Source organism: Nicotiana sylvestris, chromosome 6 (genome assembly GCF_000393655.2).
Source record: "Nicotiana sylvestris chromosome 6, ASM39365v2, whole genome shotgun sequence".
Classification (NCBI taxonomy): domain Eukaryota; kingdom Viridiplantae; phylum Streptophyta; class Magnoliopsida; order Solanales; family Solanaceae; genus Nicotiana; species Nicotiana sylvestris.
The window spans coordinates 66,123,434-66,267,612 of NC_091062.1; the positions used below are offsets into that span (position 1 = coordinate 66,123,434).

At 39.1% G+C, this 144,179-nt stretch overlaps 2 protein-coding genes across 6 annotated transcripts; both read right to left on the reverse strand.

Annotated features, from left to right (window-relative positions):
- Positions 1-19,260: 19,260 nt before the first annotated feature.
- LOC104221985 (uncharacterized) lies at positions 19,261-57,393 on the reverse strand. 5 transcript variants are annotated; one of them, XM_070150202.1, is made up of 8 exons: positions 56,975-57,393; positions 40,534-40,619; positions 39,498-39,583; positions 38,714-38,764; positions 27,214-27,272; positions 21,924-21,968; positions 21,773-21,847; positions 19,261-19,688 (listed from the first exon to the last, which is right to left on the reverse strand). In XM_070150202.1, the coding sequence occupies exons 1-8, from the start codon at positions 57,356-57,358 to the stop codon at positions 19,521-19,523; spliced, it is 954 nt and encodes a 317-aa protein (XP_070006303.1). In that variant the 5' UTR covers positions 57,359-57,393; the 3' UTR covers positions 19,261-19,520. The 5 variants fall into 5 exon arrangements, with proteins under 5 accessions (XP_070006303.1, XP_070006302.1, XP_070006304.1 ...); XM_070150201.1 differs by having other exon boundaries at positions 39,474-39,583; XM_070150203.1 differs by lacking the exon at positions 56,975-57,393 and adding an exon at positions 55,868-56,173 and having other exon boundaries at positions 39,474-39,583.
- Positions 57,394-58,477: 1,084 nt separating this feature from the next.
- Positions 58,478-75,714, reverse strand: LOC104248402 (uncharacterized). The gene is made up of 8 exons (XM_070148556.1): positions 75,600-75,714; positions 75,098-75,300; positions 74,812-74,992; positions 72,289-72,368; positions 71,901-71,939; positions 62,213-62,231; positions 59,554-59,607; positions 58,478-58,641 (listed from the first exon to the last, which is right to left on the reverse strand). Exons 2-8 carry the CDS (start codon positions 75,251-75,253, stop codon positions 58,478-58,480), a joined length of 693 nt encoding a protein of 230 aa, XP_070004657.1. The 5' UTR covers positions 75,254-75,300; positions 75,600-75,714.
- Positions 75,715-144,179: the final 68,465 nt, after the last annotated feature.

Sequence of the window (144,179 nt, forward strand, 5' to 3'; positions counted from 1 at the left end):
TTGAATTTTGATAGCTCCGTTAACTCCGTTAGGTGATTTTACTTAGGAGCGCGTCCAGAATATGATTTGGAGGTCCGTGGTAGAATAAGGCATGAATTGGCAAAAGTTGGAATTTTGGTGTTTTTTGGTCGGCACTGGAAATTTGGATATCGGGGTCGAAATGGAATTCCAGAAGTTGGAGTAGGTTTGGGTTGTCATTTCTGACTTGTGTGCAAAATTTGAGATCATTCGGACGCGATTTGATAAGTTTTGGCGTTGTTTGTGAATTTTGAAAGTTTAGAAGTTCTTAGGCTTGAATCCGGGGGTAATTTGGCGTTTTGATGTTGTTTTGGGTGATTCGAAGACTCAACTAAGTTCGTACGATGTTATGGGATGTTTGGTATGTTTGGTTGAGGTCCCGAGGGCCTCGGGTTGATTTCGGGTGGTTAACGAAACAAAATTATAGTTTGATGGATTGCTGAAGTGGTCTGGTTCTGGTGTTCTCGCACCTGCGATGGGGAGCCCGCAGGTGCGTACCGCAAAAGCGAAGAGAGGCTTATAGATGTAGGCAGGACTAGTTTGGACTAGAAGCACATGTGCGAGATTTGGACCGCACCTGCGAGACCGCAGATGCAGTATTGGACCGCAGATGCAGATTTTGAGGGAGTAAGTGGGTTCCACACCTACGATGAGAAATCCATAGGTGCGGCATCACAGAAGCGGGATGTGGACCATAGGTGTGGTTCCACTGGGCATAAAGTATATAAGGAAGACTTTGCGAATTTTTGCATTTCCACCATTTTGAAGACGGGTTTTGGAGCTTTTGGAGAGATTTTGAAAGGAGATTTAAGGGGTTTTCAGTGAGGTAAGTGCTTGAGCTCTAGTACTCCTATCTATGCTGTTTTCCCATTATTTTATCAATTAATTAGTGGGCCCGGGGGCTGTGTTTGAGTGAATTTTGGTATTTGGGTCTAATTAAGTAATTTTTCGTGTGGAATTGGTTCTGCGGTCTATATTGATTGCATTTTATTGCTTTTGGCTAGATTCGGGACGTTTGGAGGCTGGTTTGAGAGGAAACTGCATCGAAAAATAAGATTTTGGCTTTATTGAGGTAAGTAACGCTTCCAAACTTGGTTCTGAGGGTTCGAAACCCCGAACTATGTGTTATGTGATTAGTATTGAGGTGTCGCACATGACAAGTGACGGGCATGCGGGCGTGCACTGTGAGAATCGAGACCTGGTTCATTCTATGGCACCTCTTAGTGACTCGTTCTGGCTAATATCTGTGTTTCCATTATGTGATCAAGTATATGAGGTGTAAATCATGCTAGATATCATGTTAGGGCTTTACGTCGATACTGTTAGGACCCGAGTGGTCGTTTCTTGTTGTCATCTCACTAATCTCATTGATATTTTGTACTCGGTCTTATTCATGCATTTCATATCATGTCTCAGTCTTAGTTTTTATTTATTGGCACATCATATCATTGTTCCGGGCTAGTTTTCATAGCATTGTGAGCCCGTGTGTGAGACTGGAGAGTGATGACTGAGTGAGGCCGAGAGCCTAATTATGAGTGACACTTATGTGATCGGGCAGCACGCCGCAGCGGTTATGTTGATGATTATGATATCGCTTGAGTTGTAGGAGCCCCTCCGGAGTCTGTAACACACCCCTAGTGAGCGCATATGCTATTATTGAGGGATGAATTTCCCTGGACATGAATTTGTTCGAAGTATTGATATCTGGAGATGTATTTCTCCACAGGGTTGGATTACCCTTTTCCTGGGTACCGAGTGACTTATAGACAGCGATGCGTATGTTCCAGGATGGATTTCCCTAGGCTGGATGTCCATATGTGATACCGAGTGGTTGAGTATGTATATATATACCTGGAGATGGATTTCTCCTTAGGGTTGAATTACCCTTCTTCCTTGGTATTGGTTGACTTGCAGTTAGTGTTGTATATGTTCCGGGATGGATTTCCTTGGGCCGGATAGCCATATGCAGTATCGAGTGGTTGAGCACTTGAGAGTGGGAGCACATGGTTCATTTCATACATTCTGTGCATTGGCATGTAGAGTTAGCTGAGCTTTATATCTCATATTGTTTAGATCTGTATTTATTTTACTGCTTGAGCTGCATACTTGAACTGATACCATGCCTACTTTTCCTGCACAGTTTATTTCTATTACCTGTTGAGGTTAAGTTCGTCACTACCTTTCAGTCCATAGTTTGGACTTGTTACTTACTGAGTTGGTGTACTCACGTTACCCCATGCACCTTGTGTGCAGATTCAGGTATCTTTAGCCATGGTAGCTATTGTTTATTTACTCAGTAGCGAATTATCGGAGATAGCGAGGTAGCTGTCTGGGGATCACAGTCTTGCTTTTCTCCCTCCTTATTTATCTTCCCTTTAGTGTATTTTGGTTATTCTTAGACTATGTTAGTCTGCTATTTTCAGAACAGTTTGTAGTAGTTGCTCATGACTTAGTGACACCCCGATGTCGGGCTACCTTTTCCACATTTTTGTATTTTGAGTTTAACTCTTTTATGGAATTTCTATTATGAAAAGCTTGAATTAATTTTTATGAAATGTCGAAGTGTTTTTGAAAAGTTTCGACTTGCCTAGTACCATGATAGGCGCCATCACGACAGGGTTAGTATTTGGGTCGTCACAATAACTATGAAACGTAGTCATCAACTTCTCCGAGAGAGTAGAAAAATTGGACCTATTATGGGATATACAATGTAGTACAGACGTATGATCATTACACTTTAACCGAATTATTTTATTCCACCTCTTAGGAAAGAAAAGGAACTTAAATAAAAATATTTAATAGCATGGCAGTACATTTATACAAAACGTCTACCCAAGCACACGCGAGAGAACTATAGTCAGTCAAGTAAAATCCACAAAATAGTTTGACCTATAGACAATATCATTGTAATAAAGTTCAAAACGCCAAAGGAATCATTATCACAAGGCATAAAAGGGGAGGTCATAATTATCTATACAGTAAAATAGACTTTTGACAGAATGAAAAATACATACAAGGTAGAATCGTAACTACATAATACGATCCTAATCGAAATGCATCCATTTGTCCCATACACTAAGGGGATGGTGAGAAGGACAGATATTTGAATGTTCGCTAGGGTTAGCAGGGAGTCTGCTAGATAGACATTATCGAATAGTTATATCCCATAGAGGCTATAGTTAGAAATACCATTATTTTTGGTATAGAAATTCCTATAAAAATGAGAAATGCCCTTCCTTTCAGTGTACTTTGAATAATTTTTTTACGTAATTAAAAATAACTAGGTTTATGATAAAACCTAAAATCGATCACTGATCCAATTTAAGTACCTCTCCAGGATAGACCTTAATAGAAAACTAAAGAGTACCTACAGTAAATGATTGAGCTTAGTAGTTTTTCATATAAAATTATTGACCCTATAGATATATTTATATGGAGAAGGCAAAATTGTTTCAAGCACCGACAAACTAAAAGTGCCCTTTCTTCCAAATAGATGAGGACGAGTTATTCATATTTCATTTTGATGGTCAAAGGTAAATTAAAAGCTAAGCTGTGAGAATTGATCTATCTTTTTCTTCCTTTGCAGCTTGCTCTATAAATTCACTAGCAATATAACAATAAAATACTAGCTATAAAAGTAACTAGTATAATGAGTCAGGGTAGGGTAAATTCAATAATAGACGCATATTGACATTCCAACCTTATTTCTCCTTTCAGGGAGAGTTAATGGGGGTATTTTGGTTGTAGGCAATAAAACCTACTATGCCGCTATGAGCAAGAAGAGTGAAAAGCTAGGTGAAGTAAAAGAGGAAAGGCTCTTCAGCGCGGAAAATTGTATACATTATAATCTATCATATCCTATATAAATTTAAAAGCAAGTATACATTTCGAATGTATAGAAGAAAGAACTATTAGAATGTGTTCTACTAAGAGAACAATAAGTAAGTGTTCCACCTAGCAAGAGTAAAGCAAGAAGCACATATCGATCCATTTTTCCTCTTCTTTTATTATAGCTAATAGAGCTAATCTAAAGTGTAGACCTTAGCTCAATATAGAGAATAGATTACCATATAGCTAAAATGCCTGAGCGAGTATGATCCCAAGAAATCTTCGATCTGTATAAATGCAACATAGAAATATTCCTAACCATAAACGAAAGATTTAGATATGCTAGCTTTATGAGAACAACAAGAATACTAGGATGCAAGGACGGGGCCGAGCTAGAGGACTCTTTATCATCCTCATCGTTCTAACAATCGATTACATCACACAATTAGAGCTACGAATTATTACATTATTCTTGGAAACTAAATTTGCAGCATAATTGGGGGTGTCGAGCTTGGCTCAATATTGGGATAGAAGGAGGCTCTAAATTCCTAGGCTATTCTCTAGGCTAAGTTAACAAAGCTATACCGAGATTCACAACTGATTTTCTCTAAAAAGTGTAAGAATTAGATGCGAGAAAGTCATGCATTCATAACAAGGTTTTGATTCTGGGATCTAGAAATAAAGTTCCAAACATTATTGGTTTTCTACCATTAACACGGAATATACACCCGTCTTTGGTGATATGTACCTCAAAAGATGGCTTAAAGAAGAACATTAAAGTTGTATTGAGTGAATGAAAATAATAATCTGAATATGAGTTAATACTAGACAACTAGAGAGAGAGAGAAGAAGAAGAAGGCCAAATCAGGTTGGAATTATTACGGAACTTACCGATAGTTAAACCATAAACAGAGAAACTAAAATAGAAATGCAAAAGGAACAGTAAGATAAAATATGATGAAATTGATTTCATCTCATTCATAGCTCACATACTTGCTAAATATTATAATTTATAGAGTAGATAAAGATATCTCGATTTTGACCAACATAATGAAGTGGATGTATGTGGTAAAATTGATTAGTGACAGTTGGACAAATGATGAGTTGACACGTAGAAATTAAGACAGGTAATATGTGAATCAGCAAATAGTTGGCGTCGGATGCAAGCATGTGAATGACGAGCGCAAAACACACACTTAAATATACTCACTAGTCGAATATAGTAAAATATAATATCGTATCTATAGAGATTAAAATTAAACAGTATTATCATAGTTTGTAGCTAGATTGCTATCAAGATGATCAACAATTTAGATTTGTGTGATTAAAACTAAAATTAACAAAGAGTCTAAACTATTGGTTAATGACAATCGACGCAAGTAATGAGAAAAGAAGGTTATCAATGAGAGAAGAATAGGGTTTTGATAGGATAGGTGCAAGATAATTATTATGGATCTAACTCTAGATAATTCACTTCTAATGTTCCAGCAAGTCTCTCGAATTCACTTGATTATTAGTTCAAACATTTAGTAGAAACTCCTCTCTTGATTAAGTCTCAACCTCACAAGATGAACTAAGTTAAGCTCGGTGAAGATATGCAAGAATTCGTAGTGGATTGGTCGTTAGGAGAACTTCTCTCGATTATCCTCCTAACTAGGTTTAATAAACAATTAAACTAACCTCTTTCGATTACTAAGAAGAATTAATGAATTCAACTAACAAAATAGAATGCAAGAATATCACAAGTTATGCCTCTCTCGATTACATTAAGAATTGGATATATATGCAATGATTAAAACATCTAAAACGATTGAATACATAAAACTAGAGTATAATCCACAAACAAATATATATATATATATATATATATACATATATATATATATATACCAAATCCATCAAACCCTAAAGATAACTACTCCATAGACATAGAGTAATTCATCACAAATATGTATAAGTTAACGGAAAGCATAAAACGATCAAAACCCTAGTTTTGAGTGAGGATTGAATGATTGAATCTTTGTGATTTTGCTTCTCCACCTCCTCCTTAGCCTCCTTAGGTCTTAGATGTGTCAAAATTCAAGAAAATACCATTTTTCCATGTATATATGCCAAGTAGGGTCGAGCCCAAATGAAAATACCTTCTCCTACGCGAAATGGGACACTTTTCGGAGTTGGACGTGCGCGGTCGTGCACCTGGGAGTGTGCTCGCGCACTTTGGAAAGTTTTTGCCCTACTTGCACGCCCAGTGCGTGCTCGCGCACCTAGATGGCAACCTGCTCAATTCTTTGTTTCTCTCGTTAAGTGCACCATTGTCTGTTGATCCCCGAACACGATCCCAACTTAATCCTTGGGCTTTTACTCGGACATCAAAGCTCCAGAATAGCTTGAATTCATTCCATAACATCTACATGGCTCAGAATCACTACTACAAGGAATAAAATACACAATTAGTGCAAAACACTACCGATTAAAGCTCAAACTCAATTAAAGTGCAGTAAATTAGAGTGCAAAAATGAACTTAAACACAAGATTATAGCCTATCATCAACACCTCACACTTAAACCATTGTTCGTCCTCGAGCAATCAAACTACACTTCATAAAGACACGACCTTATTAAACAACTCTCCTAACTCATCACACCAAGAACATTTAAAATAGACTAAGCACAATAGTGTAACATCTTCGCATCAAGAATTGCCTCAAAAGCACCATGCATTATTTATAATCTGCTCACTTACTCTAACATAAAGGTCAACGACATTACCTTTCCTTCATGAATCAAGCGCCCTCACACAACAAAAAAGAGTAGTTCCTCACACAATAAAATTTAAGAATAATTAAGAAATCAAGATAGAAAGAATTTGCTCACTATCAAAAACAACATTCATATGCCACAAAAGATGACCCATAGGCTTGCCTGTAGTGTACTACTCTACTAATTGAGCTCATTCAGTCAAGGATCAAGTAGGACTTTAGTAGGTTGTAATGCAGGCTGCGGGATGGGTAGGATACATTTAGCTATAAAAGTGACTACATCTCCCTAAGCACTTTAATATATACATACATACATACATACATACATACATACATACATACATACATACATACATACTTACACACACATGGCACATAACTCACTCAGGATTGGACTCATCAAGACACTCTAGTCAAAGAAGTTAAGCAAAGTTAATATCATACAATTTAAGGTGCTTATACAAGAGTCAAAAACTGAGAATAAGCGTCACAACCAAAGCACTCACTACTCTCAAGGCATAACAATGTCAAGAGATATTGCTTCCATTCAAATCATAACACAAGGTTTCCTACTTTTAACAAAAATATAAACTAACTACACCTGATTCAAACAAAACCCTTGGAAAAAAAAACCGCAGCCCAAAGAAAAACCAAAGATGAATTAATACACTAGCTAACAAAAGAAAATCTTTTTGTCTTTTTCTTTCGACTTTAATCCCTCAAAAAACCTGTCAATATGATATCCATCATCGGGAAAAGTTGAAAATTTTAAAAAATTTATGTTTTTTCAATTCTTTTTTAATCTCTAGCTATTAAAAAGCAAAACTAAAACTAATATACATACATACAACATATCCCCCACCCCACACTTTAAGTTATGGCATATGCCCACGACACACAATTAAAAAGTATAAGATAGAGAAAACTTCCCTGAATCTCTAGTCACGGTCTGAATCAACGTCGGGCTCCATTCTTTGCGCTCGAACTAGTGCACGCATCCATGCAGACAACTTCAATTCTTTGTTTCTCTAGTTAAGTGCACCACTGTCCATTGATCCCCAAACATAATCTCAACTTAATCCTTGGGCTTTTACTCAGACTTCAAAGCTCCAGAATAGCTTGAATTCATTCCATAACATCAACATATCTCGGAATCACTCATATAAGGTATAAAATACACAATTGGTGCATAATACTAATGATTAAAGCTCAAACTCAATTAAAGTGCAATAAGTGACTAAAACATAAGATTATAGGCTACCATCAATGACTGATACTCTACGAATCCCAAAGGCATAAGAACCGATAACAAAGATTTGAAGGGATGGCATTAGACAAGAGCAACTGTTATAAAGAATCTTTGTATTAATAGCCAACCATTATGCAGCCATCAATGGTGATTTTATTCTCATTCAAAATGATCTTGATTTGGGTATCTTGTCTCCCTCAATAGAGCTATAAAGAGGAGAATTAATATCCATTTTAGGACACAAAAACTCATCGGTATACAAAGACTATAATTTACTCTCATATTATAAAATTATTCTCTTTTTTTGTTCTTAATTTTGTCCATATCACTGCTTCTGGTAAGGCTTATCATACAACCATGCTTGTATTTATTTAAGTTATTTTTACATTCTTGATTTTATTCTTATTTATTTTATATTTTTGGATCATGTTAATTCACGTGTCTATAAACCACATTACAAATTCAACTCTATCATTTTATGGGTAAAGAGTTTTGCACCCGCATAGACAATTATGTAATTTGATCCACTCATCTATTAATAACAAATTTTGATTCCTTTCTTAGCAAAAGAAAAATCAGATATGGCAGCTAACGATGTCAATAATTCCTATAATGTTGGAACACACAACTAACGTGAAGATGCGTTCCAACGTGATGATTCAACTAGAAAAACCCACAATGAAGGAGATGAAACAACTCCAGTTCGTGAAAGTCAAAATCCTTGGTATGTAAAGAGTCCAACTCTTGATGATGCAGATAACGAACATGTTGTTGAAACGGTCAAAATTTTGAGAGAGCAACAAAGAGAAATTATGGATCACCTCTCAAGGTAAGACCAGGTGATGACAGAATTGAAGCATGCGCTATTGGTTTCTTCTAATAACTCTAATAGAGGAGCTCGTATTCCTCCCAGCGTCCCTACAAATCAAACAGTTCAAAGAACCAAAAATGACGCTCCACGGGAAGAGTTCAATTTTAACAAGGCAGGAGGTACCGATAGTGGATTCGGGAACGACAACTATGCAAATGACCCTTTCAAAACTGAGATCAAGAGATTCATGAGGGAAATGAATGAATTAATAAATGAATGAATGGACCAAAATGCTAAAGAATTCCGCGCTCGGATGGATAGATCCCAAGAGCACCACCAGCGCTAAGGGACTAGATTACAAAAAAATATATGCAATTGTTGTTCAAACCAAGTGTGGCCCCAGAGTTTGATTCCGAAAGGGTTTAATATGACGGATATTCAAAAGTATGATGGGACTTCGGATCCACATGATCCTATCACGACCTACACTACAGACGTGAAAGGAAATGACTTGGCTCAACACGAGATCGAACTTGTTAGAGAAATTTGGAAAAAACCCTGATAAAGGGTGCATTAACTTGGTATTCTCTTTTACCTGAGAATTCCATTGATTCTTTAGAAATGCTTACAGATTCTTTTATTAAAGCTCATGTAGGAGAAAGAAAGGACCAAGCAAGGAAGGCGGATATATTCAGAATAGTCGAAGGAGAATCTGAACTATTGTAAGAGTTCGTGATCCGATTTTAGAAGGAAAGGATGTTGTTACCAACAGTACTGATTGAGTAGGCAGCGAAAGCATTTAAAAAGGGTATCAGCACATTAAGATCTGATGCCTCCAGGAAACTAAACAAAAGCTTGCTAAAATTTTAGGAAAACACATGGGCAGATATTCACAATCACTACGAGTTAAAGATTAGAATAGAAGATTATCAACTAGGTTCTTCGGTATCTTCCAATGGACGGAATTGTGATCGGAATCAAGATAAATTCAAAAGTGATTTTGATGCAGATCGGAGGTCCTCCAGGAGTCATTTTCAATTTTACGAAAGGGTCGATAGGTGAGGTAATAAAGGTTTTCAGTCATCGGATAGGTTTTCTTTCGATAGAAGGGTGGATCGTGATCGAAGTAGCAGAGCTTTGTAGGAGAAAGAAGCATCGGGTCCCGAGATTCAACATATCCCTGCTTATCTGACTATAACTTTAACATCAGCTTGGTAGATCTAGTGTCAGTTATGAGTAACATAAAAGAGGCTAGGTTTCCTAAACCAATTCGATCAGATCCTACCCAAAGGGATCCTAATCTATGGTGTGAGTCCCAAAGGATGCGTGGTCATAGGATTGTGGACTGTCAGCACCTTCGAGAAGATATGGCAACATTGGTTAATATTGGTCACCTTGGAGAGTTTTTAAGTGATCGGACCAAGAATAACTATGGAAAAAATCTAGATGTTGCAGAACCATCAAAACCTATTGCGGGTTCACCTTGCATGACGATAAACATGATCTTTGGTGGAGATGAAGTAAACGGGAGTGGCATTTTTGGAAACAAAGAAGTTGACAATATCTGTAACTTATGTAAAAAGGATTAGAGAAGTTTTAGAATATGATATCACATTTACAGAAGAGGATGCTGATGGACTTCTTTTACTGCACAACGATGCTTTGGTAATTTCTCTTAATGTGTTAGATTTCAAAATTAAACGTGTGTTGGTTGATCCAGGAAGTTTTTTCAACATCATACTATTGAGAGTCTTGTACCAAGAAAAGCTAACCGGAAACATAGTTCCGGTAACAAAGCTTTTATCTAGGTTCAACTTAACAAGTGTTACGGCCTGAGGAGAGATATTGCTGCCCATGCATGTTGAAGTCATAACAAAAACCACTCTGTTTGAAGTGGTAGACGGTGACATGGGATACAATGTGATCCTTGGAAGGCCATGGATATATGAAATGAAGGTTTTGCCTTCAACATACCATCAGCTATTGAAATTTCCCACACCAGAAGGCATCAAGCACATCATAGGAGATCAACCAACTGCAAGGGAGATGAACGTAGTAACCTTGTCCAGTAGCAAGGTCAAAGAAATGAGCAAATAGCAATTATAGGAACCGGTGACTTCTTCCACCTCGATTGAAGAAGATGAGTCATCGAAATTTTATCAGGTATCTAGGTCTTTTCAGGTACCGAAGGAAATGGATGCAACCAAAGAAACCGCAGAAGAGCTCGAACAAGTGGCCTTGTTCACGGAGTTTTTAGAAAGAAAGTTTCACTTAGGAACGGGGTTGAGTCATGAACTCAGGTTAAAGTTATTGATTTTACAAAAGCTAGCATTGATTGTTTTCATGGTCGTATTCAGATATGACAGGTATTTCATTGGAAGTGGTTATCCACAAGTTGAGTTTGGATCTCAACTTCCCTCCGGTAAGACAGAAGAAACGACTAATAGCATAGGTCAAAATAGGTTTGTTAAAGAAGAGGTAACCTAGTTACTTAATATAGGTTCAATTCGAGAGGTAAATTACTCCAATTGGCTAGCTAACATAGTAGTAGTACCTAAAAAGAATAATAAATTTAGAATGTATGTGAATTATAAAGATTTAAATAAGCCATGCACTAAGGACTCTTTTCCGTTGCCAAACATTGATCAAATGAGTGATGTTACGGTCGGGCATGAGTTACTGTGTTTTCTTGATGCATATTCCAGGTATAATCAAATTAGGATGCACCCGAAAGATCAAGAAAAGACATCATTTATCACAAATTTTGGCACATACTCCTATAATGTGATGCCTTTCGGTCTTAAGAATTCTGGATCCACTTACCAGAGGCTTGTTAATTAGATGTTTGAACAGGAAATTGGTAAGGCAATGGAGGTTTATAATGACGACATGTTGTTTAAGTCTCTTAATACAGGAGATCATTTGAATCATATCCAAGAAAAATACATGAAGTTCAACCCGGAGAAATGCGACTTCAGAGTTGGTTGTTGTAAGGTCCTGAGGGTTTTTGGTCTCTCAAAGGGGAATCAAAGTAAACCCCAATAAGATCAAAGCCATCAAGGACATCCCAAACCAATTGACAAGTCTGAAGGAAGTGCAGAGGTTGATCGGCAAGTTGGCGGCCTTAAGCAGGTTTATCTCGAGATCTTCTGAGAAGTGTCATCATTTCTTCTCGCTTTTAAAAAAGAAAAATGATTTAGTGTGGACTCCGGAACGCCAATAAGCATTGAAAGACCTAAAAAGGTACTTATCTAGTCCTCCTTTGTTGTTGAAACCGAAGGAAGGTAAGCAATTGTTAATCTATCTAGCAGTTTCAAAAGTAGCGATAAGTACCATTCTGGTCCGAGAAGAAGAAGGTACGCAATGTACTTTGTATTATTTTAGTAAAATTTTATCAGGAGCGAAGACACGTAATCCACACCTTGAAAAATTGGCCCTAGCTCTTGTAGTCACCTCTAGAAAGCTTTGGCCTTATTTTCAATGTCATCTTATAACCGTTGTGACTACATTTCCCTTGAAAAATGTCCTTCATAAGACTGAATATCGGGTCGTTAGGCTAAATGGGCAGTCGAAGTTAGTGAATTCGACAGTGAATACAAGCCTAGAATTGCGATCAAGTCACAAGTTTTGGCCGACTTTGTGGCTGATTTTAGTTTGGGATTAATGTCTTTAGCTGTTAACCACTCGAAATGGACCATAGAACAATGGCTCATAACTGGAAAACATAACAACAACGTCTCCTAGCTACGAAAGAACGGCTCCTAACTGAAAATTTCTCTCGATCACTCTCTAACAGAAAGCTATTTCCCTTTCGCAAAAAGTAAACTTGGACTTCTTTCCTAAGCGGAGATTTAGACTACATGGACCTAAGCAACCCGCCAACAGGGGCAGCCTTTCACTTTTGGACACTTTGATTTATATTGGTAGGATTCTATCTAATCTTTCCTAATTTAGAAATCGCACTCAATCGACATAGTTTCCACTCATTCCTTCTCGACCGCCTCTTTTCTATTTACTTTTGATCAAATCTTTCTTGTAATTTTCTATTCTCTTATGAGAAATGGTTTGCTTAGTTTGAGCCATCTCTCTTAATGCATGTAGGGGCTGGGGATTTTCCCCCACGACCCCTTTTAAAGGTGAACTAGAAGAAAAACAATGAACTCAAAGCTAATGAAGGAGATCCGCAACTTGAACAAGGTACATGGAATCTTTCCTATCCCTTTCTATTTCAACTTCTCTAAAAGAAAAACCCTCATCGGATAAGAAAAGATATACCAGATAAAGCGCAACCAAGTCTAATTTTGAATGAGAAGGCTAAATGATCACCTTATTTGAGGAAGTGGCCATGGAAGATTGGATCTGTATGGCTTCCTGGGGTTGAAAGATCTTCTTTCAGCCTTGAAAATATGTTGTTGCTTTAGCGCGAATGAAACCATTTCTCAAAATAAAAAGGAATCCTTCTTTTGAGGTTAGTAACCTAGCCCAAAACCATGCTCATGGGGAAAAAGTATGGGAAAATTAAAATAGACCTTCATGTTTTCGCCCTAAGCGCATACAAGATGGTATCGGGTGTTCTGACCTTGTTTACGGATGGATCTTCCAACGTAAAATGGTTCAGTCTCAAGATAATTTTAATAACTCCTTCAGGAGAAACCCTGAGATGGGTGATTAGAACTATGCACATAACTAACAATGAAGTTGAGTACGAGCCTTTGGTTGCGGAACTTGAATTAGCTCGGGGACTAGGCTCTGAGGTGATCGAGATAAAGTGTGACTCCCATCTTGTAGTGAACCAGGTGTATGGAATTATTTTTGACGCCAAGGAGGAGCACATGAAACAATACTTGAGTAAGGTTCATGTATTGCTTTCCCGGTTCAAGGAATTGTCGATTATACACACTCTGAGGGAAGAAAACGTGGAGGCAGACGCATTGGCCAATATGGGGTCATCCACAGAAGTAAAAGGGACTGATTTCTTTGCGATCGTTCAATTATTGCATTCGATTTTGGATGTGGACAAATATTGTGAAGTTAACTCAACCAACATAATTTAGGATTGGAGAAATGAGTTTATAGCGTATTTAAGGCATGAAAAATTTCCTGAATATCTAAAAGAATCCCGGGAATTACGAACTAAAGCAGCTCGTTATTTTCTTGTTGATGGTCAACTGAATAGGAGATCATTTTAATGACCATTGGCTTAGTTTTTAGGGACATCAGAGTATGATTAAGTTATGATGGAATTTCATGAAGGAGTATGCGGGAACCACTCTGGTGCAGACTCGTTGGTTCTCAAATTAATAAGGATTGGCTATTATTAGCCCTGGATGGAACAAGACGCAAATACACTTGTACAAAAATATGATAAATATCAACGTCGTGCATAGTTAGTGCATCAACCGAAAGAACGTTTGCATTCGGTGGTATCACCATGGATATTTATAACGTGGGGAATTGACATGGTTGGTCCCTTAACACAAGGACCCGGGCAAGTAAGATTTCTTTTGCTTGAAGAACATCTGAATCTGGCGTATGTGAGGGTGGTAGAACAAAAGCAAAGAATGGAAAGATACTACAACTGCAGAGCAAATCTTCGATATTTCAAAGTCAGAGATTTAGTTTTGAGGAAGGTAACTCAAAGTAATCGTGAGGTTTACGCTCGGAAGATGGGACCAACGTGGGAATAACCTTACGGAACTTTTGCTATAACCGGTAAAGGTTCATATCAATTGAAAAATCAAGATGAAGTTAAAAATTGTCAAGCAATTGGAACGTGACTCACCTAAAATGGTATTGTTATTGAAGATCCTTACTGATTCTAAAAGTAAGTGCTGCACTCTTTTTCCCTTCGTCCAGTTTTTGTCCCAATTGGGTTTTCTTGCAAGGTTTTTACTGAGCCAGCAATGTAAAGCATACTACAAAAGGGTCATTGATGATAGAAGGATCCTCAATGTTAGAATTATCATGCTTAGAATCTGAATACTCGGGGGAACTATTACATACTAAGGCACTAAAAGTATTATGAAGACCGTGGACTGTTAGAACTGAAATCAATGTCTTATCAGGACTGGGGACTTTATGATTAGCCGCGTAAAAATAAGTTGTACAAGTTAGAAACATGCATTGGCATCTTTATTTACTTAAGCAAATGAACATTTATGTAAATTTATTGTTAAAGATGGAAGGAATAAATCAAAGTCATTTTGTCTTTATCTTATTTCTTGTCGGAATGATAAGTTAATTTATCTGTTTGAAAGTTCGTTAAAACTTCACATTCTTGTACCAGGATGAACATGAGATGTCTTCTTTAAGAGCACCATAAACATAAGGGCCTTTATTATGAAACTTTCATAGTTAAAGGGTATATTCGGGAAGTATGAATGCCTTGGATCAAAAGTTGTCAGATGAGCTTTATCAATTAAATAAGAAGAAAAGAAAATATTTCTTGCACAATATTTAAAAAAAATATCTTTCATTACTTAAAATATCAACCACAATAAAGATGTTTTGGCATAGTTACAGTAGTTATAAAAAAAATACATCAGTTATTCTTTCTACTAGAGCCCAAAGGAAGAGAAGAGTCTTTGTTTTCATTTTCTGGAGAAGGTTGTTTCTCTTCCAGTTCGAGACCTTCATCCGTATCTTCTTCCTCTTCAGCTTCCTCTTTGGTTCCCAAATACTCGGAGACAGTGTTCGAGGAGCCAGAGGCAACGGGTCGAGCTGAGAGGTTCTTGAGAGCAGTTGTCTCCAATTCACAAGCTTTGGCAATGTAGTCATCGATGTTTGAAATACCTTCTTTGGACTCCTCCAAGGTTTTCCTCTTCATGTAATAAATGGCATACGTTTTCTCGAGGAGGATAGAATCTTCCTGGTCTTGGAGTTTAGCTTGGAGTTTTTCAATTTTTGGTTGGAGCTTATCATTTTAACCTTTCACAAGGTTGATCCTGGAATCAAGCTCTGCATTGGTTGTCGTATGAAGTTGGTTCTTCTCTATGAGCCTTTTGATCCTTTCTTCCATTTTATCTCTCTTCTCCTCGGTAGTATTGGCCTCTTCGGTTTTAGAGCGTAAGCTAGCCTCCAAGTTATTAACATGCCCCATAAAATCATACTCGCACTCGGCTGTAGTTTTCATGGCCACGCAATTCAGCCCACTTAGCCTTCGACTCCTTAAGATCTTCATGTAATTGAGCAGCTTCTTAGTTGTGGGACATCTATTCTTGCTCGTATTACAGCAATCGAGCCTCGAGTTCGCCCACTTGGGAAATTCCTCCAACACTAGGAGGCGCTCGAAAAATTGATTCCGCTCGGCCAAAAGTTGATTTCGTTCCTTGGAAAGTTCCTCTTTATCCAAAATCAACCTTTGCAGCCTTAGAAGCAAGAAGGTTAGCCTAAAAAATTTAAATCAAAGGTTATTAAGGCAAAATCTAATAAACAAAAAGAGTAGAGCAGATGGTTAGATTGGTACCTGAGCCGAATAATGCATGTTGTTGTTTATCAGACACTCAGCACAGAGAGAGTCCATCTTTCTCCAATCTTTTTCCATGGCCGGTGGCTTCAGGTAATTGGCAACTTCCACCAACTTTGAGAGTAGGTGGAACTCATTCAAAACTATTAGGATGACGCTTTGTATTCCATTGGAATTTTGAGTAGGTGTCGGGTAAGTCTTCCCCAAATTTCCATGGTCGGGTGAATGTGGAGAAGGAATATATTCTATTTGTTCAGATGGGGTCAGTGGAGAGGTCACAACTGGTGAAGAAGGAGATGCGATTACAGCTGGCTCAAAAGTTGATGGTGGAGGATTATCAAAAGTAGAAGTCCTTTGACCAGAAGAAATAATGGGGATCCGAAACGAGATGCAACATTTTTGACCAATCCCATTTCCATGAAGAGTCCTTGAACTTCTTCCGGTTCAGGAGTTTGAAGCTCACCTGGATGAGCATCTGGTTGAGCTAATGAAGATCTTTTTCTTCTCTAAAAAGGAGCCGATTCATCATTGGTTCCTTCATCATCAAGGACCACTGTGGCCGGTTCGATTAGTGTTTCTTTCACATTCTCCTCCCAAGTCCTAGCTGAAGAGGTGCGTTTTCTCTTTGGCTTCTTGTTTTTGGTTGAGGACTCCGGAGGAGAAGCCTTCACCAAAGCAAAAGAAGATTCACGAGCTCTTATCCGGCTAAGGATATTTTGCAATGTCCGTTGAGCTTCCTCCAAGTTATCGAGAACCTCGATGTCGGGGCAAACAACGGATCCCTTCAGAAGTCGTGTGTAGTACAAAAACATAGTTAATAATTGATTCTAAGTCATGCTAAAGGATGAAGGGAGAAAGAAAGAACCTTTACATACCATGGTATTTTGCATTCCAATTAAATCTGGGAGCCATTTCATTCCAACTTCGAGATTCTAGTGTGAAAATATCCAAAAAATTGTACCCATTGGGCCAGGTTTTGAACCCGTGGTAATTTCCAATGAGTAGTTGGAATAATGAAAATACAAAGTTAACAAAAAAGAAAAATCTTTCTAAACATAAAAAGGAAAAGATATCTGAAGACTTACGAAAAAGGTTCCATAATTTAGGAAAAGCATGTGATGTGGTCGTGAGAATATCCCTGGTAGCGATGACAACGAATTGTTCCATCCAGCCACAACCGTCGCCATCATCAAAACTGGTAAGGAGAGCAGGGTGACCATGTTTGCTAATTTTTAATCCCCCCCCCCCTCGCGAAAGATTTTTGGAGAGTAGAGGTTCATCATGTGTGCAAAAGTAATTTTCGGAGACAGTCCATCGTACGCCATATTGATGGACCAGCTTGAGCAACACAGATTTGATACCGGTGGAAGAATTCTAAAATTATTGGATTAATTCCATGGCCCAATCCAAAAGTGAAAGGGTATGTGTAAAAATACATGAATCCTTGTTTGGAAAAGGTGACCCTTTCCACTTCACTAAGTGTGAAGATTTCAATGTTGTTCCATTCGCAATCTTCCTTCACGATAGGGATGCTAGACGAATGGAATAAGGGTAACTGTGAACATGCCAGTGTCTGCCACTTTCGGGGTTATGGGTTCTTTCTGGACTTGAAGGTCAGACTGGGTATTAAGTTGAAGAGGTATGATGGAGTTCACGGTAGGAGATTCAGCCTCGACATCAACCTCTTTTGTTTTGTTCTTCTTAGGGCCACCTTCGAAGACAAGGCCGGTGTTTCCAAGGACAACGGTGTTAAAAGACATGTTTTAATGAGGAAGATGAACTTCGCAGTAGGATTCTAAGAAGAAAAAGAGTTTGTGAAAGTGAAAAGTAAAATTGAAGCGTAGGAAAGGAGTTTATAAGCGGGATAATTCGTGGCCATGATTATCTTGGAAACTGGTAAAAATATTTGCCAAATCACGGGATAACACGTGTTCGGTCATTAAATGCGAAGAGACATGCATCCTTTCAAGTGTCCGAAACCGTTCAGAAACTCACCCGCTAAGAAATAATGTTTTATCTACTTCCCGGTAACACTAAAGTATTGTCATCAGAAAATAGGGAGACTATCTATATGGGGTAAAATTGGTTAGCGACAGTTGGACAAATGACGAGATGACATGTAGAACTGAAGACATGTAATATGTGAGTCAGCAAATAGTTAGCACCGGATGCAAGCATGCGATCGGTTCTCTGTGAATTCCAAAGGCATGAGAACTGATAACAAAGATTTGAAGGGATGACATCGGATATGAGCTTACAAAGAATTTCTTTAATAATAGCCAACTGCTATGCCGCTATCAATAGTGGTTTTATTCTCATTTAAGAGAAGTTTGATTTGGGGATCTTGTCTCCCTCAATAGAGCTATAAATAGGAGAATTAATATCCATTGTATGACATGAAAAATCTCTGTACACAAAGGATATAATTTGCTCTCATGTTATAAAATTATTCGCTCTATTTGTTCTTAATTTTATTCATATCACTGCTTTTGGGAAGGCTTATCATACGATCACTTGTATTTCTTTAAGTTATTTTTATATTCTTGATTTTAATTCTATTATTTTCGTATTTTTAGATCATGTTAATTCACGTGTCTATAAATCACGTTACAAATTCAACTATACGGGTAAACAATAGAGAAATCTCGAAACAATGTTGCGAAGGCTCACATCCCGACCTAACAAACTCTAGAAACCTGACTTAGACGATCAATAGCAGAACCTAACCATCCTTTTCATTTCTTTACATTGCATTGAAACATAAATTTCTTCTTGGATGACGAGATTATAAACAAAAAAAGTAATTACGTGATAATCAAACAAAATTACGTTCATACCCTACATTAATTTGACATCAAATTAAAATTAAAAGGGGTGCGTAAAGAGAAGCGAAATCACATAAAGAAATACATCCCGCTATAAGAGTTTAAACATACCGAAGACCAAGAATTTTACTGGTTAATCTCGTGTTCGTGATAAATTCAAGGGATTTTTTCTTTTAATGCGACAAGCAGTGCACTAAAAGCTGTAGTAATTTAGAATTGTGTCTTCTCATCGTTCTCTGATGCAAAACCCAGTGCAGACAGATATAATAATCTCCATTTTCCCTTGAATTTCTTTATCCATCCAAATGGCACAAAGGAAATCCAATTTTTGGATGTCTCTTATTAATTCCCAATTCCAGTAATGCTACTGCATATCATGTTTCAGCAATATGAAAGCACGTTACAGTAAAAGACCAATTACTAATGCAGAATGCTCACTGGTATATTTTACAAGGAGGTGCTCTGACCAGTATACCCTACATAGTTCATTTTTGTTTTCAATGATAATCTATAATCTAAAAAAAAGCTATGAACAGAAGAACTAGGAATTGTATCACCATCGGTTTTCAGGACATCAGTCTCCGATATAGAAGTTTCCGGTGCACGGTATATGTATTTTGCTTCTCAAGCTTCTTCCACAAATACAAAGCTCTTCTAATTATGGTATCCGCGGAAAATCCTTCAGCATAAGCACTAATAGCCGTTAAGAGGCTAGTAAATTTCTCCCCGCCATCCTGCATCCAAAATCTCAACTTTCAGATGCCAGCAATCATACATGCATCAGCATTTGCTTTAGTTTTTCATAAGTTCTTGACCTGATTTTCTAATGCTTGTTGCAAACTATAAAACTTCAAGCTTCAATATAATATACACACGCATAGCAAAAACCTATCTCGGACATAGACCTAATCTCGAAAACAGATAAGTAGCTTACACCAAGTTCAGGCATCAGGCTAATCAAAACTCACACAACAAACATTTGCAGGGAAAGACAAGGTTCTTTTAAATGTATGGACTACTCTAGCTGCTGTCTGTGTGGACCTTGAAATTCGTTATGTGGAACATTTATCTGTGAGCAATGTATAGACATACTGCATGTCAAAATTTATTCTTCCGAGGAAAGAGCAATATTCCATAGGCTGAAAACAAATATACGAGAAATTTGGGCTAGAAGAACAACATACTTCACAATTAATAACCACGTGTACGGTACATGTATAATGCGAGAGATTTAGAAGTTCAACTCCCTGAAGTGCCCTGTCCTCACTCTAGGAAAACTATTTTACTATTTGGCACCAGACAAATTTGGATGGTTGGATGTTGGCGAATAGCTTATAGACATCAACAAACATGGACACTGCAGGTCTAAGGAGGACAACAACAACAACAACAACAACAACCCAGTAAAGTCCCACTAAGTGGGGTCTGAGGAGGGTAGTGTGTACGCAGACCTTACCCCTACCCCGATAGGGCAGAGAGGCTGTTTCCGATAGACCCTCGGCTCAGGAAGATGGAAATAAAACAAGAAAACAAGAAAAGACAATTCATCAGTAACGTCAACAAAACCATAGAAATAATGACAGCATCCTAAAAACCATAAAATAGATGACATGCAATAACAATAACCCGCAACTAAGGTCCAGAGCTATGGAAAACAGTAAGGTTAGTGTGAACTCTACATTAACCACAAGCCGTCTAGGACCAACCTACTCAAACTCGCTTCACCCCCGGAATGGAGAAGGAGAAGCTCGACTACCACTCTATCCTACAACCCTAATGCTCGACCTCCAGACCTTCCTATCAAGGGCCATGTCCTCGGAAATCTGCAATCGTGTCATGTCTTGCTTGATCACCTCTCCCCAATACTTCTTAGGTCGTCATCTACCTCTTCTTGTACCCCTAGAGCCAGCAGCTCACACCTCCTCACCGGAGCATCCAAGCTTCTCCTCCGCATGTGCCCGAACCATCTGAGTCTCGCTTCCCGCATCTTGTCATCCACAGAGGCCACACCCACCTTCTTCCGAATATCTTCATTCCTAATCTTATCTATCCTAGTGTGCCCGCACATCCACCTCAACATCTTCATCTCAACTACCTTCATCTTTTGGATATGAGAGTTCTTAACTGGCCAACACTCTGTCCTATACAACATGGCCGGTCTAACCACCGCCCTATAAAACTTACCTTTGAGTATCGGTGGCACTTTCTTGTCACATAAGACTCCAGATGCTAGCCTCCATTTCGTCCACCCCACTCCTATGCGGTGAGTGACGTCCTCGTCAATCTCTCCATCCCCTTAAATAACCAACCCAAGGTACTTGAAACTACCTCTCTTGGGGATGACCTGTGATCCAAGCCTCACATCCATGCCTACTTCCCTCGACTCGGCGCTGAACTTGCACTCCATGTACTCTGTCTTAGTCCTAGTCAATTTGAAACCCTTAGACTCGAGAGCCTGTCTCCAAACCTCTAACCTCTCATTAACACCGTCCTGCGTCTCATCAATCAGGACTATGTCCTCAGCGAATAACATACACCATGGCACTTCCCCTTAAATATGGTGTGTTAGTGCATCCATTACTAAGGCAAATAAGAACGGGCTAAGCGTTGATCCTTGGTGTAACCCCATAACAACCGGGAAATGCTCCGAGTCGCCTCCTACAGTCCTTACCCTAATCTTAGCTCCATCATACATGTCCTTGATCGCTCTAACTGCAGGTCTAAGGACCTTGAATAAATGAATTGTTGAGTTGCACCCAAACGGAGGCAGCATGAAGATTTCTAGAGGAAAAGCTACTTCGTATTAATATTGACTCACCTCTGGTTTCTCAAATATCAAGTCATCGGGGGCAAAAGGAACCATGTAGGATGGCAGATCACATCGTAATATTGCCTGCATAATTTACAAAATTAATCAACAGGATGAATGATGAGTCACAGGTACATATCATAGGGAAAAAGCTACATACTAGATCCTTGCTTAGTCTAGCCAGCTCTGCATTGGATAGCAATACCTGAAAACAAATTAACCAGTCAACTTAAGTGTTCAACTTATGACACACCTACTCGTCAAAAGCAGAAGAATGTGGAAGGGATCACACACGGAAGGGCATAATTCCATGAAGAAATCATTAACACATTCAAGAATAATTAATGAAGGAATAGAAATATTAGCTTATCTAGAGATTAAAAGAAAAGGAAACAAGAAAAGCTGAACAGTCAGCTTTTCTTGATCTCATGATTAAAACCAGCTCCTTTTGAAGAAGATTCCAAGGAAATACACAAAACATATCGGCAAATTGACATAGTAAGAGGTACGAGCATAGTTCCCAACCCAAAAGGATAAGTAAAATATTATTTCCTGGAAATGTCAGTATATCATACTAAAAGGCTGATAAAATAATGTAAACTTAAATATAAGATTAATGACAGAAATTAATTTTGAGGAGTACTTTTGATGGTTTCCTGTCAAAGAAAGTCGTTCATATTTTCATCTGACATAGGATAAAGAACATAATGCTTGAAGCTAAACAAACTAGCTAACCTACAACGTAACTATCCCAATTTATAATATTTAAGTATATCTGTACAGAATAATATCAGCAAGAAAATCTCTGAAATCAGCAAGTGGTATACTGATTTGGTAATACAACAAAAAACTGTAATCCAAGTGGGATCTGGGGAAGGTAGTGTGTACGCAGACCTTACCCCTACCTTTAAGAAGGCAGAGAGCCAGTTTCCGCTAGACACTCGGCTCATGAAAAATGAAAAAGGAAGGGCCAACAATAACAACAAAAAAAAAAACAAATCAGAAAATTGAAGCGAAAGAAACAAGTAATAACAGAAATCTAAGAATAAGAAAATACAAGACTAACATTAAGTAATGCACTAAAACTACTGGTATGAGCCAGGACAATACTCGGCTACCTAGCCCTCTACTTTAATTCTCAACCTCCACATTGTCCTATCCAGGATCATGTTCTCGCTAAGCTGGAGAATCGCCATGTCTTGCCTAATACCTCTCCGGCCTGCCTCTACCTCTCCGGCCCTCCAAAATCAACCGCTCATACCTCCTCACTGGGGCATCTATGCCTCTCCTCTTCCCATACTGGAACCATCTAAGCTCGCTTCCCACATCTTGTCCTCCACAGGGGCCACGCCCACCTTGTCCCGAATAACTTCATCCATAATTTTATCTATCATGGATATGCCCGCATGTCCATCTCAGCATCCTCATTTCTGCCACTTTCATCTTCTGGGCATAGGAGTTCTTGACTGGCCAACACTCAGTCACATACAACATAGTCAATCTGTCCACCGCTTTATAGAACTTATCTTAAGTTTTGGTGGCACATTCTTATCACACAAAATACAGGAAGCGGGCCTCTATTTCATCCACCATGCTCCAATACGATATGTGACATCCTTGTCAATCTCCCCATTTATAACTCAACCAAAGTACTTGATGCTTTCTCTCGTAGGGATGACTTTTGAATCAAGTCTCACGTCTTCGTCCACTTCCTAAGTTGCACCACTGAACTTGGACTCTAAGTAGTCTGTCTTGGTTCTGCTCAACTTGAAACCTTTAGACTCCAGGGTCTGCCTTGGTCATATTTGGTTTACTCAAGCAAGGGCAAACCATGTCATCTTGACATATGCAATCATCGTCACCAATGCTCTTGATTTGGCAACATCCATACGTATTAACACGCTAGAGAAAAAATATTCCCTGCCTCTAGTGGGGCTTTTACAATTCAAACGACGACATGGCATCAAATTTTACTGTTTTCATGGTGAAGCTGAAAGCGCACCCATCCAAGACCTTCATACTTTCCGAACTAAACTTTAAGAAGTAAAAAAAGAGACTGGCATTTTCCTTCGTATGGCTCCCGGCAAGACTCTTGCTCAAATGCTAGAGAGCGGACGTAAGGAAGACAAATCAAGAATCATCGCAATGTTAGCATGCAACGTTCCGAGTAAGATATCTCTTTAGAAATAGATTCAGTATACTGAAATTTCTTAAAATTTAAATGCTTCGTTTAGTTGATTGATTTATATTTAAAAACTTCTAAATTTAAACTCAAAACTAAATCGAAATTTTATTGTTGAGAAAGTAACATACTAAATCCAAACTTTTATTAAATTATTTTCTAATCCGTACTCCATTGCAGGAAAAGAGAAAGCTAAAACCTATAGTGAGTGGAACTATTGCTAAACCTCGTTGTTATAAGAATGTAGACATGGCCTCTCTGTCATACATCAACTATTTTTACAACAAAAAAGCATGGATGACTCGTGAAATTTTCAAACAATACATGCTTAGTCTAAATGCTAAATTTGAAGATGAAAATTGCAAGATTCTATTATTGATGGACAATGTTACTCCTCATGAGATCGAGGAATACGAAAGTCAACTAACATACGTTAAAGTACTTGTTGTAGCCTTGATCATGTGCTAATACATTTAATTATTCAGGTTCAACATCTCCTACCCAATACGATATCACATATTCAGCCTGCAGATGCTGGTATTATTGCAAAGTTTAAAGTTAAGTACAAAAGCCGTTTCATCAAGCATTTGATTGATGAATATGAGCGCAATGGGAGCCATCCATTATGTAGTGACAATAAGTTCAATATGCGGCAAGCTATTAACACTCTAGTAGAAGCATGGAATGATGTGAAGGCTCCACCATTCTCAATTGTTGGAAAAAAACTGGAATCGTGCCTACAGATGATAATCCCAATGCTAATAGTGAAAACATAGAACTGGTTAAGTATGTTGGGAATGTATCATCATTTATAGTTCAAATTTCATTACAATGGATGCTACCACATATGTGCAGTTTGATGTAACACTTCCTATTATTGAAGCTTTCACTGATGAATAAATTATTGCACAAGTTATTGGAGTGGAAGAAAAAGACACTATGGAGACAGATGAAAGTGCTGACGAAGAACCTCAAAATACTGCTACTTGAACTGAGATAGAAGATTCAGCTATCAAGCTATCAAATTGCCTTCAAGGAAAAGCTATTGGATACCCTTTCGTTGAATGTTTGCATGCAAATCTTCACCAATTCAAGCATTATACCACTACTAAGATACTAAAATCTACGAAACAAACTATAATTACAGAGTTCTTCTATCAATCTTGAAAGAATTTACTCCCTCAGTTCCAGTTTATGTGAACCTATTTTCTTTTTGGTCTGTTCCAAAAAGAATGACCCCTTTCTAAATTTGGTAACAATTTAGCTTAAACTTACAATTCTGCCCTTAGTGAGAAACTTTTATAACCATACAAATACTCTAGGCTCCTTTTTGACTTGTTTAGGACCACAAATTCCAAAAGTCGTCATTTTTTCTTAAGCTTCGTGCCCAATTAAATAGGTTCACATATATTGAAACGGAGGGAGTAATTTTCTAGCAGCTTTAAAATATGTGCCTTAGAGTACAATTTTTTGTATGTTTAGTTATGGATTTATTAATAATTTATTACATTTCTTTAACATTTAATTAGTTGTATATTTATATCTTTTGAGATTTTAAACTTGAATTTGTTTTTATCTTTTATATGCAACATATAAAAAAGGAAAAAATTAATTCTTGGATAATTTTTGTCTATAACAGCCAAAATATATTTAGGCTCCAAATGCTATTATAGGTGTATAACACCCATTCTACAAAAGTCAAAAAAGTGTCGAAGCAAACGATGCTATTATAGAAAGGTTTGACTATACCCCATTTTGTTGGGATGTGTAAGGAGGACAAGAGGGGTGATGATGATCCCATGAGAGGTTCTGAACTGTTGAAATGGAAAAGACAAGTATTATGAGGCGTTATCACTATGAAATGTGCAGATAGAAACTCCAAATTGATTTTGGATTTCAGCATGAAAGGTCCGAAAAATAGAAAACTCAAATCGATTTTTCATCAAGAATATCCAAGTGTACTTCGAATAATCACTATGTTACGTGGACTCTCCAAAATGCTGCCACACTCGTATCAGATCCTCCAAAAATATACTACATTCGGAGAATATGACACACACCCAACGGTATTTCCGGAGAGTCCGAACAACATAAAATAATCCTCAATAAAACTAACAAAGTAACAAAATTCCAAGGTAGAACTGACCTGCCAAGAACCCCAAATATGTTAATGAACTTAAGTCAACAAGTGAGACTAACCAAGTACTATTTTCTGAAGTTTTGATAAACTAGGATGTTCCAATAGTTTATGTAATAAATCGAGCAAATCGGTAATAGGATAAGTTGTTGGGGGAGGACAAGATGTAAGTGATTTAGGAAGAGTAAGGCAATAAAATCCGTGTAGTTCACGTCCAATACCAATGATTCATCCCATACTTGATCTTGTATTAAGACAATCATAAATAAAATAAAAAATAGAACAATTAAATATTTTGGCTAAGTGACTAATTGATATGAGATTAAGGCCTCATTTGTTTTGTTTAAGATTAAGATGTCTAAATCTGAATACATATATGAATATCAAAATGTATATTAAGATCAAAATGCAACAGTAGAATTATTTTGGAGGTGGAAGAGAGACAAACATATACCTACCACATTGTTAACATTTTCAAATAGAGCTTTTAATTCATAGGATTGACTGTTTCTTCTCACTATGGCCTGCTTCAGGCTATTCACATCCTATAATTTGTGAACTGTGAAATACAAAACCAGCACAGACACACATGCATATACAGAGAAAAATGTCTTAAACTCCAAAAAGATGGTATTTGGCAGATAACATCTCTTTAATTGTCAGAAATCACGAACAATAAACTAGATTTCCTCTTCTTCACCTCTGCACATTATCTTTTTTCAGCAGGGTGAATTGCCATCATATTCCATTGAACAAAGATATGGTCTAAAACAATCATGAAATAATATCATAATTCCAGCTAAAGGAATAAAAAGAACAAAACAGTAGGAGTGCAACCAATTCACAGCCACAGTAACTCGGATCCTGTTCACATCAACAGTAATTCTAGAACTGCGAGATGCAGACCCAAGACTGTGATATACTGCTTTCCATTAGAGTATTATCAAATCTAAGCTCAATTTCTGTTTCCTAACAATACCCTGGGATAATAAATATGCATGGGCTTCCTCTGGAGGAGGCAATTTAAATGGACAAATTAAAGAACGGACAATTGAAAATGTTGAATCTCATCTGATAAGTCACTACTAAGAGAAGAAGAATATACCACAATCGTAAATCAGCAGGCATTACCTTTCTAATTCGCTCCTCCTCAACTTGTTCAACACGTTCCAATAAGTTTTCTAGTGTTCCTATTCAATAAGATCAGGATGGAAACAAGTTAGTATAGATCTAAATTAAAGCTGATTAAAGGGAACAAAAACTACTACATAAATGAAGGAAGATAAAAAAGCAAAGAGAAAAGAATACATTAAAAACCAATGCTATTCAAATAGATTAATACATGTCTTACTTTTATTAACAAACAGTTCATTTTTTGAAGAAGTGTAATATTAAAGAAATGCAACCATGGTACGACATTTATAAGATTAATAACTTATTTAATTCTTCCTCCATCCCACAAAGAATGATCGGGGATTTTGTGTATAGGATCAACTCATTTAATTTGTAGCGTGACTTTGAAAATCCATCTCTTAGGTAATAGATATTGTGGACATTGAGGCGTTCCATTGCGTTTCAAGAAAAGTTTTGCATGTTTGAAAACTCAAAACAAAGAGGTTTTATTGGCTAGTAAAAAGTGAGACTAGGTCAAGTAGGCATGCAAACACTATCACATTGTGGCAGCTTGCACCATACTCCTTGTTACTTTATCAGTTCTAACTTACTCCTTAGAGAGCTATGGCATCAAGAGTTACTTAATACATGGGTTCTGATAAAAAATTTGCCTTTGTTGTTAAATCTCTCTTTCTCCCAAGCGAAAAATCCTATTTTGACTCAGAATGGCATCATGTCAGGCATGTGTCTAATAGGAAATGTTGGGGATCTCAAGTCATTTAGAACCTCATGTCGTTCTTACAAAGGTCGTTCCTATCCTCGTCTATATTCAACACGTCTAGTCACACGTGGAGCAACATGGTCAGTATCTGTTTAGGTTCAGCCTTCAAGAGGCGGGGGCACACGCCAGGACCCTTATTTACAGCACTGCTGCACTGGTGCATCTTTACGGGGCATGTTACAGAGCTTGAGCATGACAGACGCCCCTGGACCATCCCAGCGAGACCCGTCACATTCAAAGTTGCTTGAGGAGGCTTTTTATTTATACTAGTATTAGAACCCGCGCGATGCGCGGATAATTTGACAGAATATTTATATTTTAAAATTATGATCTAATATATCATATTATATTAATAAATATTAGTTACGTATTATTTTATTATTTAACGTAATGTACAGAAATAAAATAAAATCTGTACAAAATCAAAGGATACACATCATATAATAATCAAATAAATTATTTATTCCTTGTTTATTCTCTATTAAATTAGCAACTTAGTACTAAACATTTACTAATGTGAATTTTTATTAACTTGTCAATTGGCTTAATACTATTTTTCTTATAATAGAACATAAGTATATATTTTCTTATTTTGAAAATATTTTTTTATACTTATGTTATACTGTTCAAAAAATTTCAATTGTCTAAATTTATCAATAATTTTCTTAAGCGTTATTTATTTATCTTTTATCTATTATTATAAAATTATCTCTATCCCCCTCTTGTCGTATATTCTTTTCTACTGTAATATTTGATTAGTTTTCTCATTTTGTATGTTACTGAAAATTTAAATAATATAATTTTTTTTTACTAAATTATAATTTTGAATTCATCAAAAGTATAAAGTGATAAGCCTTTTATTATTTTTATAAAAAAACCTACTAATATTTTTAATAATTAATAATTTGTATTTTATATATAAATTAAAACACCTTCACATATAAACCTAATACTCCCCAAACCCTAAACCTAAAAATTCCCCACAATCGCAACTCACCCCCACCCTTGTTGCCGCGTGGACTCACTAGAAAATCCACTCATTTGATCCTCAATGGTTCCCTCTCCTCTTATCCCTTTCTTCCACGTCACCAAAATCCTAACAAACTCGAATATTCTCCTCATGATTTCATCCGAATTATCCCTCAAATACATCACGCGTTTTGTTCTCTTTTGGGATGATTTTGAGATGACCGGGAGCCATAGGATTAGGGGATTTGATCCTAGCCTTCCATTTGTCAAAAATTCGTCCAAACTTGAAGAGATCTACGAATATAAGCCATTTCTTGAAAAACAAGCAGAGAGGCTTCAAGATTTCCTATTTAATGAATTCATTCGGATTTTGGGGCTGGACACGGTTTTGGAGAGAGAAAAAAAAGAATGAGGCTTTTGAGGATTTCTATTCTTTTGAGTTTTCTTTTTAAATTTTTAGAAAGGAAAAAACATACAAAAAAATATTTCTTTTGTTGAATCAATTGTGATTGAGCTTCAGAAAAGAAAAATATACAAAAATACTTAAGTTGTCTTTTTAATTTCGGTTTCAAAAATGGATTTCCCTTGAGGTGCTAAGATTTGGTTCAAATTCATGATTTCGGACTCCGTTTCCGGGAGTGAATTAGCCACAGTTTCAGTGGATTTCGGACTCAAAGTTTGTAGCAGACTTTGTTCATTTTGCTATTTAAGGAAGATTGCTATTTCAAGTTCATCTCTTTTCCTCTCTTATTGTTTATGCTATATGTGCTTTTTAAGCTTGGTATTGGCATGTTATTCTTAGTTTCTCTTTTGTTTGAGTTTTATAAAAACCATGGGAATAATTTTCGGACACAGTGGGGGTATGATCTCAACTTCTGTTCTAACATTTAACCAAGTTTTGTATACGTAGTTTTGTTCAATTTGTATCGAAGTCATCGTGAGATGAGATTTTGATTTGTTTTAAAGGAATTTCATATGTCTAAAGCTTCAAAGCAATGTCAAAGTTTTCTTATAATTTTTCTCTTAACTTTAATATGTTTATCATGAGAATTCAAGTCTAGTGATCCATGTGGGAGTCTTGATACTCAAAGTCTTAAAATAGTTTCTTTGGGAGGTCATATTTTTGTGTCTTTTATTCTTAGTTACCTATCTTTATGATTATGTCCAAATCAAATTGATATCACTAAGCACACAATGAATTATTTTCCTATAATTAAAGTTATAATTTGAATCTAATCACACTTAGGTGAAGCATTTCTAGTATATTTCTAAGTGTATTTCCTTAAATCTTAGGTTTATTAATTAGGAATTCACTAATATTTCTTAAAAATAATAATTTTTTTAAAGAGGGTTGCTAAAAAGGGGTGTGACACCACCTGCTCGGCTCGTTAAAGGTGGAGGCCATTCAGTTAGAGGTCGTCCTAGAGGAGGACAAATCGGTGGGGGTCAGGCTCTTTGTTATGCAGTCATCACAGGTATTATTTCAGTCTATCATACAAATGATTTAGTATTATTTCATCTGGGTTCTACATATTCATACGTGTCATCTTACATTGCATCACATTTGGGTATGACTCTGATTCTTTGGATATTCCTGTTTATATACCATCCTACTGAGGAAGATCGGGTTTATCGGTCTTGTGTAGTTACTATTAATGGGTATGACACGATTGTTGATATTCCTGTTTATTGTGATTTGAAGCAACACTATTGGCAGTAGAGGATAAAGAAGGATATTGTTGGGCATGTTCACGATGTCTGAATTGCCAGCAAGTTAAAAATGAACATCGGAAACCAAGTGGTTTGATTCAGAAGATGGCTATACTGGCGCGAAAGTGAGAGCATATTACTATGGACTTTGTGGCAGGCTTACCATGTACCTTGAGGTAGGTTGATGCTATTTGGGTCATTGTGGAAAAGTTGACCAAGACCGCACATATCATATCGATGTTGATTACTTATACTTTGAAGAAGTTGGCCCGGATTTACATTAGGGAGATAGTTCATTTGCATGGCGTGCTTATTTCTATCATTTTAAACCGAGATAGTCAGTTCACATCACTTTTGGAGAACTGTTCCGTGGGAGTTAGGTAAGCAGGTTGTCAGCTCAGCATGGTTTTTCCCCCACAAACGGATGGTCAAACCAAGCGGACTACTCAAATTCTTGAGAACATGTTACGAGCTTGTGCGATTGACTTTGAAGGTCAGTAGGATCAGTTCTTACCTTTGGCGGAGCTTGCTTACAATAACAGGTATCGGGCCAGCATTCAGAAGGCTCCATATGAGGCTTTGTATGGTAAACAGTGTTGTTCTCTTGTTGGTTGGGTTAAGCCTAGCGAGGCTAGACTGTTGGATACAGAATTGGTACATGATGTTGTTGGTTGGCTTAATTATTAGGAAAGATTTGATTCTGATTGATTGTAATTTATTTTCCTTCCTAAAATAGTCATAGGACCTACTATATACATACATTTGCTTAGGGATGTAAGAAATACACGAGAAATACAAGAAGCCTTTTCTTCTTCTCAAAAATCTACATCGTATCAGAGTCATTGCTGTCTTTTTTAGGTAAGTTATCTCCATCGCAGCACTAGGGTTCTATTTTTATTAAAGAGATGGAGTTTTCTCTCTCTTGGCGGATGTCCGCAACACAAACTCCTTCCGGTTCCATCGAGATAGATTTGGTTTTCGGCGAGGCAAATTATTTTTGAGCAATTTTCTTCAGATTTCCTTCTGATTGGGCAGAAATATGAAGTCATTCAAGGAGACGGTTTCCGGAGAAATCTTGTCTTTCGGATGAAATTCAGCTTCTTCGTCGCCTCCTAACCAAACTTAACTCTACTCATGTTGCCACATCCAATTATATGCGATGAGGTACTGCCTATGTTGCTCACCTTAATTCTTGGATTGTTGATTCTAGTGCAAATAGACACGTGACAGGCTCTTCTAAAGGCATTCAAAACTATTATCCATATCTCAAAGGAGATAATGTTAAAATGACCAATGGTTCTTTAACACCTGTCTAGAAAGGCATTGCATTCTCCGGATAATTCAAATCAAAGCAATTGGATATCCATCTCGGGCCTATATGACATGACCGATCAATAGAACCACCTTTGTCATATATTCCATACATCACACTAGATAGATATCATATTCATGGAATACGATTAACTTTCAAGATGCCTTGGTGGTGAAATGATCACGCGAGACTCAAAATATCGTGCTAAATAGCATGGAGGTTCGAGTCTTCTTCAAGGCATAATATTGAGAATGCTCATTGAATGAGCATTCTCAATAAGAGAGCTAGGAACAGGTTCTGTCGTTTGTACTCCAAATATTAAATTATCATCCGTGCTCCATGTCCCGAAGTTCCATGTCAATCTTCTTTTATCTGTTACCGCCATCACCAAAGTTTTAAACTGTAAAATTGAGTTCTTTCCCGATCATTGTATTTTTCAGGATCTTCAAAAAGGGAAAATTCTGGAAAACTTGATCCTAGAGCTATAAAGCGTGTTTTCATTGGGTATTCTCCAACATAGAAAGGCTACAAATGTTATCATCCTCCCTTTAGGAGATCTTTTGTTAGCATGGATGTTACTTTTCGAGAATCTGAGCCCTATTTCAGTATTACCTCATCACCTCTACAGGGTGAGCAGTAAGGAAGAAGAGGTGCTTCTACCTAGTTCCATTACTGGACCTCTTGATGACATTGTCACATGGGAAAATGAAATTGGAGAAAGAATTCAGGAGGAGACTATTGAGCGTTTGGATAGGCCTGATTTGAAAACTTACTCAAGAAGAAATAGAGCAGAAGAAGTCATCATGCAATCTATCGAAGTTGAACCTTCTTCTACTAGTGAGTTATCTACATTTCCTAATTAGTTAGATGAACCTATTCCACACAGAAAAGAAGTCAGATCTTGCACCACCAAACACCCTTAATTTAATTCTGTCTCCCATAATTTTGTTTCCTTCTATAAAGCCTTTGTCTTGTCTATTTCTTCTGTGTCTATTCCTAGAATTAGAGGGAAGCTTTTGCAGATCCTAAATGAAAACAAGCTATGATTGAAGAAATTAAGGTCTTGTCAAAAAATAAGACTTTGGGAACTTGTCACTTCACCATGAGACAACAAGTTGGTTGGTTGCAAATGGGTCTTCACCGTGAAGCACAAAGGTGATGGCTTAATTGAAAGATTCAAAGCAAGATTGGTGGCTAAGGGATTCACTCAGACTTATGGAGTGGATTATCAAGACACATTTGCCCCTATTGCTAAAATGAACACTATTCGAATTCTCTGTCTTGTGCAGCTAATCTTGATTGGGACTTGCAACAGTTTGATGTGAAGAATGTATTTCTTCATGGAGACTTAGAAGAAGAGATGTATATGGAGATTTCTCTTGGATTTGATATTGCACAAAGTCAAGGAAAGGTAAGCAGATTGAAGAAAGCCTTGTACGAACTGAAGCAATCACTAAGAGCTTCCTTTGATAGATTTCGCAAAGCAATGATCTCCTTTGTAAACCAACAAAGTAACGGTGATCACACCCTCTTTATAAGACATCATACGAGTAAACCCATCATAAGACAAAGAGGAGATGGCCAAATTGAAGAAATGGTTGGCACATGAATTTGAGATCAAGGATCTAGGAAAATTGCAGTACTTCTTAGGAATTGAGGTTATTAGATCAAAAAGAGGAATCTTTATTTCTTAGAGGAAGTATATTCTAGATCTCTTGAAAGAAACTGGTATGACAAGTTGCAGACTCGCAGAATTGTCCGTTGAAAGCAATCACAAGTTACAAAGCGGAGTTGGAGAGTCAGTTGATAAGGAGAGATATTAGAGGCTGGTTGGAAGACACATTTATCTCTCCCGCACTAGACCAGATGTAGCCTATTCTGTTAGCCTAATGAGTCAGTTCATGCATGATCCCTGAGATCCTCACATGCAAGTTGTCTTTCACATTTTGCGGTATCTAAAGTTTGCTCCAGGGAAAGGTCTACTTTTCTCCAAACATGGTCCCCTCCAAATAGAAGCCTTTACAGACGCGGATTGGGCTGTATCTCTGGATGACAGAAGATCCACATCCGGTTATTCTATGCTCGTAGGAGGAAACTTGGTTACTTGGAGAAGTAAGAAGCAAAGTGTAGTTGCTAGATCAAGTATGAAGGCAGAATATAGAGTTATGGCCCAGGGTGTTTGCGAACTGCTTTGGCTACACAAGCTACTAGAAGAATTGAGACTGTGTGAAAAAGATTTTCCTTGCACTGTGACAATAAGGCTTCCATCAGTATAGCTCATAATCCAATAGCATTACCGAACAAAGCATGTGAAAATTGATTGATACTTCATCAAAGAAAAAGTTACAACTAGTGTCTTGACTTTGTTTCATGTACCATCAGAAAAACAATTAGCTTATGTGTTTACCAAGGGTCTCAACAAACGTACTTTTCATACACTGGTTTGCAAGTTGGGCATGTGTGACATCTTGCACTAACTTGGAGTGTTGATTGGCTTAATTATTAGGAAAGATTTGATTCTGATTGATTGTAATTTATTTTCCTTCCTAAAATAGTCATAGGACCTAGTGTATAAATACATTTAGTTAGGGATGTAAGAAATATACAGAAATAAAAGAAGCCTTTGCTTCTTCTCAAAAATCTACAGATGTCTTGGAGAAAGTAAAGGTGATTCAAGAACGACTTTGGACAACACAGAGTAGGCAGAAGAGTTATGCGGACAAGATGATTCATAATGTGGCATTCATGGAGGGTAAGACGGTACTTCTGAAAGTTTCGACCATGAAGGGTGTGACGAGATTTGAAAAGAAGGGCAAGTTGAGTCTGGGGTTTATTGGCCCATTTCAGGTGGTGGAAAGAGTTGGTAAGATGCCTTATAGGCTTGCTTTTCCTCCAAGCGTATCGAGGGTACATTCGGTATTTTATGTTTCTATGATTTGAAAGTATTAGGAAGAGTGGTCATATGTTTTGGACTTCAGCATAGTGCATCTAGATGAGCATTTTGGCCTATGAAGAAGAGCCGGTAGCTATTTTGGAGAGGCATGTTCGAATGTTGAGGTCAAAGGAGATCCCTTCGGTGAAGGAGAAATCTAGCAAGGAGGCAATTTGGGAGTCTGAGTCAGCTATGCGGAGTAGACATCCATACCTTTTCAGCGGTCCAGGTACATTTCTAAACTCATTCGAGCACGAACATTTGTTTATGAAACGGAGAATGTAACGACTCGACCGTTCATTTTGAATTCACGAACTCTATTCCCCTGTTTCATGCTACTCACAGGTTGCTTTGGTGTTTTATGACTTGCAAGTATGGGTGGTTTGGTTCCCGAGAGGTTCAGGACTGATTTGGCATACTTAATTCTTAACTAAAGGCTTAAGGTTAAAAAAGTTGACCAAAGTCAATATTTTGGGTTAACGGGCTCGGATTGGTAATTTAAAAGGTCCTAATAGGTTCGTATGATGATTTGGGACTTGTACATATGTTCGATTCGGATCTCGGGTGGTCAGGGGATGATTCGACAAATTTAATTTAAAGTTGAAAGGTTGAACTTAAGAATATTTGAGATCTTTGGTTTGAGGCTTTATTCTTGGTTTTGATGTTGGTGTTAGTGTTTCGAGCCTTTGCCCAAGTTTGTATAGGGTATATGAACTTTTTAGGATGATTGGATATGGTCCCGAGGGCTCGAATGAGTTTCGGGGTGGTTTTGGAGCATTTTGGAACATGACTCAACTATGCACAGCAGTGAATCAAGATCGCGTGGACTAGGATGGCCATCGCGTAGATTGAATTTGGGGCTAGGGATTTTTCCTTCGCGTACACGTGCAAGAGGTCGCAATCGCGTAGGTGTGTGCATGGGTGTTCTTTACAATCGCATGGGGTGCATCGCAGCCGTTGTGGCCTCAAACGCTGGTCTCCGCGATCACTTGAGGTGCACGTCGGGATAGCGAGTCACAATTTCGACCCAGGGTATATTTTGTCCAGATTTCGTGATTTAGCTTATTTTCACCATTTTTGAGTTTTTTAGAACTGGAAAAGGAGATTTTAAAGATGGATTTTACCCCAATCTTGAGGGTAAGTAATTCTTACTTGGAATTATTCATAAACCTTGATTCTCTATGAATTTCTACACATAAACATGGAATCAAAGAGAGAAATTTCGGGGTTTTGTCTGAATCTTGAGTGTATTTTGAGGTTTTGAACACCAATTTGGACTCGAATTAAGAACTAATCACATATTTGAACTCGTGGAGTTATAAGTCAATGGGATTTGACCTTGGACTCGGATTTTTACCATGTGGCCCCGACTTGACTTTTTATTTGGTCTTTGAGATTTGATTAAAGATTGAAGCTTTATTGTTTGGAGTTGGTTTCTATGACTTTATTTGACTCCGTTAAGTATTATTTGGCTAGATTTGGAGCATTTGAAAGGCAATGATAGAGGAAAGAGCATATTGGAAGGTTGAATATGCGAGGTGACGAGCGTATATGTGGGCGCTGAGGTTATACCATATTTGGGAGTAGAATTTAGGCTTCCTTATGCCTTGATTGAGATATATTTCTTCTGGTCAATGTTATGTTTTATTTGTTTGTATGACTACTTGAGCAGCTTAAATCATGCTATAGATATTATGTCAAGGCTTTTGATGCTTTATTTTGACATGATGGGTTATTCGATATATTGGATTATACGTTGTAGCGGTAGTCATACTTCTACTTATGCATATATCTCTGCATGGTGATTTCCTCTGTCCATATGCATCATATATGCTTATTTCTTGTTCATAAACATACATACATGCAATGGTACTCTGCTATGGACTGAGGTTGGCATGATGGGACATTCCATGCGGATATAATGATTGGGCACGATGGTACATTTTGTGCGGTCCGATGACTGATTTCTGAGATATTGATGATTCATCATGGAGCTATGATGCTCAGCTCATGGATTTGGATCCATCCTCAGGAGGCACGTGATTACCCATATTACATTAGGCCGTGTGTGCGCAATGATATGGGACACCTGGGAAGTGTCGAGCACCTGGGGTGTCGATTGAGGCAGAGATAAACTCTTTCACCTGCATGGACATTGTAGAATCATGTAGAGGCATGCATATACATGCTACTTGATGCATATCATCCATATATGTTGAAGTTGTGCTTTAATTACGTCCTTTATCAACTTTTCTGGAAAGCATGCTTAATAGTTGATTCTTGGTTGTGTACCTTACTACTTGTATTTGTGGTTTCTTAGTTTTTCTTTCTTTTATTGTACATTGTTATGAGTTTAACATGTTATTGAATTATGTCACTTTTGTCTAAATCACACCACTACTTCATCGGAGTTAGACTTGATGCTTACTGGGTACACGTTTTGTACTTATACTACATTTTTGTACATTTTTGTGCAGATCCTGCTATTGGACCCAGCGGAGGGCCGCTTAGCAGCTTGTAGGACACCGTGGTGAGCTGACGTACTTGATTCGCAACTTATGGAGTCCCTTTCGTATGTATCCTACAGTTATTTTGGTACAGACAGTAGTTTAATATGGCGATTCAGATGTACACTATTTAGTTGCTCATGATTTCGTATTATCGGGTTTTGGGAGATTATTATAATATTTTCAGCTTTTGGTTGATGTTGTGAGACTTAATATGTTTTATTTATATCATAACTAATTATCCTTTATTTGTTTTGCTTTGTTAATTGCAAATGTTGGCTCACGTAGAGAGTTGGGGTTAGGTGTCATCAGGATTTTAGTCGTGACAGAACAAAAGGAATAACAAGTAGGGAAAAGAAAAGAAAAGAACAAAGAAAAGGAGGCAACAACTCTCGGGGATGTCTTCACTGAGGATAGAACTCTGATATATTATGAAATAAAAGATTTCAGAGGCCTCACTGAACCACTGCACCCAAATCTGTTTTGTTTAATGCAGGTGTCATTTAAACCATTTCAGTTTTGTCACAGATATCTACATGTATACTCAGAATTTTAGATGGGCATGCAGGTGACGAGGCACCCCTACCTAATAAGGTAAATCTGCCCCTGGGCGTTGTATCAGCTTTCGTGTTACTAATTAAAGAATAGAGGAAAAAGTGACACCGAGAGATGTAAATGTGAGCCCGTAACATAAAATCAATCTGAACTTCTTTTTTAAGGGAAGTGAGCAGAGATTGACAGAAATGGCAAGATTTTAATTTTTAGTCAGAGTGAATATTTTGCATGTCAGACCATTGCGTTGGACAAAAAAAATTTACCTTCAACCACGTTATCTAGAAACCCAGCAACCTATAGGCTTTAACAATACTTCTGATCAGTGGCGGAGGCAGGATCTCTACGAAGGGGGTTCAAAAAAAAAAAATTGTATCTAGTGGGAATTGAACTCGTGACCTTATGTAGATTTTGAACCCCCTTGACCACTAAACTACACTTTTGGATTGTGTTAAGGGGTTCAAAACTTAATATATAGAGGTAAAAAACAGATTTTGCCTTATATATACAGTGTATTTTTTCGGCAAAGGGGGTTCGGATGGACCCCCTTGCGCCCCCCTAAATCCGCCCCTGCTTCTGATTACAAACTTTTTCATGTGCACTATATTTGCAAGTACTTATAAAGTGTAGCAGTAACATGCAGGAAACAAGGCCATCATGGAAAGGATTTATCCTTCAAAAGGAGGGGAAGCAGTTATAACTGCCCGACAAAATTAAGGATCTCCAGACTAGCTTACTAACATTAATTAACTTACCAAATTTCATAATAAGCTGAATTGCATGTACATCTCCAATCCCATGAACACCTGCACATGGAAACAAAAACAAAGAATATAATGCCAGATTAGTGAAAAGCAAAGTTTTATCAGATGACAGATTCCAATGAAGTACTATCATTAAGCTGAAGCTGAATGAGATCTACTAGTAAACTACTTTTTTCGGTCCAGTTAAACAGAGTTATCGACTCTGTGATATATTGGAAAGATACCGAAATCTGTCCACAGGGAGAGCACATGAAACTAACAGCACCATGTTTTATAAGTGATCTATACAACACCGATTCCGAAGTAATGAGATACAGATATCTTTTTATCCTCTTCAGTTGGGCTGTTACGATGAGAGTGAAGGTCCCATGAAATGCCTCCTACAATCACTCAAGTCATTTCCATTTTTAAGAACTCAAAATTTTTCTGTATCTCGTCATTTGGATCAGTTATCACTTAACTTTAACTTTCAGAATGCAATAAATAGGCCAGCATTACTTTTACATTACTTACTCGGACCTCCAATGAAAATGGACCTAAGTATGTTTGCTAATACTTTTCTTTTGCTCAAGTCTTAAAGGCTTCTGATGCAACTTGATACATTCTTGGCAGAAGATTTCTGGCTAAGGGTGTTTCAGAAGTTGGAGGGCCTGAGCGAGTTTAGTTGAAAACAAAGAGAAGGCCCTGAGCAATCTACATCAATCTACCCTTCATTATACAGAAAAGTTTACTTAAGGCAGCACAGATAAACCTGGTATGTTATCAGATTTATCACCCGTAAGTGAGATCAAATCAACAAATTGAGACGGTTTTAGCCCTCCATATTTTCCAGCAAAATCCTCCATTCCAAATGAGACCATCCTGCAAAATGTAAGAAAAGGCCGAAGGACTTAGAAAGTGTTGCAGAATACAGTTGCATGGGTATGATGACAGAAAAATGAGACAAATAAAACCATGGACACAATCCATAATGAAACAACAAAAGGCATCAAAATCATTGGACACAATTCATAATGAAACAACAGAAGGCATCAAAATCATAGGAAAACTAATGGTAAAGGGAAAAAAGACTATGCGCAGCATTTACTATATCTTATCCTTAAAGATAACGGAACTACTCATTGTAGTTATCTCCACATAATGCTGACTCAACTTGTGGATATGCCAAGCTAGTCCATGATTCACCTTAGTCAACCATTAAATTTCAAGGTGTACTTCCTTGATAAGACATGTTGGTTCATTAATTTCCAAGACACTCCTGGAATTCAGAATCCGTCCTATCAATTCCAAAATACTCATGCCATATTAAGTTCCCTCGATAGTTGTTGTACCATGAAAAACATCAAATATAGGCACAATAACAAATTTTCTTATAAATATATGAATCAAATTCACCATATCCCCAAACGCTTAATCCATCCATTAGCTGGAATGTCTCCCCTTTTACTTGGACAGAGTCAGAAAGACAATTGTGCTTTAAACAACATCTGAAGTACGTAAATAGTTGATTTTGGGTACAACAATAAAGTACTTCAGCAAAAGTTGTATCTCCTACCCTATTCTAAGTGCATCTCATGACATCCCAAGTTTACCATAATAGTTCCTGCAGTTTAATTTACTGTGGCATCTATTTCAGTTTGATGACTTGATCCTATACAATCCCAAAGGTAAAAGAAAAGGATGAAGTGCTCAGATATACATCATGAAGCAAAGTATGATAAACTGATCAACAGTGCAAAAATGCTGATATCAACTGATTCAAGTCTCAACCAGCACAAATTAATCAACATGCTGAAGTGAGGTGCACTGACTCAAATCCACGAGGAGCTATTCGTAGAAGGCGTAATGAAGGAGACAGAATCTGGAAAAAATCTTTATCTGGGGAAACAACTCGCACCTGTATTAATAGTAGAACAAGCAACAAACACATCAGCTAGATAACAAAGTAGAAGTTATCAGAGTTCTTAAGATATAACTTCAAATTCTACAAGAAATGCTTGTCCACATTTTTTATTTGGGGGGTGGGGGGGGTGTTAGTAAGTAAAATCGACCACATTAGATGTTCTCAAAAGTCAAAGAAATGGACTGCAGATAAGCGGATGAAACTCTGCAGCACAAATTTTGGGTATACTGTGTAAACAAACGAGCATATCAACGTAGAGATTATGAAGACACATCAATGTTGAGAGATCAAGAAGATCTGATAATTGAACAGTTAATCAAAAAGCTAAGAAAATAACCAGATTTGGTGTCACAAATATTCGCCTAAGTAAAATCGTCTAATGTTACTCTGTTATGGTCCATTGCAATGTATGGTACTTGAGTCCCACATCAGTATTGCAATGTGCTAATGTGGAGTTTATATAGCCTTGGGCTCTCCCAACTTAATAGTTAGCTTTTGGGGTGTGGTTCTTCCTGGGTTGTATCAATGGTATCAGAGCCACCCACCGCCCTCCGTGCCATGGATGGTAACGTCGGTATTGCAGTGTTCGTCCGGGGCTAGAAAAGTCTAGCGCACAGCCGTCGGGGACGACAGATGCGGAGTGTGGTGGTTTGTTATGGTCCATTGCACGGTATGGGAATTGAGTCCCACATCGGTATGGCAATGTGCTGATGTGGGGTTTCTATAGTGATGAAATTGAGAAAAAGAGAAGGCTTCTTTGTATTTCAATGTATTTTACATCCTACTGATACATGCTTTTATACAAAAGTCCTACGGCTATTCTAGGAAAGTAAATAAATGAAAATAATGAGAGAATATTCAGCTACAATACAATCTTCCTACAATCAAGCTATTAATTACATATTTGATTCTCTGATTCTTCTCCTATAATTAAGTTGGTCAACACTCCCCCTCAAGTTGGTGCAAAGATGTCACACATGCCCAACTTGCAAACTAGTGTATGGAAAGTTCATTTGTTGAGACCTTTGGTAAACACATCAATAGAGCCGTCAATATGGGTTTGGCCCGTTGGGCTAGCCCAACCCGTGATTAAGCAGGGCTAGGCTAAAATTTTTAGAGCCCATTTAAAAACGAGGCTCTTAAGCCTAGCCCAGTAAGCCCGTGGCCCGTGAGGCTTGACTGAGGCTGGGCTGGACCGGCCCGTGGGCCTAATAAAAATATGTATTTGAAATATATAAAATATGAAAATTATACAACACAAAAAATATCAAGAAGAATATCAAAACTTAAAGTTTATTAAGCTCATCATATTAAAAGATCAAAATCTTAAAACGTTAATTAGTTTTAAAAATTTAATTATTCTTAATATTTAACTAATTAATATTGCATACGAATTGTAGATGTAGATGAAAGTGAAGATATTAAGAAAACCTTCTCACAAGCGGATTCAAATATGTTTGATGAAGATGATGTATTGGATATCCCATAAGCGTCATGGACGTTCTCTTGAATAGTTTGTTTTGAGTTTTGACTTTTAGTAAATGAAAAAATAGTCTTTATCTTTTACTTTTTTAGTGTTTATTGTGATATATTGGAACAGTTAAAAAGTTATTAAGTTTTGTGAATTTTTTCCAATAAGATTTTTTTAACTTTTAAATATTTATCTTTTTAGGTTAGAACTTAAAGAAAAAATATAAAATTATATTTAAAAAATGATGGGCCGACCCGTGGGGGCCCGCAGCCCACATGCTGGGGTGGGCGGACCATTATAAGGCCCATCAAAATGGTGGGCTAGCCCAACCTAGCCCGTCAATTGCTAAGGCCCGCGTGGGCTGGGCTGGGCTAGCCCGGCCCCGACAGCTCTACACATCAACTAGCTGCTTTTCAGATGACACATGGAACAAACTCAAGACACCACTTGTAACTTTTTTTTATGAAGTGTCGATATGCTTTGTTCGGTCATGCTGGACTGGATTATGAGCTATACTAATGGCAGCCTTGTTATCACAATACAAGGAAAGTTTCCCTTTTTCAGACAATCTCAATTCCTCTAGTAGCTTTTGTATCCACAAAAGTTCACATACACCCTGGGCCATAGCTTTGTATTCTGCCTCTGCACTTGATCTAGCGACTACACTTTGCTTCTTGCTTCTCCAAGTAACTAAGTTTCCTCCTACGAATGTACAATAACCGGATGTAGATCTTCTATCATCTAGAGATCTAGCCCAATCCGCATCTGTAAAGGCTTCTATCCGGAGGTGACTATGTTTGGAGAACAATAGACCTTTTCCAGGAGCAGACTTCAAATATCGCAAAATATGAAAGACAGCTTGCATATGAGGATCTCGGGGATCATGCATGAACTGACTCACCAGGTTGACTGAATAGACTATGGCTGGTCTAGTATGGGAGAGATAAATGAGTCTTTCAACCAGTCTTTGATATCTTTCCTTAACAACTGACTTTCCAGCTCCGCTTTGAAACTTGTGATTACTTTCAATCGGTGATTCTATCGGTTTGCAACCTGTCATACCAGTTTCTTTCAAGAGATCCAAAATATACTTCCTTTGAGAAATAAAGATTCTTCTTTTTGATCTAGCAACCTCAATTCCCAAGAAGCACTACAACTTTCCTAGATCTTTGATTTCAAATTCCTGTGCCAACAGCTTCTTCAATCGGGTCATCTCCTCTTTGTCATCTCCTGCCATTACTATGTCATCAACATAAACTATGAGAAGAGTGAGTTTACCCTTTTGATGTACTATGAAGAGGGTGTGATCAACGTTGCTTTATTGGTAGCCAAAGGAGATCATTGCTTTGCAAAATCTGTCAAACCAAGCTCTAGGAGATTGCTTTAGTCCATACAAGGCTTTCTTCAATCTGCACACTTTTCCTTGACTTTGTTTGGTATCAAATCCAGGTGGGATGTCCATATACACCTCTTCTTCTAAGTCTCCATGAAGAAATGCGTTCTTCACATCAAACTGTTGTAAGTCCCAATCAAGATTAGTTGCACGACACAAAATGATTATGATTGGTGTTCATTTTGGCAACAAGGGCAAATGACTCTTGATAATGTACTCCATAAGTCTGAGTGAATCCCTTAGCCACCAATCTTGCTGTGAATCTTTCAAATGAGTCATTAGTTTTGTGCTTCACAGCGAAGACCCATTTGCAGCCAGCCAACTTTTTGTCTGTTGGTGAAGTGACAAGTTCCCAAGTTTCATTTTTTGACAAGGCCTTCATTTTTTCAATCATAGATGCTGCTATTTAGGATCTGCAAAAGCTTCCCTCCAATTCTGGGGAATAGACACAGAAGAAATAGACAAAGCATAGGCTCTATCGGAGGGAGACAAAGAAACATAGGAGACAAAATTAGATAAAGGATGTTTGGTGGTGCAAGATCCGACTCCTTTTCTGTGACCAATACGTACATCTAACTCGTTACGAAATATAAGTAACTCACCAGCAAAAGAAGGTTCAGCTTCGGCAGATTGCATGATGACTTCTTCTGCACTATTTCTTCCTTGAGTAAGTTTTCAAATCAGGTCTATCCAAACGCCTATTAGTATCCCCTTGCATTCTGTCTTCAATTTTACTTTCCCCTGTGGTACTAGCAGTGGTTTCAACAATAGAACTCGAGAGAATCATCTCTTCCCTTTTATAGTTCTCCCCTTGAAGAGGTGATGATGTAATACTGAAATAGGGCTTAGATTCTCAAAAGGTAATATCCATGCTAACAAAGATTCTCCTAGAGGGAGGATGATAGCTTTTGTACCCTTTCTGTGTTGGAGAATACCCAATAAAGACACACTTAAGGGCGCTAGGATCAAGTTTCCCAATGTTCTTAGTGTGAACAAAGCAGACACACCCAAATACCTTCGGAGGAACAGTATAATCATTCTTACCCATTAATACTTCCAGAGGAGTTTGAAAATTGAGGGTTTTTAGTGGCATTCTATTGATGAGATAGGTAGCTACTAAAATGGCATCCCCAGTAAGGTTTTGGTAGATTCGTGGTAAACATAAGAGATCTTGCCACTTCTAACAAATGCCTATTTTTCCTTTCTGCAACCTTATTCTGTGCACTAGTATAAGGACAACTAGTTTGATGGATTATCCCATAAGACTCCAAATAAGCACCAAAACTTTTTTCCATGTATTTTGTGCCATTATTAGTACGCAAGATTTTTATCTTAGCCTCAAACTGAGTGCAAATCATCTTATGAAATGACTGAAAGCAGGAGAAAATTTAACTTTTGGCTTTTAACAAATACACCCAAGTCATTCTAGTGCAACAATCAATAAAAGTAACAAACCATCTACTACCAGATAAAGAAACTGTTTGAGTAGGACCCCACATCAGAATGAATAGTCGAAAAAGGAGTTGTATTTTTATTATCACTCAAAGGATAAGAGTTTCTAGTATGTTTGGCAAATTCACAAGCATCACAAAACAAAGATTGAAACTCAGTTCTAGAAAACAAACTAGGATATAACTTCTTTAAAGCAAAAAATGATGGGTGCCCCAATCGTCTATGCCACTATATTATTTCTTGGTTGACATCCTTATTTCCTCCAAAAAAGGCATGACTATAGTCTCGAGTTCCATCAAACCAATATAACTCATCATGCAATCTACCACTGCCAATCCTCTTCCTTGTTTGGAGATCCTAAAAAATACAATGATCAAGAAAGAACTCGACACTACAGTTTAGTTTTTTGGTGATGGCGCTAATAGATAACAGGTTAACAGGAAACTCGGGTACATGGAGAACAGATGATAATGTAATATCATGTGTACAAACAACAGAACCTGTTCCAGAGACAGGAGTTAGGGAGCCTGTGAGAATGCACGGGAGAAAATATCATTGATTAATATTAACAATGATACAATGAGCCTTATATATATATATATATATATTATTTACTACTATTTAACTATCAAACTAACACTCCCCCTCAAGCTGGTGCATATAAATCATATGTACCAAGCTTGTTACATATATAACTAATACGAGGAGCAGTGAGGGACTTGGTGAAAATATCAGCAAGCTGATCATTCGACTTCACAAATTTTGTAGCAATATCTCCCGAGAGTATCTTTTCTCTAACAAAGTGACAGTCAATCTCGATATGTTTAGTTCTATCATGGAACACTGGATTTGACACAATATGAAGAGCAACTTGATTATCACACACAAGTCCCATCTGACTATCTCACCAAATTTCAACTCCTTGAGCAACTGTTTGATCCAAATTAGCTCACATGTGGCCATAGTCATTGCTCGATATTCTGCTTCTGCACTAGACCGAGCAACCACATTCTGTTCCTTGCTCTTCCAAGACACCAAATTTCCTCCTACTAAGACACAATATCCAGACGTAGAACGTCTATCACAAGGTGATCCTGCCCAATCAGCATCTGAGTATCCAACGATCTGCTCATGGCCTCGATCCTCAAACAATAAGCCTTTGCCTGGAGTTGATTTTATATACCGAAGAATACGGACAACTGCATCCCAATGACTATTACAGGGAGAATCCATAAACTGACTCGCAACACTCACAGGAAAGGAAATGCCAGGTCTAGTCACTGTGAGGTAATTTAATTTACCAACCAACCCCCTATATCTTGCAAGATCGCTAAGAGGCTCCCCCTGTCCTGGGGGAAGTTTAGAATTCGGATCCATCGGAGTGTCAACAGGTCTACAACCTGTCATTCCTGTCTCCTCAAGAATATCTAAGGCATACTTCCGTTGTGAGATCACAATACCTGAGCTACACTAAGCGACCTCAATACCTAGAAAATACTTTAATCTGCCCAGATCCTTACCCAGAAAATACTTTAATCTGCCCAGATCCTTAGTCTGAAAGTGCTGAAAGAGATGTTGCTTCAACTTACTAATACCATCCTGATCATTGCCGGTAATAACAATATCGTCAACATAAACGACCAGATAAATACAGAGATTTGAAGCAGCATGTCGATAAAATACTAAGTGACAGCTTCACTACGAGTCATGCCAAACTCCTGAATAACTGTGTTGAACTTACCAAACCAGGATCGAGGAGACTGCTTTAGACCATAGAGGGACCGGCGCAACCGACATACAAGGCCACTAGACTCCCCCTGAGCAACAAAACCAGGTGGTTGCTCCATATAAACCTCATCCTCAAGGTCACCGTAAAGAAAAGCATTCTTAATGTCCAACTGATAGAGAGGCCAATGGCGAACAGCAGCCATGGATAGGTAAAAGGCGGACTGATGCAATTTTAGCCACGGGAGAGAAAGTATCGCTGTAATCGAGTCCAAATATCTGAGTATACCCTTTGGCAACCACACAAGCCTTGAGTCGATCAACCTGGCCATCTGGACCAACTTTGACTACATACACCCAACGACAACCAACAGCCGATTTACCCGAAGGAAGAGGAACAAGCTCCCAAGTACCACTCGTATATAAAGCAGACATCTCGTCAATCATAGCATGTCACCATCTGGTCATCCCAGTGCTTCACCTGTAGACTTAGGGATGGAAACAGAGGACAAAGATGACACAAATGCACAATGGGATGATGACAGACGATGGTAACTTAAACCAACATAATAAGGATTAGGATTAAGTGTGGACCGTATACCTTTTCGTAGTGCAATCGGTTGATTAAGAGGAGACAAGTCCACAGTATTAGCAGGGTTAGGTGCAGGACGTGAATCAGCTAGACCTGATGCTGGGCACGGACGACGATGATAAGTTAGGAATGGTGGAGCTGTAGAAGGTTGAACTGGACTAGGTGGTGGCATTGGAGCTATAGTTGGTGGAACTGGACTAGGTGGTGGCACTGGACTCGGTGGTGGCACTGGAGTTATAGGTGGTGGAGCTGCAACTGGAACTGTAGGTGGTGGAGCTATGGAGGAAGATGAATGGGAGATAAGGACAGAATCTCCAAAAGAAGGAACTGGTAGCACCTCAGAAATATCTAAGTGATTAACTGGACCTGTGAAGTATGATTGGGTTTCAAAGAAGGTAACATCAGTAGACATAAGAAATCGCTGAAGATCAGGAGAATAACATCGATACCCCTTTTGCGTTCTCGAGTAACCTAGACATGTGCACTTAAGAGCACGAGGAGCTAACTTATCTTTTCCTGGAATAAGGTTATGAACAAAGCACGTACTCCCAAAGACACGGGGTGGAAGAGAGAACAAAGGTAAGTGGGGAAACAGGACAGAGAATGGAACTTGATTTTGGATAGCTGAAGATGGCATACGATTAATAAGATAACAAGATGTAAGAACTGCATCCCCCAAAAACGCAACGAAACATGAGATTGTATGAGTAGGGAACAAGCAGTTTCAATAAGATGTCTATTCTTTCTTTCAGCTACCCCATTTTGTTGGGATGTGTACGGACAAGATGTTTGATGAATAATCCCATTGGAGTTCATAAACTGCTGAAATGGGGAAGACAAATATTCTAGGGCATTATCACTACGAAATATGCGGACAGAAACTCCAAATTGATTTTGAATTTCAGCGTGGAAGGTCTGGAAAATAGAAAACAACTCAGATCGATTTTTCATCAAAACTATCCAAGTGCACCTAGAATAATCATCAATGAAACTGACAAAGTAGCGGAATCCCAAGGTAGAACTGACCCAACTAGGACCCCAAACATCGGAATGGACTAAAGTAAAAGGTGACTGCTCGATTATCAAGACGCCACGGGAAATGGGAGCGGGTATGCTTACCGAGCTGACATGACTCACACTCTAGAGTGGACAAGTGAGATAAGCTAGGTACCATTTTCTGAAGTTTTGACAAACTGGGATGTCCTAATCGTTTATGTAATAAATCTGGTGAATCAATAACTGGACAAGTTATTGGAGGAAGACAAGATGCGAGTCCATGTGATTTTGCAAGGATAAGGTAATAAAGTCCATCTGATTCGCGTCCGGTACCAATGATCCGCCCTGTAATGCGTTCCTGTACAAAAACAGGGTCATCAAGAAATAAAACAGCAGATTTAAGTGATTTGGCTAAGCGACTAACGGCTATGAGATTAAAAGGACTACCAGGAACATAAAGAACTGAGTCTAAAGTTAAGGAAGGAAGTGGACTTGCTTGACCTATTGGAGTTGCCATGGCTTGAGACCCATTGGCCATTGTGATTGTTGGAAGAGATTGAGAATATGAAATACTAGTGAAAAGAGATTTGTTACCAGAAATATGATCCCATGCACCTGAATCAATGACCCAAGACTCAGAGGTTGAAGGTTGGGAGACACAAGTCACACTACTATCTGTTTGAACAACGGAAGCTATCCCTGAAGATGTCTGTTTACATGCTTTGTACTGAAGGAACTCAATATAATCCAGTAAAGAACCCTTCTGGATTAGATTCATTGCATTGGATCCAACGGATTGTGAGTTAAAGGCTTCAAATATGAATGCCATTATAATGTTGCACCGGAAAAAACAGATTTTTTTTCTGAAAATTACTGTTCACGCCGGGAAAATCATTATTCACACCGGAAAAATATAAAAGTGGTCAGAATTTGATTTAAATTGGATGGGTAGGCTCGGATTTGCCAGGAGAATACACTGTCCTGAAGAAGTTTATCCAAAATCTAGCCGGAAACACTATCACGCGCCGGCGCGTGGGCATCGGAGCTTCGCTGGAAAATTTCTTCCGGCGGCGCGTGGGGGTTCTTCTGACGGAGAATTTTTTATGGGTTAGTCGCCGGAGGCCGATCTACTTCGTGGTGGTGTTGGTTTTTGCACAACACTGACGAAAAGTGGCTTTTTGTCACGGACGGCCTCTTAAGTCGCCAGAAAATTGCACGGCGACGAGGTCTTTCTTCCTGGAAGGCGCTGGAATGATGCACATCGATAATTTTCTCACTGAAGTTTTGATATCATGTGAGAATGCACAGGAGAAAATATTATTGATTAATATTAACAATGATACAATGAGCCTTATATATATAATACATGTCCTACTCCTAATACATATGGGATTAGGGTTATTTACTACTATTTAACTATCAAACTAACAGAGCCATTGGCTATTCTGACATAATCCCCTTTAGAACTGGGAGAGTAGTTTTTAAAGCCATTAAATGAGCCTGTCATGTGTCTATTCGCACCATAATCAATAATCCAAGAATTAAGGTGAGCATTAAAGGCAATACATGACTGCACGTAATTGGAAGTGGCACATTAGAAGAGTCAAGTTTATTCAGGAGACGGCGAAGATGCTGAACTTCATCCGAAGACATTCTCCAGAAGTAGTTTCCCTGGATGTCTCCACATTTTCTGCAATATTAGCCTCAACCATTGATGGACTTGCACGTTTTCCTCCACGACCTCTAGTTGGTCTACCATGTAGTTTCCAGCATGTGTCCTTCGTATGCCTTGGCTTTCCACAGTAATCACGCTACATGTGATCTTTATCAGAAGTGAACGCCTTTGTCATGAGACACATCTAACCCCGACTTCTCCATTGGTGCTGAATAAAGCATGACCCCTCGTCGGCTCTCTTCCTATTAAACATAAGAGTATGCATCCTGAAGAGAAGGAAAAGGAACTTTATCGGGAACTTGAACCCTGATCTGATAATATTCTTGGTTCAAACCGGGTAAAAAATCATAGACCCTTTCCTTTTCAACAAATCGTTGAAAGAGAATTGCATCATCAGTACACATTGCTTGGAGATCTTGATAGTAGTCAATCTCCTGCCATAACCCGCTTAACTCGGAATAATAATCAGTGATAGTCAACTCCCCTTGCTTAGTCGCATGAATTTTATTTCGAATTTCAAAGATCCGGGAATCATTTCCCTTGCGAGAATAAGTGCGCTTGGCTGAATTCCAGATTTTTTCAGCAGCGTCAAGCAATAAATTTAGAAATTCGAGGGTGCATAGTATTCAAAAGCCAAGTCATAACAAGGGAATTATAAGAATCCCATTGACTATAAGCAGCATTAGTCACACATAACCAATCATTTTCCTGGATTTAATAAACAACAAACAAGCCCTTGACCAGGCAAGATACGAACCAGCACCATCCAATTTTACCATACTAAGGCATCATTTGTTTTTTTTAAGATTAAGACGTCTGAATCTGAATACACGTCTGAATATCAAGATGTGCATTAAGATTAAGACATCTGAATCTGAATACACATCTGAATGTTAAGATGTATATTAAGATATGAATACTAAATGATTAAGACCGTTTGAGTTTTAACATTTGAATGTATAAAATTTATGTTTATTTGAAAATTAATAAACATAAAATTCAAATAAAATACTAATTAATCTAATATTCCATCACTAAAATATATAGCTTTTTAAAATATGATAGTTGCTGGTGGTGATGGCTAACGGTAGTGCTTGTGAATGCCTACTAAAAGCGGTGGTTGGTGGTAGATTTGGTTGATGGCGGTAGTTTAGGATAGTAGCTGGTGGTGATTGGTAGTGGTAGCTATTATGATTGAGGAAGGTGGTGGTGGGTGGTGATAGTTAATAATGGCGGGTAGTGGTGGTGGTAGTTGTGATTGAGGAAGATGGTGGTGGGTGGTGGTAGTTTATAATGATGGGCAGTGCCAGCTATGATTGTTGATGGTGATGGGATGGTTAGTTGTGGTAGTTGAGGTGGATGAGTGTTGGTTGTCGTTGAGAATGATGGTGATGGGAGTGGTGGGGATGGTGGGTGGTGGTAGTCGACAATAGTGGCGGCTATGATTGAGAATGATGGTGGTGATAGTTGAGTATGGTGGTGGTAGGTGGCATGGTGGTAGTTGATAATGGTAGGTAGTGGCGGCAGTTAATAATGACTATGGATGATAGCATCTTAATGAAATTAAGTCCTTGATATAGATCTTAATGATACAGGACCTATTCAGACTTATTAAGTGGTTGTGAAGTAAAAAAAGACAAACACACTTAATGATTAAGATCTGAATAATTAATATTCAGACTTTAAAAACAAACGCACTTAATGTCTGAGATCTGAATGATTAAGATTCAGGCCTCCATTAAGTGCAAACAAATGAAGCCTAATACCATGTGAAACAGAATTATTGTCTACAGAATTATTGTTATCTACTGTTTTTGAGTCCCCCATATTTTTGAACAACCTGAAGCACAAAAAGAAATGTCAAATATAAACTCTAAACAGAAGAACCTGGTAAACCCAAAAACAACCTTCAGAATCTAGAAAAAAGGCTCTTGGAGCTAACTGGTTACGCCGGACTTGTCTTCTGGACTTCGGAAAAATTTGAAACTAGTTTGGGTAGGTCGTACAGTAGGTATAATCTTTCCAGTGATACCAGTTTTTGTACAGAAATGGCGGAGGGTGAAAAAAAGGCTTTGGACAGAAACTTTAGCAAGAAAACTATAAGAGATAGGGAGAAAACTCAACCTATGGAACCCTAGTGCTGCAGAGGGAGAAAACTCACCTCAAAAGGGCAGCACTGACTTTGATACCATGATGAAATCGAGAAGAAGAGAAGGCTTCTATGTATTTCAATGTATTTTACATCCTACTGATACATGCCTTTATACAAAAGTCCTACGGCTATTCTAGGAAAGTAAATAAATGAAAATAATGAGAGAATATTAAGCTACAATACAATCTTCTTACAATCAAGCTATAATTACAAATTTGATTCTCTGATTCTTCTCCTATAATTAAGCTGGTCAACATATAGCCTTGAGCTCTCCAACCTTAATAGCAAGCTTTTGGGGTGTGGTTCTCCCTGGATTGTATTATACTCCAGAATAACTTCATTGCATATATACATCCAAGAGTTAATTTGATTATTAGATGGAAACCCAAATTTCAGTAGACAAACTAAAAGATACATGCTTCCTCTCGCAGTTATTCAAACACATGCCTACCCTTCAAAACTCACTGATATTCTACTCCAGCTACGGATGACCATCTGTCCTATTTCTCTTACTTTCTTCAACCACAAGTATTGGATTGTGGCACGTGACACAAGTGGCCACCTAACACACGTCTTCCATGTTAAAGTTATATTTCAAATTTTGTTTTTGGTCATCAATAGAGCGTTACTGATCACTACTACAATTTTTACTTTTATCTCGAAGCTATGTCATTCGGACTTTTCAAAAATGTTGTTGGGTGTGTGTCGGATCCTCCAAATTTAGTGCATTTTTGGAGGATCCGACACGGGTGCGGCAACACTTTTGGAGAGTCCGAGCAACATAGTCTCAAAGTGCTAGTTAGATTTCTTCTCTGTATCAAGACGAGCCTGTTGAAGGCAATAAATGCCTATGGATGGACGTGTGCACAAAGAGACTAGGCTACCATGGTGAAGATGGGGTTGCAGGTGGAGGGGTTGCAATGGTGGGGATGGGCGGAAAATGTTTTCACATCTGCTCCACTCCCAACCTACAGCCATATTCCTATTTATTTTTCGTCTGGATTCCATCAGTCTTCTTTGGAAAAGAAACTTTTGCTTTCTAACATTTCAAAGAGAAGCAGGCCTGTTGAAGGCAAATGAAAATACTGTAAGATGAGGTCAAGATAATATTTCAACAACACCAGTCAGAGAAACTCTAAGTAGACTCGAGACTCTTTTCTTATACTGTTAGCGGAAACGTAAAAGAAAGAACACAAGATTTAACGTGGTTCGGATCAAAATAATCCTACGTCCACCAGAGAACAATTGCCCTTTTAATATTAACAAAGGAAGGGGAGATTTCCCAATTACACTTAAGAGAATTTCTCTCTTAACTCTCTACTCACTACAATGTATTGTATTATTTTGGGATGATTTCTACAAGTGAAGGAGTGCATCTATTTATAGAGGTAAAGACCTCCTCTTGATGTCATTGGTGACATCAAACTACCTCCTCTTGATGTCATGGGTGACATCAAAGGAGGAAGCTTCCTCCTAGCATCCACACCAACTCTTTCCACCAACTCTTCCAATTGGCATGCCATTGTTGACTAAACATAAACCAACATTTTCAGCATGCCATTGTTAACTAAACATAAACCAACATTTTCAATCTCCACCTTGGTTTGCGTTTCGAGCGTGTGAACAACTCTGGCCAAAACTTCTAAGCTTACTGGGCAACCCCGTTGTAAGAAACAAGAAGAATCAAACCATTGTTGAACATACCACCTCCACCTAGCAACTGTTCTCTTCGGAGTTGCATCAGTTGATGCACACCCCCGCCAAGTCCTTGCAGTGTGCAAACTTAGCGAGCGGGACTATCTTGGTCAACATGTCTGCAGCATTATCGTCTGTGATAACCTTCACGACCTTGATAGTTCCCTCATCAATAACATCTCGAATAAAATGAAATCTGACATCAATGTGTTTAGTGCGCTCATGAAATCTCTGATTTTTCATTAGATGAATAGCACTCTGACTATCACATCTAAGAGTTGATTCCAGCTGAACCAAACTCAATTCCGCTACTAAACTTTTCAACCAGATAGCTTCCTTTACCGCCTCCGCTGCTGCCATGTATTCTGCTTCTGTCGTAGACAAAGCGACAATCGACTGCAAAGTCGACTTCCAACTGACGGCACTGCCAACGAGGGTAAAGATGTATCCAGTTGTGGACCTTCTTCTGTCAAGATCTCCTGCATAGTCAGAATCCACATAACCGAGAATTGAAATACCTGTACCACTTTTTCGAAAGGTAAGACCAACACCAGAAGCTCCTTTGAGATATCTCAATATCCACTTGACAGCTTCCCAATGCCTCTTTCCTGGGTTGGACATGTATCTACTTACCACACTTACAGATTGAGCAATATCTGGACGTGTGCATACCATAGCATACATAATACTACCAACTGCACTGGCATAAGGAATCTTTGACATATGCTCCACCTCATCCTCGGACTGAGGCATTTGTGACTCTGAAAGTTTAAAATGAGGAGCTAATGGTGTACTTACAGGCTTGCACGTTTGCATATTGAATCTTTCGAGAACCCTTTCAATATACCTCTTCTGAGAAAGATGTACAACATCGTCTTCTCTTGAAATCTCCATACCAAGGATTTTCTTTGCAGCTCCTAAATCCTTCATGTCAAATTCCTTACTCAATAGTTTCTTCAAAGCATTTATCTCTGTAATGTTGTTAGCAGCAATAAGCATATCATCAACATACAACAGTAAATAAATCATTGAGTTACCAGACATCTTCTTGTGATACACACAACTATCAAATGCACTCCTTGAGAATTCATGTGTAGTCATGAATGCATCAAACCTCTTGTACCACTGTCTAGGGGATTGCTTCAAACCATACAAAGACTTCTTTAGTTGGCATACGTGATCTTCTTTTCCCTCAGCTAGGAAACCTTCAGGTTGATCCATATAGATTGTCTCTTCTAGATCACCGTGTAAGAAAGCAGTTTTGACATCAAGCTGTTGAAGCTCCAAGTCAAATTGTGCAACCAATGCTAGTAGCACGCGAATTGAGCTATGCTTCACGACCGGAGAGAAAATCTCATTGTAGTCAATTCCCTCCTTTTGGCTGAAACCTTTTGCAACCAATCTCGCCTTGAACCTAGCATCTTCCACTTCAGGAATTCCCTCTTTCTTTCGGTAGACCCACTTGCATCCAACTGTCCTCTTCCCCTTTTGTCTTTTCACTAAGACCCATGTCTGATTCTTGTGAAGAGACTCCATCTCTTCAGTCATGGCTAACCGCCATTGTGCGGCATCCTTGCAAGAAGTTGCTTCAATATACGAGGAGGGCTCCAGATCTTTAATCTCTTCTTGTGCAGCTACGAACGCATATGCAATCAAGTTTGCTTGATTTATAAGGCGTTCCGGTTCTCGTGTCTGCCTCTTCTCCCTCCCCTTCGCAATTGTGTATGGTTCATTGACAGCAAGTTCTTCAACGCCTACATCTTCTGACTCATCTTTAACCTGAGTCTCTTGATCCTTTTCCTTGGCAAGCTCCACCGGAAGCTCCACCTGCTCGTTGTTCTTGTTTCCTGAAAACTCCACGGAAACTTTACGGGGATCAAGTATAGAGGATTCATCGAAGGTGACATCTCTACTAACTATAAATTTGAGTAAAGACAAACACCAAAGTTTGTACCCTTTTACTCCATCCACATACCCTACGAATATGGCCTTCTTAGCCCTTGGTTCAAGCTTTCCTTCATTAACGTGATAATAAGCTGGACACCCAAATACTCGTAAGTATGAATAGTTAGAGGGTTCACCTGACCATACCTCATTCGGAGTCTTAAAGTCAATTGCCGATGCTGGAGATCGATTGACAATATGAGCAGCAGTGTGAACTGCTTCAGCCCAAAATACTTTGGACATTTTGGCTTGTAGGAGCATACAACGAGCCTTTTCAAGAAGAGTTCTGTTCATTCTCTCGGCAACTCCATTCTGCTGTGGGGTATGCCTGACAGTCCTATGTCTTGAGATCCCATGAACCTTGCAGAATTCATTAAACTCTTCATTGCAAAACTCCAAGCCATTGTCTGTGCGAAGATACTTGATTTTCCGCTCCATTTGATTTTCAACCAAAATCTTCCACTCTTTAAATGCTTCAAAAGCATCACTTTTTGCCTTCAAAAAATACACCCAAACCTTTCGTGAGAAATCATCAATAAAAATGAGAAGATACCTCTTTCCGCCCTTCGATGGAAGTTTAGAAGGACCCCATAAATCTGAATGGATGTAGTCTAGCACTCCTCTTGTCTTGTGTTTGCCAGTGCTGAAGCTGACCTTCTTCTGCTTCCCTAGAACGCAGTGCTCACAGAAGTCAAGCGTGCTGATCTTCTCACCTTCCAAAAGTTTACGATTGCTCAACATCTCCAGTCCACGTGCGCTCATATGACCCAGTCTCATGTGCCATAGTCTTGCCTTGTCATCATTAGATAACTGCACTGTAGATGCATTTGCAGAGCCAACAATGGTGCTTCCGGCCAATGTGTAAAGGCCGTTCTCCAGCTTGCCTTTCAGCATGACTAAAGAACCTTTAGTCACCTTCATAGTTCCTGCTTCGCTCATGTACCTGTAGCCTTGTTCATCCAGAGTACCCAAGGAGATCAAATTCTTCTTCAGATCAGGAACATGACGGACTTGTGTAATAGTCCTCACGATTCCATCATGGCAGCGAACCCGAACTGAGCCAATGCCAACTATTGCACAAGTTGCATTATTGCCCATTACTACGGTTCCTCCACTTTTCTCGTAGCTGCTAAACCAGTCTTTTCGGAACGTCATATGCAGAGTACAAGCAGAGTCTAACACCCATTTGTTTTCATAACTACTATTATTATTACACGATGTTGTTAGTACATAATCATTATCAAAATTATGTACCTGTTCAACTGTAGATGCACTCGCCTTTTCCTTGGACTTTGACATTGGGCAATCTCGTTCAAAGTGCCCCTTCTTGCCACAACCCCAACACTCTGTATTCTTCTTGTTCACACGAGACTTTGATCTGTGCTTTGATTTGGTCTTTCCCTGTTGGCTAGTCCGGCCTCTTACAAAGAGGCCACTTGCCTGGTCATCTCTATCTCCTTCAATGTGCCTCCGCACATCACTAGAGTTAAGTGCCTGCCGCACTTGCTCAAGCTTGATAGGCTCCTTGCTATACATCATTGAATTCTCAATATCACGATATCCTGAAGTCAATGAAAATAGCAAAGCACATGCAAGCGTCTCCTCCTCCCTTTTAATTCCTGCAATCTGTAAGTCCATGACAAGTTTATTAAACGCATCTAAATGATCTTGTAACGAAGTACCTGACCCCATCTTAAATGTGTGAAGACGCCGTTGTAACAACATTCTTGTTGTCACTGATCGGTCTTGGTATAGCCCTTCTAGCTTTTCCCACAACTGTTTGGCCGTCTCTTCGGTACCCGTACTCACTTCACAAAGCACGTTAGGTGCAAGGGATAGTTGGATTGCACTCAATGCATCCCCTTCAATCTTCTCCTTGTCGGGAGCTGATATATCCGTAGGATACTTTCCGTCAATAGCATGGATTGAACCTTCCCTCCGCAGTAACGCCATCATCTGGATCTTCCAGATATTGAAGTTGTTGCGTCCATTGAATCTATCAATTTCAAACTTCATGGAACTCATATTTGCTTGTTCTTTCTCCTTGGATCGTTAAAGAATCCTGTCGCTCTGATACCAATTGTTAGCGGAAACGTAAAAGAAAGAACACAAGATTTAACGTGGTTCGGATCAAAATAATCCTACGTCCACCAGAGAACAATTGCCCTTTTAATATTAACAAAGGAAGGGGAGATTTCCCAATTACACTTAAGAGAATTTCTCTCTTAACTCTCTACTCACTACAATGTATTGTATTATTTTGGGATGATTTCTACAAGTGAAGGAGTGCATCTATTTATAGAGGTAAAGACCTCCTCTTGATGTCATTGGTGACATCAAACTACCTCCTCTTGATGTCATGGGTGACATCAAAGGAGGAAGCTTCCTCCTAGCATCCACACCAACTCTTTCCACCAACTCTTCCAATTGGCATGCCATTGTTGACTAAACATAAACCAACATTTTCAGCATGCCATTGTTAACTAAACATAAACCAACATTTTCAATCTCCACCTTGGTTTGCGTTTCGAGCGTGTGAACAACTCTGGCCAAAACTTCTAAGCTTACTGGGCAACCCCGTTGTAAGAAACAAGAAGAATCAAACCATTGTTGAACATGCCACCTCCACCTAGCAACTGTTCTCTTCGGAGTTGCATCAGTTGATGCACACCCCCGCCAAGTCCTTGCAGTGTGCAAACTTAGCGAGCGGGACTATCTTGGTCAACATGTCTGCAGCATTATCATCTGTGATAACCTTCACGACCTTGATAGTTCCCTCTTGATGAACCTCACCTCAATCACCTTGACGGACATGGCCTTAAGGGAAGCTTTCAAAAATTGAAGTCCTTGAACAATTGTATCAGGTGTTGGAGGACGATTGCTTTTGTAAGAGGGGTACATATTGTGACGAAAATTCAGGCCTATGCAAAATAATCTAGAATATTAGAAATGGAACTATTGACAAGAGAATAAAGCTTCAAATGATTTTGGCTAACACGTAAGACCTAAATTATCAATGCGATCTGCAATGTTATCATAGTGATTTATTAAAGGCCTTATCCCACAAAAGAAAAGACTGATATTTTAAAAGCAACACTTGCACTTTTGGAAGTTATATCTCCTATACGTACTATTCAACAATTACTACTTCCCTTTTCTTTAGAAAATTGACCAATACTATCATGCACATGTAAACTTCTTCTCTTTATAAGCCATGCATTTTCTATTATCTTGCAACAAGGAAGTTCATACATCTGAAATCACATCAACTGGCAAACCATAGAAATAAAAGAACCTGAGAACAAACTTCATTTTTCAGAACTGGAATAAACTTGATTATCCTATCGTTTCCAGAAAGAACTTTTACCAACGTGAATACCTAAGTTGTATACTAACATCAAAACTCTCACTGTTAACAATAGGTAAGTGCTCAACCAAGCCACTTCCAAATAAGAGCTTACATCTTCCCTCTCCTTCCAAAACAAAAGGAAGTGAACAAAAAAAAAAAATTGAAAAGTGAAACAAACATATCTTCTCTAGCATCAAATTATTGAGAGAGAAAAAATTGACATTATGGTGCAGCACAAGAAAATGACATGAAGTAATCATCACGAAGATTCAGAAATTGATATACCGCATTGCAGTTTATGTTACGTACTTAGGGACAGTGTCCAACTGGGATAGGTTTGTAACAAGTTTTTATCTCATACATAAGATACTGTTGGAATCTCTAAAATCTCTAGCTGCCATCAGTACCAAAGAAACCCTCTCACTTGGCTCTCAACATAGTAAGCTTCAGAAAAGGACAAAAGAAGAAACATAGAGAAACATACCTTTTGCAACAAAATTTTGTTTGGTTGAAAGAGATGTATGACCAAAGGGAAATCCTGTAAGGATTTGATTTGACAAACAATATTAAGAGAAACTCGCTTAGTCCCAGTTATTTGGAAAAACTTTCATGAATTATTGATGATGTGTAGATCAACGCTATTGCTAGCAAAATTGTATCAAAAAACCGGTGTCCAAGAAAAAATCTCAAGAAAGAAACCTGAATTTCACAAAATATATCCCAAGAAGATATTTACCTGTTTAAGACAGAAGTTCCATTATAACTATCAAGAAATAAGTAAAAAGATAATACACACTATTTGCACCTAAGTTGCCCCAACACAGCAGTTTAGGTGTTGCACCCGTATCGACACGACATTAGTATGGGTGTGGGTATACCGGATCCAATCAAACAATTTGGCTACTTTGACCACGGCGGACGGAAAAATTTGAGACAAGATACAATTTGATTCCCAAAATCAGAACCAAAACTAGGGTAAATTTGAAGAAAATAGTATACCTTATCTAGGAAATCATTTTTTTTAAGCAAATCAATCTTTTACTTGTCTTCAACTTGAGAATAAAAAAGAAATCCACACTTTACAAGCTATACGTAAGTATTCCACAAAATCTTTGGTACTACAGAGATTTTTTTATTTTTTTGAATTATTTTAGACGGATCCCCGCACCCGAATCCGTACTAGGATCCATATCCCCAAAATCTTAGAATTTACATCTCGAAGGATCCGACCTCTAAATCCACACCCGTGTCTGAGCAACTTAGATCTGCACTTTATCGTCTGCACTAAGTAAGGTTCAGCTACTTGCCAGCCAAACTTTCCTAGGTTGCACTATGTATCTAAACTCTGAAAGTTATTGCACCTTACTATCATTATCAGACATTTTTTTAGCATATTCAAGCAGTATCATTGATCTCTTTCAAAAAGAAAAGTGAGTACGGAAGCTAGTTGACTCAAAATCCAAACAAAAAGAGCTATCAACTTATATTGTTGCAGCGATAGTAACGATCCAGGATCAGATATGTATTCCAGCGTTTTAAAGAAAGTTAGGACTCATATCAGGATTTGCCCCGGTGTGAGGTAGCATTTAAATGCACCAACGTGGCCATGGGGACTTGAGTCTCATGGAACTAACTCCTCGAGAAATGGGCTTGCCTCGTACCTGCTTTACACTTTGTGTTGTCCACCTCGTACGCCTCAAGAACGTCCTTTACATGTTCTATACCTTGGATTGTCCATCCTATACATCTCAAAATTTTCTTCTTCTTTTTAAGAATTCTTTCAAAAAAACTCGAACTTATGTGATATGTTGTTATTTTACCCCACTAAGGGATTAGATATGGAGAATTGGGATTGAGTAATAGGCACTTTGGAGATAGTAATAGCGGAAAAATATGGCACACATGTAGGAGGTTGAAGGACTGAAAACATCACTTTACTTATGGACTTCGGTAATGAGGGAGCATCATATAAGGATGGGAGGAGTTCAGCGGCAACGCCACTTACATAAGTGGAAATGTATGTGAATTAGTTTCCCTAAGCGTCACCTACGCTTCGGTCTTTCGCATATCGAGTTAGAGGGAGTAACCAATTAATCAGGTATATGGATAATAAAACAAAAGGTGCAGCATGGGATACCTAAGATTCAGGAGAAACTTACAAAACTGGGTGGTAGAGGAACCACAGAGAATGATGGAGGTATTCTACATATAGAATATCACACAATTAGATCAGGATTTGAGAAAGTGGAAAGGAAGAGGAAATGGCTTATTTTAGGCGAAGTCCTTTACACCAGGCTATTGAAGAGGGAGGACTCAGCATACCTAAACCTATCAGTTTGGATTGTCTGAGTAGATAATTAGTCACTTTTCTTTTGTCATTTCAAATCTTATCTACAAATAAAGCACTCTCACTTTTGTAGAGCAAAATTTTATTGCCTTAGATAACAACGCAAACGAGGACAACATTCTCGTTTGACTTCGAATTTTGGGTAAAAAGCTAGAGATAACAAAGATACAACAATTATTTAGAGCTTAAATGGCCAAATGCGCTTGCAAAGCTTGGATAGCAAAATGTCAACCTACACAGTAAAGATGAATTTACCATGGTCCTTCCATGATGACATAAAATTGTGTTAACTTGTCCCCACAATTCATATGAACCTTGTGAAGAAAATTTTAAGAAAGCAAAATAAAGGGAAAATGAGGCAATAATTCCAATAGCAGCTGGAAGAGCTTTGCTTTTGCTTTCAACATAAACTAAATATCAAAATATCAAAATAACAAGTTAAAAGGGAAAATCACTTCTTTCCTTCATCCTGATATAAGGAATGACGACTGAAAAATTGAATTGAAGTCACAAATTCTGAATAACATACTGCTTTTGATAAATAACGTTTCAGGATTATAACTATATCAAATGCTTTAAGAAGTACAATAACAACAGAGAATTATGTCGATAAAAATGAGATAAGCAAGGAAAAACATACACCAAAACTGCATAGGCTCTGTCTAATCAAAAAGTGATACGCATGAAACGATGGCGACGCAATTAGAGAAACTCTGCCAAAAGCTCAAGACATAATGACAGAGACGAAAACTGAGAATGGTCAAAGAGAAAGAAATGATACAATAACAACTCTTACCGTCATGATCAAAAACAACCTGCAAAGAATGCAACTTAAGTTAGAGGATGAGACTATATGTCACAGTAAGTACGCAAAAGAAAATGATCAAAGAAATTGCATAAAAGAAGTCAAATGAAGAAGATATTATTAAGAGACTCCCATCCAGTGACAAAAACTATGAATCAGCCATCTAACAGAATTGAGTTCAGCTCCAAAGAGAAATTATGTGGCTTAACCCAAAGGACAAATCCGTGAGATCTTTTGGGCCAATACGGACAATATGTGTCATGAGCTTGGGTTGTGACAAATATGGTATCAATGTGGCGCAAATCTCACCGAGGACACTAAGCCCCTTAAGGGGGTGTATCTGACGCCGCTGGTGTGTGTGTATGGGGCGGGGGGGGTCAAAGAAAAGGATTAGCAAGCTTCTAGGCTTGCAAGCTTTTGAAAAACGAGGTACATATGACACTTTACGCAAATCCCACATCAGAAAAAGAGAGAAGAATGAAGTGTTTTGTAATACATAACACGAGTTCACATGGTACTTGCGCTTTTCGGCTCGATGATGGTATAGCTAGATCATTCCGTCCATTTATATTTTGGGTTGTGCTTTACCATGATACCAATATTTGAAATTCATTCTTTTATTTTGTGATTTGTATAAGTAATCTATTAAATGCCGGAAAATATAATTGTTTGCCCTGTGATAGAGGAAATATTTCCTTTCTTTTTTTTTCTTTTTTTTTTTTTGATATGTAGGAAATGTTTCCTTTCTCTTTCATATCATTGCCTTCAAACATTAAAAAGTCTCCAGCGAAAGGTTAAAGCATCCATTTGACAGTAAATATAGTCAATCGACATCCACATCAAAAAAAAGCAAAGCAAAATAGGAAAGGCCTAATTACATCATAAAGACATCCCAAATTTCTAAATTTTAAAAAAATCTCAAAATCAAAATAGAAAAAAAGTGCTGCATATGAATCCTTGATCATCATACAGTAAACCTTTTCCTGGACAGAATTTTATATGTCGAAAGATGCAGATTTTTGCATCCGCGTGAGCTTCACATGGAGAATAAAGGAACTGATATACAATACTCACTCGAAAAGCGACATCAAGATGAATCACAATGAGATAAGTTAGTTTGATCTTTATTATCTTTGATGATACTTGGCTATATGATAAGTGGTGTATGATTGAAGAAGTCACTGGAATGAACACTTGATTGTGGTTGAGTTGAACGTTACTATCATTTTAGTCGATTTCCCCCATATACTTGATATATGAATCACATGTCACTACTTTTGCTGGATGAAACAAGTGTTATGTGTTGTGAATGGACTCTTTGTCATTCCTTATTGTGATGTGTGGATCTATCATAAGTGTATTTTTTTTATGATAATCGTAGTGTCCGCTCCAACTTGCGCACATCGTGGCTAATTCCACGGGATACTTGCTACCTCCCACCAGCAATAGGTACCAGTCAACTTTATCCACTACGGCTTGGATAGATGGGAAGAAATCACCTAGTACTTTTGTTTCCGCTAGGATTTGAACCTGAGACCTCGTGGTTCTCAACCCACTCATTAACCACTAGGTCACACCCTCGATGCTCTATCACAAGTGTTTTTATATGATGATGGGAACAAATATGGTTAAAGAGTTTTTGTTCAAAGTCATGTTGGCTAGATTAGTTTGTAGTCAAATGATTCTTATGAAATGTTCCAGAGGCTTTACACCTTGTGTTCTTTTGATTACAAGTCAATATTTGGGAACAAATCTTTTTTGAAGGGAGGGAGATGACTATAAATAGATCATGAGTATACATTATTTGAAAAAACCGGGGAGCTCTACCAAGAGTTGACCAACTTTGATTGTGGGTTTGACCAAGGGTTGATCACGGTTGACCACGTTAGATCAACATTAGAGACTTGAGAGAGATCATACATTGCCCATATACATGCCCCATTGCCACACAACCCATTTTACTTAGTTTAGGCTTTTCCTTGTTTTATGTATTTGGACTTGAGCCTTAGACCATTAGCTTACTTAGCCAAATGGTGAGTCTTTTAGTTTTAGTTTTTGGATGATATGTTTATGTGAGTCTCTTTGGAGACCTTATTGAGTTCTTGAAGAGCTCCTTGGACTGCCATTGAAGGTGTAAATCTTCTTTGGTAATCTTCTTCTCTTATCTTTAATATCTTTGGGTCAATTGTTACGTAATTAGGATGTAATTAGTGTTATAAACTAATTGTAGCCAAATTCTATCAAATTTGGTATCAAGATCCTTATCATTCTATATCTTCTTCCTCTATTTTCTTTTTTCTTTTTAGGATTTCTCTTGTTTGATATTTCCTCCGTCGTCATTTGATATAAAGAACCGGGACACACCAATGCACAATGTCACAGGGCGGTCTATGAGCATCTCGTATTTGATTTTGCTGACTTCAACTTATTAAAATAGATTCCAGCCATTCTTTCCCTTTTCTATTATCAAGTAATTTGCAAAGCTCATGACAAGCTTGATTTGTGTACAGTTGCATGTGCTTGTTCTCAGTTGCCGATCAGGACAACATCAAAGATGGAGAAAGGTTCATATTTATACCATGCCTATTAGGGATAAAATATGCATTTAAGTTGTGTCCAGACTTGACCATCTACTAAGCTTGTATTTATGATGTAATGAGGTATTATGGGAAACTATTTTTCCAAAAGGCACTTTGAGTTCTTGCATTTGAATGTAAGTCTGGCTTGGGCCCATGCAAAATATGCTTTGCATGGACTGCTACATCTAGTATTTAACTAAGTCTACACCAACTACCACGAAGAAGGGTATTCATTAAGAGATGGAGTTTGACGATTCAAATTAGCAAAAAGCATCACCTGAAAAATCTCAACATTCTTTTTTCTTTTGATAAGTCAATCAAAATTTTACGAAATAAATATAGATTATTGCCAATACAAAATTATAGATATGCCTTAGCTCATTTACTCAGATTCTGCAACTAATACTAGTGAAGATGCTAGTTACTCGGACTTCCTCCACAATCACTATCAACTCAAACATAGCATACATGTATAACTAAGTGGGATGTAGATATGCAACAAGCATTTCCTAGCGTCTTCCAGCCAGAGACTAAAATATTGTTTCTCATATATTAAACACCTTTTGGAAAGAATTTAAAGTTCTTGTGTTGATTTGTATTACTCCCTCCATTCCAATTTATGTTATTGTGTTTGATTGGGCACAAAGTTTAAGAATAAAAGAAAGAAAGACTTTTGAAACTTATGATTTCAAATCAAAATATAGAAATTTATGTGGCTATAAATCATCACATTAAGGGTAAAATAGGATGTTTAAAGTGAAATTATTATTAAATAAGTAAATATAAAGACTTATCATTTCTTGAGACTAACTAAAAAAGAAAGTGTGCCACATAATTGGGACAAAGGGAGTATCTAATTATGATGAAGTGGGATTATATCAGATCAGACAAGTTAGTAAAGTTTCTGATAGAGTTGATTTGTATTATCTAATTACGATGGTTCTGTTAGTGCAATCCCAGCTGAGACTACCATGAATCAAAGCAGTGAGTCTTATCATTTGTCCATCTCATTTATCCTCTCAACTAACATCCCATAAGTTGAATGGAAAAAGTTATCTGAAGTGGGCTAATATGTTTGATTAGCGATTGATGGACAAGGAAAACTTGGGCACTTGACCGGTGGAAGTAAGGAAACTTGAAGCTGGATATCCAAAGATGAATGCCCGAAGGTTCAAGAACTAATTGGTGATTGTGTGGCTTCTAAACTATATGGAACAAACAATAAGTAAACCATACTTAGTTTACAATGGATGTATGGGAAGTTGTTAAAGAAACCTACTTTGATGTAGAAAATGCTTCTCAAGTTTTTGAATTAAAAATTAAGCTTTGGAAGGCTAAGCAGGGAGAAAGACAGGTGACCATCTATTACAATGAAATTGTTTCATTTTCACAAGAGTTAAAACAATGCTACAATGATGAGTGGGAGTGTCCTACGGATAGTGTGAGAGGAATGAAAAAGGAAGAAAATGAGAGAACTTATCTTTAGAACTTACCTAAACTTAAAGGTAAGTTTTACAAAACGGTTATTGGACCGACTATGTTGATGGGGCAGAGTGTTGGCCAGTTAAGAATTCTTAAATCCAGAAGATGAGAGTAGCAGAAATGAGGATGTTAAGATGGATGTGCAGGCATATCAGGACTGATAAGATTAGGAATGAAGATATTCGGGTCAGGATAGGAGTGGCTTCGGTGTAGGACAAAATGTGTAAAGCGAGGCTTGGATGGTTTGGGCATGTGAAAAGGAGAAGCACAGATACCCCAGTAAGGAAGTATGAGAGGTTATCCTTGGTGAGTCTAAGGAGAAGTAGATGTGGGCCAAAGAAGTATTGTGGAAAGGTGATTAGGAAGGATATGGTGTTGCTTCAGCTTACCGAGGACATGATCCTTAATAGGAAGGTATGGTCATGGAGGTCGAGAATTAAGGTAGAATGCTAGTAGGTAGTTGAGAGTGTTTATTTCCCATACCAGTAGTATTAGTGTTAGTCTTGTATTCTGTTATTGTTAGATATCTATTACTACAGGTTGTTCCTTTCGTTTCATTTTCTCATTATCTTGTTGTTATTCTGCTTGTTGCTGATGCTTTCTTTTCATCTTTCCTGGAATCGAGGGTCTGTCGGTAAGGTTTCCGTACACACTACCCTCCCCAGACCCCACTTGTGGGATTATACTGGATTTTTTATTGTTGTTGTTGTATCTATTCCTAGCGGGACTAAACAGAGAATTTGATGAAGATCTCAAATCCTTGGGAAAAAACCTTGCCTTCTTTGCATGAGACACTCTCAAAAAAAATAAGAAGAGAAGAAACAGGAGCAACATTAGGTTGAAATCAGATCCTAATCCGGATCCAAAAGGAATAGATTCTTCCACACTAATAGCTGCAAAACGGATATGATGACAAGAAAAAGAAACCCTAGTGTGATTTCTGTAAAACGCACTAGCACACCCCCGAAACATGTTGGAAAATTTACGGGAAACCTCCAAACCAGAAGAAATAAAAGGGTTGACAATCAAGGCAGCCAAGTATTCCAAACAACCAGCGAAGAGCTTGGGAAAGAGTCGTCTTCTGGCTCCGTTCACTGAACAGCAATTAAAACTCTTGCACAAGCTTCTTGAGAATCAACTCCAAATCAGTAAATAAAGTCTTTCCAATCCCTCTTATTCTTTTGCCCAAACAGGTATTGTACCCTTTATTTTTTCTAAGTACTCACTCAAATTGTGTAAACTCCTAAATCTCGATTCAGGAGCTACCGAGCTAGTAACATATGACAGAAATTTTTCATTTTTTTCTCTACTTGCTTTGTGCAGGGACAAAAAATTCGAACTGCTCATAGATCTTTTTCAATTCAAATAGCTCATAGATCTTTTTCAACAATTACCGGGAAAAGGAACTATCAAACTGACTCCTTCCTTGACCCACTTTGATGTCCTTTATGTCCGAAATAAACTTGCCATCTTGTGTCAGTTTAGTATCAGTTATAAAATTAACCCAATCACTCAATTGTTGTGCAACATTTGACTCATTTTGTGGTGAAGTTCAGAGCAAGGTCTTGAAGAGGATGATTGCAATGCTAAGCAATCAGGTGGTCTTTATTTTCTTGAGGATAACAACTTTGTTTTTACTGAGAGTAAGTTTATGCTTTGGCATTGTAGGTTTGGTCATCCTGGCTTTCTTATCTAAAGCATTTGTTACCTCAATTGTTCCCGAACAAAAGCCTTCCTATTTTTCGGTGTGAATTTTGTGAAATGGCAAAACATCAACGTTTTTTTCCGCTCATCAATATCATGCCTCAAAACTATTTAAGCTTATCCATAGTGATGTTTGGCGACCGTCTAGGGTTTTAACAAATTATGGAAAAGGGTGGTTTGTGAATATACTGATGTGATCACTAGGAAAAGGGTGGTTTGTGAATATACTGATGTGATCACTAGGCTTAGCTGGGTTGAGCTATTGAAAGATAAAACAGAGGTAAAAAAGGTGGTCGAGGTTTTTTATGCTATGATTGAAACTTCAAAAAGAAATCCAAATTATTAAGAATCATGGTGGCTAAGAGTTTTTCAACGAGCAGTATGGAATTTTTTAAGAATAAGGGAATAATTCATCAAAATTCTTATCGTGACAACCCCTCCTCCAAAAAAGACAAATAGGGTTTTCGAGAGGGAAAAAATAGGTATTTAGTGGAACTGGAGCCTTAATTCATCAAAATTCTTATCGTGACACCAACCCCCCCCCCAAAAAAAAACAAATAGGGTTTTCGAGGGGGAAAAATAGGTATTTAGTGGAACTGGAGCCTTAATTCATCAAAATTCTTATCGCGACACCGAATCCCCCCCCCCCCAAAAAAAACAAATAGGGTTTTCGAGAAGGAAAAAATAGGTATTTAGTGGAACCGGAGCCTTAATATTTATGGGGAGAAGCTCTTTTGACTGCCACCTATTTAATAAATAGGATGGAATCTAAGGTTCTTAGTTATATAACTCCCTTTAGCCTATTCAAAGAGAAATTTACTACATCTAGGCTAACTACTGATTGGCCATTAAAAGTGTTCCGATATAATGGGCTTTGTTCACAACCATGATCATACTGGAGCAAACTAGAACCACGTGCAAGAAAGAGTAATATTGTAGGCTATGCCCAAAGTTAGAAAGGGTATAGTGTCATGATCTAAAAACAAAAAAAAAATTGAGGTTACTATAGATATTACATTTTTGAAGCCCAACCTTTTCTTTTGGCACTCGTCTGCAAGGGAGAAATTTGTAGAAGAAGATTCTTTTTGCAATGACGAAGGAATGAGTCAAAACCAAAGAGATCTAATTTACCTGATAAACACAGGTGAGCTAAATGTAGGTGACAGTAATCTAGGAAAAATAAGGAATGGATATGTGATATAGGAAAAATAAGGAACGAAAAATGTTGTAGATAATAAGGACCTGAATTCTGAACATACAAATCAAAGCATCATCTGATTAACAAAGAGAACGTTGAACATACTAAAGAGCAGCCTGTTACGAGGAGAAATGTGGGAAAAGAGACCAAGAACTCTCAACACGGTCGGGCATCCACTGGACTAGTATATTTTATTCATTCACGGAGTTCATAATTTATAGAAAATAGCCAATCAATCAAAAGGAAAATAATCCCTTCATTCTAGATAGTCCAGAATTAAGAGAACTCTAATCCAAATCTAATCCCTAAGAATTTGAAACTTTCCTAACCATCTGGTCCGATATGACCTCATATGATCATAATCAGATAATACAAATCAACACTCCCCCTCAAGTTGGTACATAGATATCCAACATGCCTAACTTGCTCACAAGACCTTCAAATCTCAAGTTAAATAACCCCTTAGTAGAAATATATGTTGTGTTGACACAAATAGTAAGCACACACTTCCTACTTTGAGCTTCTCCTTGGTGAAATGTCTATCTACCTCATTATGCTTTTTTCTATTATGTTGAACTAGATTATAGGTTATACTTATGGCAACTTTATTGTCGCAGTATAGCTTTATCGGTAGAGTCATAGGTCTTCGTAGTTCCTTTATCATTTCTTAAGCCAAATCATTTCACAAACTCCAAGAGTCATGGATCTGTACTCCGCTTCTGCACTACTTCATGCCACAACACTTTGCTTTTTACTTCTCCATGTCACGATATTTCCCCAAATAAATGTACAAGACCAAGAAGTAGACCTTCTATCAGTAGAGGACCCTACCAATCTACATCCGCTATATTCCTCAAACGCTCATTTTATCACTATTTTTGTATAATAATCTTTTTCTCGGTGAGCCTTTCAAAATACCTCATGCCACAACACTTTGCTTTTTACTTCTCCATGTCACGATATTTCCCCAAATAAATGTACAAGACCAAGAAGTAGACCTTCTGTCAGTAGAGGACCCTGCCAATCTACATCCGCTATATTCCTCAAACGCTCATTTTATCACTATTTTTGTATAACAATCTTTTTCTCGGTGAGCCTTTCAAAATATCTCAACATTCGATAGACAGCCTCTTGATGTTCTTTTCGGGGAGGATGCATAAACTGACTGACTAAGCTTACTGCAAAAGCTGTATCAGGACGAGTATGATAGGAAGATTATCTTCCTTACCAATCTCTGATATTGGCCTTTGTCAATCGAATCTCCTTCTTTATTCCCGAACTTTACGTTTGGATCAAGAGGAGTTTCTACGGGTGGCACAATCTCATTTCTGTTTCTTTTAACAAATCCAATACATATTTTCTTTGAGACACCATTATTCCTTCCTTATGATCCAGCCATCGCCATGCCAAGAAAATACCTCAAAGGTCCCAAGTCTCTGACTTCAAGTTTTGATGCTAATTGATCCTTTACGTTCTTCATTTCAGTTGAGTCATCTTAACGTAAAGTATGATGTCATCAATATACACTATAAGGATTGTTATTTTTCCTTGTAGTGAATGTCGAATGAACATTGTGTGATTTGCTTGTCTTTGAAAATATCCTAAGCCTTTGACAAACTGAGCAAATTTGTCCAACCAAGATCTCGGAGATTGCTTTAGACTATTGGTGTAAAAGCGATGCAATTGATGCATTCCCAAGAAGAGCATTGATCTCCATGCTTAATTCAAAGTTATACATGGAGTTGGCTAAGTTTCATGAAGTTCTAACACCAATAACTTCATATCGTCAGTTGAAGTTTGATAGTCAATATAGAAAGATTACATGGAGAAGGCATGGTAGAAAGTTGAAACTTAGAAAGTGGGATTTAGTTCGACCACATGCTAAGTTTTCTTACAACGTGAACAAGCTCTATGATAAGCTAGCAAAGTGTAACTTGAAACCTGGTGAGCATTGGGTTTATTATGGCAAATCTTACGCCATTAGACTCGAGGATGAGTCTTTTTCAACCAAGGGAGAATGATGCAAAGATCAAGAAGGCTGGGAATTCAAGAAATCCAAGAAGTACAAGAATCCATCCAAGATTAGGATTTCTTTTCCTTAAGATTAGGATTTCTGATTTCTTGCTTCCTAGTAATTTAATTCTTATTTTAGTAGGATTATATTCATAATTCTAGTCAAATTAGGATTGTTAGTTGGTATCCCATCCTTACTAGAATTCTCTTTTCTATTTAAGTTAGGATAGGTGTTCCTTACCCTTATTCTTATTTTAGTTTAATTAGGATTAGTTTTTCTTAACCTCGTTAATTTTACTCATTATAAGGCCTATTTAAACTTTAAAGGGCTCAATATGCTGAAAATAATGGTGGGTGATTAGTTTTTCTAAGCCCTTGCTTCAAAAACGTGATTTACTTTTTATTTCATTGTTCTTCCTTTATTCAACGGTTCTTGCAACCTTGCGGGATTGAAGAACGTGTGGGTGAGGTTTCTTTTTATCTTACATTCTTCTAACGTGAGTTTGAAGAACGATTTCGCTAGTTTTGTGAAAAAATTTAGCGTGGTGCCTTTGTTTTTCTCTCTTCTTTGTATTTGAGAGGTGCAAAACCTTGAAAGTACATGAAGGAACGATAAAGAAGTAAAGATGACAACAAAAATCCTATTGGCTAATACTGAAGAATATTTTGACACTAATATAAACAGAGAAGAAAAGGTGCTTACCACTACATGTGAAGGAAGAAACTCCAGAACGTCAATAATCTGCAATATAAGCATGTTCGCTAGATCAATATATGAACTACAAATAAAAGAAGACGACTGCTGTAGATCTATACAGTAGATCCAAACTAATTCAAGCAACTACAGAAGAGCTAAATTAGCAAGTTGCTTGAGTTAAAATAAGCAATTTAAAGTTTTCTGGGAATCCTTAATTTCTGGATTCACTTATTAAACAAGCATGGAGGAGTTCCTTAAGAAGGAAAACATCTTCATTTACAAAGGCGTCTAAGGTTTAAAGGGTAATCCCGCAATGTAGATACGAAATTGCCTTACTTTGCCCATGTTACAATATCACAAGAAACATCAGGAACCTAAAGGAGCAAAGACTTACAAGTGACAATGCTGTAAATATAGTCAGTACCCAATCTCCATTGCCATCAGCGTGTGAAAGATGACCGTGGTGCAGTTTAGCTGCTCAAAACATAAATGGAGAGGAAGAACACATGTTCATATCTAATGGGATTATCTATATTCCAATAAGCTCATGATAAAAGGTCCAGCTTTATCGAGTTAGCAAGTGAAATAACACAAAATTCTAATTCGCACTAACTTTACTCTTCCCTTGTCAAAGTGTTCTATAATTTGCTTCTTTCAGTTTTCCAATTCAAGAAGCTTAGCTATATATCAGAAGCAAAATATGCATACTCATTGATGTCTTAGGAAAGGGTAAATTACTGTAAAAACTGTATCAACATAAACCAAGTAGAAGAAACTTCTGGCGTTGTAAGTCAGTCTGGCAGGCAAGCACAAAAAAGCCTTCGACTTATGCCATCGAGAAAATCGGATATCGCTTAAAAAGAAATTTAACATAATAGATAAAGTTGGACTATGAGTAAGTACATTCTAAAGATGTTAAATTGTCATCTTTAAATCATTTTGCAGAAAGCCTCATCAGCTAATAGAATTTGGATCACATTATTACAGTCCCCCGCAAATAGAAAAAAGAAAAAAGATGATACGGAATGAGAAATGAAGGTTAGAATAGGACGAAGAGGGAAACGACAAATTAGCACTTCATAGGTCTATTAATGATGATAACATACTTCATGTTGACAACTTGCATTTAAGAATATTAACTTTCCGTCAACCTATTTTTTGAGACTCTGGCCTTAGAGCAATGATTTACACCAATGTTATATCAATATGTGAAATAATTGATATTAAGCTTTAAGCAATGCACCATCACCACAAGATTTAATACTAAAGTCTAAGAAAGAAGAGCAAATTTCTCCATGATATGCCTGTGAGCTCTCTCTTGTGTTCTACCAAATACCAAGCACAAACAAACTCAAACCTCAAGTAGAGACCTCGGTACAAAATAAAAAGCAATTAAAGAAGCAAATTGATAAAGGCACATAAAAAAGAAAGTGATTGATAACTCAAAATGACAGTACCATACTTAAGAAATCTTGTTTCTCTTATCCACCCAAAAAGAAAAAGGCCTCTTGCTAACGCTTTTGCTTTTCTTGGTTTGGACCTTTGATCCCATACAATCCTCCATATATAACCAAAGGTTTTTGTTCTTCCTATACCCAACAAATACCTCGTCCAGAAAAAAGGAAAGAGAAAACAAAGGAAAAGGAACTTTTTTATGTATAAAAAGGATTCTTTTCCTTTTTCAGTTTTATAAAATAAGTGTAAAATTCCTTTTCTCTTGACCCACCTGCTTAGTGACTAAAGTAAATAGGCTGATGTTTTAACCTCTGTTCCATTTATCTCTTTATTTCCTCTCAAATCAGACATAGGACAGAAAATGATCTTCATTCACTTCTTTCTTCATTTTTATTTCTCTCTCTTGTTCCTTCCTTTCTCTTTGTTTCCCTCTTCTCCAAATAACTGGTTAACACAAAAAAAAGTATTTCTATGCAAGTTGCAACACGAAGAAAGCAAGTTTCACCATGACAAATACTTTTTTCACAAAATAATAACTAATGTGAAGGTAGAGGCTCCTACGGAGAGTATTTGGGACCGTCAAAAAAACTGGGAGCCTGAGCAGGTAAATGTTGCTCCACTATTGATTAAGAAACTTTCAAATTTGTAGTTGTTAGCTGAAGATAGATTCCTACTACTTCTCACTAGCAATGGAACTTCAAAGTGTATGCATCTACCCTCCGAAGTCCTTTAATTGAAGACTCAGCACTTTTGTGAATGTCATGTTTCTTATGATTTAGAATATATTGCAGGATTTTCTTCTGTGATCACTTGATTTCATCGTACTTCTGTTCTGTGAAGAATTCATACATGATACATCCATCATTAACTGAATTATCAGATACTTGATCTTTCCAACCAAAGATTTATACAAGGTACGAGTTCTATTAAAGTGATGCAGAAATTTCCCCACATACAAGGCGTACACAAAAATGTCATTCTCCGAGAGATTATAAAAACTCATTAAGCAACTTTAGTGTTCTTCTTTTCCTGAATCTTCCTCTTTTTCCATCTATTGATTTGTCTACTTGCTTTTGTCAATTCTATTCGTCACTTAGGTCCACCCCTCCCCCCTCCCTCTGTGCCTTAACTTTCTATGTTCTCATATTGCAGAAGCAATCAAACAGAATTATTCATTAAACACCATTCAAATTTCAAGCATTGCAAAATTGCATTTTGGGATGGCTTCTATAATCTATAAGACCTAAAATCTACTTCAATATAGTGAAAGTGTTCAAATATTGTATAACAATTTCTCCATTATTGGAAATTATGGTTATCAAGATAAGAAATGCAAAGCAAAAGCAGATTTTATTGGTTATATATAGTTGATGCTTTGTAGATCTAATACATCACAAATACCCACAATCAATATCCAAAGTAGGATGAATACGACAATCAATGATACAGACAAAAAACATACCCAGCAGCCGGTAATAAGCTCGGTAAATTATTGAGGTTCCGTCAATGAGCATGACTCTGCCATTCGAAGGATCAAGATTGGGCGACTTAATTTGAGTATGGGGAAAATCAAAAAGCACATTTCTATGTAACACTTGCTCTGATTCAACATTATTAGCAGAAGAAACGGCTCTGCAGTAACCCTGACAAATTATAATTATTATATATATATATAGCCAATTAGTGCTTTAATGTTGAAAAGTACAAGGGACTGAAGATAAAGACTAATGGAAGCTTTTTCTATTTACCCTATTAAGAGGAGATGTCGATAAAGAACAAATGGGATGTAACTTTCTGAAACGGGAAGTACTGAAATTGCCACTAGGCGACTGAGCAACCCATATATTTTTACTCCCTAAGTGAAAGAGAGTCCTCAAACAATGTGACAGTTGATGACATGCCATGTGCTCGGAAACTTGCTCCCTTATTACACTTCAACTTCAACAAAATACTGTGAAAATCCAGAAATTAATAAGTTAAAAGTTTCGAAGATAACATTTACAAATATTCAAAACGTTTCACACTATATCAGCTAGTGAGTGCATACTAATTGACAACTATATATGCTGTACAACCACAACTATAAAGTTCAATAAAAATTTCTGCGTACTGATGAAGTAGAAAAATTTAGGTTTGGACCCATTTGAAAATAGCAAACGAATTATGTGTAAATCCACCGCAGTAATCAAGAAAAAACAGAGTAATCTATCCACCAGGAGCAATTGAACTTTCAGGGGAATTTAATCTCACCTTTTTTACCTGGGATATCTGCTTTACAAGAGCAGCGCCATTTGGATTACAGACCGCGAACACGGTCTCTTTTTTCTTCCTTCCGAGAAAAATGGTCCTTATGTTCAGGGTAGGTTCAAAAATAATACGTACTAGTGAACATTTTTGGTACATCTATTAAATATTAGCCAAATACACGAGCTGCGCCTTAAAGTTGACACTATTTTTTATTTTGCCACTTCAATTAAGGTTTGTTCTTATTATAGGCTGATATTGAAAAAAAAATATTTCTCATATTTTTTGTACGTGTATATATATATATATATAAGTAAAATAACAATTTTATTTAATATTATATTATTTTTAAAAGGTAAAAAAGGCGAACGAAATTTAGCTAAGGGCTTTCATGTTTTTAATATAGTATAGATATAAATATATACACACTAGTCTTTAGACACGCAAGATTACACAAATATTATAAACTAATATATTTGAGTTATGAAATAGAAATTAAAAAAAGTAAGTTTTATGAATGATGATCCTATTAGGTAGTTCACTAAAGAAAGAAATTTTGCCCCATATACGTGCCTTACTGTAATTTCAGTGTATAAATCATGGATTCTTATATTTTTTAGGGGGGGAAATGCAAATAGAATATCATTACTATATTTTTACCAATGATGCATTATATTTTGAGGAAATGAATAATCCTTCTACCTTCTGTATTAGATAGAGAACATTGAAGTCAATGACAAGCTTCGTTTGTCACGGTAAGAGTAAGTCATTTTGTTGTCATAACTATACGAAGAACAAATACCATTGTTGTTGCATATGTTATTTGTACGCGTCAGAACTTAACCTAGAAGATAACTATTGATTTTGATAAAAATTCAAGCATGTAGAATTCATGATGGATGACAAAAGTGCAAATTGAAGTAGGGTTCAAAACAAGAAATTTAATGAAATTAAAAAGATACTTTATAACAATATAGAAAATATTACTTATTCTGAATAGATGGTCAGGTTCTTGACCGAAAATTAATCTTAATTTGTTTTGCTCCTCTTAGGTCATTGTTTAAGCAAGAAGATTAAGCATGGTACAAGGTGGAGAGTTAGAACATTCACTTTCTTGTGATTTTTACTTTAACTCCAATTAATGTCATCAACTTATGACTATAATAGAAGGAAATAAGTAACAAAGAGATCAATACTTTCTACTGAAAACAGTAATAATCATTTCCAAGATTAAATATGCATAGACAACAATATCAAATTTCATAGATATAGATACAACAATATATTCAATAAGAGGAGTAGATATAAAATAAGAAACACTTATAAAAAGTGCAATAACAAAGAAGATATAAATTTATCTGCGAAGATTGATTTTGTGTGTACCTCTTGTGGATGAATATTGACTAAGGCCAGTAAGCTACGCAAATGGCGAACATGTATAATAAATCAAAAGAATAATGCTAGTACATGTGATGACCCGACCCAAATTATGTATTTTATGGCCTTAAAAACTTTATTTTATCCCTCTTTAATTTGCGTGCGCAGTCCGGGCGTGTTTTCGTAAAGCTTTTATGTTGAAAGTTGATAAAAATAAGGATTTTTGCTTAAAATTTTCATTTGAGTTGTCTTCGGTCAATATTTTTGGTAAATGGATCCGGATTCGTACTTTGACAGTCCCGGTGGGTCCGTATCGAAATATGGGACCTGAGCGTATGTCCGAAATCGTATTTGGAGGTCCCTAGCCAGAGTTATGGATGTTTGTTAAACATTAAAATCTGAAAAATTATTGGTTTTTAAGAAAAGTATTGATGTTTGATCTTGTTGGTATCGGGGCCGTATTTTGGTACTAGAGCCTAGTACGAGGTCAATATAATATTTAAGACCCGTCTGTGAATTTTGGTGAGAAACGGAGTTGGTTTTGATGTGATTCGGACGTCCGGTTTTGAAAAATAGGAATTCCAAAGTGTTCTTGAGAATTTCATTTGATTTGGTACCAAATTCGTGGGTTTAAGTGTTATTTTGGCGATTTGATCGCACGAGCAAGTTTGTATGATATTTTTAGACTTGTGTGCATGTTTGGTTTGGAACCCTAAGGGCTCGGGTGAGTTTTGGATAGGCTACGGAGTGAAAATAGGACTTAAAACACTGCTGATGTATCAGATTTTTGTTGCAAGCCTCAGACCTCGCAAATGTGAGGTCAAGCGTCGCATTTGCGACCACTGTTGGGTTCGCATTTGCGATACACTTATCGCATTTGCGAAGAGTGGCTGGGAAGGCCAGCATTGGCATTTGCGAACAATGCTTCGCATTTGCAATGGGGACAGGAGGGAGGCAGTGTTCGCATTTGCGATCATTGGATCGCATTTGCGATCAGCTCAACTCGCATTTGCGAGCATTTCTTCGCTTTTGCGAAGGAAGCAAAAGTGTGAGAGACTTGCAAATGCGACATCTGTAGCTGTGTAAAAGTAACTTAGAGGGAATTTTTCATTCATTCTTCAAATTTTCAAAACCTAAAACACATGAGGCGATTTTCCAAAGATCATTTCTTCCCCCAAAACATAGGTAAGTGATTCTAAACTAGTTTCTTTCAACTTTTCACTTTATTTTACAAGATTTAAATCTAAAATCTAAGATTTTCATGGTGGAATTGGGGGTTTTTGGATAGAAATTAGGGATTTGATAAATTGGGAATTTAGACCTCAAATTGAGGTCGGATTCCAAAATCAATTACATATCCGAGCTCGGATGTGAATGGGTAATCGAGTTTTGGTCTAAATTTCGGATTTGGACCAAGCGAACCCGGATGTTGACTTTTGTTGACTTTTTCAATAATGGCCTAATTGAATTCTTATCGATCATGGGTGATTCCTATGGCTTATTTTGAAACGTTTAGTTGGTTATTTGCTAGATATTGTTGGTTCGGAGGCATGTTTGAGAGGCAAAGCTGTGATTGAGTTTTGAGTGGCCTTTGGAGCGAGGTAAGTATTGTGTCTAACCTTGACTTGAGGGAATTAGGGACCTCGGACTTTGTGATATGTGAATTCCATGTGAGCGGCATATAGGCACGGTGACGAGTGCTTATACGCCACAGAATTATTTGTTTTTCCAGATTTATCACTTTTCCTTAATTGTTTTCCCTCATATCTTAATTGTTACATACTGTAAATGATTTCCATGCTTAATTGCTACGTGTTACTCAATATCTCCTTCTATTAACCATGTTAGTTCTTTTCATAGTTCCCCTAATCCCTGCTATTTATTTAATTTGACTTGCTTGTACCTCTAACTGTAAATTGCTGGTTTGATCTCATTGTGTAGTATTATTTGTATAGATTCTACATTGAACAAGGTTCCTTTTCTTGGTTCAGTTTGGTATTTGCTTATCATAAAGGCCTTGTGATTTAGCATGTTGAATTGACTGAATACATTGATTGTTTGGCACTGATACGGTGGGATCGGGTTGCACGCCGCAACAGGTAGAATAATAGTGGATTAATATGGTGAAATAAGGATGAATTATGATATTGATATTGATACTGATATTGATATATAGTGGAATCGGGTTGCGCGCCGTAACAAATATATATATATATTACTGTTATTAATATTGTTATGGTAGAATAAGGGAGGATTATGTGTTGTTTGATGGGATCAAGTTGCGCCGCAACAACCTATATGTTTCTATTTCTTGAACTGAATTGTTTTCCGATATTTTTATTTGAGTTGGTAGAGATTGGTAATTTTGGACGACGTTGGTTTATCTTCGAGGTTGTGGTTATCATTTCCTGTTGGCTGTTTAATTCTGTACCGTATTTCAATTAGCCTCGTCACTACTTCGTCGAGGTTTGGCTCCGCACTTACCAGTACATGGGGTCGGTTGTACTCATACTGCACTCTGCACACTGTGCAAATTTTGGAAACGGTCCCATCAGCGGTTATTAGCGAGCTCAGACCGGACATTTGCGGAGACTTGAGGTACGACTGTTCAGCACCCGCAGCTCTAGGAGTCCCCATCCTCTTTTCTTTTAGCTGTACAACTTCATTCACACAACTTTGTACTTATTTCAGACCTTTATGTGTATTACTTTAGAAACTCGCGTACTTGTGACACCAGATTCAGGGAATTTTAATAGACGTCGGTTGTTTAGCTTCCACATTTGTACTTAGAACATATATGTTATTTCAGTTCGTTATTAATGTTATCACTTAAACTGTTAAAAGAAGTAAATTATTCTAACGTTGGCTTGCCTGGCAAGTGAATTGTTAGGTGCCATCACAACCCTGATGGTGAGAATTTTGGGTCGTGACAAGTTAGTATTAGAGCATTAGGTTACATAGGTCTCACGAGTCACGAGAAAACTTAGTCGAGTCTGGCGGTTCAGTAAGGAGATGTATGTACTTTTCTTCCGGAGGCTATGGAGTTAGGAACAATTTCTCTTCTATTCTTCTCTGTCGTGCGATTTTTATTCTATCATTGTTGATTGAACCCTTCTATTCTATTCTTTCACAAATGGCGAGAATGCATACTGCATGTTCAGCTGAGCAGCAGCTCCTACGAGGGGTAGGGGTCGAGGTCGAGGTCGTGCCAGAGGCAGGGGCAGAGCTCAGCCCCGAGCTCGAGTAGCAGCACCAGTGGTAGAGCCTCAGATAGAGTTTAATGAGGAGGTTCCAGCCCAGACGGTGCCTGTCGGACCAGATCCAGTCCCGGAGGGGTTCATCGCCACCCTAGTACTTCAAGATGCTTTGGTCCGTCTAGTGGGTCTTATGGAGAGTGTTGCTCAAACCAGCACATTTTCTATGGCACCAGCCATCTCTCAGGCTAGTTAAGGAATCCAGACTCCTGCTACTCACACTCCGGAGTAGATGACTCCCTAGTTTCATACTCCAGCAGCCCAGCTAGTGGGGGCAGTTCTGCCGGGTGTTGCAGCACAAACTGGTGATGGATCAACTATGTCTTTGAGGCTTTGTGGAGGTCGAATAGGTTTACCAAGCTTTTCCTAGTTCACTTCAGCGGTGCATCTTCAGAGGATCCCTAGGACTATTTGGACAGCTATCATGAGGTGCTACGAAACATGGGGATAGTGGAGGCCAATGGGGTCGACTTTGCTGCATTTCATTTGTCGGGTTCCACCGAGAGATGATGGAGGGATTATATGTTGACCAGACCAGTTGGGTCGCCTGATCTTTCTTGGGACCAGTTCTCTTAGTTATTTCTTGAGAAGTTCCTTCCTATCACTCAGAGGGAAGGCTATCGGAGGCAGTTCGAGCGTCTTTAATAGGGCTCTATGACTATCACTCAGTACGAGACTCAATTTATGGATTTGGCTTGTCATGCTATTCTTCTGCTTCCTACCGAGAGAGAGAGGGTGAGGATGTTTATTGAGGGACTTGCTCAGCCTATTAGATTGCAGATGGCTAAGGAGAGTGGAGTGAGATTTCTTTTTAGACGGTTGCCAATGTCGCCAAGCGAGTCGAGATGGTTCTATCTCAAGGAGGAGGTCAGGGGTCTGACAAGAGACCTAGTCATTCTGGTGGGTTCAGTAGTGACTCATCTAGAGGCAGGGTTACTTTTGGTAGAGGTTATCCTCCCAGTCCATATCAGTAGTGCTTCAGGTATCCCACTGTGCTTTAGGGAGTCGTGGTCCTTATGTGCCTTATTTTGGGCATCCAGCTTACAGTGCACTGAGCTCCTATCATTGCACCTCCTATTCAGAGTTATTACTGTGGTCAGCCAGCCCATTTGGGTCAGCCTCAGTTTCAATAGCCATAGTACCAATATGGATGTTTTGAATGTGGTGGTTATGGGTATATTATGAGGACTTGTCCGAGATTATTTGGCGGCATGCCACAGTAGAGTTCTCGTGCTATGATTCTGGCACCGGTTGCATCACCGCACGCTCAGCCAGCCAAAGGTAGGGGTCAGGCCGCTAGAGGTGGAGGTCAGGCCGTTAGAGGTGGAGGTCAGGCCATTAGAAGTGGAGGCCAAGCCGCTAGAGGTGGATGCCAACTAGCAGGAGGTCGTCCTAGAGATGTGGATCAGAGTGGTGGGGCCCAGCCCCGATGCTATGTTATTCCAGCCAGGCTGAGGCTGAGGTTGAGTCTTCTGACGCGGTTATCACATGTACGATTTCAGTTTGGAGTAGAGATGCCTCAGTTCTATTTGATCCGGGTTCTACATATTCATACGTGTTGTCCTATTTTGCTTCATATTTAGTTATGCCTCGTGATTCTTTTAGTGTTCCTGTATATGTATCCACCCATGTGGGAGATTCTATTATTTTAGATCGTGTCTATCATTCGTGTGTGGTTACTATTGGAGGTCTTGAGACTAGCGTAGATCTTTTACTTCTCGATATGGTTGATTTTGATGTCATTTTAGGTATGAATTAGTTGTCACCTTATCATGCTATATTGGATTGTCACGCCAAGACAGTGACCTTAGCCTTGCCGGATGTTGCCTCGATTAGAGTGGAGAGGAACCCCTAGCCATTCTACCAGTAGGATTATCTCTTATATAAAGGCTCGACATATGGCCGAGAAGGGGGTGTCTAGCTTATTTGGCTTATGTCTGTTATTCTAGTGCGAAGGTTCCTCCTATAGATTATGTGCCTGTTATTCATGAGTTTTCAGAGGTGTTTCTTGCAGACCTGTTGTGGATGCCACCCGACATAGATATGGACTTCTATATTGATTTGGCTACGGGCACTCAGCCCATTTCTATTCCGCCATATCGTATGGCCCCGCCAGAGTTGAAAGAATTGAAGGAGCAATTGCAAGATTTGCTTGATAAGGGCTTTATTAGACCTAGTGTCTCGCCCTGGGGTGCGCCTGTGTTGTTTGTAAAGAAGAAGGATGGATCGATAAGGATGTGCATAGATTATCGATAGTTGAACAAAGTCACCATCAAGAAAAAGTATCCATTGCCGAAGACTGATGACTTATTCGATCAGCTTCAGGGTGCCAAAGTGTTTTCGAATATCGATTTGAGGTTTGACTACCATCAGTTGAGGACTAGGGCATTCTATGTCCCTAAGACAGCTTTTCGGACTCGGTATGGGCATTATGAGTTTCTAGTGATGTCATTTGGGCTGACAAATGCCCCAGCAACATTCATGGATTTGATGAACCGGGTGTTCACCCTATCTAGATTCCTTTATGATTATTTTTATTGATGATATCTTGAACTACTTCTGCATTCGAGAGGAGCATGGGCAGCATCTTCAGATCGTTCTTTAGACTCTGAGAGACAGCCAGTTATATTCTAAGTTTTCAAAATGCGAGTTTTGGTTGAGTTCAATTGCTTTCTTGGGCCACTTTGTATCAGCATAGGGTATTCAGGTGGATCCTATGAAGATTGAGGCAATCAAGAACTGGCCTAGACTCACATCAGCTATGGAGATCTGGAGTTTCTTGGGATTAGCAGGCTATTACCGTCGGTTTATGGAGGGGTTCTCATCTATAGTAGCCCCGTTGACCAGGTTGACCCAGAAGGGCGCCCCGTTCAGATGGCCGGACGAGTGTAAGGCGAGCTTTCAAAAGCTCAAGACTACTTTAACTACGGCTCCAATGTTGGTGTTACCCACAGGGTTAGGGCCTTATACAGTATATTGTGATGCATCTTATATTAGACTTAGTGAAGTATTGATGCAGGGTGTCAGAGTTATTGCATATGCTTCGCGGTAGCTGAAGGTTCACGAGAAAAATTACTATGTTCACGACTTAGAGTTGGCAACCATTGTTCATGCGCTGAAGATTTGGACGCACTATCTTTATAGCATGTCGTGTGAGGTGTTCACGAATCATCGGAGTTTGCAGTATTTGTTCCAAGCAAAAAGATCTCAATTTAAGGTAGATGAGGTGGTTAGAGCTATTGAAAGACTATGATATCACCATATTATATCATCCCGGAAAGGCCAATGTAGTGGCATATGCTTTGAGTAGGAAGTCAGCTAGTATGGGCAGCCTTGCGTACATTCCAGTTGGTGAGAGACCGCTTGCATTAGATGTTCAGGCCTTGGCCAATCAGTTCATGAGGTTGGATGTTTCTGAGTCTAGTCATGTTCTATCTTGTACAGTCGCTTGGTCTTTATTGTTTGACCGCATCATAGAGTGGTAGTGTGATGACCCTCATTTGCTTGTCCTTAGGGACACAGTGCGGCACAGAGATGCCAATCAGGTTACCGTCGGAGATGATGGGGTTTTGAGGATGCAGAGTCGTGTTTATATGCCTAATGTGGATGGACTTTGTAAGTTGATTCTAGTGGAGGCCCACATTTCCTGGTATTCTATTCATCCGGGCACCGCCAAGATGTATCAGGACTTGCGGCAACATTATCGGTGGAGGAGGATGAAGAAGGACATAGTTGCATATGTGGCTCAGTGTCTAAATTTTCAGCAAGTAAAGTACGAGCATCAGAGACCTGGTGGTCTGCTTTAGAAAATAGAGATTATGTGTGGAAGTGAGAGCGTATCACTATGGATTCCATAGTTGGACTCCCACGGACTCAGAGGAAGTTCGATACAATTTGGGTCATTGTGGATAGACTGACCAAGTCAGCACATTTCATTCTTGTGGCAGTTACCTATTTTTCAGAGTAGTTGGCAGAGATTTATATCCGTGAGATAATTCGTCTTCATGGTATGCTCGTGTCTGTCATTTCTGATCGAGGTACGCAGTTTATCTTGCATTTTTAGAGGCCATTACTGCGTGAGTTGGGCACACAGGTTGAGTTGAGTACATCATTTCATCCTCAAACAGATGTACAGTCCGAGCAAACCATTCAGATATTGGAGGATATGCTCCGCGCTTGTGTTATTGACTTCAGAGGCTCTTGGAATCAGTTCTTGTCACTTGCGGAGTTTGCCTACAATACAATTATCATTCGAGCATCCAAATGGCTCCCTATGAGGCTTTATATGGTAGACAGCGTCGATTGTCGATCGGATGGTTTGAGCTGGGGAGGCTTGGTTATTGGGTACAGATTTAGTGCAGGATGCCTTAGATAAGGTTAAGATCATTCAGGATATAATTCGCACATCTCAGTTCAGGCAGAAGAGTTATGCTGACGGTAAGATCCGTGATGGTGCATTATGGTAAGAGAGAGAGAGAGTGTTGTGTCACCCATGAAGGGTGTAATGAGATTTAGAAAGAAGGATAAGTTGAGACCTAGGTACATCGGGCCTTTTGAGATTCTCCAGAGAGTGGGTGAGGTGGCATACAAGCTCGCATTGCCACCCAGTTTATCAATAATTCATCCGGTATTCCACGTGTCCATGCTCCGGAAGTATTACGGTGATCCATCCCCCGTGTTAGATTTCATCACTATCCAGTTGGACAAGGATTTGACCTACAAGGAGGAGCCGGTAGCTATTCTAGACCGGCAGGTTCGTCAGTTGAGATCGAAGAGTTATCCTTTAGTTCGAGTATAGTGGAGAGGTCAGCCCGTCGAGGCAGCTACTTGGAAGTCCGAGTCAGACATGTAGAGTAGATATCCTCACCTTTTTCCCAGCTCAGGTACTTTTCTATGTCCGTTCGAGGACGAACGGTTGTTTTAGAGGTGGAGAATGTGATGACCCGATAGGTCATCTTATGATTTAAATCTAAATTCCATAATCTGAGTCCTTAAAAATCTAATTTTATCCCTCCTAGATTTGCGTGCACAATCCGGACGTGTTTCCAGAAAGCTTTTATGTTGAAAGTTGATAAAAATAAGGATTTTTGCTTAAAAACTTTATTTGAGTTGACTTTGATCAATATTTTTGGTAAACGGACCTGAATTCGTGCTTTGACAGTCCCGATAGGTTCGTATCGAAATATGGGACCTAGGCGTATGCCCGGAATCAGATTCAGAGGTCCCTAGCCCGAGTTATGAATTTTTGTTAAAAATTGAAATCTGAAAAATTATTGGTCTTTAAGAATGCATTGATGTTTGATCTTGTTGGTATCGAGTACGTATTTTGGTTTCGGAGCCCGGTACAGATTCAATATAATATTTAAGACATGTGTGTGAAATTTGGTGAGAAACGGAGTTGGTTTGACGTGATTCGGACGTCTGGTTGTGAAAATAGGAATTTCAAAGTGTTCTTGAGAATTTCATTTGATTTGGTGCTAAATTCGTGGTTTTAAGTGTTAATTTGGCGATTTGATAGCACGAGCAAGTTCGTATGATGTTTTTAGACTCGTGTGCATGTTTGGTTTGGAGCCCCGAGGGCTTGGGTGAGTTCAGATAGGCTACGGAGTGAAAATAGGACTTAGAACACTGCTGGTGCATTATATTTTGGTTGCATTTGCTACCACTGTTGGGTTCGCATTTGTGATCCACTCATCGCATTTGCGAAGAGTGGCTGGGAAGGCCAGCATTCGCATTTGCGATGGGGACAGAGGGGGAGGCAGTCTTTGCATTTGCGATCATTGGATCCCATTTGTGATCAGCTCAGCTTGCATTTGCGAGCATTTCTTCGCTTTTGTGAAGGAAGCAAAAATGTGAGAGACCTCGCAAATGCGATAGTTTTCTCGCATTTGCAAGCTTCACAACTGCGAAGCTCAGGTTGCAAAACATCTGGAGCTATGTAAAAGTGACTTAGACGGAATTTTTCATTCATTCTTCACATTTTCAAAACCTAAAACACAAGAGGCGATTTTTCAAAGACTATTTCTTCCCCAAATCATCGGTAAGTGATTATAAACTAGTTTCTTTCATTCTTTCACTTCATTTTACAAGATTTCAAACTAAAATCTAAGGTTTTCATGGTGGAATTGGGGATTTTTGGGTAGAATTTAGGGATTTGATAAATTGAGGATTTAGACCTTAAATTAAGGTCGGATTCCAAAACCAATTACATATCCGGGCTCGGGGGTAAACGGGTAATCGAGTGTTGGTCCGAATTTCTGGTTTGGACCAAGCGGTCTTGGGTGTTGAATTTTGTTAAGTTTTTCAATAATGGCCTAAATTGAATTCTTATCGATCGTGGGTAATTCTTAAGGCTTATTTTGAAACGTTTGGTTGGTAATTTGTTAGGTATTGTTGGTTCGGAGGCATATTTGAAAGGCAAAGCTGTGATTGAGCTTTGGGTGGCCTTTGGAGTGAGGTAAGTATTGTGTCTAACCTTGACTTGAGGGAATTACGGATCCTCGGACTTTTGTTATGTGAATTCCATGTGAGCGGCATATATGCAAGGTGACGAGTGCTTATACGCTTCTGAATTATTTGTTTTCCCTGATTTATCGCTTTTTCTTAATTGTTTTCCCTCCTATCTTAATTGTTACTGTCGCGCCCCCTTTTTCTCGCGAAATCGGGTTTATGACATTCGAGAGGACAACTCGTTCCCTTTTGGGAATTGGGTTTGGATTATCGCCACCTAATGATTAAAGTGCATTAGGACACTAAGAAGGATTTTGATTTAGAAAACCAGAGATTGGGTAAGCGCTATAAATTATCTCGAGGGGAAGGTGTTAGGCACCCCTCGAGATCCACTAGTGTGGTTCTCGGCCATGCTACAATTGTGACTTTAAGTGCGAACAATAAATAGACACGTAAGGGTTTCCAATACAAAGAGGGTTTTCACATAATGGTTGCAAGTAATTGAAGTTGAGAGAAAATAGAGAAAAGCTGAAGTTGAAGTAGTTAAAAGAGTTCTGAAAATAAAGCAAACAAATAAGAAAAAAGTAGGGGGGTCCTAGGTTTACAAATAATATGGATCACATCAATGTAATACCCAGTAATCACTCCTCAGAAGAGGGGTTACACGTGGTATTAGCGCACCGGTCATCATATCCATATCTACCCTTTCCCACCCCATTAAGGTATTAAAGCGTAGAATGGTTTCGTTACTTATTGCATGCTATTTCCCACCCCGATCCTATCAGTCCCGAAGGCATTTGGGACTACTAGTCCAAAAGGGAAGGGAGATTTGGGGTTTTGGGTTTAAAAGGACAAAATCTAAGGCGACAATCAAAATCACGTAGAGTAGTTATGGGGAAACATATAACAGTTAAAGGCTCAAACAGACCTCATCAACTTAAATACAGATTGTTTAGCGTGTCTTGCACGTGCTGATTATGGTCTAATTAAACTTAAAAGGGTGAGGCAGACTGATTTATTACATACTTCAGATAAGAAATCCGAATCAGACCTGCCTGATGATTATAATTAACGAAGTCTGATTCAGCTAGCTAATTTACCTTATGGCTTGCTTAGGTGAAACCTATAGGCATGATATCTATGTATAAAAGAAATATACTGATTTTAAAGAAAAGTACTTATTAATTGCAGGAACATAAGTTCTGCAAATATTAAGCAACGTTACTACTGATTTTTAGACTTATAAGTGAGATAGACGATTCAGATTTGGTTGATTACTCCTATAGGCATGCTTTCTAGGCGTTATTGATTTTTAAACGTTTATAGAAGTGCAGAAGTCCTATAGACATGGTATCTAGAATGCTGATTATTATTTAAACCTATAAACCGTTTGCCTAGTGATAGATACATATGCAAAATTCAGGAAGTCCTATAGGCATGTTATTTATATGATATGCAGCGTTTGGGAATGTAGAACCTATAAACATGCTTTCTATATAAAATGCAGATCCTATAGACATGGTTTTTACGTGAAAATGCAGATCCTATAGACATGGTTTCTAAGTGAAAATGCAGATCCTATAGACATAGAATCTATATGAAATGCAGAAACCTATAGACATGATTTCTACGTATGAAATGCAGAAGCGACAGCTGTAAGCAGGATATGAGTGCAGAAATATAACAACTCCCTATGAACATGATATCTACCCCTTTTGCATGCATGATTGACCCTCCCCTTTTCACTAAAACCCCCATAAGTTATTACAAATTATTACAACCCAGAATGAATAAGAAAAGCAAAATTACATCAGAAATTAAAGTACAACCAAGGGGAGCCTAATTCAGACTCTAGGTCTAAAATATGAGATGAACCAACTCCAAAGATCAGGATCCAAAGCCTTTCTCTTTTTTGGATGTGTCAAAGTTCCCTAAGAGCCTCAAATGGACTCCGGGCAGTGCTCACACCCAAACACATACAAGATTAAGAACATAGTGCAGTGTGGAAGGGCCAACCCTCAAGTATCCAAGTTCAGAGGGAACTCAAGGTCCCAAGGCAATAGGTATGACGTGACCCTCGGTCAGATCCATCCTTCTTTCTGGAGAATAGTAATTCTCCTCCAATTCTTCATGAGCAAAATCGAGGGATATCCTTTCACCCTCGACCACCTTATGCGCCTTTAGAGTCCCCGACTCTATCGAGGAGGGATGATCAAGCTTGCTTGCCGGGCCGTCAAGGCCCCGTTGTCGAGTATAGAAGAGTCTCGCAAACGAGGTTGGATGGGCCGATTTGTTCGAATAAGGACTTCAGACCTGATCCCTACTAAAAACATGCCGTTCCCGAAGAAATGGAACATGAACCGTGAGTAGTACTTTGTCTCTCTAATTTTGTTGTTTTACCTCTTATCTTCTTTCCTCATCTATATTTTTTGGTGTTGCAGCTGTGACCCAAGTGCCGAAGGTAATCCTCGATCTCAAGCAATGGGTCGAGAGCCTAGTATCATAGAGAACTTACTCCGAGCGTGCTTGTATGGAATTGTCAAAGGGTCGATGGGAGGCCCATAATCATGGTAAGCTTCTTTCTTAGAACGGTTATTATTCGAGCTATCTTTCGAACTTACTCGTCTTTTTTGCTTTGCAAGCCTCAGGAAGGATATGGAAATGAGGCCACCATCTAAAGAAGAAATCCTTTCCCAACCGCCTGCTCTGAAGCAGGCCAAAAAGAGCAAAATAAAAAGGGCTCAGAGTTCCCCGAACTCGGAAAAGCAAAAGCCAAAGAAAAGGCAAGACCGTAAACCTAAGAGGAGCAACATCGCTCTATCTTTGGACTCAGTCTGTCGGCTAAGGGATGAGTCCAAAGATGAAGAAGAAGAGGAATCAAATTTGGTAGCCCGTGTACGGGCTAGTGTTTCGATACAAAAGCCCTCCATACCGGAGGAGGTTAGCGAGGGAGCTTCGTTTGAGGTTCCCGAACCAAAAAGAGTTAAGGCCACTCCGTCCCAGGCTGAGATGGTCGAGAGAGAGATAGGGGGAGAGGCTTCCTGAGTGACAGAAGATGTTCAGAGGGACGAGCTTGGTGTGATTGATATTTCCAGGTCTCCTCAGTTTTCGGACCCCACGATCTGTAAGGCTAATATGTTGGAAGGTTGCCCTTGCGAGGGTCCTCAAGGAACGGTCGATATCCATGGATTCTTGGATGGGGTTGAGTTTGATGCTTTGGGAGATGTTACTGTGCTTGGTGACTTACCAATGCCGAAGAAAAAATCATCCCCGGGCGCTACTGGGTCTTCGTCGAGCCCAAAACTGGTGGACCGATTCCCGACCCCAAGTGTTAACCCCGACCATAGGCGGAATATAGTGTTTTCCATACTAGAGGATGCCCGGGTCTTCTCTCCCTCCATGGGGATTGCCAGCTATTTAAGGTGCTTAGTAACCGAGGAAGACCAAGCTGTGATGAATGCGGTGGGAGCCACGTGCCTGTTCAACGAGGCCCAACATGCTCTGAATCGGATAATTTCAAGGGTCATTCCATTATCTCTTTTAAACTTGGAGTCATAGGTAATTCTAACATTTTCTTACCTACTTGTAAGCTTCGGTGTTGCATCACGAGGCTTTCCTTCGAATCCAGGAGGAGCGCGAGGCTAAGGTTCGGGACCTAGTTGAGAAAAATGACACTTATAAGCTACTCAGTGAGAAGGTTCAGGCATATTTAGTGACGACTCGGGATGAGCATGCTGAGACGGCCGAACAGGTATTCCGAGTGCTTCATGATAGTGAAGACGAATTAGAGATAACGACTAACGATCTGATTCTACAGCTTCGACAGAGGCTCGAATAGATCAGGGATCTTCAAAAACAAATATATACAATTCGAGCCGAGGTTGAAGAGTTCAAGAAGAATATGGATATCTTAGCCTCGAAAAATGAGGTTGTCCAAGCAAAGTTGGAGTAAGGAAAGAGAGAGAATCTGAATGTATGTAAAGAAAATCGAGGAGCTTCAATCTCAGTTAGCTAACTTGGCTAATGAGCTCGAGGTAGCCAAATCTGAGGTGGTCGCGGCCAACACTAAAGCCAATGCTACTGCGACCCAGTATAAGGTCGATGTTGGGGCCATCCAGGCAAAGGAAAAATCATGGTGGATCATGCAAAGTGGCAAGCTCGAAGGGAAGCCCTCGAGGAAGTCCATGCTCAGGGCTTCGATATACAGGCTGCACTCGAGAACGCCAAAGTAGAGGAAGTCAGGGCTCGAAAGCTAGCCTTTCCCGAGGAAGACTTAGATAGTTTAAGTGAGTCTGAAGGTGGGGAAGATCTCGAGGATGGAGATGCTGCCTCTGATGAAGACCAGGCCACTTAGGACTTTAGGTTTTTTATTTTTATTTTGCCTCCCTTTGAGGCCATTTTTGGCCGTTGTAGATTTTGTATTAGGCCGATTTGGGCTTTGTTAAAAACTATTGTATATAAATATAAGGCTTTTCCTTCCCTTTCGGCTCTCAAATTGTTTCCTTTGCTTTATCATTTGTATTCACAAAGGTTGGAATGCCTTAGCATGAAACAATAAGGTTGTGTTTGAGGGTTCGAACAAACCTTGCCTTTGTAGCCTTTCTAGGTTAAGGCGTTATTGGGGTTCGATGTTACCAAAGTTTTCTCCCAAAAATATCTTAAGTTTGAGATTCTGCCGTCGGTAGCCTTTAGAATCGGTTGTGAAAGATTTTTTTTTCTTTTTCAAAGGCCTATTTTTGTTACGGATTTCGGACGTCTCCGAACCATGTTAAATTGGATGTAGCCTTTTAGTTCGGCGTAGCCTAGTGAGATTTCTTTCCAGAGTTATCCAGGCTTGCCTAAGATAACAGTCCCCGAGTGGGTATGGCCGTGGCCTTTAAAATTCGGGGTTTGCCTAAGCGGTCTTATGCCCCCGACGCTCAATAGTTCGATCTGTTCGAGTTTATTTTTCGGACGGCAGTCCCCGAGTGTGAGAGTGATCATCCAAACGCTGGTTATAATCGGCTCTTGATCTCGTTTCCAAAATAGATCGAAAGTATCAAATTGTAAAGTAGAAAAAAAATTCTAAGGCATGAGATAATTGCAAGGAAAAATACTTCTCTTTTTTCTTGTAAAAAATAATTACACATCCGTACATATTTTGTTACAGGGCTCGAGCAACCTATGTGGGCACGGTTCGTTTGATCGTTTGGCCCTTACAACAAATCTCTCCTATCTAGGCCCCCCTATTATGAAGTAATTTCCTCGCAAAAAAGTTGACATCTAACGGCAATGCCACTCCCCAGTATTCAAGGTTGATTATAGAGGAACCTCGGATACTATTAGTGTTGTCTTTAACACCAATTCGTGATTGGACTTCGACTCTAAGTTAGCACGATCCGCTGTTGCCTCATTAAAAACTTTCCGAAAAAACTAATTGGGGTAAAAACGGTTCAAGGGAAAAAGAGTGCAACGCGTTCTTTCAGACTAATGGCTTTGTGCCGCTCTTTGTCGATAACCTACAAGTGTTAGTCAAAAAAATATATAGAAAGAATCGAAATGGGGTCGTACCTTAGCAGCAATATCGTTTAAGATAAGTTACGTTCCAATTGTTCGGTAGTTGTTCTCCGTCCATCATTCTAAGCTTATAGGACCATTTCCCTATGATCTCGAGAATCTGGTATGGCCCTTCCCGGTTAAGACCCAATTTCCCTTCGTTTGGATTTCGGGTGTTTAATGTGACCTTCCTCAGCACTAAATCCCCGACATTAAAATATCGAAGGTTGGCCCTTCGATTGTAATACCTTTCGATCCATTGTTTTCGGGAAGCCAATCGAACAAGGGCGGATTCATGCCATTCATCCAATAGCTCCAGACATGTATTCATGGCCTCTTAATTTGATTCCTTCATCGCATATCGGAATCTGATGCTCGGCTCCCCGAATTCGATCGGTGTTAAAGCTTCAATGCCATAAACCAATGAGAATAGGGTGACCCCGATACTGGACTTCAAAGTTGTGCGGTACGCCCAAAGAACTTTGGGCATGATCTTTCTCCATTTCCACTTGGCGTTAGTCAACCTTTTCTTGAGGTTTTGGATTATGGTTTTGCTAGTCGATTCAACTTGTCCATTTCCACTAAGGTGATAAGGTGTTGATAAGATCCTTTTGATCTTATGGTCTTCGAGAAATTTGGTCACTTCGCTGCCAATAAACTGTTTTCCATTGTCACATACAATTTCGGATGGTATTACGAATCGACATATGATGTGGTCCCAAATGAAGTCGATGACTTCCTTCTCCCTGATCTTCTTGTATGCCTGTGCTTCAACCATCTTAGAGAAATAGTCACTCATAAACAAAACAAATTGAGCCTTACCTAGCGCTAATGGAAGAGGGTCGGCGATGTCCATCCCCCACTTCATGAATGGCCATGGAGATAAAACCGAATGTAGCAACTCCCCAGGTTGATGAATCATCAGAGCATGATTTGATATTTATCACATTTTTGCACAAATTCCTTCGCATCTTTTTCCATATCGACCCAGTAATAGCCAGCTTTGATTACCTTTCGAACTAGTGATCTGGCGCCTGAGTGGTTCCCTCATGCGCCTTCATGGACTTCCCTCAAAATGTACTTGGTATCTCCCAGTCCCAAGCATATCGCTAGCGGACCGTCGAATGTTTTCCTGAGTAAGGTTCCATCTTCGGACAAGCTAAATCGGGCTGCCTTTATGCGTAGGGCCCTCAATTCCTTTGGATATGAGGGAAGTTTTTCGGTCTTCGAATATTCTATTTATTTATTTCTCCAATCCCAAGTCAAGCTTGTGGAGTTTATTTTGGCGTGACCATCTTCTACTACCGACCTCATAAGCTGTACGACTGCCCTCGAGTTGAGCTCGTTGTCTTCGACCGACGACCCTAAGTTTGTGAGGGCATTGGCTTTATTGTTTTGATCTCGGGGCACGTGCTGCAAAGTCCATTCTTTGAAACGATACAACGTTACCTGTAGCTTGTCCAATTACCTTTTCATTCGTTCCTCCCTGACCTCGAATTTCCACTTTCTTGGTTTAACACCAGGAGGGAGTCACATTTAGCCTCGATCACCTCCGCCCCAAGCCTTTAGCTAGTTCGAAACCTGCAATAATGGCCCCATACTCGGCTTCGTTGTTATTCAATTTTACAATTCTAATAGATTGTTTAACTATATTGCTCGTGGGAGGCTTTAATACGATGCCAAGTTTGTACCCCTTTATGTTTGAGGCACCGTCTGTAAAGAGGGTCGAAATTCCCGAAGATGTTCCCGAGTTTACCAACAACTCTCTTTCGACTTCGGGTATTAGGGCCGGTGTAAAGTCGGCCATGAAATCTGCAACATTTGGGATGTAATGGCCGTTTGGGGTTGATATTCGATATCGTACTCGCTAATTTCAACGACCCATTTGGCCAATCATCCTGAGAGTTTGGGTTTATGCATTATCTTTCGTAAAGGGTAGGTTGTCACAACACATATAGGGTGGCACTAAAAATATGGTTTCAGTTTTTTAGAGGCACTTAGCAAGGCAAGTGCCAATTTTTCTAGGTGAGGGTATCTAGTTTCAGCCTCATCTAAGGTTCTACTGACATAATAAATTAGAAATTGCGTACCTTGTTCTTCTCGGACCAGGACTCCACTTACCGCTGCTTCTGATACTGCTAGATACAAGTATAGTCATTCGCACACCCTCAGCGTGTGAAGCAAAGGGGGGCTCGATAAGTATGGCTTGAGTTCCTCTAAAGCCCATTGGCATTCTAGGGTCCATGTGAAGTTGTTTTTCTTCTTCAGTAACGAGAAAAATCGATGACTTTTATCGGACAACCTCGAGATGAATCGCCTCAGGGCTACAATGCGTCTATTTGGCCTTTGTACAACTTTCACGTGATCTACTACCATGATATACTCAATAGATTTGGTCTTGTCGGGGTTGATCTTTATCCCTCGATTAGATACCATGAATACGAGAAACTTACCGGACCCGACCTCGAATGCACATTTTTCTAGATTCAGCTTCATGTTATACTTCTTCAATATACTGAAGGTTTCCTGCAAATGCTTTAAATGGTCCTCTGCTCACAGGGACTTAACTAGCATATTTTCAATATAAATTTCTATGGTTTTTTCTATTTGTTCTTCAAACATATGGTTTACTAGTCGTTGGTAAGTGGCACTTGCATTTTTAATCTGAATGGCATTACGTTATAGCAGTATGTGCCATATTTAGTGATGAAATAGGTTTTTTCTTGGTCGTCCGGGTTCATCCGTATTTGGTTGTACCCGGAATAGGCATCGAGAAAACTTAGAGTCCCGTGGCCGGCCGTGGCATCGATCATGCGATCGATTTTAGGCAAAGGGAAAGAATCTTGGGGCATGCTTTATTTAGGTCTTTATAATCTACACAAATTCTAAGCTTGTTCCCTTCCTTAGGAACCATGACCACGTTTGCTAATCATTCCGGGTATTTGACCTCCCGATGGATCCTATTTTAAGGAGCTTAGTTACCTCATCTTTGATGAAGGCATGTTTGATCTCGGACTAAGGTCTCTTTTTTTGTTTTATCGGGCAGAACTTTGGGTCCAAGTTCAGTTTGTGAGTAGTGATCTCTGGTGGGATCACTGTCATATTGAGACGGGATAAAGCAAAACAATTCATATTAGCTATAAGAAATTGAATGAGTTTTTTCCTGAGCTCGAGAGTAAATTCTGTGCCCAGGTATACCTTCCGATCGGGCAGATGTTTGATCAGCACGACCTGGTCCAGTTCTTCGATTGTTGACATGGTAGCGTCGGAATCATCCGGGGCGATAAAAGATTGAGGAACCTTGAATTCATTGTCTCGCCCCGTTTTCTCGCGAAAGCAGATTTCAATGTCGTGACAACTCTTTTGGATGGGAGATAGAGTGCTAAAAGAGAAGAGTCTCCACCTAACGATTTTTAAGGTGCGTTAGGGCACCTAGCATGCAGATAACACTGTTTGACTAGTCAACGCCACCAAAGATCGGGTAAGGGCTCAAATTACCTCAAAGAGAAGGTGTTAGGCACTCTTCGAGGTCCACAATTGTGGGTCCTGACCGAACTTAAGACTATGTGGATTACAATTGGGCCAGGTAAACAAAGAGAGTAAGGGTCAAAAGGATTTATTGTAATACAATGATAAGTAAGGATTACAAGGATATAACTATTAAATCTATATTAGATGACTAAATGAATAAAGAAGAAAAGGGGGGATCCTAAGTTTTTTAGCCTAAAGGATCACCCCGTGCAACATAAATAATACTTCGCAACTCCCTTGAGGTGGGAAGTTACTCATATTATTCAGCGGGCACAGACTATTATCTCCTGCTACCCGATTACTATGTTGAAGTTGTTTACCTAAGTGCTCTAATTCAATTCTAAGTCGTGCACTACCCATCCCATACCTATGGTCCAGGAGGCATTGGACCTCTATTTAGGGTGGTTCTAGACTTAACTTAGGCTGCTCAAAATGATAAAACTAGGTGACATACAAAACAAGTTGGATTTCAAATGAGGGCAGTTACAGGCTCAAGTTAGCCTCCACACTTAGACAACAAATGCACGCAAAACAAGTTTTCATGTTAGGCAGTTTCAGAATTAAAATCCTTAAGCCCTATAGACATGATTTCTAGGTGACCTTGGATTCAAATGCGTATATAACATTACTGCTTTTAGTGGCTTAGATGAGGAGACAATAGATAATTTGCTGTTAACGCTGGTTTTAGATACCAGTTTCAGAAAGGTGACATTGTCCTATAGGCATGATATCTAATAGTGGCATAGTTAAACAAATGAAAGTAGTTTTGGGAACCCAGCCTTGATAAAGGGATAAACAATATTAAGCGAGTGACAGTATCCTATAGGCACAATCTCTAGCAATTGACTATCGAACTTTGATTTTATAACACTTTACCTCTATAAGCATGTTATCTAGGTAGAACAATATGATAATAATAGCAGTAGCTGACTGGTTAGTTAAGGTCCTATAAACATGATTTCTAGGTGAAAATCAATAAAATATAAACTAGTGAGACCCTATAGGGAGGGTATCTAATGAATATGCTATAGTCATACAAATCGAAAGAAAATTCATTGTCATTTATTTCCTGTATACTCTTTAGTAGCACATAGCAGTAGAATAAATAGAGGGTTCCCACTTGTGCCTTGATGTTAGACAAGTTATGTGAGTTTCCAAAAGGCATGATCTCTACCAGTGGAAGTTAAATGGCATATACAACAAGTCGGATAACAAGTAAATCACATGAATCCTATGGGCATGTTTTTCTGTCACGCCCCAACCTCGGGAGGCGCGACCGGCGCTCAATCGAGTGACCCCAACTGAGCAAGCCTTTTTGGACATCTTCTACCCAACTTTCTGTAAGTAAGGAACGATGCTTTCATTTAATAGACAATAAGATAGATTGATCATACACATCGCTAATTAATTTTCTATTACAACCCTTAAACCATAGTTATATTCCCAAGATATTATGCAGTTACAGTTTAGAGGAAACAAGAGTTTAGAATTACAACATAGTCTAGTGACCCGTCCAATGCCCATACATAACCCACACAAAACGTCTACGAAGCCTCTAAGGATACAAAAGATAATTATGATAATGTCGGTAACAAGGCCCCAGCTATACCTCAAAAGTGGAAAGTTATAACAAAAGGTATATAGCATAAACTTTGAAGGAAAATGGGCTCACCAAGACTTTTGAGAGGAGGATGATCCGCTACCTGCGATCGGCATTGTCTGCTATGAAACCACCTACATCCATTTAAAAGATGTAGCGCCCCCGGCAAAAGGGATGTTAGTACCATGGAATATTACTAGTATGTATAACTAAATATCATCTTATTAGAAAGAACGACCATAAAAGAATAAAGAAATCATAAGGACTAACAAAGCTTCAAACAATCACCACGTCATCAAATAAAAGGGTTCACATAGCTTTCACATAACTTCCACAACTTTAGGTTGGGGCATTCCATATTGTTGCATCAATATTCACAATACCACCGCTTTCTTGCGCGGAGTCCGATCACGGTCCAATCGGCTAAGCTGCCTCATTTGAGACATATACCTCAATCACTATTTCATTCTCACTTTCCGATTTCAATATCAACACAATACCACCATGTGTGTAGCATGGCGTCCGATCACGGCCCGATCGGCTAGGCCGTCTTACCAAGACGTTACCCTTTTCCATTAATCATCTTACTTCAATTTTTGTTTCACATATATTAGTTCCTCGGCACTTGGGGCCACAATTACTACATCATACTTGGCACTAGGCCATATTTCATAACTCACGTTTCACATCATTCTCATTTTCAACATTAACCTTGACATTTAAGATGATGGGCACATATGAGAGCAATTCGAGTTGTAAGCATAGAAAGGAATTCACCTAGTTCGACATAATAATCACAATTTAAACTTGACTTGAAATTTAGTCATTTTAGCACATAGTTCATATTCTCCACACATCCTCAATTTACAAAGAATAGCACATTAAACACGTGGAGACACACCTTTCACATATATTCTCACAACACCAACTCATTTGAAACAACAAGTACTACATCAATCAAATTTCGGACTTACAACATTTGCATGGACACCATGGAAGCTCAATTTCTAAGAAGAGGGTTTTTTAGCCATACATACCTCAATAGAGCTTTCCTTAAATTCTTACAATATTTCCGAAACTCCTAGCAACTTTGATCTATTTTATGAGAATTACAAGTTAAACCAAGAATTAGAGGGATAATCAAGATTCTAACTCACTTGAGCATACTCTCAAGCACTAAGTGTGCATTATGATCTTAAGACCTTTTTGTGAGCGATTCTATCATCCTACAACCCATTATTACATTTTTAGCTCATTGACTCCCCATACCCTCTTACCATCTATGCATGCAAGACAATCAACCCTTATACCCATGAACCCATTTGTTAATTACTTATTTTAGCAGTAATTTCGAAATCAAATGTTAGAGCACAAGTTCTTACCTCTTAGGATGAAGGCCTAGTAACTCTTCTTAATAATCTTCAAGGATTTGGGCAAGGATTGAGTAGAAGCTTGGTGAAGATCACTTTCTCCCTCTAGAAGCCTTGCTCTCACTCTAAGTGTAGTAGATATTAGCTCAAAAGGGCCTAATGGGGTGTTTTGAACCGAATGGGTCGGGTTTTAAAAGTTAGAAAATAGGAGCCCCGACTCAATCTGCGGTTGCATATGCGACCGCATAACTGACATGCGGCCCGCAAAAGGGACCGTAAAAGTAGCCCTCAAGACCTGATACTCTGCCCGGATATGCGACCAATATGCGGTCCGCATACCTATTCTGCGGTCACATAATGCACCGCAGAATTGCCCTATGCAAAAATCCCAAGGAGGTTGTGCAACGACTATGCGGCCCGTATACCGATTATGCGATCGCATAATTGGCCGCATAGTTGTCCTCAAATTGGCCAACATACCGACTCACTCTGCGACAGATATGCTGTAAGGCCTCGTAAATTTCCTACTTAGAACCCCGAATCCCATGGTGCGAAGTTAGGATCATGCATTAGAGACGGTTCAGACCTTTTTGGATTGATCTATGATATAAAAAGTCAAGAAATAATGTTTTCTAGAAAATGCGATTCTGCGGTTGAGAATGCGGTCACATATCAGGTGTGCGCACCGCATAATCACCGCAAAGTGAGTCAGTGTGTTGGTCAAATTTGAGGTCAACTATGCGGTCAACTATGCGATCGCATAATCGATATGCGGACCGCATAGTCATCGCACATTTCCCTTGAGATTTTGTGAGGGGCAGTTCTGCGGTGCATTATGCGACCGCAGAATGGGTATGCGGACCACATTTCTGCCGCATACCCAGGCAGTGTGTACAGATTTTGGGAGCACTTTTGCGATCCATTCTGCGGGCCGCATTTCCATTTGCGATCGCAGACCTGACTCGGGGCTCCAATTTTCTAAATTTTAAACCCGACCCCCTATCGTTATATACGGTGTAATAGCTCATTTGAGCTTGTTTTTCTGATGCTTTTAGAGAGAGAGAGGGTCTTAGAGGGGGGAAGTGACTTTCATCAATATTGATCCAAAAAAATCCTTGTTGAATCATTGAAGATAATTAAGTGAGGGACCTAAACCTTCACCCCAAGAGGTAAGGCTTCATCACCTCAACTCTCATTTTTATACATAGCTACAAAGGGTTATTAATGAGGTAATTCATGGGGATAAGGGGGTTTGCATTGCATTCATGTGTTCTTGAAGAGTATGAGGAATTATATAAGAGGAGGCATGGGTAATGGGCTAGTGTAATCTTGCATAAAAAGAACCCTAAGGCCTTAATGAACACTAATTGCTCGGTAAAATGCTCAAGAGAGCTTAGATTATGATCTTTTCTTGATTATGAGTTAAATTGTGCTATATTGCTTAAATAGATTGAGGTGCGAACATTCCAGAACGTTATAGGATTAAGGAAAGCTCGGTTGAGGTATGTATGGCTAAAACCCCGTCTTTTAGAAATTGAGCTTCATCGGTGTTTGTATGGGCATGGCAAGGTTAAAGTTGAATTGTTGCATTGCTTATTGTTTTACATGAGTTGGTGTTGTAACCCTATGTGTGTGAAAAATGTGTCCCAACATAATCAACGTGCTATCTTGACAGCTTGAAAGGGGCAAAGGTATGAATTATGTATTGGAAATGTTTAGACCTTAAATTGAGATTGCAACTGAATATATTGTACTATCTACGTGAAATTTTTTCTATGTTTACAATTTAAATTGCTTTTGTGTGCACCTACTGTCTTAACTGGCAAAGCTAATATTGAAAATTGAGAACGATGTAAAATGCAGCCTAGTGCCAAGAATGATTTGATAAGTTGTGGCCCCAAGTGCCTATGAAATGATATATGAGAAATGAATTGATTTATGAGAAGGGAACAATTCCTTGATGAGGCGACCTAGCCGATCGGGTTGAGATCGGACTCCGCTCAAGATAGCGGTGGTATTGGAAAGGTATTGTGAATGAATTCTGGGAAAGAAGGAAAATGAGATTGTGATTGAAGCATATGTCTCAAATAAGGCAACCTATGGGAAAATGATGTGAAAGTTGTATGATTCTTTTATTTGATAATATGGTGATCGTTTAAAGTTTTGAGTTATACTTGTGATTTCTTATTCTTGTATGAAAGTTCTTTCTAATTTGATGGTGTTTAGTTATACATACTAGTGCTATTCGATGGCACTAACGTCCCTTTTGCCGGGGGCGCTACATTTTTTAAATGAATGTAGGTGACTCCATAGCGGATAGTGCCAATCGTGTGTAGCGGAGCATCCTCTTCTCAAACTCTTGGTGAGCCCCTTCCTCCTTCAAGGGGTTTTGTGACATGCCTTTGTTTATAGATGTCTCTTTTGAGGTATAACCGGGGCCTTGTTGCCGGCGTTGTTATCGCTGTCTTGGGTATCCTTAGAGGCTCCGTAGACATATGTGTGGGTTATGTACGGGCATTGGATGGGTCTACGAACTATGATGTAATTCAAATTCTCGTTTTGCTAAAGTGTAATTGTATGTAATCTTGGTAACTTAATTACGGATTAATGTTGTGATTCAAAATGAACTAACTTTGTAGAATGCACTATCTTTCCCCGTCTAAGCAAATGAATGAAAGCATGGTTTCCTTATTCGTATCGAGTTGGGTAGGAGGTATTTGATAAGGCTTGCTCAGTTGGTTTTACTCGATTGAGCGCCGATCACGCCTCCCGAGATTGGGGTGTGACATATGCAGCCCACATTGTTGTTATACGGTCACATAATGGGCCGCAGAAACGCACCCTTCTGAAAAATATTTTCCTTAACTTTTTAATGCACAGATCAGTCCAAAAGGTCCGAACCTTCATAAACTTCTAACATATATTCTTAACTTGGCACTACGGGATTTAGGGTTTTTGAGTAGAAATTTTACGGGGCCCTATATTTTCTATCCTTGCATGCAAATATCAGAGTATACCTGTTCTCCCAGTTTCACTATCTCCCCAATTGTTTATTACAAAGTTATTACATATCCAATGATAAATGTAATTACAAAATATTATACAAGCAATGACAATAGGCCCACAACAGGCCCAAAAGGAAATACCCAGCATTGCTTGGGCCTTCAACAACTCTCACATAGCATACCCAGATTTCCAATAGGGAACTATATTCATGAGCACAACCCAGAAGCCATAGGAGAACTCAAGCCAAACCAAACAGCCATAGATTGACCATATAACCCAGACATTGAATCACTTAAACCAACCAGTTTACATATTCAGTAGACAGTAGGAAGAAGAATTATATGTCAGAGATAGCTCAGGTCTCAGTAGTAAAGAGAGTGGCTAAAAGACCCCAAATCCTAGTGTGTCAGAGTTCACAAGGGTCTCAAATGAACCCCGAGCAGTGCTCACACTATGGAGCTCAGTAGTAAGTGTCTTGGTGACCTTGGCTTTCAGCCGACCAAGAATGATAGATTCAGAATAACACAGGTAACAAATAAGAGGGAGTGGACAATGGTTAAGGGACAGAAGTTGAGGAAATACACTTATAATTTAGAAAGAAGACATAGCAAAGTTGAGAACACAGAACATTTAATCAAGAAGGTCAACAAGACTTAGTAGCAGGTTCAACACTTAGCAAAACAACACATTGGCAGAAAACGCATTGGGATTTAGAGGAGAATCAAGTTCCATAAGATTACAAGATCAACCAGATTATCATACTAAGGTGCATATTATAAAACAAGTCTAATTAGGGCACTAACTTAAATGGTTTAAAGCTTAAAGGTCCAAATTATACTAAGGATTCATCACAATATCATAAGACAACCATGTTAACTTATATCATGAAGCAAAATAATATCTGACATGGTAAGCGAACATAAATTGAGAGAGCCATTCTAAAGGTCCCAAATAATCACTAAGGCTACTGAATCATGCAAACCAACGACATGCCGAGGAACACATTAACAAGGAAGCAAGTCATAGTTGATAGTGAATACCTTAACCTAGATTAGGGCTCATTATAGATGCAAGTTAGCCATTACAGGAATTCAGAACAGAGCAGGAAAGCAAGCTTATGTCAAATAGAAAATGTAGACATTCAGGCATCAACACAGTAGACTAATATAAACTTAAGAGGGTCTGAATCATTCTGGTGAAGCATGTTCAAGCAACATATCTCAGAACTGGATGCTTTTAGGTAAAAACTAAAGAGGTTCAAAACAAGTGCAAAACTGATAAGGTTGCACACAGAAGTAGCCTAGAACACATTAGCTAAACGAACTTAAGAGAGTCCAAGTTATTCAAATTAGGCATAAACCTGGCCCAAAACTGGTAGCGTTAAGTAAAACTACATGCTAAAGAGGTTCAAAATAAGTGCGAAGCTAAAAAGGTTGCACACAGAAGTAGCCTAAAAACACATTAGGTCATGAATTTCAGAGGTAAGATTATGCAAATCATGAACACATAAGAACGAAATTGTAAAATCTAAGTAACTTACTAGTCAAACGGACAAAAAGAAAGAACAAATTCCACAATGTTATGAATATCAACAAAGGGCAAGAACCTCAGAATCTTAATGCGTCAAAGTTCCCAAGGGCTTCAAAGGAACCCTGGGTAGTGCTCGCACCAAGAAAAGGTTGATAAATCGAATCCCGGTGGCCCTGGCTTCCAACCGGCCAAGAATCAAGGTATAAAACAAGAGAATGAGAGAACAAAAGAACAATAACTCCAATTTTTAGTGAAATCTCACGATTAAGGTTTGTCTAAAAGGGGAATGGGGAGGGGTTTATATAGTGACAGAAATTGGAAGAACAAATATGGAAAAAATTAATTAAGCATAAATAAGGAAAGAGAATATCACTTGAAAATCAAAATTAGTAAAGGAGATGGAGAGTCTCAAACCTTAATTGGGTTCAATCGTCTGAAACTCGAACCAGGAGTGCAATCACTCTTTATTGAGTGTATATAGATGGAATAATGCCCAAAAACAAAGATTCGAGCCATTTTAGTCAGATATCAGAAGGTCACACTTGCCAAAATCAAGCAATTACTCAAGTAATTCCACAGATGTGTTCGTAATAGCGAGGTGTTATAGGTAAGGTAAGCGAATCACGTGATGATTCCATTTCCTTGTCGGAATTGGAGAGAGATCGGTGAGGCGGTTAGGGTTTACTAGAGGAGAGTGGAGAGATGAGAGGAATTAGGGGCGGCATTTTAGAGGGAATGGGGATTAGGGTTTGGGTGAGGGGATATAAGGAGAACGGGGGAAAGTGTTGTGAGCCATTGATCAATTTTGATCATCGACTAGGATTAAAACAGGCTAGGGCTGGGTTTTGGACTAGGTTGGAGAATTGGGTCGTTTTGTTTGGTCTTGGGGTCTGTTGGGCTAAGGTGCTGGGCTAATTTTTTGTCCGAAAAAATTAGTTTAAAACTGGGCTATTATTTAAATACACAAAATTTATCAAAAATAATTTATAAAAATGCTTAATAAATAAATAAAAATATTATTTATGCACTAAAATGATTAAAATTAATAATTTTGCATTATTAAAATATAAAGGCTATTTGACATAAATAATATAAATAAAAAGCAATTATGTATGAGTATAAGCTATTACTGCAAAATTGTGCCAATATCTTTAAAAAATGCTAATGTAATTATATTATATAAAATAAAGTAAAAATATTTGAAACATGTATTATAGGTGCAAATAATAATTTTAGGTAACTAAGTCATTACAAATAATTTGATGGAGTAATTAATAATTATTCAAGTAATTTAAGCACAGAAAAATCAATTTAAAAGCTCTAAAAATTATGAAAAATTATAAAAAAATGCTCGTATAGATTTTTAAGCTACATAATGATGCAAAAAATGAGGTTTTAAAAGAATATATTACTATTTGAGAAAATATGAGACCAAAATTGGGTATCAACAACTGCCCCTCTTTACTAGGGAATGATGAAAGAGTTGTCGGGTAAAGAAAATGATAATTAATTTTTGCTGAATTGAATGAGGAATAATGGGATTTTAAAAAAAATGGGGGCTGAACCCTGGTTCCAGAGCTTCCTACATATCCCTAGTGTTACTAGAATCAGTCCGTGTGTAGTTCTGGATCCAACGGTGAACGAAACTGATGGAGTAGTTATTAGAATGGTCGTATGTTTCGGAAAGAGTTCTTTTGGTAGGATAGTATCGGATGAATTTATGCAAAGTCATGAATGTGAATTTGAAACGTTATGGATGTATCACAAAGCAGATATCTGAACGGTCATAGAATAAAAGGCAGGTAATTGATGGTGGTCGGTTATGCTTGAAACAATTACAGGATGTGAACGTTGTGAACAGAAATCGAAGCGAAGATTGCTCCTGTTGGTAAAACGGTTACTTCCTAGATTACCTGCAAAACTTAAAACACGGTGCATGCGAATATATATGGGTTATTGCGAAAATTTAAACATGATGCAAATTCCCTTTGGACCATGAAGGTTGTCTTTGGACGGTGAGGATGATGTCCTTAGACCATGACGTCCTGGGCCATGAAGCGCATGATAAGGTATTCGCAGGCCATAAAATGATGTCCTCGGGCCATTAGGATGGTGCCTCTGGACTATGACGCCTTCGAATAATGATGTGCAATTTATAGAGATCTTCAGGCCATGGCATGGTGTCTCCCGGCTATGAGGATGATGCCTTTGGACTATGGCACCTTTGAATAAAATGGCGATGTTTCAGCCTATGAAATGCAAAGATAGTACAAGGCTTAGTCTTGTGTAAGATGAGGACAATGCTTAGCCCTAGGTGAATAGAGGATAGTGCAAGGTTTTAGATAGCGTAATGGAGATAGTATTTAATCTTATGCAAGGAAAAGGTATTGCTTAGACTTATGTTAAAAGGAAAGACAATGATTAGTCTTGTGCAGGGAAAGACAGTGCTTAGCTTATGCAAGAAGAGGATACAATGCTTAGTCTCATGGAATTAGGGAAAGGCAGTGCGTAGCCTTATGCAATTAGGAAGGTAGTGCTTAGCCTCATGCAAAAATATGAGACAATGCTTAGTCTCATGCAAATAAGGGAGTCATTGCTTAGCCTCATGCAGGAAGAGGAGACAATGCTTAGTCTCATGCAGGGAAAGACAGTGCTTAGCCTTATGCAATTAGGGAGGCAGTGCTTAGCCTCATGCAAGAAGAGGAGACAACACTTAGTCTCATGCAAAGAAGGGAGACAATGCTTAGTCTCATGCAAGAAGGGAGGTAGTGCTTAGCCTCATGCAGGAAGAGGAGACAATGCTTAGTCTCATGCAGGGAAAGATAATGCTTAGCCTTATGTAATTAGGGAGGCAATGCTTAGCCTCATGCAAGAAAACGATGAGTGATAGTGAGAAAGTAAAGTGTTTCTTAGCTGCAGATGTTCGCGCCAGATAATTTGTTGTCTTGAAGGAAGCGACCTGATGTATCTGCGGATATCCTTGTCTTATTGTGCCTGCATTCAAAGAAAAATTGTGAGCTCTGTGGGGGAAGTACGGTTCATGCTTTCGTCTTCTTGCTTTGCCTTTGCTCCTGTCTTGAGACCATCTTTGAGTTACCTTGGGCAACATCTGGCTGTCATAGAAATAAAGTTTTCGAAAAATATGCATGCATTTGATAAATATAGTTATTTGAAATGTAGTAGTATAAATAATTTATGTGAACCGGTGGCTGTGACACATTTAGAGACATTGAGACCTCCATGCCTTTGAATTTTGAGGGTCCCCTCAAAATTCTGCCGCAGTTTAATGTAATACTTCTGACAATACTTTTGGTTGTTCCGCATATGGCAAAGTTGGCAGAACTTGCGATCTTGCCCCAGTTTCTGACCATGGGGAAAATGAAGATTTTATTAAGATGTGATCGAACCCACAGGGCTGCCTACATATCCCCTCTTAAACGAGAATCAGGTCAAGCGTAGTTTAGTTACATCAAGTGAAGAAATGTAAACAATCCTAAACATAGTATCTCTTGACTACGTTTGAGTTGATAGTTTTTGGCCAAATTTCTCCATTTATTTCTGCAAGTATGAGTGCTCCTCTTGTTATGTCACGACCCAACCTCGAGAGGCGCGACCGGCGCTCAATCGAGTGAACCCAACTGAGCAAGCCTTTTGGACACCTTCTACCCAATTCACTATGATCAAGAAACCATGCTTTCATTTAATTAGTCAATAGGAAAGATCGTATATATAACATTGCTAGTTCATTTTATATTACAACCCTTAAACCATAGTTATATTCCCAAAATTCATATAATTACAGTTTAGAAGAACAAGAGTTTAGAATTACAACATAGTCTAGAGACTCATCCTATTCCCGTACATAACCCACACAAACATCTACGGAGCCTCTAAACATACAAAAGACAGTTATGATAATACCGACAATAAGGCCCCGGCTATACCTGAAAAAGTGGTAATTTATAACAAAAGATTTTTGCACAACCTCTGGAAGAAGAGAGGCTCACCAAGATTGCTGAGAGAAGGATGCTCCACTACCTGTGATCAACATTGTCTGCTATAGAACCACCTACATCCATTCAAAGATGTAGCGCCCCCGGAAAAAGCGACGTTAGTACCATGGAATAGTACTAGTATGTATAACTAAACACCATCTCATTAGAAAGAACAACCATACAAGAATAAAGAAATCATAAGGATCAACAAGAGCTTTAAACAATCACCACATCATCAAATAAGGGATCACATAGCTTTCACACACCCATAGCTTTAGGTTGGGACATTTATAATGTTACATCATCATTCACAATACCACCGCTTTCTTGCGCGGAGTCCGATCACGACCCGATCGACTAGGTTGCCTCATTTGAGACATGTACCTCAGTCATGATTTCATTCTCACTTTCTGGTTTCAATATCAGCACAATACCACCATGTGTGTAGCATGGCGTCCGATCACGGCCTGATCGGCTAGGCCGTCTTACCAAGACATTTTTCCTTTTCCATCAATCATCTCATTTCAATCTTTATTTTACATATATCAGCTCGTCGGCACTTGGGGCCACAATTATCACATCATATTTGGCACTACGCCATATTCATAATTCAAACTCTTTTCCCCCACATTTCACATCATTTTCACTTTCAACATTAACCTTGAAATTTAAGATAATAGGCATACAAGAGCATTTCAAGTTGTAAGCATAGAGAGGATTTCACATAGTTTGGCATAACTATCTCAATTTAAACTTGACTTTACATCTAGGCATTGTAGCACATATTTCACATTCTTCATACATCCTCAATTTACCAAGAATAGCATATTGAGCACATTGAGACGCACCATTCATATATCATCTTGCAACACCATTTCACTTGAAATCACAAGTACTACATCAATCAATTATCGGACTTACAACATTTATATGGACACCATGAGAGCTCAATTTTTAAGAAGAGGGGGTTTTAACCATACATACCTCAATAGAGCTTTCCTTAAATTCTTACAATAATTCTGGAACTCCTAGCAATGTTAATCTATTTTATGTGAATTACAAGTTAAACCAAAAATTAGAGGGATAATCAAGATTCTAGCTCATTTGGGCACATTATCAAGCACTAGGTGTGCATTAAGATTTTAGGACCCCTTTTTGGTGAGAGATTCTATCATCCTACACCCCATTTGTTACATTTTTAGCTCATAATCTCCCCATACCCTTTTATCACACATGCATGTAAGAAAACCTATCTTTATACCCATCAACCCACTTGTTAATTACTTATTCTTGTAGGAATTTTGAAATCAAAGATAAGGGCACAAGTTCTTACCTCTTAGGATAAATGCTTAGCAACTTTACTTGATAATCTTCAAAGATTTGGGCAACGATTGAATAGTGACTTAGTGAGGATCATTTTCTCCCTCTAGAACTCTTTCTATCACTCTAAATATAATAGAAAATGGCACAAGCGAGTCTAATGGGGTGCTTTTAACGGAATGGGGTCGGGTTTTAAAAGTTAGAAAATAGGAGCCCCGACTCAATCTGCGGTCGCATATGCGATCTCATAACTGACATGCGGCCTGCAAAAGGGACTGCAAAAGTAGCCCTCAAGACTTGAATATTCCTCCCGGGTATACGACCAATATGCGGTCTGCATACCTATTCTGTGGTCGCATAATGTACCGCAGAACTGCCCTTCACAAAAATCACAAGGAGGTCATGCGATGACTATGCGGTCCGCATATCGATTATGCGATCGCATAATTGGCTGCATATAACATTCTGATTCACTCTGCGGCAGATATGCGGCCCGCATTGCTGTTATGCGGCTGCATAATGGGCTGCAGAAACGCGCTCTTCTGAAAAATATTTTTCCTTAACTTTTTAATGCATCAATCCAAAAGGTCCAAGCCGCGGCTTTTATAATTTCTAACACATATTCTTAACTTGGCACTACAAGATTTCGTATTTTTGAGTAAAAATTTCACGAGGCCTTACAAGTGCATAGATACGTATGATAGTAATCAAACTAGTCGGGAAATCATAGATTCTCAGGTAATAATTAAGGCAAGAACAGATAGACAGAATCAGTAAGAAAAGTGAAATAAGAATCGGAACCTTAATTTTAGGGTAAGTAAAATCAGTCAGAATAATCGAAGGATAATAACATGTATATAGACAGCTATAGGAAAATATTGAACAAAAATAAGAATCATAACATGTCTGAGCCCTAATTTTAGGGCAAATAAGTTGGTCAACAAATTTACCCAAATCACAATAGAGTGCATATAGACGAACATAAGGGAACATTAAAGGAGATACTCAACAAAAATAGAACTAGGACATATCTTAAAAGATCTAAGCCCTAATTTTAGTGTAAGTAAAAAACTAGTATGAAAACCATAGGAGATTGCACAGAATTTTTAAGAAGATACTCAACCAAAAATGGAACTAGAATAGATCTTAAAGATCTGAGCCCTAGTTTTAGAGAAAATAAATTAGACAAACATTTAATGAAAAAATCACAAAGAAAATAGACATGCGGTGAGATTTTAACAAAAATAAGAGCAAAAAATTAAACAGGTCTTAAAAGATTTGAACCCTAATGTTAAGCGTAAACCAGAATCAAAAGAATCTCACAGATTCATACCATAAGGAGATGAAGAATGAACATAGATGGAAATAAGTGAAGGTTCGAACCAGATTTGGTTCAAAGCAAGAGAGATCCATTTCCATGCTAGGCAAGTGATTATGTAATACCATAATCGGTTAACCAGTAATAGGAGACGACTAATAAGGTAAGGAAATCGTCTATGGATTCCATCTATGAGTTAGAATCGAAGGGGAAAACTGGATTACAGTGCTAGGGTTTCAGAAGAGAAAGGGGAGGGAGACGAGAGCGTTTGAGGGCGACGGGTAGGTGGAAAATGGGTTAGGGTTAGAGGGGTTGGGTGAACGGGAGTCGTTGATCTTCTAAGATCAACGACTAGGATTTTAAAGAGGAAATGGGTCAGGTTTTTGAATGTGTATGGGTCTAGGTTAATGGGTATGGGCTGATGAATTGGGCCGGGTTAATGGTTAGTGTATAGGTCCGAAATTAGTTAAGAAAAAGGGCTAGATTTTAAATATCCAATTAAATCAGTAAATAATTTATAAAAATAATTAATAAATAACAAAAAATATAATTTATGCATGAAAATGATTTAAAATAATTACTTAACATTATAAAATATATAAAAAGTCATTGTTATGTAAATAATGTAATTATGCATATATATGGGCTATTATTGCAAAATATGCAATTTTAGCCTAAGGATGCAAAAAATAAATATATATAAAATATTTAAAGCTTAATAAGGATATAAATGATGAAAAATTTGATAACTATTATTATAAATTATTTGTGATGTAATTAATAATTATTTATATAAAAAAAATACAGGAATAAATTGATTATAAGCCTTTAAAATTATACAAAATTATGAAAATACTTGGTGATGCTCGTGCACTATTTTGAAGGTATATATGCATATTTGAAATATGTGAGGGAAAAATTGGGTATCAACACTTAGTACCGGGAACTTCCAACAGCTATTCTAGATCACGGGGTCCAACTTAGGCCCCAGAATCTTTCCTAGTTCGCAGCTGCTACGAGTGTGGGGAGTTGAGGCATGTTAGGAAGCATTGCCCCTACTTTCGTAGAGGTCCAGTGCAGCAGGGAGGTGAGATTATGACTCCTGCACCAGCTGCTACACGACCCGCTAAGCCACCTTGGGGTGGAAGTCACACGGGATGAGGTCGCCCTAGAGGGGGAGGTCAGTTAGGTGGTGGTCAGGCCCATTGCTATGCATTTTCTGCCAGACTAGAGGCAGTTGCTTCTGAAGCCATAATCACAGGGTATTTTTTCCCGTGTACCAAAGGGATGATTTAGTGTTATTTGACCCTGGTTCCACTTATTTATATATGTCATCATACATTTCTCATTATTTGGATATGCCTCGTGATTCTTTAGATATGCATGTTCATGTATCTATACTGGTGGGTAATTCTATTGTGGTGGACCATGTATAGCGGTCTTGTGTGATTACCATTGGGGGTTATTAGACTAGATTTCATCTCTTATTGCTCAGCATGGTTGATTTTGAGGTGATTTTGGGTTTGGATTGGCTATCTCCATACCGTGTTATCCTTGATTGTCACGTTAAGACCATGACATTAGCGACTACGGGGTTGATTAGGGTGGAATGCAGAGGTTCTCTTGGTCACTCCTAGTAGAGTTATTTCATACTTGAAGGCATAGTGGATGATTGAGAATGGGTGTTTAGCGTACTTAGACTTTGTGAGGGATGTTAGTGTTGATACTCCTACTGCTGAGTCAGTTTTGGTAGTGAGGGTGTTTCTAAATGTGTTTCCGGTAGACCTGCCGGACATGCCACCCAACATGGATATTGATTTTGGTATTGATTAGGTGCTAGGCACTCATCCTATATCTATTCCAACATATCGCATGACACCAACGGAGTTTAAGGAATTGAAGGAGAAGCTACATGAATTGCTTGATAAGGGTTTCATCAAGCCTAGTGTGTCACCTTAAGGTGCACCAGTACTATTTGTGAAGAAGAACGATGGTTCTATGAGTATGTGCATTGACTATTAGCAGAACAAGGTTACTATCAAGAACAATTATCCACTATCGTGTATTGAAGATTAAGTTGATCAGTTTCAGGATGTTAAGTTATTCTCAAATATTGACTTCACATTCGGGTACCATCTAATTCACTCTGTGGCAGATATGCGGCCAGCATTGCTGTTATGCGGCTGCATAATGGGCCGCAGAAACGCGCTCTTCTGAAAAACATTTTTCCTTAACTTTTTAATGCACAAATCAATCCAAAAGGTCCGAGCCGCAGCTCGCAAGCTCGCCTCGAAGAATTTTATAATTTCTAACACATATTCTTAACTTGGCACTACGAGATTTCGAATTTTTGAGTAAAGATTTCACGGGGCCTTACATGTTAGCACTCGGTGAACCATATAGGGACCTTGCCTGTTGGGTGAAAATATTCCCTTAGCTTCATCTTGATATGGGAAGATCTGCTTTAGCACCAACTGCCCCGTTGTGAACTGCCTTGGTCTGACCTTTTTGTTGAAAGCTCTTGCCATTCTGTTCTAGTAGAGTTGATCGTGACATACCACATTTAGGGGTGTGCATTCGATTTATCGATTCTATTTTGAGCCTTATCAATAATTACTTATCGATTATCGATTATCGATTTGTACATGTGCTTATCGTTATCGTTTCAATAAGGTTTCGATTTTTTTGATTTCGATTTATCGATTTTTGGCGCTTATCGATTCGGTTATCGATTACACCAATAAGAAAATTTGTGGGATTCCACGGAAAGTATATCTCTATAAACACACCTAACTAATATGGACAAAAAGAAGCTAAAATAAGATGAACACCGTTTATAACATAAAAATTGTGTCAACAAGCACATGCAACGAAACTAAGTACGCCAGCCGAAGTTCGCTGGAGTTCACTTTCTCTGCTGGGTTCACTTCCTTATTATAGGTTTTAAAAATGGGAATATTAATTATTGACCAAAACAATTTAAATCCTAATTAACAGATCGATGGTTAGACTTTGGTTAATTATGGCGATTACCAGGAAAATGTCCTTTAATTATCAACCACGCAAACTGTTTTTGTCGTTGGATTTTGCAAATAAACAACTGTTTGACCACTAATGACAGTGACTTATGTTGACGTGTTGATTGATTTTTGGATTTAACAAATAAAACAGTTCTATTAACACTAATGGCCATAGCTTGATTGTTTGCCGACATTAGCACCCATTGCTTAGTATTCGAGGCTTTGTCTTCTTCATAACTGCTGCATGAAATAGTTTCGACAGTGACATTCATATGAGGTTTTTTTAATATATGTGTTTTTCAGGTTTAAAGCAGATTTGAGGTTATTTCTTTTGGATAATCTGAGTTAAGAGCTAGGGATGGAGGGGGTTTCTTCTTCTACTAGTATGAAGAAGAGAGCATGGCCTAAAGATGACTTTATTGATTTGATCTTCTCATGGTTAGGGTAAAGGAAAGGGTATTATAGAATAAGGGTATATTTGTCTTTTTAATATATCTTATCGGTTTATCGATAAACAGATAACCGAAGAGGACAAAATCAAAATCGATAACTCGATAAGGAAAATTTTGAAATCGAAATCGAAATCAATAAATCGATAAACCGATAACAAATAATCGATTCGATTTATCGATAAACCGATTCGAATGCACACCCCTAACCATATTCATTCTCTTTCTATCGATGAGAGCCAGTTGTTCATATCGACTCTGTACCCATTTTGTGTCGCTGAGCTCAGCTTCTTGTATGATTCTTAGAGAAGGGATTTCTACTTCGGTAGGAATAACGACTTCAGTTCCATAAACCAGTAGGTAGGGAGTTTCCCCAGTTGATGTACGAACTGTGGTACGATACCCGAGCAAAGTAAATGGCAGCTTCTTGTGCCATTGTTTGTAATTATCTACCATTTTCCTCAATATCTTCTTGATATTTTTTTTAGTGGCTTCTACAGCTCCATTTATTTGCGGCCTGTATGCCGTGGAATTCTTATGCTTGATCTTGAAAGGTTCACACATGGCCTTCATCAAATCATTGTTGAGATTGGCAGCATTGTCAGTGATGATTGACTCTGGCACTCCGAACCGACAAACAATGCGATCCCAAACAAAATCTGTGGCAAACTTCTTGGTTACAACTTTGTAAGATGCGACTTCAACCCATTTTGTGAAATAGTGTATGGCCACTAGAATGAACTTATGCCCATTTGGAGCAGCGATTCGATTGGAACGATGACATCAATGCACCAAGCGGAGAAAGGTCAGGGTGAACTTGTTGCATTGAGTTAATTGGGTGTCACTCGTATCATATCAGCATGTATCTGGCATTGGTGACACTTCTGGACATACTTGACACAACCTGTTTCCATAGTCATCCAGAAATATCCTACTCTTAGTATTTTCTTGGCTAAGACAAAGCCATTCATGTGCAGTCCACAGGTTTCGACATGTATTTCCTCGAGCAATCTAGATGCCTTCTTGGCATCGACATACCGTAGTAACCCAAGGTCAGGAGTCCTTCTATACAGAATTCCTCCACTTTCAAAGAAGTGGTTGGCTAACCTTCGGAGTGTGCGCTTCTAAGTATGGGTTGCATGTTCTGGATACTCTCCATTCGCCAAGTATTCTGTGTTGTCGTGGAGCCATGGATTTCCATCACTTTCTTCTTCAACATGAGCACAATAAGCTGGCTGCTTATGAATTCCTAATGGGACGGGATGAAATTCTTGTCGAGGTGTTGTATCATGGAAGATAAAGTGGCTAATACATCTGCGAACTCATTCTGAATCCTCAGAACATGTTTGAACTCTATCTTCGTGAACCTCTTGATCAGCTCTTATACACAGTATAGATATGGCAATATCTTGGTATTCTTCGTAGCCCATTCTCCTAAAACCTGATGCACCAAAAGATCGGAATCTCCAATCACCAGCAACTCCTAAACATTCATGTCAATGGCCAACCTGAGTCCCAAGATGCAAACCTCATATTCTACCATATTGTTGTTATATGGAAACTTGAGTTTTGCGGATAGCGGATAGTGTTGGCATGTTTCTGACACTAAGACAGCTCTGATACCCACTCCTTTGAAGTTTGCAGCCCCGTCGAAGAACATTCTCCAACAATCATATGCTTTAGTGATATCTTCTCCTACGAATGATACCTCTTCATCGGGAAAATATGTTTTCAGTGGTTCGTATTCTCTGTCTACAAGATTTTCTGCCAATGCTTGCCCTTCGATGCCTTCTGAGTTACATAAATGATGTCAAACTCACTCAGCAGTATCTTCCATTTTGCTAACTTTCCCGTAGGCATGAGTTTCTGAAAGATGTATTTCAGCGGGTCCATCCTTGATATGAGATATGTGGTGCATGCACAGAAATAATGCCTCAGCTTTTGAGCTATCCATGTCAAAGCACATCAGGTGCTCTCCAGTAAAGAGTACCGGGCTTCATAAGGTTTGAATTTCCTACTCAAATATTATATTGCCTGCTTCTTTCTTCCAGTCTCATCATGTTGTCCCAGAACACAATCAAAAGACCCATCTAGTACGGACAAATAAAGCAGCAAAGGTCTCCCTGGTTCTGGTGGGACCAGAACAGGTGGTTTAGATAAATACTCCTTGATTTTGTCGAAGGCTTTCTGGCATTCTTCATTCCAGTCTATTGTAGCATCTTTCTTCAGCATTTTGAAGATCGGCTTACAAATCACGGTTGATTGTGCTATGAAACGACTGATGTAGTTTAGACGCCCTAAAAAGCTCATCACATCTTTCTTATTATTCGGAGATGGCAAGTCCTGGATAGCTTTGACCTTTGACGGGTCCAATTCAATCCCTCGGCGACTGACGATGAATCCTAACAATTTTTCGATAGGGACTCCGAAGGCACACTTTGCAGGATTTAGTTTCAAATTGTACCTTTGAAGCCGATCAAAGAATTTCCTCAAGTCTACTATATGATCTGTGCTTCTTCTAGATTTGATGATGATGTCACCCACATACACCTCTATTTCCTTATGTATCATGTCATGAAAAATAATTGTCATGACTCTCATATAAGTGGCTCCAGCATTCTTCAAACCAAACAACATCATTTTATAGCAGTACATCCCCTAGGGCGTGATAAAGGCTGTCTTTTCAGCATCATCTTCATCCATCCAGATATGATGATACCCCGCGAAGCAATCTACAAAGGACTAGAGTTCATGCTTGGCACAGTTGTCGATTAGTATGTGTATATTGGGCAATGGGAAATCATTTTTGGGACTCGCCCTGTTTAAATCTCGGTAATCAATACACACTCTGACTTTCCCATCTTTCTTTGGGACCGGCACAATGTTGGCCAACCAAGTCGGATACTCAACCACTCTGAGTACCTTGGCTTTGATTTGCTTAGTGACTTCCTCTTTTATCTTCTAACTGATATGTGGCTTGAATTTTCTGAGCTTTTATTTTACGGGTGGACACATGGGATCAGTAGGTAGCTTGTGAGCCATTATGGATGTACTCAAACCAGTCATATCATCATAGGACTATACAAAAATATCTTCATTTTCTTTCAGGAACCGGACATACTATTCCCTCTCTGAGGTCGACAAGTGAATGCTTATGCGTGTTTCCTTGACTGTTTCGGAATCCCTTAAGTTAACAGTCTCAGTTTCGTCTAGATTAGACTTAGGCTTGTTTTCAGAGTTTTCCACTTCTCTGACAATTTCCTTAGGTATTATATCATCTTCCAGATCCTCTATATCACTATCCTTAGGTTGTGTTGTCTCATTACATGTCACAGTTATAGGTTCATCGGGATAGGTAATAATAATGATGTAGAGAGAAAAAGTAAAGAATAATAATAAATACTAAAAATAGCAATGCATTAAATAAATCTTGAAAACGTCAACAAGTACGGCTCGATGACTCGAGCAATTATTTCAAAACAAAATACGTTCAAAACAAAATACTGAAAATGTCTTAGATGCTCAAAAATTGCTTTAAATATAATTGATGCTAATTGTTAGGCTACCCAGAAATTCGACGGGCCCGGGATGGTGCAACAGTCCAATTCTTAAGAATAGCTCATTTCTCCACGGTCTGAATAGTAAGGTCTTCCTCCTCTTCAACTATCGCACTGCAGTCCATGTCTTCATCATCCAGAAACAGCTTCCTTATGCCAGCTAAGGCTTTATCTTCCTCAGACCCCCACATTATGTCAGCTTGATGAAATGTCTGGTGTAAATGTGATACCGATTGTTCCAGCGAATAATAAGGACTGCGCCATGGTGGCGACCAATCTTGGTACTCTTGCCAAGTATATTCATACCCGAAAGTTGTACCATGATGCTTTGGCTGTACCGATTTGGTGATCCCCTGGAGATTCTTGCCGAGACCATTGCGGGTTCATACCCTGTCCATAGCAGTATGCTTTCTATTTTGTTGCTCCACTATTTGTCTTTTTCAACTGCGTTGACGCACTCAATACAATGGTATGTTTCTCCTCCCAACTTCTTCCTGCTCTTGATGACTGGAACAATCTGATTGGTATAGATGGGATTACTCCCGTCTCCATGGATGATCACCTCCTGATGGTTCCATTCAAACTTTATAGCCTGATGTAGAGTAGAAGCCACTACCTTAGTGGCGTGTATCTATGGTCTCCCCAACAATAGGTTATATGTAGCAGATATATCCAGCACGTGAAACTCAACATCAAACTAGGTTGGGCCCATCTGTAGGCTGGGGTTGATTTCTCTGATTGTGGCTCTTTGAGACCCATCAAACGCCTTCATATTCATGCTTCCTTCTCGTATCTCATGTAATTCTTTACCCAACCTATTCAGAGTAGTCAGTGGACATATATTGAGACTCGAACCCCCATTTATCAGGGCCCCGGTGATGAATTTGTCCTCAAATTGCACTGTGATATATAGTGCCCTATTGTGACTTAGTCCTTCTGGTGGCAGCTTGTCTTCATGAAAGGTGATTTTGTGGCTTTCCAGTACTTGCCCGACCATATTGGACATATCCCCACTAGTGATGTTGGTGGGTACATAAGCTTCACTCATTACTTTCATCAAAGCATTCCTGTGTGTCTTGCAGTTTTACAGCAGTGACAAGATGGATATCTAAGAGGGAGTTTTGTTCAAATGGTCAACCACAGAGTATTCTCTCGCTTGCACTTTTCTCCAAAGGTCGTCAGGTCCAGTTTCAATGACAAGCGGCTTAGACGCAGCCTCTTTGCTTGTTCCTCCCAAGTGCTCAGGTGTATAAACCATGCCAGTTCAGGTCATGCCTTGTGCTGCACTTGTTTCTTCCACTGTTGCCTTTCCTTTCCTCCTTGCTTCCGCAACATAATCCTATGGTATAGCATCAGACTTGTAAGATGGCACGGGTGTGACCATCATAGTGAAGGGTGTGGTCACCTCAGCTTCAAACGATGTTGGTGCGGTTATCTCGACTTCAAGCGGTGCCTGGGTTTCCACCACAATGGGTGTGAGGGTGACTGAAGATGTTTTAGGATCATCCCCCTCCCGAATGAGTCCAATTGACCCTTCCGGATCCCATTCTTCATCGGTCTCTATCACATTTACTCTCTTACCTCTGTTGTCACGACCCAAACCGATGGGCCGCGATGGGCACCTGGTACCTTACTCAACCGGGTACCATAATAACGTATTTTTTCATGTCATACTTCCATAGATAACTGAGCCGAAAGGATACCGTGGAATAAGTAGAATACAATATGTGATACCAACTTATACATAAGACATACGGGCCTATAAAACCAAAATAACCACTTGTATACTGAACATAGGCCGACAAGGCCATACAATCTTTTACGTACATGACATCTGTCTACAAGCCTTTAAGAATATATAATTTTTATAAAGGTCAGGACAGAGTCCCGTCATACCAAACAATACACGTCTAAATCATACTAATCAAACAAGCAACTCCGAAGCAAATGCAGCGCACCAACATCTTCTGCTGAGCTGATAGCCTACTTGGAGGGCTCTCGACCTGACTATTGGGACCTACAGGCATGAAACGCAGCGTCCCCAGGCAAAAGGGACGTCAGTACAAATAATGTACCGAGTATGTAAGGCACATAAACAAGTACATAACAGACATGGAAGAAATATAGAATAAATGACTCAACCTGTAAGTCTAGATAACCTGTAATTCATGAAATAATTATAGTGTCATGCATATGCGTATGAATGTCATATCGTGCATAGGTACATGTTCCATAACATCATCATTAGGACTCTGAGGGCATCCCATCATATCATCTCGGCCACTGTGGACAAAATCATCAACGTATACCAGCTGATCAAGTGGTGGTGCGTATATAACGCCATAACCTTTCCCATATCCCATATACATATATATACATGTATATAACTCCATCTGGTCATGGGTCAATGTGCATGTATAAATGCATGAAATGCATATGAGATACGTTAATAAAATCTCTCGGTACGTCATAAGACCATTATGCCTCTGATTAATATCATAAAGTAAACTTTATCAACTTACATATTTTTTGAGACCCAAGAATAGATGAAAGAACACTAGGATACATGGAGAATCAAGAACATAGGCACCTCTAATACTTCTATGAATAGAGTCATTTATGGAAGTTGCATATTTTGCTTATTTCATTTGTATTATGTGGATCATGCCAAAAAGAAAGAAGGAATGACCTTAACATACCTGAACCGATTATCTCTTGCGAAAACATGTAATGGCGGATCAAAGTAGGGGAAAATCCGTATGATATTCTTGAGAAAGATTGTACCGGGCTTTTTTTTGAATTAGCATAACACGCTGGATTTATTTCTGAAATTTCACGTTGTATCTTATTGAATCATTGTCATTTCTCTTTCAATGGTGTAGGAAATGTTATTGCTGGACTTGAGATCAACTTCCATTTTAAATGTTAGACTTTTGAAAGAATCTATATGATCACCTTTTGATCATTTAAAGGCCAAGCTTCCAATATACTTAAGTGTCATGTGTATGACACTTAAATGGATACCTTTCATCCCAAGACATGAGTCATTTAGTGTATCTCAATGGGCGGCCACATTTTTGGGTTTAGTATTTATCCAAAGACTTCAATTAATCCACCACTAGTTATTAATTAACTAGGTAATGTCCCATTACCCAATATGTAACCAATTACCCACATAATTAAGAATTATTTTCACTTACTTAAAATACTACTCACTTTTTATGTACTTTATACACCTTACTATCATGGTCATGTGTTACCTTGTATGACACTAGTCCATAAATACCGAGTATTTTAGCTCGAGCCATATTTTATCTCAATATGCCAAACTTGAACGAAAATTCAATGTCTTTGACTTGCTTCCCCTCTCACCTTCACGAATTTATTCATCACTTGTTTGAAATAGCATAATGTTTATAATCTCAAAATAATCTCATTCCCGAACTTTCATCGACTAACTTACGATGAAACTTTAACATATGAAAATGCGGGATGTAACATCTGTGATCCGGGAGAGGATTGTTACGAACATTGGGTGCAGCCTTCTTTGCCTGTATGACCTTAGTGTCAATTAATGTCTGGATCTTGTCCTTCAGAGTGCAACACTTATCGATGGTATGTCCCTTCATACCTGAGTGATAGTCACATGTCTTGTTTGGGTTAATCCATTGAGAAGAGTTTTCCATAGATACAATAGGAATGGGAGTGACATAACCAACAGACTTTAGCCTCTCATACAGTTGGTCTATAGGTTCAGCAATTAGAGTGTATTGTCTGGGCGGTCTGCAGTTGAAGTTTGGTCTTAGTGTTTGGTAGTTTTGGTGGGCGAGTGGTGGTGAGTGGTAATATGCATGTTGGGTGTTATAGGCGTGGTAGGCAGTAGCGGGTTGTTGGTATTTGAGGGGTGAAGGCTGGTATGTGGGTGGAGGTGTTTGGTATGTTAGAGGAGAGTTTGGACCTTAGGCTACCATTACAGCACCCACCTCTTTCTTCTTAGAGATACCTCCTGACTGCAAATCTTTATTCGTGGCCTGGAGTGCTTCGAAATTTGTCACCATTCCACTCTTAATCCCTTCTTCTATTCTTTCTTCCAGTTTGATGATATCATAAAATTTATGGTTTTCAATAACCATCAGCCTTTCATAGTATTGCGGGTCCTGAGCCCTGACAAAGAACTTGTTCATCTGTTCTTCTTCAACTGCCGGTATTACTTTTGCAGCTTCAGATCTCCATCGAGTAGTATACTCACGGAAGGTTTCCATTGGTTTCTTCTTGAGATTTTGAATGTAGAAAACGTCTGGTGTGTTTTTTGTGTTGAACCTAAATCGGCCATAAAGTCTGATGTCATGCCCACCCAATTAACCCACTTCTTTGAGTTCTGACTGATGTATCAAGATAAAGCAACTCCTTTAAGGCTTCTCATGAACAGCTTCATATGAATTCGTTTATCTTTGCCTACTCCCACAAGTTTGTCACAATATGTTCCTAGATGCACTTTCAGGTCACCAGTTTCATCGAACATTTTGAACTTGGAAGGTTTGTAACCCTCCGGCAGTTCTACATCTGGTTGAATGCACAAGTCTTCATAATTCAAACCTTCAATGCCCTTGCCACCTTCGACACTCTGAACTCTGCCAGTGAGCTTCTTGAGTTCTTTCGTCATGTTCTTGATGAGCAGGTCCTTCTCGGCGAATTCTGGTATAAATAGGGTTTGTTGTGGGGTGTGAGGTAAAGTTTCCACATATATGGGATTGCTTTGATATACTCTGGGAATATGGGCATGATGGTGGTTATTGGTTGAGTTTTGGGGATTAGGAGTAGGTTGTGGTGCATTCTGAGAGGTGTGGTAAGTGATGGTTTGTGGGTATTGAGTTGGATGGTGATGGTGTTGTTAAGGAGTAGGTACCAGTGGAGGGTTATGATTTTGAGGAGGTGTGGCATGTTGATGTGGTGCGGGAGGATTTGACGGTGGATTTTGGTTCTGTGTGTTTTGGGGAGGTACCGGATTTTGGGCGTTTCGGTTTTGTTGGTTGATATCGGGGACATTTAGGGTGAGAGAAAGGTTTGCCAAGTTCCGGACCTGCTCAAGTTCTCCTTGTAGCTCCAGTATATTTTCTGTTCCAGGCATAAGACCAATTCATTTTATGCTGGAGTACTTCGACCATCTGAAGTTTCAACATTTTCTGCATAGTAGCGTTGTCTTTCCTGATACCACTTAAGTCGTCCATTTTTTCCTTCCATTTGCTTCTGCCTTTAGTACCACTTGGTAGAGGAGGAGGTGGAGGACCTCTGGATCTAGTGTGATATGCAAATGATGCCAGTATGCATCAACCAACATTGGGGAATGAGAATAATCAAAAGAAAGAAAAACAAACAAAAGGTAACCAAGTCAGTAAGGGATATTGAAAGAATGCTTGCAATATTGAACATGCTTTGCAAAACCATGTGATAAATTTGCATCCTAATTTGGGGGACCTCTTTCTGCCCGAGGTAGGACTAAGCGACACATAGACTTGGAGAAAATTGATGCAAATAATTGCGTCATTTCATTAATGTGAAAATGAATCAAATCTTTACTAAACTGACAATAATAAGAAAGCAACTAATGGTATTTAGCCTTATTACAATCAAAATCTAAAACTAAGCTAGAAAGCAGTAAAGAACATCATTCCCTAATCTACTTGGTCCCAGAAGGACCTTCCCCGTGCTTGGCTCTCTTGACTCTATCAATCAGGTTCCCCAGGTCGCGCATATCCAACAACAGGTAAGCCTTTGCTAGATGCCCTTCTTCATTGCCATCTGTATTCTAACAATCTGAAAGCCTTTTCCTCATCTTCCCTCAAGCTCCATCAACCCTTGATCCAAATATTCCAATCTCTCTATTGTTTTAGTGGCAATTTCCCTCCATTCGTTGATTGCTTCCATATCCACTTTGTGTTTTTCCAAATGTCTGGCTTTAGACTCGAAGACCCTTTTGCGTAACCTCCTATACTTGACCTGTGCTTTAGCAGCGTCATCTATGATCCTATTTTTTAGATTAACTCCCAGCTTGATGTCTCATGCTATATCGTCTACCAGCCATGATGGGTAGATGCACACATGATCGGCATGATACATGTCTGGCTCAGTAGTATCCGTTTCCACAATGACCTTCTGGTTCTACATATGTTGTGCCTCGAAATCAAATGGAATGTCGTCCCCTTTAAAATCTGTTTTGTACTGGACCATGTTGGAAACCCGAGGTATAACCTGTTTTCTTCCCACTTTTGTCATTACCCTTATAGGAGCTTAAGGATTGATACCCCTCAACCCGATCAATACCTGATGAGTAGTCTCTCTTGTCCTGATGATGAATTCACTGCTAGGAAACTATTCAAACATCTAATGTACATGCTAGTCTGTCAGATTGCTGAAGAAACGTATCCAACTCACAACATTTTCAGGTTGTACAAACCTGTCTGGGATAAATTCCATTTTTTTTGGGTGATGGTAAGCTATGTAGTCATTCAACGGTCGTTGCAGAAGCTTTTGGAGATATTATCCCCTTTGAAAATGTTCCAATAACCAGACCTTGTAGTAACTAATTGCAACATTCGATGTGCCTGAATCCCTGTTTTCACCGATCTAGAGCGCAACATATTTTAGCTAAGATCATGGGGATGATAGTATAGGTTTGTCCCTCGATGCCTTTCATCAGAGTCCTGGCGACCATGGCTAGACGAGCGTGAATCCTTCCCCTTTCATCGGAAGTATCAACAACCCCAAGAAGCAGACGATGAACACATAAACTTGACGGTGCGTCCAACCCAAGGAAGTAATGGCAAGTTCATTATGATGAAGGCGATATGACTTGTTGTGCCCATAACGCTCATAAAAGAATTAAAATGGGATGTATGACTTCTTCAAACAAAGTAACTCATCATTTTTCTTGAAACCTAGCATTTTTAGAAAATTGCGAGGGGTGCGATTCTCTAGCACTAATAACCCTGGACTATCTAACGGCAGCTTAGCAAAGCCTCCTATTTCTTCTAGGAGAGGAGTCATTTATACGTTACCAAAGCGGAAGATGGCCCTTTTCTCATCCAAAAAACATAGTAGCAGCCTCGATCAATGCCCTATTTGGTCGGATGTATAGCAAAGAAGACAAATTACCGAGGACCCTTCTCACTTGATTCTTGTCGCTAGGTGCGAGATATTTCCACTAATCAAGTAGCAGAGGTGGGATATTTTGGACCATGCCTAACCTGGGGACTTCGTGCTTCATTTTTTGCAAACAAATAAGGTTAGCCACTTCCCCCTCAAAATTCGACTATTTACACAATAATGATCAACATATTGGCATATTTTCTCCAAGCAATGCACATAACATGGTAGTGTCCATTGGGATCGTGGAAATCCCGCCGGACTTTGGACAAGGCTTATCTTAGCGGGCTATCACGTTAACAACGTTTTAACCCATACTAGGCTTAACATGATGCATGTACATTTGATATTGAAGTAAGGTTTCTAGAATGGTCTAGACCAGTACTCTCAAGCGGACAACTTGAGAGGAAAAGGCGCTGGACCATCGACTGCACCGCTGATCGACTAGTCTACCGCAAATAAGCCTTTCCGATTTAAAAGGGGTAATTTGGAAGAGCGCGAACACTCATCAAGTGCCGCTATGTTGATAATTGGCACGAGTGGAGTATGATGTGTAGCATGCTTTATGTAGAGATAATAACACATTTCCAAGTATTTACATGATAAATACGTAAAAAGTGGTAAATACAGTATTAAGGTAAAACATGAAAAAACATAAAAAGAAATACAAAGAGAGGAGTTAGTTTGTGGAATATATGCAAAAATGTAATAAAGCAAGTAAGGGAGTAGGAATGGGAGAGGCATGATATAGCAGTCTTAGACAAGATGAAAAAAAAATGAAAAGTAGTTATAGCAGATAAAGGTGAACGGGGAAGGATGTGCATGTTATAACAAATAAAGGTGAAAGAGGAAAAAGATGTGCATATTATAACAAATTTAAACAAATAAAGGTGAACGAGAAAAGGGATGTGCATGTTATAACAAATTTTAACAAATAAAGGTGAACGGGGAAAGAGATGTGCATGTAATAAAGAAAATAATCCACATAAGTCAAGTTCATTATGGTAATAGCCTAAGTGTATCCCCAGCAGAGTCGACATGTTGTCGTGCCCTGTTTTCTCACGAATGCGGGTTTCGACGTCGTGACAACTCTGTTGGATGGGAGATAGAGTGCTAAAAGAGAAGAATCTCCACCTAACGATTTTTAAGGTGCGTTAGGGCACCTATCATGAAGATAACTCTGTTTGACTAGTCAACGCCACCAAAGATCGAGTAAGGGCTCAAATTACCTCAAAGAGAAGGTGTTAAGCACTCTTAGAGGTCCATAATTGTGGGTCCCGACCGAACTTAAGACTATGTGGATTACAATTGGGCAAGGTAAACAAAGAAAGTAAGGGTCAAAAGGATTTATTGTAATACAATGATATGTAAGGATTACAAGGATATAACTATTAAATCTAAATGAATAAAGAAGAGAAGGGGGTCCTAAGTTTTTTAGCCTAAAGGATCACCCCGTGCAATATAAATAATACTTCGCAAGTCTCTTATGGTAGGAAGTTACTCATATTATTCAGCGGGCACAGACTATCATCCCCTACTACCCGATTACTATGTTAAAGTTGTTTACCTAAGCGCTTTAATTCAATTCTAAGTCGTGCCCTATGCATGCACCACCCGTCCCATACCTATGGTCCTGGAGGCATTGGACCTCTATTTAGGGCGGTTCTAGACTTAACTTAGGCTTCTCAAAATGATAAAACTAGGCGACATACAAAACAAGTTGGACTTCAAATGAGGGCAGTTACGGGCTCAAGTTAGCCTCCACACTTAGACAACAAATGCACACAAAACAGGTTTTCATGTTAGGCATATTCAGAATTAAAATCCTTAAGCCTTATAGACATGATTTCTAGGTGACCTTGGATTCAAACGCTCACATATAACATTACTGCTTTTAGTGGCTTAGACGAGAAGGTAGTAGTCCATTTGCTGTTAATGCTGGTTTTAGATACCAGTTTCAGAAAGGTGACATTGTCCTATAGGCATGATATCTAATAGTGGCATAGTTAAACAAATGAAAATAGTTCCGGGAATCCAGACTTGATAAGGGGATAAACAATATTAAGCGAGTGACAGTATCCTATAGGCACGATCTCTAGCAATTGACAATCGAACTTTGATTTTATAACACTTTACCTCTATAAGCATGTTATCTAGGCGGAGCAATATGATAATGACAGTAGTAGCTGATTGGTTAGTTAATGTCCTATAGACATGATTTCTAGGTGGAAATCAATAGAACATAAGCTAGTGAGATCATATAGGTAGCGTATCTAATGAATATGCTATAATCATACAAGTCAAAAGAACATTCATTGGCATTTATTTCCTCTATGTTGTCTAGTAGAACACAGCAGTAGAATAAATAAAGGGTTTACACTTGTGCCTTGATGGTAGACAAGTTATGTGAGTGTGTGAGTTTCCTAAAGGCATGATATCTACCAGTGGAAGTTAAATGGCATATACGGCAAGTCGGATAATAAGTAAATCACATAAATCCTATGGGCATGTTTTTCTACCCTTGCATGCAAATATCAAAGTACACTCGTTCCCCCAGTTTCACTATCACCCCAATTGTTTATTACAGAGTTATTACAAACCCAATGATATATGTAATTACAAAATATTATACAAGCAATGATAGTAGGCCCACAACAGGCCCAAAAGGAAATACCCAGCATTGCCTGGGCCTTCAACAACTCTCACATAACATACCCAGATTTCCAACAGGGAACTATATTCATCAGCACAAATTCTAGTGTGTCAAAGTTTACAAGGGTCTCAAATGGACCCTGAGCAATGCTCACACTAGGGAGGTCAGTAGTAAGAGTCTTGGTGGCCTTGGCTTTCAGCCGACCAAGAATGATAGGTTCAGAATAGCACATGTAACAAATGAGATGGAGTGGACAATGGTTAAGGGACAGAAGTTGAGGAAATACACTTATAGTTTAGAAAGCAGACATAGCAAAGTTGAGAACACAGAACAGTTAATCAAGAAGGTCAACAAGACTTAGAAGTAGGTTCAACACTTAGCAAAACAACACATTGGCAGAAAGCGTATTGGGAGTTAGAGGAGAATCAAGTTCCCTGAGATTACAAGATCAACCAGATTATCATATTAAGGTGCATATTATCAAACAAGTCTAAGTAGGGCACTAAATTAAAAAGTTTAAAGCTTAAAAGTCCAAATTATGCTAAGGATTCATCACAATATCATAAGACAACCATGTTAACTTATATCATGAAGCAAAACAATATCCGACATGGTAAGGGAACATAAATTGAGATAGTCATTCTAAAGGTCCCAAATAATCACTAAGGCTACAGAATCATGCAAAACAAAGACATGCCGAGGAACGCATTGACAGGGAAGCAAGTCATAGTTGATAGTGAAGACCTTAACCTAGATTAGGGCTCATTACAGATGCAAGTCAACCATTACAGGAATTCAGAACAAAGCGGGAAAGCAAGCTTATGTTAGACATTCAGTCATCAACACAGAAGACTAATATGAACTTAAGAGGGTCTGAATCATTCAGGTGAAGCATGAACAAGCAACATATCTCAGAATTGGTTGCTTTTAGGTAAAATTGAATACTAAAGAGGTTCAAAACAAGTGCAAAACTAATAAGATTGCACACAGAAGTAGCCCATAACACATTATCTAAATGAACTTAAGAGAGTCCAAGTTATTTAAATTAGGCATAAACCTGCCTCAGAACTGGCAGCATTAAGTAAAACTACATGCTAAAGAGGTTCAAAAAAAGTGCAAAGCTAATAAGGTTGCACAAAGAAGTAGCCTAGAAACACATTAGGTCATGAATTTCAGAGGTAAGATTATGCAAATTGTGAACACATAAGAACGAAATTGTAAAAGCCAAGTGACTTGCCAGTTAAACGGACAACAAGATAGAACAAATTTCACAATGTTATGGATATCAACAAAGAGTAAGAACCCCAGAATCTTAATGCGTCAAAGTTCCCAAGGGCTTCAAATGGAACCATAGGCAGTGCATGTACCAAGAAAAGATTGATAAATCGAATCCCGGTGGCCTTGGCTTCCAGCTGGCCAAGAATCAAGGTATAGAACAAGAGAATGAGGGAACAAAAGAACAATAACTCCAATTTTTAGTGAAATCTCACGATTAAGGTCTGTCTCAAAGGGGAATGGGGAGGGGTTTATATAGTGACAAAAATTAGAAGAACAAATATGGAAAATAATTAATTAAGAACAAATAAGGAAAGATAATATCACATGAAAATCAAAATCAGTAAAGGAGATGGAGAGTCTCAAACCCTAATTGGGTTCAATCGTTTGGAACTCAAACCAGGAGTGCAAATTGCTCTTTGTTGAGCATATATAGACGGAATAATGCCCAAAATCAAAGATTCGAGCCATTTTAGTCTGATCTCAGAAGGCCACACTTGCCAAAATCAAGCAAGTACTCAACTAATTCCACAGATGTGTTCGTAATAGTGAGGTGTTATAGGTAACGTAAGTGAATCACGAGATGATTCCATTTCCTTGTCGGAATCGGAGAGAGATTGGTGAGGCGGCTAGGGTTTACCAGAGGAGAGTGGAGAGATGAGAGGAATTAGGGGCGGCATTTTAGTGGGAATGGGGATTAGGGTTTAGGTGAGGGGATATAAGGAGAATGAGGAGAAGTGTTGTGAGCCGTTGATCAATTTGATCAACGGCTGGGATTAAAATAGGCTGGGTTGGTTTTTGGACTGGGTTGGGGAATTGGGTCGTTTAGTGTAGGCTTGGGGTCTATTGGGCTAAGGTGTTGGGCCAATTTTGGGTCCGAAAAAATTGGTTTAAAACTGGGCTCTTATTTAAATACACAAAATTTATCAATAGTAATTTATAAAAATGCTTAATAAATAAATAAAAATATTATTTATGTACTAAAATGATTAAAAATAATTATTTAGTATTATAAAAATATAAAAGGCTATTTTGACACAAATAATATAAATAAAAGGCAATTATGTATGAGTATAGGCTATTACTGCAAAATTGTGCCAATAGCTTTAAAAAATGCTAATGTAATTATATAAAATGAAGTAAAAATATTTGAAACATGTATTATAGGTTCAAATAATAATTTTAGGCAATTAATTCATCACAAATAATTTGAAGGAGTAATTAATAATTATTCAAGTAATTTAAGTACTGGAAAATCAATTTAAAAGCTCTAAAAATTATGGAAAATTATAAAAATTGCTCGTATAGATTTGTAAGCTAGATAATAATGCAAAAAATGATGTTTTAAAAGTATATATTACTATTTAAGAAAATATAAGGGTAAAATTGGGTATCAACAATCATCTTCTCCGTCAATCTCTTGCTTGTCCGATTGGGTCGAAGCTGGTATCGATAATTGCTATTTGACTCCCTATTATGCCTTCGAACCTGAGTCCTTTGTCGATGAGAGTGTTGATACCATAATTACTTCATCGATTGCAAACATCTCCTTCACGGTGGGTTGTTCCCTGTAAATCCTCTTTATCCCCTCTGGTGTTGGGAATTGTAATACCTGGTGAAGGGTCAAAGATACAACCCTCATGTTGTGGATTCATGATCTCTCGAACAGGACGTTGTATCGCATATCCCCTTCAATTAAATATAACTTGGTTTCCTGGGTGGTATCGGCAACATTTACCAGCAATGTTATTTCTCCCTTAGAAGTTTCGCAAGCCATGTTGAATCCATTCAACACTTGGGTTGCTGGTACGATCTAGTCTTGCAAGCCAAGTTGTTCTACAACCCTCGACCTAATGATGTTTGCCGAGCTACCTAGATCAATTAGCACATGTTTAAATCTAGTTTTATTTATAAGTATTGAGATTACTAGTGCATCATTATGAGGTTGCATGATTCCTTCTACGTCCTCGTCATTGAAAGATAAAGTCCCTTTTAGTAAGTAATCCCAAGTTCGTTTTTTCTCTTGTGATTGACACTTTGGTGCATTTCAACATCGGACCTTGAGGAATATAGACCCCCCAATGATCATATAGATGACATGCTGGGGTTCGTCTTGTCCGTTTGTTTGTTTGAATCCCAGTTTCTGAAGTGATTCTTAACTCGGTCACTCAGAAACTCTCGAAGATGATCGTCGTTGAACAAATGGGCTACTTTCTCCCTCAATTGTCGACAATCCTCTGTCCTGTGGCCATGTGTGCCATGATATTTGCATATTTGGTTGGGACACAAAGGTCGAAACCACTTGGTATCTTTGATGCGCCCAATGGCCGATACGATGGCAGTTGCGCCCACATTAAATTTGTACTCCGACAATCGTGGTGCTTCTATAGGACCAATAGATCTATCGAAGCCATTTTTACTCATGAGTCCCTGTGAACTTTGACCTCGATCATTTCTACTCTCATTCCGTGCAGAATTTTGCCCAGATATGTTGCCTCTACTGTCTCCATTATACGGTTGATATTGATCTCTATTAGACCTTTATTTTAGGTCGATATCCCTCTTGATTCTATCTACAGATCTGATAGGATAAACGGACCCAGAAGGAGTCCTAGTTAATCTTCCTCGACCCTAATCTTTGACTGATACCAATTGTGCACATAGGCCCAAGTAACAGCTGGGTGTTCGATCAAATTCTGCTTCAACTGTTGTGAAGCCACTAAACTTCAAACATTGTAATCTTGAATGAAAGATTGAATAGCCCAATCGTCGGTGACCTAAAACATTGTAATTGTCAGTTCTTCAAGCATCTTTATGATAGCAGGATTGGTCTCCGATTCCTTCTCATTCAACTTCTTTGAAATAGATTCGGCTTTGTGTATGATTTCCTGGGATGGCTCGGGTTTGACCCCGCTCGGTGTGTGGTTCTGATTTTGGAGCTAGGCTATTACTGCATGTTGAGCCTACAATATTTCGAAGATCACTCGTAGGTTGATCCTGCCATATTCACCGCCACGTGTGCTCTGACTAGCTTATTAGGCATCCCCGCGGACGCTGCTTTCGGGATCGACGACCAAATTTCCATTGATGGCTACATGTGAACTGACGTCGATTGGATCTACTGCCAGAATTCCATCGAGGCCAGCAGGGGGTACAACGTTTCCTGGTGTAATGTTCTCATTTTGGCCGTGGTGGCTGAGGTCATTGACAATATGTTGAGGTGCTGACTGAGATTTGAAATTTTTTTACCCTGTAATCAAAGATACTTCAAAGAACAAGTGTAAAACAGTGTATGTTACAAAACCACTATTATCATTAACCCCACGGTGGGCGCCAAACTATTTACCCTAAAATCGGATAACAATTGAATTTATACACGATTTTAAGGATACGTAATATAACTTGGTATAAATTAAGAAGAATAAGCTAGTATTGAAATAGAAAATTAAAGAATAAATGCAAACCACACAAATTGTATAGCCTTGGCCCTCGAGTTCGGTCAACCATGAACTAAATATGTATCAACTGGCTTAAGAACAGAAACAAGACAATGATAATTAGAGAATGACAGTATATTGCTTTGTATTGCGTGAATATGATGTGTTTACAAATGATCAGACTCTCCTTTATATAGTAGGGGAGTCCTACTCTAAGTACAATTCTATATGAGGTAAGAAATCCCATGATTGGCTAATTAATCGGCCTCTTCTTGATTCATGCCAGGATTCGCGCCGTGATCCTCTCCCAATTGCGAATATCTCGTCTTTTTTTTATTCGACTCAATAGGCTTCCCTCAATATCCATCTTGTTCAGTTTCGATCTCGATCAACCTCGATCTTGATAAATCTTGATCTTAATCGGGCTCAAGGCTACGAGCTTGACAATCTAACTTTGCATCATGGTTCGAAATAATACGAGGCTAAACCTTGGCTTATCGCGCTCCAGTCTCGATTAGTCATAAAAAAAGGGCAAGCCCAAATTTGACCGTATACAGATAGTCCCGTCATTTCTCGGAGAGAAGACGACGAGAAATGACATAAATTTTTCCAATCCCGTCTCGATGTGTCGTGACGTAAGCGATGAGCCCAATTATGACATCAGCGACAAGTGGGTACTGAAACATACCGTCGATTTGGTTACTAAGGCATTAAATGCCTGTCAGTTGCTGGTCGATCACCATCGGATCTGAACCGCCACCAGCAAGTTATAAGTACCGTCACCTTCTCCTACTTAAACTTTTACGCTTGAAATTTCCCTCATTGTTGCTTCTCTTCAAAAAATCTCTTTGCTCTACAACTCTTGCTCCCAAATTTCTTGAGTCTCAAGCAAATCACACATCACCCTAATTCCCTTCTCTTCTACTTTACAATAGCAAAAACTTCCAAAATCGTATCGCAAAAGTTAACCGCCTCTTCTTCACGGCCCGCCGGTGACAGAGCTATGGCGGAACCCCCCCCCCTGAGGATTTCGTTCCGGAAGGGTGCCCTACTGTCACTGATTTTTGGATTAAAAATACCTCCTCATTACATGGTCGTTGTGAATCGGTCTCGAGGTACATATGCACTATAACCGATGATCTCCTTGACAAATTTAAAGAAGACTGCCACTGGGTCGATAAACATGTTGTGATACCTTTGCCTGAGGAGTCGATCACTACCCATGTGGAGGGTTTCCTAAGTGTTTACACTTACCGTTTCACGTTGGGTCCCTTAGACCCTATCATCGCCGCCTTCTGCAAGAGGTATGATGTGACCCTCGGTCAGATCTATCCTTCCTTCTAGAGAATAGTGATTCTCCTCTGATTCTCGTGAGCAAAATCGAGGGATGTCCTTTCACCCCCGACCACCTTATGTGCCTTTACTGTCCTTGACTCTATCGAGGAGGGTTGATCAAGCTTGCTCGCCGGGCCGTCAAGGTCCCATTCTCGAGCATATATGATTCTCGCGCCCGAGGTTGTATGGGCCAATTTTTCCAAATAAGGACTTCGGACCTGATCCCTGCTGAAGACATGCCGTTCCCGGAGAAATGGACAAACAATTTAGTCTAATTATTTCTCACATACTTGATGTTGTGAATTTGATTAATCTAAACAAATGAATAGGTATGAGCCATAATAAAAATGAAAAAGTGAATTAACTTATAATTCAATCATACTTCCTCATTGACAATTTGAAATTGTTGTATAGTCATGTGAAACAACTTCATGATAAATGGCTAAGTGAATCTTGCAATTTTATAGCGAAGTTTTTGATGAGCTTGATGTGACTAAAAGAGAGGCCAAGATTGTTTTAAAATATTTATTGGTTATTAGCAATAAAAATATCCTTTCAGAGACATTTGATATAATTAACCGTAAAAAATAATATGTTTTGTTTATTCTAGAAAAGATGACCATTTTATCTTGATTAATTTTTTGTTTGTTTATAAGGATAATCCAAAATAATTTATTTTTAATATGAGTTTCATTTTTAACAAATTATGTACTTGTGAGCCGTATTTATATGTGATTTGAATGTCATTATAACCTGCAGTAGATATTCTCGACCAAGAAGAATAAAATAAGATAGAAGCAGGAAAAGAATAATTAATCCAAAGTAGAATCCGACTAACTTAAAGGTCTATCAAAATTGTGAAAACCCATTCATTTTGGTGCATGATTCATATTCATTTGGGACGCATAGGTGCTTTTTGCGGTTTCAGGGGTATTTGTGGCTGACATCCCACTGTGTTTTGATTTTTGAGAACTGAATATTGCCATATTTGGCTTGGAGCATTTGTTTTAAAGGTAAGGTTATGATGCTCACTAATCTAATCTTGCTTCTATGCTTCATTTATTTTTTCCATGCAAATTATATATTCTATACAGGAGATATACATAAATCTTAGGTTTAGCGCCTACCTTTGACTTATTTATTAGCATATAGTAGAAACGCCTAACTTTGTTGGGATGGAGTAGGAATAAGCGCAATGAGAATTTCCAACTATCCTGAATAAGGCTGCTCAAATTGGTTTCATTTCTTTTGTTGGAGAAGAGGCAAATATCACTCAAAGATTAATTTCATGCAGTGGGAGAGTAAATGGTGACTCTGTCCTACTATCATTGTTCGTGCTGCTCTAAGTTAATAGTTTCTACCTTTGTATGAGCAAAGTTAGCCTTGCTATATTTCAATTTTCTACTTCATGCTTCCGGAACAAATTTGTAATTGCAAGCTACACTGAGAGCTGGTGTTTCAAATAGGTAAAATAATATATGTATACTGAAGTTGTGTAATGACCCAACCGGTCGTTTTGAGAGTTGTAGCCTTGTTCCCCAATTTACTACTCATTCCCTGCTTAGTTATTGTTATGTGTCATGCTGGGGTATTTGGTTTAGGTCAGGAGAGGTTTCAAAATGAATTGCGACACTTAGTCTCAAGGTTGGAAGCTTAAGTTTAAAAGGTTGACCGGATATTGACTTGTGTGTAAATGGCTCTGGATTGGAGTTTTGATGGTTCTGTTAGCTTCGTTGGGTGATTTTCGGCTTAGGAGCGTGTCCGAATTGTGATTTGGAGGTCCGTAGTTGAATTAAGCTTGAAATGGCGAAAGTTAAAAATTTAAAAGTTTGACTGAGAGTAGAATTTGTGGTTCCTGAGCTTGGATTGGGGTACCGGAAGTTGGAGTAGGTCCGTGGTATCATTTGTGACCTGTGTGCAAAATTTGAGGCCAATCGAACTTGATTTGATAGGCTTCGACACCGAATGTCAAAATTAGAAGTTCAAAGTTCATTAGGCTTGAATCGATGCGCGATTCGTGATTTTAGCATTGTTTGATGTGATTTGAAGGATTGACTAGGTTCGTATCATATTTTAGGACTTGTTAGTATTTTTGGTTGAGGTCCCGGGGACCTCGAGTGGAGTTCGGATGATTATCAAATCAAGTTTGGAGTTAGGTGATTGCGGAAGCTGGAATCTTCTAGTGCAATCACACTTGCGGAGCTTTAGTCGCAGGTGCGAGCTGAAAAACACAGGTGCGGCCAGGGGAGGATTAGCCAGTGTTCGCAGATGCGAAGAGCAGGTTGCAGAAGCAGAGTCGATCTTGCGGAAAGGTGGTCGCAGAAGCAGAGAATGAGAGAGGCTGAAGGTGTCAGGTGTTTCCGTAAAAGCGGACGTATGAGCGCAGCAGCGCTTCCGTTGGTGCGGATTTTAGTGTGCAGGTACGGAGTATGGGAGCTTAAGTGAGCTTCGTAGATGCGGACGTTTCATCGCAGGTGCGGTCTCGCAAAAGTGGAATTTTTGCCGCAGGTGCGAGAAGCACTGGGCAGTGTTTAAATTCGAGGGTTTCCAGGATTTTCTTTATTTTGGACATTTCAAACTCGAACTTAGGTGATGTTTGAGAGAATTTTCGAGGGGTTTCTTGAGGTAAGTCACTTGTGGTTAAATTTATTCAATAATTTTGTTTCCCCATTGAATTTTTCACCTAGATTGTGTGGTTTTGATGTGTAATTTTGGGAGTTTGAGGCTAAGCATTTGGAGAGTTAAATTGGAGATTTAGATGTCGATTTGGTGTTAGATTTTGGTATGGTTGGACTCGTGGTTGAATGAGTATTCGAATTTTGTGACTTTTACCCGATTCTGAGACGTGGGCCCGGGGCCCGACTTTTGAGTTGACTTTTTGACTTTTGATTAAGAACGAGAACTTTCCTAATTATGGTTAAATTTTGTTATGTCTTTAACTAGATTGAAGTCGCTAGGAGTTTCGGAACGTCATCAGAGATTAGCAGGGTAGCTGCCGACGTTCGTAGCAGTGTTTTTTTCCCACTTGATTTCATTAGTCTGTATTTTGTACATTTCAGACTTTTTAGTTGTATTTAGACCCTAGTAGATGCTTTTGTAGTAAATTAAAGAAAGCTCAAGCAAAGTATGTTGGCTAAACTCCTCTTTTAAAATCGAATTCCATGACATCATCGTAAGTTGCGATTATGATTGGCTCAATTTCGTATTTCCCATGTTCCGAGTCCTTCCTACTACATTTGATTATTCTAGTATAAGTGTTATGTTGAAAGACGTATGCACTCAATATATGTTCCAAATGTTTCCATCATATCGTGATTTCCTTCGAGAATATAATCTAGTATGACCAATGTATCAAAGGTGTTGTGACTTAAAATCATATTTCAATTACGAGTTAGTATGCTTAATTGTGGAAGAGAAACTCAATGTGATTAAAACTCTTATTGCTCATGTATATATACACTTAAAGTCTTGATTTGAAATTCCCTTATTGTTGATGAACCATGAAGATGCTTAAAAATGGTAGGGATGAGTACGAAATATGAAATATGGCCGACGTGTCGAGAATGATATTACAATTGCGGCCACTAGTGCCCATGAAAAGGAAAGATGTGTGGAATATTTGAAATGAGCTGTAAGTCCTTTAAATAATAAATATTTTGAGAGTATCGTTTAGTCACCGAGGAAGGGTAGATTGAAATAACCTAACCCCGAAACTACATGTGATGGTATAGGAGTGAGAGGTAAAATCCCCGTGTGAGGTGATGACGTTTTCCCCCGAATATGGGATGAGATTGATGTGTTGAGCTAATTCCCTTTAAATGGGATGAGATGATTGCTAGTGGGATGTGAGATGACATCTACACACATGGCATTATGGTGAGACGCCTTAGCCGATCGGGCTGAGATCGGATGCCATGCCGCGCATATGGTGGTGTTGTGAGTGGATGTCTCAGGGTGAGACAACTTAGTCGATCGGGCTGAGATCAGACTCCATGATAAAAGCACGGTAGTGTATCGGTACTAAAGATCTCCCAACTTAAAAGTATTGAAACTTACTTGAAATTTATCTTTCTCCTAACTTGGTACTATAATATAGTTTGAGGCCCTCATTGATTTCATGTTTCTTTCTCATTGTACGGTTACTCGTTCTATTGATGGGGTGTTTAGTTTTACATACTAGTACTATTCCATATATACTAACATCCTTTTTGCCGAGGGTGCTGCATCTTTAATGGATGTAGGTGGTTCCACAGCAGGCAACATTGATTAGTGATAGCAATATACCCTCTACTCAGCTGATTTGGTGAGCCCACTTCACTTCGGGGTCTTGTATCTCTTATCCTTTGTATATAGCGTTTTGAGGTATACTTGTTGCCGGCACTATCGTTGCTCTCTTTTGTTTTTGTTAAAGGCTCCGTAGAGATAGTGTGGGTTGTATCCAGTTTGGTAAAAAAGTTGAACTAAAGATGTTGTAATTGTATCGCATGCTTCTACTTCTAAACTATGAATGTGTAGTGTAAATTTTGGCAACTTATTAATGATGTAACTAATGGTAATGAACTGGTGTTGTTCACATGACCTCTCATTGTCGAATTAATGAAATGTATCTTCTCTTTATTCATTAGTGAGTTGGTGTAACGACCCGACTGGTCGTTTCATGAGTCACAGTTCCGTTTTTGTTTTTTATGTGTTGCTCAGCTATATTTCATCTTATTGTGTTGGTTGTTCTGTGTTCGGAGTGGTCTTGGAGTCAAATAAGACACTTAGTCTCTTATTTGGAAGCTTTAGTTGGAAAAGTCAACCGGAAGTTGACTTGTGAGTAAATGATCTCGGAATTTGGTTTTTATGGTTCAGATAGCTTTGTTATGTGATTTGGGACTTAGGAGCGTGTTCGGAATATAATTTGGAGGTCCGTGGCAGATTTAGGCTTGAATTGGCAAAATTGGAAAGTTGGCATTTTTCGGTCGGCAGTGAAAATCTTGATATCGAGGTCGGAATGGAATTTTCAGAAATTGGAGTAGGTCCGTTGTGTCATCTGTGATGTGTGTGCAAAATTTCAGGTCATTCGAATGAGGTTTGATAGGTTTTTGGATCGATTGCGAAATTCGGAAGTTTGGAAATCCTTAGGTTTGAATCCGAGGGTGATTTGGTATTTCGATGTTGTTTTGAGTGTTCCGAGGGTTGGTATGAGTTTTAATGATGATATGTGACTTGTTCGTATTTTTGGTTGAGGTCCCGGGAGTCTCGGGATGAATTCGGAAGGTTGTCGGAAAGATTGGAATTGAGATTGAGCAGCTCCAGTTGTTGTTCCTGTCATAACCGCACCTGCGGATTAGGGACCGCATGTGCGGGCCCGCATAAGCGAAGAAAGGGTCGCAGATGCATCCAAGGTTGAGAAGGTCAGGAACCGCAGATGCAATGAGGTGAGCGCACCTGCGAGGATGCAGGTGCGAGTGATTGATCGCAAAAGCGGTTTTGGGTGGATAAGTGATTCCGCAGGTGCAGTCGCGTAGGTGCGAGTTTGGGGCTGCAGGTGTAGAAATGCCTGGGCAGAAACTATATAAGCATTCCTTCACGAATTTTTGCCCATTTCCACCATTTTTGAGATGGGATTGGAGCTTTTGGAGGGTTTTGAAGAGGAAATCAAGAGGATTCTTGTTGAGGTAAGATTTTTGAACTTAATGCTCATATCTATGGTGAATTTCAGTTGATTAAACATGGAAATTGAAGAGATTAGGGGTGAAAATTTGGGAAATTAGGGCTTTAAATTGGAGAGTTAAAATTGGAGTTTTGAGGGGCCATTTGAGGTCCGATTTTGATGTTTTTGGTATGTATAAACTCGTGAGAGGATAAGGATTCTAGTGTTGTAATTTTTATCGGATTCCGAGATGTGGGCCCAGTAGTCGGGTTTGAACAATTTCGAGATTTTGAGTTTAATTTGATAATTTTCGCATGGGCTCTGTCCAGTTGGCTTGTATTGATGTTATGATTCTAATTTTGGATATATTCGATACGATTTGAGGCTGAGTCGAGAGGCAAGGGCATTGCGGAGTAGATTTTCATCTGGTTTGAGGTAAGTAACGATTCTAAATCTAGACCTGAGGGTATGAAACCCCGAAATTTCATACTGTTTTGATAAATGAGTGACACACATGCTATGTGACGGGCGTGTCGGCGTGTACCCGTAGGGATTGTGACTTGGTCCATCCCATGGCAACTGTAGAGTTGTATATCTTGGATAAACTCTATATGAAATCTATGTGTTTTAGAAACGAATCTATTAACTTGGACTGAATGCCATGTTTGGGGCCTTGTGCCGAACTGTTTGGACCCACGGGGGTATTTAACTACTTTCCTCACACTGTTTTGATTCGAAAGCATATCCTCAGTCATAATTTTTACCTGTTTATTATTTGATTCAGTTTCATTACTTCACTTTCAAATATATGAAAACTGTTTGGGTTGAGTTCCCTGATTTTTACTGAAATGCTCGAGTGGTTGTGAGGTTGATGACTAAGAGAGGTCGAGGACCTAATGGTGAGGATTATATATATTTATGGATCGGGCGGCACGCTGCAACCTTAGTATTCGGACGGCCATGGATACACTGCATGAGAGCAGTACCATCCACTCTACACCAAATGATGAAATTCCTGACAAAGGATGGGATTAAAATCATCTACGGAGAACAACATGCGGCAGGGGAGATGTTTGTGATGCACGACGTGGCACCGGCATCAACACCTCCGCTCGCAAAAGAGCCAAAGGGTAACCAAGCCACACCTTCGATTAAACCTGATCAAACAAAGTAAAGGACTGTACCGTGTCCTCATCTCGAATAACTAGGACATATCGATCCTCGAAACGTCGTCGGCACATCCTACACTAAGGTATAACCATCTCCCTTTTCATTTTTTATTTCGTACTAACCCTTATGTAGGTGCCCGACTGGAGCAGTCAAAACGCTAACCCAGCTCGAAGACCTTAAGGTTTCAAAGAATCTGTTGCACTCTTTTTCTTCGACCGATTTTTTATCCCGAAAAGGGTTTTACCGGCAAGGTTTTTAACGAGGCAATATATATATGCTACCTTAGGAAGATCCAACAAGTGTTCAAGACTTCTTTTGCAATCGACCCCGAACACTAGGGGGCATTCCTCTGGAGGGTCATACAATCGAAAAAGCTAAGAAATTCCAAATAGGGTCCCAGTAGGAAAACGATGTACCCGGCCAAACGATCGAACGAACCGTGTCCGTATAACCGGACCCCTGACGAAGAAAGCATGGACACTTGTACCGAATAATTAAAGAATATCTTTTGTCAAAGCATCTCGCACTCCAAAAGAAGCTCAGCACCTCTACAAAAATGATTTCTCCGCCAGAAACATCCCGAAGACTCAGAGACTAGCATCAACGATTCAATGCCCGAATGACCTCCGGGTCGGGATTCCAAATCATTAGCCCTCAGATGAGGCAACAATCGCAAAACATCTCCAATGTCGAAAGTACCCCGAATACTCGGGGACTGACGTCAAAATCTTTAGAAACGCATGACCTTAGGGTCGGGATCTCCAAAATCATAAGCCCTCGACGAGGCAATATGAAGTCTGCAAATAATGGCTTCCGAGTCAGGAAATCTTTGAGGACTCGGGGACTGCTGTCAAGCGCCACCTCCATCGACTTGTCAAAACCTAAGGCCATAAGACCTCGAGCGAGCAAACTTAGTCTCGTAAGATCTATATAAGGCAGCAACTATATCTGTAAGACCTCAACGACATCAAAAAACTGTAAGACCTCAACGATATGTAAAAACTGTAAGACCTCAACGACATGAGAAAATTGTAAGACCTCAATGGCATGTAAAAACTGTAAGACCTCAATGGCATGTAAAAACTGTAAGACCTCAACGACATGTAAAAACTGTAAGACCTCAACGATATGTAAAACTTGTAAGACCTCACTAAAGGCATAGACTCGATCCCAAAGTTTTGGCTATATATCGAACTTGTAAGACCCCTAAAAAGGCATACCCTCGATATAGATGCCAAAACTACCTCATTCGGGAATCAAAGGCTCTGGCCGAACACAAGTGACTCTGGTCACACGGCTGTACCAGCCGAACTAACGCGACTTGAGGATGCCCGACCGTCGCTACAAGGCGTAAAAGCCATTGTCGCAAGCCCACACAGGCCTTCAATTACTCTGAATCTACTTTGGGAAGAACCGGTTAAATAGGCTACCCTCGGCATAGGCAAAAGAGCTTCGACCATGTCAGCTCCAAATCACAGGCTTCGAGCTACTCAGCCTCTGAGCCAAACCTCCCGAGATGCTCGAACATCACCGTAAGTTACCCAAAATCGAGGTTCTTCCCGAACCGATGATGGGTCAGGCAAAAATTACTTCAAAAGCCCTTAACAAGAGGAAAAATAAAGCCTACATAAATGGTCGCATCAACCAAGTGCGTAAGAGCCATTGTCGCCATCCTAATGAGCTTTATGGCCACACACAGAAAAGGTCGCATCGACCAAAATCGTAAGAGCCATTGTCGCTAGCTAGAAATCTGAAAACTTGAGGGTCAAAATGAGCTCGAGTCGTAACTCGATTCGGATACCAGACCCAAAATAGTTAACTAAATATGCATAAGAGCAAGGCGTAAGAGCCACTGTTGCTAGCCCATATACACTAGAAGGTCGCATCGGCCCACGACGTAAGAGCCATTGTCGTCAGCCCTCACTAAAAGGCTACATCGGCCCATGACGTAAGAGCCATTATTGCCAGCCCTCACTAAAAGGCCGCATCAGCCCACATCGTAAGTGCCATTATCACCAACCCTCACTAAAAGGCTGCATCATCCCACAGCATAAGAGCCATTATCGCCAGCCCTACATTAAAAGGTTGCATCGGCCCGAGGCGTAAGAGCCATTGTCGCCAGCCCACATATACCAAAGGGTCGCATCGTTCGAAAGCATAAGATCCACTGTCGCCAGCCTAAATTTCGGCCACTTAAAGGTCAGATAAGCTCGAGTCGATGCCCGACTCGGGGACTGAGCCCAAATAGGTGGACTAAATATGCCTAAGAGTAAAAGTACGTAAGAGCCTACGAGCCAGTCTAATGAGCCCCGGGGCTATATCACGACTCTAAGGATCCGTACCAACTCAAAGGCCAGTCGACCTGGCCAAATTCAAGGCAGAAAAAAGATACAAAAGAAATAAACTGCGAGGTTTTCTTTCATACACACATGCGAAAAAGTGCAATATCCATCTACAAACATGCTACGAAAGTGCTGCATACAGACAACAAAATCTATGCCCCCCAAGGGCTACGGCCTGCTAGCCTCATCTTCGCTTTCTTCGGCATCGGGCAAAAGCAACCAAGAATCACGCTCGTCCGCCCTTGATAGCGCCAATTCTTCCGAGAGGGTAAAACCCCTAGTGCAGATCTCCTCGAAGGTCTTTCTTCGAGATTTGCAGCGAGCATATTCTTCTATCCTCCCTTCACAGTCGAGGATCCTTCTCAGCTCAGCTTGAGCATCGGCAACATCCATTGAATAGATCGTTATCTCCTGGTAAGCCTTAGTCTGGCTCATTGCAGCTTCTGCCCGGGCCTTAACGATCTCATCCCTAACTTTCGAAAGCTCGGACTTGAGTTTCGCAATCATTCATGTCCGAACCGAAGCATTATCACAAGCTAAGCGAAGTTGAGCTTCAAAAGCAGGGACTTTGGCCAAAACGTCCTTCCCCTCTAAAGCTTGAGCCTCCACCCGAGCTTTCAGCTCATCATGTTCACACCTGGCCCGACCAACTTCATCTCGAAGGCGCTCCAGGGCCTCCGTCTTTTTCTGCAACTGAAATAGACTAAGCGTTAGTCTCATGAACTAGGAGGCGGAATGCACGCTCGCCCAGGATAGAAAATCACCTTTTCCTTCAGATAGGTATCGTAATTCAAGCTCCGGCCCACCTCATACTACAAGTGTACCAGCTCGACTTCCTTTTTATCACAAAGGAGCCTAAGAGATCTCTCCTCATCCAGAGCTTTCCGTAGCCTAGCTTCACAATGAAGCATCCCACACTTAAGCTTGTCGAACGCCTACAAAAGAAAGCCTAATAAGGAAGGAAAGGCGCAAAGCTCGAAAGGCCTATGCAGAAACTCACCGCAAAGTGAAGCCGCTGGGCTTCCTTGAAGGCCGAGCGCACACCTGCCAATCCAGTTCCTTCGGCCCTGAGAGAGTTGACTCCAATCGAAGCGCGGTCGCTTAGTGTATGCGACCCCGGATTTTTAGTATCTCCCGAAGTACTATCGGTGGAGAAAGAGGGCAACAACAACAGAGAAACACTCTTCCCAGAATTAGGAACCGCGAACACAGCAGGCTCGAACAACGCTTCCGCTCTGAAGCCCCGATCCCGTTCCACCTTATTTTGAGCACCATCGCCCTGTAAAAGTGTCTCTCGCTTATTGTTGTCATTCTTTAGCCTGGGAGTTGGCAACCCTTCCCCCTTTCTAGAGGGGCACGACCTCACCTCGAAAGGCTCTTCAATGCCTACAACAGCAAGCTTAATACGCATGAAGAGAAAATGCCTCTTCAAATGAAAGAAGGGAGGGGAAAGTATAACACAATACTCACCATGGTGTTTCGCTTCCCACTTGCCCCGGGGCACAGCTCGCCATTTGCGCTCATCACATGTCGAGTGGGTCGCCAACTTTCGGACCCAATCTGGCAAATCAAGAACGTCGCCCGGCGCCCATGAAACCGCTGCGAGAAAAGAAAGGAAGGCACGGTTACGAAACCAGGTTTTCATCATAGGCAGAACTAAGAAGGCACGAGATGCACCACTTACGCATATAGTTCCATTCCTCAGGGAATGACGCAAGATCCACGGGGATAATATCAGCGGTCCGCACCCGGACGAAGCGACTCAACCACCCCCGATCTCTATCTTCCTCATCATCAACAATGAAGGGCATGGTCGATCGGCATCGCAAGGTCAGCAGACCCTGATGGAGAAAGGGTCGGAACAGCCTGATAAGATGACTAAGAGTAAAATCAAGCCTCTCCCTCTCCGCGAAAAATCTCATTATCATCATTGTTCGCCAAAACGACGGATAGATCTGCGCCAGGGTAACCCGATACTCTAGGCAGAAGTTGAGCACAACCCGATCAATGAGGCCCACTATGAAAGGGTATGTGTACACATTCAAGAATCCATCAGCATGATCCATGATGCCCTCACCCGGGGGGGAGTGTTTGTAACACTACCTTTCCCCCCCATCCGCAGTCTTTTCTCACTAACCCAAGATGTTCTTCTCCTATCAAAAAAGCAACTTTCAAGGCAGACTATCGTTGGTCCTGAATGCCGGAGGCGGAGCTCTCCCCTCTCTGCTGGGCAGACCCCGATGCAGCGTTCATGATTACGGCAAAATTGGAGAACTAAAGC

Coding starts and splice junctions, on each gene's coding strand:
- LOC104221985 (XM_070150201.1), bottom strand. CDS start 57,358: ATGGACTTACAGATTGCAGGAATTAAAAGGGAGGAGGAGACGCTTGCA. Junction 40,620..56,974: donor GTGCATCTACAGTTGAACAG/GTACATAATTTT, acceptor CTATTAATACAG/GTGCGAGTTGTTTCCCCAGA. Junction 27,273..38,713: donor TCAGCTTATTATGAAATTTG/GTAAGTTAATTA, acceptor CTTATTGAATAG/GAACACTAGAAAACTTATTG.
- LOC104248402 (XM_070148556.1), bottom strand. CDS start 75,253: ATGGCATGTCATCAACTGTCACATTGTTTGAGGACTCTCTTTCACTTA. Junction 72,369..74,811: donor AGCTTATTACCGGCTGCTGG/GTATGTTTTTTG, acceptor TGTTTTGAGCAG/CTAAACTGCACCACGGTCAT. Junction 58,642..59,553: donor ACAAAATTTTGTTGCAAAAG/GTATGTTTCTCT, acceptor TATTTTGCATAG/GCCTGAATTTTCGTCACAAT.